The sequence below is a fragment of the Cucumis sativus genome, chromosome 6 (assembly GCF_000004075.3).
Source record: "Cucumis sativus cultivar 9930 chromosome 6, Cucumber_9930_V3, whole genome shotgun sequence".
Classification (NCBI taxonomy): domain Eukaryota; kingdom Viridiplantae; phylum Streptophyta; class Magnoliopsida; order Cucurbitales; family Cucurbitaceae; genus Cucumis; species Cucumis sativus.
Window position 1 is genome coordinate 20,519,139 of NC_026660.2, and position 128,394 is coordinate 20,647,532.

The 128,394-nt window shown below is 32.6% G+C and overlaps 7 protein-coding genes across 13 annotated transcripts; 4 read left to right on the plus strand and 3 right to left on the minus strand.

The window, feature by feature from the left end:
• Positions 1–7,383: 7,383 nt before the first annotated feature.
• LOC116404742 (protein WHAT'S THIS FACTOR 9, mitochondrial-like) lies at positions 7,384–10,504 on the minus strand. 2 transcript variants are annotated; one of them, XM_031888108.1, is made up of 3 exons: positions 10,084–10,504; positions 8,309–9,615; positions 7,384–7,880 (listed from the first exon to the last, which is right to left on the minus strand). In XM_031888108.1, exons 2-3 carry the CDS (start codon positions 8,724–8,726, stop codon positions 7,786–7,788), a joined length of 513 nt encoding a protein of 170 aa, XP_031743968.1. In that variant the 5' UTR covers positions 8,727–9,615; positions 10,084–10,504; the 3' UTR covers positions 7,384–7,785. The 2 variants fall into 2 exon arrangements, 1 of the variants encoding a protein (XP_031743968.1); XR_004217799.1 differs by lacking the exon at positions 8,309–9,615 and having other exon boundaries at positions 10,084–10,493.
• An 11,164-nt stretch (positions 10,505–21,668) lies between these two features.
• Positions 21,669–43,777, minus strand: LOC101211501. Of its 3 annotated transcripts, none has more exons than XM_011659209.2 (9): positions 43,646–43,777; positions 31,637–32,220; positions 30,423–30,572; positions 30,029–30,199; positions 24,536–24,622; positions 24,315–24,428; positions 23,873–24,172; positions 22,958–23,466; positions 21,669–22,549 (listed from the first exon to the last, which is right to left on the minus strand). In XM_011659209.2, exons 2-9 carry the CDS (start codon positions 32,187–32,189, stop codon positions 21,935–21,937), a joined length of 2,499 nt encoding a protein of 832 aa, XP_011657511.1. In that variant the 5' UTR covers positions 32,190–32,220; positions 43,646–43,777; the 3' UTR covers positions 21,669–21,934. The 3 variants fall into 3 exon arrangements, with proteins under 3 accessions (XP_011657511.1, XP_011657510.1, XP_031743975.1); XM_011659208.2 differs by having other exon boundaries at positions 22,958–23,469; XM_031888115.1 differs by lacking the exon at positions 30,423–30,572 and having other exon boundaries at positions 22,958–23,469.
• On the plus strand, positions 36,903–40,349 carry LOC105435864. 2 transcript variants are annotated; one of them, XR_004217809.1, is made up of 4 exons: positions 36,903–38,579; positions 38,673–39,460; positions 39,545–39,663; positions 39,748–40,349. XR_004217809.1 is itself a non-coding variant. In XM_031888116.1 (3 exons), exons 1-3 carry the CDS (start codon positions 39,235–39,237, stop codon positions 40,195–40,197), a joined length of 795 nt encoding a protein of 264 aa, XP_031743976.1. In that variant the 5' UTR covers positions 38,297–39,234; the 3' UTR covers positions 40,198–40,349. The 2 variants fall into 2 exon arrangements, 1 of the variants encoding a protein (XP_031743976.1); XM_031888116.1 differs by having other exon boundaries at positions 38,297–39,460.
• Positions 43,768–45,097, minus strand: LOC101219077 (histone H1). The gene is made up of 2 exons (XM_004140030.2): positions 44,720–45,097; positions 43,768–44,625 (listed from the first exon to the last, which is right to left on the minus strand). Exons 1-2 carry the CDS (start codon positions 44,900–44,902, stop codon positions 43,984–43,986), a joined length of 825 nt encoding a protein of 274 aa, XP_004140078.1. The 5' UTR covers positions 44,903–45,097; the 3' UTR covers positions 43,768–43,983.
• A 23,320-nt stretch (positions 45,098–68,417) lies between these two features.
• On the plus strand, positions 68,418–74,926 carry LOC101219317 (iron-sulfur protein NUBPL). 2 transcript variants are annotated; one of them, XM_004140031.3, is made up of 8 exons: positions 68,418–68,577; positions 68,703–68,820; positions 69,168–69,290; positions 70,136–70,233; positions 73,371–73,497; positions 73,701–73,786; positions 74,051–74,176; positions 74,527–74,926. In XM_004140031.3, exons 1-8 carry the CDS (start codon positions 68,542–68,544, stop codon positions 74,695–74,697), a joined length of 885 nt encoding a protein of 294 aa, XP_004140079.1. In that variant the 5' UTR covers positions 68,418–68,541; the 3' UTR covers positions 74,698–74,926. The 2 variants fall into 2 exon arrangements, with proteins under 2 accessions (XP_004140079.1, XP_031744071.1); XM_031888211.1 differs by lacking the exon at positions 73,701–73,786 and having other exon boundaries at positions 74,067–74,176.
• Positions 74,927–96,544: 21,618 nt separating this feature from the next.
• Positions 96,545–100,596, plus strand: LOC101219557 (chloroplast stem-loop binding protein of 41 kDa a, chloroplastic). Its single transcript, XM_004140032.3, has 6 exons — positions 96,545–97,019; positions 98,731–98,852; positions 99,455–99,557; positions 99,664–99,802; positions 99,894–100,171; positions 100,276–100,596. Exons 1-6 carry the CDS (start codon positions 96,615–96,617, stop codon positions 100,456–100,458), a joined length of 1,230 nt encoding a protein of 409 aa, XP_004140080.1. The 5' UTR covers positions 96,545–96,614; the 3' UTR covers positions 100,459–100,596.
• Positions 100,597–102,479: 1,883 nt separating this feature from the next.
• On the plus strand, positions 102,480–123,897 carry LOC101219800 (E3 ubiquitin protein ligase RIN2). 2 transcript variants are annotated; one of them, XM_004140033.3, is made up of 13 exons: positions 102,480–102,632; positions 103,187–103,611; positions 106,035–106,112; positions 106,917–107,003; positions 107,089–107,210; positions 109,511–109,607; positions 109,727–109,832; positions 114,712–114,869; positions 114,950–115,087; positions 115,168–115,235; positions 115,394–115,624; positions 116,098–116,476; positions 123,172–123,897. In XM_004140033.3, the coding sequence occupies exons 2-13, from the start codon at positions 103,372–103,374 to the stop codon at positions 123,226–123,228; spliced, it is 1,761 nt and encodes a 586-aa protein (XP_004140081.1). In that variant the 5' UTR covers positions 102,480–102,632; positions 103,187–103,371; the 3' UTR covers positions 123,229–123,897. The 2 variants fall into 2 exon arrangements, with proteins under 2 accessions (XP_004140081.1, XP_011657512.1); XM_011659210.2 differs by having other exon boundaries at positions 109,727–109,796.
• Positions 123,898–128,394: the final 4,497 nt, after the last annotated feature.

A 128,394-nucleotide genomic window follows, 5' to 3' on the forward strand; every position in this document is an offset into this window, starting at 1 on the left:
AGAATTAAGAAAGTGCAACTTCAATTTTGATGTCAGAAAATAGAGAAAATTTTGTTAGTTCCATCTCTCGAAATAGAAAGGGAGGACAAGTTGGGTCGGTTAGAACTACCCTCAATAAAAGAGAAGAACTCTTTCCTATGAAAATCAGTTCTCTCAAGTCCCCATCCGGAGGATTATCCATATTAACTTGTCTAGCCTTCACACCTGTCTTATGACACCTTAGCTCAATGTAATAGCTATGAGAGGCTCAAAGAATGATAGAAGAATATTGAAAAAGGACGGGTTGAGCATCGTGAGACCTGGTAGCTCCTAAGCCTACCCATATTAATTCTAGCTTGACTCAAGCGAAGAGAAAGATAACTCTAGTCAACTCGAAAGCTTTCGACCCCCATGCAACGAATTCTTAGGGGTTCCACTCCGATACTACTTGGAGTTATACTCGGTAAAGAGGCTTCTACCCTTCTCATACGAAGAGATACTGAGAGTTCTCATTATGATTCCTATTTTTGCTTTCATGAAAGAGAAAGAGAGAGATCAATGAAAAGTTCATATGACAATTGATTTACTAACTCGCAAGGGTTCATGCTGAATCTCAAAGATGGGGAAGGGGTGCTAGCTTAGTTCACCTATTTAAAGAAGACATCTGACAACCTATATTTCCCTATGAAATTGAAAGAAGGGAGGCAAAGACATATATTCCACCCTCTCGCAACTTCCTAATGGATAGTCTTTCAGACCAATCAATCAATCGTAGTGCTTTCTTTATTAGTCCTACAAAGAAAGAACTTTGAACAAGAATTAAGTAGGGTGTTGAAGTGCATGCATTATTTAAGAACGAATCCTCCAAAAACTAGATCGGGGAATGCAATTGAGATAGGTGTGTCGCTCTTCTCTCTCTGATCTCCTTGCATCCTCTTGGTGATCCTTCTTTTTGTTGATAAGACCCCCTCAGTTAGGAGTATTAAGACCAAAAGACTTATTTTTCTCCATAAGAAAAGCAATGGATAGTCCAAAGACAGATTAATTATGGATTTTCTCATTGCGCTCCTTAACAGTTGCTTCGCTTTGCGCCTCTGGACGACTGAAAGGAGAGGGTCAAAGAATATTGACTAGACTGGAAGGCGCAAAGAATATTGCGAGAAGTGCAAGTATGAGTCATTTTCGTCTCTTTCACCCTGTAGTTAGGATGGATGGAATATGGGAGGCTCTGGAGGAGTTAACGGCTCGATTGTAAGGCTAAATGTGGGGCACAGTTGAGGAGCAAAGATCATTGATAAGGAAAATGCGGTTAAAAAGGACCTCCAAAAACAAGGGTCTAGGTGACTGATAGAGTCAGTGAAAAGTGAAAAAAAGTTTTCTCAATATTCGAAAATCAATGCTCAAAGAATATTGAGCTTGCAAAAAGTAGGCGTAAAAATGAACCGGACATCTTCTATATATTTTTTGCACCTCAATCTTAGACTTTGATTAAATAACGATAAAAGATCTTTTTTTTACTGATTTTTCATGTCAACATATAAGGATCTTTGAGCCTATGTCAAAACCTTGCAAAATGACTATTGGATTTCTCTACAAAAAGAAAAGGAAATTCATAAGTCAATGAATAAGGTGCCATAAGACAGAGATATTGTGGAGGGGAGTAGGAACCTACTATTTGGAAGAAAACTGAAGAGAAGGACTGGGAATCAAAATTCAAACTCAATTCCGAAGAGGAAGTACCAGAAGGGGAATTGTTATCAACACTGAATTTGCTTGGTTCAAGTACCAAGGGCCTGAAAGCTATTGGGCTCAGGTCTAACTTCTTTCTTGTCTTTTAGGTTTAATAATAGAAAAAATACAAGAAAAAATCAGCTAGAAAGAGAAAGCCTACCAAAAAGTTAAAGTTGCAAAAGTTAGGAGCATTAAGGCCACTCCAAAGGAGTCTTACCAATAATATCCGTCCTGATCCTTTATAAAGAAATTTCAGACGTTAGGCACAAAGAATATTGTGAGACCGCTCCTCTTGAGTTTGATTCCAATAATATATGTCATGATCCTTTATAAAGCAGTTTCAAATTTTCGATGAATTTTACAATGAGCCTACCTTCCTCTTGTAGATCAATCTATGAGCCTTATGGTTGGGGCCTTTGTCCTTATGGCAAGAGTTTAGTTTGTCCCTGCTAGTTCATCCCTCTCCTTAATAAAGAAAGAAGAGGATATTCACAACAAATAAAGAAAAGAGAGCAGCTAATACGGCTAAGAAAGTGTCACGCCCCGCTCCGAGCACTTGCTTGCTCAACCCGAGATGTAGCGTGAAACCAACTGATGTCATTATTCTTCTGAACAACATTAATTGACCCTAACTATAACTTTTAACAACCTATATGAATTAAAACTTATGCAGCAGAAACTAGAGAAATAACTTGAACAACTTTTTAAACTTTAAACAGGTAGTCGAGGCTAAATGTCATTAATTACAAACTTTACTTACATACCAAATAAAAATTAAACAACTTAAACTTATGCAAACCATGTACATGATAAGATTAAAATTGACCCTTAAAAACTAACTATCAACAAGTTTCACACTGCAATCTGAAGACAACGGTCAGGTTCTCGGATCACGACCTCTACCTGGAAAGTGGAAAAACATTTTGAAAGGGTGAGCTAAAAAGCCCAGTGAGTGATAGTTTTATAAAACAAATATACTTTCAACATTTCAGAAATATAACATAAAGTCTTTAAGAAATCTCTTTTAACTAAACACTTTATAACATTCAAATACTTCTATCATAAACAAGATAGTAGAGTGAACACTTTATAACATTCAAATACTTCTATCATAAACAAGATAGCAGAGTGCCTTCTGTCATACTATCGCGTTAACCTCGATTAAATACTCGGTCAGGATAGCAGAGACCTGATCATATTATTCCTGCCTAAACTCGATCAAGATAGTAGAGTACTGATCATATTATTCTTGTCTGAACTCGGTGGTAGCGACTAAGTGGTCAACATAGCTTTATACCCCTACTGTGCACATTGACCATCGAGAACTCGATATATAGAGTACCATGATTTTCTCTTTAAAAAAACATTCTATTGAACTCATGCTTTTTATAAATCATTGCTTGTAAGTCTTATAAATACATGCTTGCTAAAAATGTTTCTAAACTCATGTTATAGAATACTTTTTTAAATAACATGCATTAATATTTTTCATAAACATATTGATAAATAGAAATAAGATTCACTTAAAAGCATACTTAAATAATAGCTCGAAAAACATATTAGAATCATTATCATTTTGCAAATTATAAGTTGAAATAATCGTAGTAAATTTATTTTTCACTCACTGATCGCAGATCAAACCCTTGGAAGATAAGCTTGTCTGATTTCCTCTTGTCCTGGAAAACAACTCCAATTAATTCCCTTTTATTCTAAAACATCAAATACATCGCCAAAACTCTTAGAAAAACCTTCCTCAAACCAAAATGCATGCCCTACATGCCATGCTAATTTCTTAAACTCGGTCGCTGCCCAAAACCTCATTCTCGGCCATAACTCAGCTTCTTCTTTAGAGCTTTAGAACTTAAATCCAAAACTCAAATAAAAAATATCCTTCTACAAAGTTGTTGCAAAACGTCTTGATATTCGTACCTAAAAATTCAACTTCAGATTCCAACGGATGAACTCAATAGCCCTATGGAAGTCCACGTTGTTCAGAACCACCTGTATTATGACCTTTCTTGCTTTCTACCGCCAAAACGCAACTCTCTGTTACTCAAATTAAATAAAAAACCTCAACATAGAAAATAGACTCAAAATGAAAACTTTTAAGACTAATTTCACTCAAAACACTCGAGTGGATTGTGAGAAACTTAATACTAAATTTGGCCTATTTATAGAGTTCATTGCATGAGTACAAGTTGACACCTCATCCTTGCTTAAATTCACCTTAAACCTTCTTAGGGAACCTCCTACTTACTTTACACCTTAAAATGCATGCTAACAAGGTTTTACACCTCACTAAAACCTTAAACCGCTTGCCCTTATCATGCCACATAGTTGTCCAAAACGCATAGCTAACTTCCAAGGTCATCTCACCTAGTTTCTCGCCCAAACTACATAACCCAACTTAGAAAAGTTACAACTTAAAATCCATAACTCTTTTGACAAAACTTTCTTCTACAAAGTTTCTCTAAAATGTGTTTTCTTCCCTAAAAATTTTTTCTTGAAATTTTGAGGCTAGAAAATGCCAAACGATGCGTTCTATAGCGTTCTAAGAGTGTAGCTTGCTCAGATTCACTCGCAAACTAACCTTCTCGCCTTCTTTTGTCCAAACATCAACTTTCTCATATCCAAAATGCCCAGCAACCTTCTTCAATAAACTAGACTCAAATTATGAATTTTCAAGACTAGATTGAGTGCAATTTTCCAAGTGAGTTGTGAGAAACTCCTTTATGAAGTTAGCTAAAACACTTAACATCTTTAATCCTTCTTTCTTGCCAACCTTAAACACTCAAAACCCTTTCTAACCTCTAAAACCATTTCGCCAAGTCAACCCAATACGCCTAAAAAGTACTATTCTTTGATATTGAACAAAAAACTTTCCTTCTTTCAAACCTCTTAAACTCTTTGAAAAAGACTACACTACCCAAAGTTTGGGTCTTACATAAAGAAAGAAGAAGATAGACTCAAGATATAAAAATAAGGAAGTTAATCATCTCGAAAGAAAAGATATAAGGAGAATTTCATTTTGATGCCTCTTGATCTTTAACTCATCTTCGCTATTCATTTCTACCTCTTTCCCCTTTATGTGGAAAGACCTGGTTGGATAGCCATCGGTCCAAGGTTTCTAGTCTTTTTACTAGTTTGAAAAAGCCTATTAATTCAGTTTAGTAGAGGCGTAAAACGAAGATTGCTTGAGTTCGGCGGATGAAAGAGAGCTCGTACACACAGCTTTTCCTTGATTCTGCACTCTTGTGGATAATAGGCTTTCCTTCCTTGTCGTAGGTTCCTTTTGTTGGGACTTTTTCCTTCCCTCTTTCTTACTTGTTCATCATACCATAGTAATAAGAATTTCTTAGAAATAAGCTACTTTCTCTCTAACTATTGATCAATTAGAACCCCGCGTCCGCACACACCTTGTTTTTAGGACTTTAGGAAATGGAAGAATGTCAAATCGAATAATTCGACTTTATGTACACTAAGACAAGTGAATGGGTGTCTATCTTTTAGCTTTCTTTCATATACATGAATATAGGACAACCATAGAGTAGATGAGATTAGGGGAAGATTCTTGAGACCTCAACCTTTGCTGCGACTGTCAATATTCTTTGAACCTCTTTTCCTTGCCTTTGTCTCGTTAGTATTTGGGAATCAGGAAGAAGCTAAGCAAGGCATGAAGAAATTATTAACCATTCTAGACGTCATTCAGGTTGGATGCCAAATACGAGAAAACCTTTCTGAAGAGTATGAATGTGAAATTCTCATAAGCAATGAGATAGCCACTAGCTTAACCACCATGAGCCACACCCCATGGGCCGATCGTACCCCTTCAGTTCTTTTTCAACCTCAAAAAATTGAGTGAAGCATCAAAATGAAATTCTTTCACTTCGTTTTCATCTATTTTCTAGAGAGCTTTACAAATAAGGTCTTCAACGCAGAACCTAATTACAAACTGGTACAATTGTCTTTCTGTAAGAAGGTATCATGTCCATTTATCACAAGAGATCGACTTAGAAGTTCAAATGCACTTAAATAATGAGAAGGATCATTATGAGCAGTGCCAAGAGGCGCAATTCAATATGCGTGAGAAGCGCATTTAAGAAAAAAGGTTTGAGGTAATCCTCCTCAAAGGAATGAGGGGGAGATCCAGATACTCGTTGGAGACTCCAACCAGCACGATTAGCTGTCTTCCTGCTCTCAAAAGTCTACCTGGAAATAAAAGGAAGTTTCAGAAACTTTAGGATGAAAGGCATAGGAAGACGTAGAAGGCGTAGGAGCGAGGGAGTCAAAACCTTGCATTTTCTGAATTTGAGCTAATACCTACGGTATTTCGACTATTATTTCTCCTTTTAAGCCACTTATCTAATAACCTCACGAATGAAAGAGTGATCCATCCTTAGCAAGAAGAGCTGAAACTGGGAATGAATAAAAGGAAATAAGAAGGAATGAGGCTTCCTGCTCCAAAAGAAGACGGTAAAGCTTTTGGTCTCGCCTTTTCTCCTCTGCCTTTCTTTTGCACTCCTTTCAAAGTCACTGATTATTATACATAATCAATTCTATTTCCCTTTCATGGGATAGATGATGGAATTTCCGCAAATTCGATTAGGATGAAGAAGCCCACGTAGCAGTTGTGAGTTTTTCACGGACTGACTCGTACATTATCGTTCTCAGCACCTCAATAGAGGGTTCCACTTCTCATGGAAAAAGTTCAAGACCTAGGCTTGATCTTTGTAAATGAGAATATATAGAAAGATAAAAAGCTAAGATAGAAGAGTTGGACACAAAAAATATATAGAAGATTTCTGCATGATTTTAGGCAATATCCCACAAATACTCTATCTTATGGAGCCTTTGTTTTTGTTCAATGGATAAACAAGTCTAAAGAATGAGTAGGAGGTACGAAGAATATTGCAAAGATTTTCGGTTCATTTTGCAAAGAAAGAATATTGACAAAGATCATTGATAAGAAACTTTCTAGAATTCTTTTCTCGTATGGACCCCGTCCGGAGGACTTGTTTATCCGTTAAAAGAGTCATGTTCCTTTAAAAAGCAGTTTTTGATGTAGGCTTTTTATTTGACGTTAGGAGTTATCCCAATAATATCCATCCAGATTCCGCTAAAGTTGCATATGTGAGGAGTATTAAAACTGGCTATCCATTAGGGAATTTGAGAGTTATTTCACTAAAGTCCCGATCCTTTATAAAACAATTTCAGACGACAAAAAAAAGTGAAAGATTAAAAAAAAATCAGAACTATGCTTTATTTACAAAATATACAAGTTATTTGGTTATACATTACAATTTCTTTAATTATTTTTCGATTCAATATTTTTGGAGTTGGATTCAATAAAAAGTTGGACAGTATAAAATTTCGTAAAAGAAACTTTTTTTATATTTATTATTATTAATAATAATATTTTAAAGAAACTAAATACACCGCAAGAAAGAATATTTATACAAACTCAGAACAACTTTTTTTATATTTATTATTATTAATAATAATATTTTAAAGAAACTAAATACACTGTAAGAAAGAATATTTATACAAACTCAGAATAACTTTTTTTTATATTTATTATTATTATTAATAATATTTTAAAGAAACTAAATACACTGTAAGAAAGAATATTTATACAAACTCAGAACCACATATATGCATAATGCATATTATAACTCAAGAGCAATTTTGTTAGTCATAAAAAAAAGAAGAAAAATGAAGGCACTCCTGCTGTATTATATAATACAATAATACTCATACTCAAAAGTCAAGACATTCATGTGCTTGACTTCACAATTGACAATTGCCTTCCTATTATTTTCCTACATGCCTTAAGGTCTTTCTCTAAAATTACATACTACTGACATATTACACCAGAACAACTTAAGCCAACAATGAAGGTTAGATTAATAGATATTGTAATGGAAGTCACTGAGTAGTAATAACATGTTACAACACAAAGGTGAAGCCAAAGATTAATGTTATTAGTGTTACAGGAAAATTCAGTTAGCTCAACCTCTATATGGAAAAGCTTAAGAAAGCTTAAACAGCTTAAAGGTCGAGCTATAGTCAGAGAACTCAGAAAGCTACAGAGGATAGCAGAAGAAGATGGACCACTGCACAACTAAAAAATTTGGGAAGAATTTTGTAACAGCCTGTATCTTTTAATATACCTATATAACAAAAACATGAAAAACTTAAGAAATATGAACTTTTACAACTTACACAATTCAACGGAAGCAATTTATTACAAACAATTGTTATGTCAAACTATTCACTACCCTTTATTGAACCTTCTACCTCAAAAGGGAGAATACAAGTCAATTAACGCTAACCGAAACACAATTTAACTAACAAAATTTCTCTGATGCTCTACCAAGATGTCACCAAGCTCTTAAGAAAAAACAGTTCAACTGCCAGAGTCATGTCTGATCATGAAGGCTTTAATACTGTTTTCATTCATGAAATGCACTGTTATGAGAGAGCATAGTATTCCTCAAGACCGATGAATGAAAAAGCACAACAAATTCTTTCAGTTAAACTTCTTTATTGGCAAATGTAATATTGCTACTTTTACCTCTGGAAGAAGCTAATATGATACCTGGTCTAGGTTTCCTTATAACTTTGTTCATAAGGTGAAGGTACTGATGCCTCATCCCCATCAAAGGGTGCTTCTCTACCAAAAAATCCTTCTTATAAGCCTCCCGAAGAACTACAGTTTGTGTTCTAATCTTGTTTGAGACATAAAATATACCTGGGTGATGAGCTATGGCTTTCTTAAACCTAGAACCAAACCCCAAATAGTCTCCCAAGCAGAAGATGTTCTCCTTTTCGGTTTTCTTTGAGATCGTAAGATAAAGCAACTCATGGAGAACAGCCACAGCCCATTTCTCAGCTTGGTCACTATTTGGTGCTAGATGGAATGCATTTTCATAGGGCGAAATGTAAGGCAGATCCTGCCACTCCTCCACCCAATTCATCACTTTCTTTTGCAAATCAAAACCCCTCGGGAAACTCATTGGAAATGGAATATGATTTCTTTTCCTTCTCCCAAAATTTCCTTCCAGAGATTCCCTTTTCTTCAATTCAGAGACTGCAAGGTCTTTCCTCCAAGAAAGTAGCTCTAATGCAAGAGTTTGTTCACCTGTTAAACAGTCTTTCACACTACAAACTTGAAAATATTCAGGATAATCAGCAAGAAGGGTTGGAATGAACCTATAGGGTAAACCCAAATCCCACTACAACCTCTCAATAACATATAGGGGAAATTTTCCAGCCCCTATGAGCATCAATAGTTTTGCTAACCTCTTCACAACATCATCTCTATGCAGTCGAGAGTTATGAATGGTTGATTCTTCCTTGTGGAGAAGTAAAGCTTGTGAGGTGATTTTGACATGAGGATGGAGACCAAGACTAGGCTGGAATTGGATGAAAACAGAAGGGTATAACTCAAAGAACTTGGAGATGGTGGTAGTGGGAACTTTGAGGTTCTGTTTAAGCAAAAAGAAAGAAGAAAGTGGAACAGATGTTAAAGGACTCGAAATTATCATATTCTTAAGGGAAATTACTTGTTTGAGGTTTTTCTCTCTTTGAACTGCAAAATCAAGGTATGGATCTCTAACCCATTTGACCTTTGCATCAATGAAAGCACGAATCTGGGTGAAACGATGAGGGATTCTAGTAATTTGTAGAATCATAAGTAAGAAAGGTTAAGAAAAAATTGTCTAGATTGGGAAATAGAAATGGCTGACAATGGGAATCGAGAAGGCTAAACTGACCAAATTAGACAAGAGTTTGTAAAGATCAAATAATCAAGGGGAACGAAAATTCTACTTAGACTCTGCTTGGTGGCTGCTTCGGAATCGAGTCACCCTAACTACCCTTTAAAACTATCACCTGATTTGCCATCTGAAAACATTTTAAAATCAAAGATGAGTACAAAAATACTCAATAAGCAATTCTCATATCAAGCTTTGAAATTCACAGAACTTTCTGTCAAAATTTTTCTAGAAAGATTGGTATTTCAAAATCAAAATATTGCAAGCAAATAAGCTTTAAAACCTAAATGCTTCAAGCTGAAACTCCTATAATGAATGGTATTTTCATACTTTTTATAACACTAATATTTCAATACTTTCAAATGAAAATTCTTCAATCGGTAAAAAGAACTTTCAATCAACAAATACATCCATACAAACAGAACTTTCAGTCATTCAGTTCAAATACAAAGTAGGATAAATGCATAGTTCATGTAGCCGAGCAGGTATGGCTACCCCTTGGTAAGACCAACAGTTAATTCAATCCGAGATGTCAATTAACAATCGACCACATAAGAATCTCCATTTAAAGCGTGCAAACAATTTCGAAACTAATTACCTCGATAGACAATCCTTGAAAATTCACTTCCTTGGACAAAGATTAACACCTATTGAACTTCCACGAGTGACACTTATCCCCAAGCCAAAAACGCTGCCGCAGCCTGAAACACACACCCAGTCGTTGAAAACGTGATCCAGAACTTGTTGTTCGTTCACGCTGGAGTCTCGAACGAAGAAGAAACAATGTTCCTGAAGCCGTTCGGAGTGAACGTAGACCGTCGTCGACTACAGAGCTGGGCGTTCGGTGGGTGTGGCCGCTGGAGTGTCGCCTGAGAAGAGGGTCGGCGGCTATTTGATAGAGAAAGGAAGACGGCCGATGAGGGTAGGCTTACTTCTTTTCATTTCTTTCTTTTTTCTTCTTCTTTCTTTTTCCCTTTCTAAATTTTATCATTAAACCAAACTCCTACTAACTCTAATTTATGTTTATCAACTTCTAATTTTGGAGTACAATATAAGTATAATTGTTTTTTTTTTTTTATATTATTACTATTAAAAATAGCCAAATCAATTAAAATATTTATAAGGTATTTTAAAATTTGATATTCCATGGATCCTCACTAAACATACGAGGGCTTATCTATCTATTGTTAATATAATCTAGTAAATATTTTGTCGAATTTATTATTTTTGACAAATTTTTTCTATTTTTTTACATATATTAAATATATAAAATATCGTTTTTTTGAAAATTTCATATAGGATTATTAACAAGTTTAACCAATAGATAAAATGATTTTCAACATTATTCTAATACTATGCTTTAAATTATGTAAGAGATAAATCTCTATAAATCATGGATGAATTATTTTAGATTGGAAAACAATACAAAGACGTGAGTGTTGAGCAAGAAATTTTGACCAATTAAATTGTGTGTTTTTTTTTCTGTTTATATGAACATCTGAAGAAGTATGATGTATGATTCACGGCCTATGCAACTCTACGAATATTGACATGTTTATATGCTAATATAATGTCGTGCACAAAAGCCTTGGAACACATATATCAAAGGTAATTCTCACCTTTCGAAGATGAAGATTATGGTTTGCATTTCTTTAAATGTGTCACTAGAATAAAAGTTATTTTTATTTAAGTTTCTAATTAGGGTGAAGGTTGGTCAATGATGTTGTTTGAATATTCCTAAAGAAAGAGAACACTAGAGAGGTTTACTCCCTTTTTTGTATTAGAAAACTATGCTTGAACTTAGAGCTTTTACATTTTTTGTTATGTGTTGTGAGGGCTAAATAAAAGTTGTAGTTCTAAGGACATTATTGATTTTGGTTTAGATTTTGTCAATAACATTGGGGGAATGGTTTAGGTTCTGTTTGTCTTTGTTTGAATTACTCTAGAAAATGGTTGTTTGGGTTTAATTCGGTAGGTTAGGTAGAACAAAAATTGAATACATCTCAGTAAGCTATCTCTATTGTTCAACCTATACAAGAAAAAAAAGATAATTGAAATAAAACAAGAGCTGAAAAATAAATTAAGGTTAGAGATGAAGATGATCTCATATAATTGAAATTGTTTTTTATGCATAAAAATGGTCTGGTTCTTCAGCTTGAATAGTGCCAAGAGAAATGACCAAACTGAGGTGCTACAAAAGGCATGAATTTACAGTTTTCTTTTTTCGAAAAGGCCTAAACATAACACTTTAATTAACAAAATGGGCTGTTCAATTGGGTTTAATTGTAGATTATGTAGAGCTAATTTTGGTGATGTTAGGCTTGATCTTTGCTGTCATATGGTGTAATATTTGATGTCAAACCATTTGCTGAGGTTGCTAGTGTTTGCATGATGAGGTATATGATTAGACTGTGATTTTGGGCTTGATTCTTTCCTTGTTTACACAAGCTAAGGATCCCTTTAACTTACTTTCAAAAACTTTGAGCCAGTATGTATTGGCTGGTGTTATTTACTGCAACAGTTCTTTTATTTCAGCATTGATGGCAAGCAACATGTGCAACCATTTTCTTTAGTTCAACGTTTAGTTTAAGATTTATCTTGTTCCTCCAGTTTTTGTAATTTTTCTGTGCACACGTTAGATTGTTAAACCTTTTGTTAGATTTTCTTTTGGCAAGAACAACTCAACTAAGAGCAGTTGGCACTATGTGTTTCTTTGTTTGGGGTTGAAAAAGATTACAATTTACTTTGTTAGGATAATCTTTATTGTGATATTTTGCCTGGAGAGTTTGTATACTTTGTTGAAGAACGATTTGATTGAGTTTTGTGTAATATTTTTCTTGAGGGGGAAGGGGTGAAAAATTGATTAATGGTGTGTTATTTTCCAAGCTTGTTTATATGTATTTATTTGCTTAATTGACTATAGTATTTCATAATCATATATTGATATATATTTTATACATTCATGCAGGTGTGGATGAAATGATATCTTACCAAAGCAAAATATAACCAACAATGACAACTCAACTACCCTAATAACATAACCTTGAATATTGGATGAATTGAGTGCATTTGGAGAGCTTGTGTACTTTATTGTAGCTTTTTTAGTTTGAATAACAACTTTATTCCAGGAAGATATTATTCAATACTTTATTTTGTAATGTTGATGAATTATCAACGAAAGTTATGGTGTTTGGTTTGTTATGAAGTATTTCGTGTGTTTGGTTTTCTATTAAAAATGAATACTTCAAGTAAAATTTATGAAAACCTATAAAGAAATTAGATATTTTATAACATCGAGCAAAAAGGTCCGTAAGATTTTGTATAGCAAAAAAGAAAATTAATTATATTATATTAAATAGTATTGTTATAACACATAATTATAGCTATAAATAATATATTATAACCCTGTCATTATATGTTAAAGATAACATCCTATTTTTACTATGTAAATATATTATAGCTTTACTAAAAAAACGCAATCAAACAAATCAACGCAATCAAACAAGCACAAGATGTAAAAGTGATCAAAACATAAAATAAAATAACTGTCGAAGGCTTATTTGAAGAGTTCAATTCATTTCTTTTAATATCTTCTTAAAACACTAAAAAACAACAATTTAACCACACTTAAAACAAATACGAATTTACATGCATTGATTTCCAATTTCCAAATAAGATACATTATCAATTAATTTGGTAACAGTCTCCAACTTCCAAATAAGATCTACAGAAGTAGAAAAAGCAAAAAGGAATGAATCTATATGTAATATAAAAGCCCGAAAGCTACAAGTTGCTATGATATAGTTTAAAGGCTAATTGTGCAAAATTTCCTAACTTTTAATCAATCGTTGGAGAAAATCCTTTCCCAACCATACTCTTATCATCACCCAAAGTATTAACATATTGCACAACAATAATTTTCTTCTTCTCATATATAGCTGTATTCTTTTTCTTCCATACATAGCAGAATTTAGATCTAACGAAATCTGTGTATGATACACGGGTTGATAAAGATTTATTAGCGATAGTTCTATCGATAAGAGATTTTACTATACTTTTAAAATTTTGAAAATGTTATTATACACCTTAATTTTCTTCTTCTCATATATAGCTGTATTCTTTTTCTTCCATACATAGCAGAATTTAGATCTAACGAAATCTGTCTATGATACACGGGTTGATAAAGATTTATTAGCGATAGTTCTATCGATAAGAGATTTTACTATACTTTTAAAATTTTAAAAATGTTATTATACACCTTAACTTAGTTACTTAGTCCTAAAAGTGCACATTTGGCAACTACAAAAAATTTGTACCTGTTTAACTGATTTATGAATTATAAATTTAGAATGAATCACATCAACCCAAATGTAGAATTAACATTTTAAAACTATTATTTCTTGTTTATCTCGATGAAATTGTTTCGAATATTAATAACAACAAAACTTGTATTCTAAGATTATATATTTAGTTTCATAAAAAGATTACTACTTACTCTCCAAAAATCTTTGAAATGTAACTTTCTCGAATATATTAACGTTAGGGTGCAAAACTTTATTCAATGCTTGAAAACAAATCTATAAATCAACAAGAAAATTGCGTGATAACATTTTACCTTTTATTGTAAAACAAAAAGAAATGATTAGATGACTATTTAACAAAGGTGATTTTTTGGGTTAAAAAAGAATTTACAACCCGAATAGTCGGGTTACCCGACCCATGGCCACCCTACTTCAAAGCTAAAATGTATGTTCTTTCCCGAGGATTATTTGACAACTCAGTTAGGTAGAAAGATAAAAAAAAAAGATGACGAAACTAAAAAGGGAAAAGGTAAGATCGAAAGCTATTTAGTTTTCATATGAAGTTTAAAATTAAAACTGTGTGGACATGAGATTTAAACATATCCGGAAAGATACGGAGATATCTACATACTTGGGACAACAAATGTTCACTAGGACGGACACTGCTCTATTGTTGCCCGAATCACATATCCACGACCAAGATTTGCGGATCAGATGATTTTTCATAGAGTGTGCCCCGAGTCCACCTCTTCAGCATCTCTAATGCAACTTTGGGCTGATCCATGGGGACCATGTGCCCCGCATCATGAACCTGTTGTGTTGAATAGCATAAGCTCAACTAAGGTCCTATACTCTCAATCAAAAGCTAATACGACAATTAATTTTTTTTCATAAGAATACCTTCTAAGTAGATTAAGATTTGAAATTTATTGAATTATAGAGGAAGAACTACAAATCAAACTAAGTATAAACCTCCCTCTTGAGTATGCTAACACTAGGCCCAATTGTCCACCTTCCTTCAATTCTCTCACAATCTCTATTTTTGACCAAATACGCTAACTAACTCCCTAACTAATTGCCTTTTAGCCCTAACAAATAGCCCCAACTAGAACATCAAGTACTTTTTTTTTTCTTTTGATATCCACTCGTGTTTGAGGTAGCTTATGTGCACCTTAACTAATCTCACGGGAACTCATCTGACCTTACAACATTTTGGTGTTAAGGAAACTCGTAGGGGTTAATTTCTAGGCAAGTGACCTAAGTACTTTTAAGTTTTGAATCTCAAAACCTCATGTTAACTAATTCCATGAAAACATACTAACATGTGCTCATGAAAATGTGTGTGAGAGAGAGAGAGAGGAATCTTGAGAAAACTGAGGGGGCCATGTCTTTTAAGCAAGCCTGCTTCTGAACCATCAACCAAGAAGGGGACCTTAGGAGAAGCCACGAACTCCTCCTTACCGGACCATTGCATTGCATGCACCCATCTTGAATTGCCTGTCCATATACAATCATACTCAAATGTTAGAAAAACATGCAAATGATGGGCATCAGAGATTAAACTATTTGTCCATGAATAAGATCTAATATCGTATTTGAAGAATACCTACCTAGCCAATTGCATATCAAATCATATTCGCCTGTGTATACAAGCATCTTGATCGAACAGGTATGCCCACTTCAGAATTCCTCATCTAGTCCACCAGCATAGCCTTATAGACAGTAGGACTGCATGAAACAAATTCTATGTCCCCAACGCCAAGGGCTTCCCTAACAGATTGTTGGTTCAACAATTTCTCCATATTTGAGAAGTCGTAGCAAAGGCTCCCTTCACATTTTTTCCTAATGTCATAATGCTGAAGAAGAGTAATGTTAATTGCTTCCCAACGTCAAAAATCTACAAAAACCTTTTGCATATGCACGATTCTCATTTCTCATCAAGGTTATTTAGACATTTTTTTGTCCTGAAATGGCATTTAGATTAGACTGATAGATATAGTGTGTTAATTGCTTCCACCTCGTATGTTATCTATAACAATTATTCCTCAGAGATCAAACAAACTAAGTCATCAGAAGTATAATTAATTTAAGACCTTAATGCTATTGATCAGAAAGAAAAGTAGCATCTTACATTCATATCACCAGCATGGAGCATGATGCTGGTAAAAATGGCATTGCAAACATAATAAGTTATGCAAGAAAGTGTGTCATCAGTACCTGGAAAAGGAAGACATATTAAACAAAAATATCAGCAGAAGCCATTACAAGCTAGAGGCAAGAGGGAGGAATATCACATGCCAAAATAAAAAAATATACGCACCACAAGCACCTATTGCCAGTTCACATGGTGGTACCAACAAATTAATACGATGATGTTGGGACTTTGTAAGATAGGTCTACAATACCTCCAATAACCCTTAATAGATGTATCAATAGCCATGAAGCAACAACTAAAATTTCCATTTTCATTTATTTCAAGTGCATGTTCCTACACAAAAATATATGAAAACAATTATATCATTGGTACTAACAAATTTATCATTTTTTGTCATTGGTAGATAGACATTAATAGATGTCTATCACTTTCTATCGGTGATAGATAGTGATAGATGGCTATCACTGATAGACAGTGATAGGTGGCTATGTGACAATAATAGAAAATTTATATAAAAACAATTCATTTATAGTAATACCTGAATTCCTTTCCTTGAATTTCTCTAAGAACTTTGGTATCAAACTATAAGACTCGGAAGCATCACCATATAATAATTTTAGTATGTGTTCTTTTGCTCTGATCTCGAAGCTTTTTGATGACTAATAACTTAGTACGAGCCTTGTGAATAATATCTCTAGGAAGAGAGTGATCAATAGACCTAAACCTAAACCTAAAATCATCTTTCAAAGCAATTCCCAATAATGAATGAAGAAGCTTGCCTATGAAAACTTTGCATTCAATTCATAAATCAACCATGGTTAGAAATATGCTTCCTAAGCATCCACAAATCACTCTTCTTATATCGAGGTGCATGAACATACTATCGACAACCATCTTGCAAACATTTCAACTCAATTGATCGTGTACTAGTCTTGAATTGAAATTTTTATTTTTGCTAATACCTAAAAACATTTTGAAAAAATTTCTTTACTTACAAATACATCCTATTCCACCATTTTTCTTCAAATTGCAATGAAAATAAGAATCTTGTATAATGTCATCTTTGAAGAAGAACTAGAAGAAGCTAAACATAGTCATTTATCATTAGCTTCACTACTGCCACTAATATCACTAAAAGATGCTTCTATACTAACATGAGCAACCAAAGAATGATCCCTAACATGAACAACCAAAAGATGCCTAGTACTTGAATCTTTAATCAAATACAGAAACCGAAGAATATCCTTACCTTGTTTTAAATAAAATACCATTTGAATATTGGTTTGACCAAAATCCAATAACATAGACAAATTAAATGAAGCATCCAATTGAATTTGATTTAAGATCAAACAACTAAACCACCAAAATCCATCATATCATCCAAAAATACTCAAAAAACACTATGATTCTCATAAGAATTGTGTTGTGTCCATTGTCCACCATAAAAACTACTATCAGAATATTAACTATGATATCAAATTACTTCAAAAAAAAAATATTAACTATGATATCAAATTACTTCAAAAAAAAATATTATATAAGAAGCTAATTGGAAAGATACGAATATAAATATATCAAATGATAAAGATCTATTATTTTAACTCGCTACACTTTTATATAATAAACAACTAATAGAAAGTGATAAAGTTCTATTGTAAACTAATTTTAAATGAGTGATAGTTCTATTGCAAACTACTTTTAACTCACTATATTATAACACAATACATAATTGATAGAAAGTGATAGAGTTCTATTGCAAACTAATTTTGATCATTAGATTTTTCACACAATATATAACGGAGAGATAGATTCTTAATGCCTACATCTTCACGTAAAAAATTCAAATTATATGTACATCAGTACACAAAGAAATTAAAACCAATGATAAACTAATTAATGCCAAGGACGAACTGATTATTTGTATGAATTCACGTAAAAAAAAATAAAAATGAACATCCTTAAAACTTAAGCAACTTACATAAAATTCAAATTAATTCACCAAAAACACCTTAATTTTAAGGCCTTTCACTTACAACTAAATTGAATGGTTGAATTTGATTAAAAAATAAAGAAAAAACATAACATCAATTAATTAAGATCTAAAACATAAAAAAAAAAAGTAGAAAAAAAAAGAAGAACGAGAAGAAAAAAAGAATACATGAAAAGAAAATTGTCACCGGTGATGGATGTTGAAACACCAGCTGTGAAAATATTTGTCTTTGCTGATAGATATGGAAATATGAACAAGAAAAACAAAGAAGAAAGAAAAGAAGAAAACGAAGGAAATGAAAAAAAATACATGGAAAGGAAATTGTCTCCGATGATGGATGTGGAAATATCGGTTATAAAAATATTTGCCGTTGGTGATGGATGTGGAAACATACGTGCATATATTCCCACTGTAACCAACATTTCAACATCACACGGATCAAGTTGCCAAAAAATGATTCATGAATACAGTGGCGGATCCAGAAAATTTATTGAGAGGAGGCTTCGAATTGTAACTTAGAGAAAAAATAAAAATGACAAACATAGTTACTACTAAACTGCCTACAAATATTAAGTATTAATTGGTTTTGTTTATACATATTATATAAAGATAATAAAGTTGAGGAGACTTGAGTCCTTCGACCTATACTAAATCCGTCAGTGCCTCAATATTTGAATCTATTCAGGGATATTTTTAGAATAGTATATGGAATAATATAGAAGTAATATATTCCCTTATGCAATCTTCATTTTCTTGGGATAGAATGTAAATATTTTTTTAATATTTTTTTATTTATGCAAATTCTCCCTTATAAAACTAATTTAAAAATAAAATAAATGAATAAAATTAAAAATTTCTTACATAGATTAAAAGTAATATAAATGTTGGTCAAATATGATATTATACTGGGGTTTGTTACTAAGCTCAACTTTGAAAACGTATGTTTGATTGACCATAGTCAGAAAAGTTTTACTATTTGAAAAAAAAATCTTAAGAGACAACCGCTCTTCTAATATTTTGTCAAAACTTAACAAATTTTACGTTGGCAAGATCTTTGAAGAATCCACAACTTTGCTATATTCACTGTCTTCTTCGATTATCATAACTTTGATCAACTTAGAAATTATAACTCACTTTACCATAAAGAGTAAACCAATTGGAATACCACCTTCCAAGATTTTTCCTTATTGTGAAGAAAGTCGCTCATGTCTGCACCAAAGTGAAGTTGGAAGCCCAAAAGTCGATTCAACCAAACAAACAAATTAAGGGTGTTGTCTTAGATGTTGCTCCTATTAGATTTATGTCCTAAAACTTGTGATTTGTGAATATGAGAGGGATTCAGTTTAGTGGTTAGATCATAAACCAATTTTTCATCCGAGGGTTAGTGAAACTTATGGAACATGATTTAATTTTAGAAGTAAAACAATATTTTGACCTAACCAAAATTACAAAAACAGTCAGTGAATGGTCGTCTTACTAATCATGATTATTAGAAAATGTTCTAGGTTTGTAGGTCAATTAGGTCCCTCCACTAGTCCGTGAAGGAATTAAACCTAAAGTAGTGTGATCAAGAAATTTGAATTGTTTTAGAGAAATATTATTAACGATTACAAATCAAGAGAGAAATAATATTTAAATGAAATTATAATATCGAACATTTGAATAGGGATTTGAGCTAGATCGTAAATTGAGTTGATCGAGAATAATAATAATTTTATTTTATTATAATTAGATTTTAAAAGTTAATTAGATTAAGTGCAAAATTGTTTAATTAAAGGAAATTGATTTTACAATTTTGAAAGTCAAAATTGTTAATCAATTTTAGTGGGATTTTCCAAGTTTTGGTTGAAGGGTGATTAAGCTTCTTACTTGTGAGTTGTTAATCATACAAGTCTTTAGAAATCCTACTTAGCTTTACAAGATGGAAATGCTAATGGTTTATGCAAATATATAGTTTTGCATGTATCAATTGGCCATATAAACATAAGTGTTAATTAGATTAACATTTTGATGAAAAAAGTGATTTTTGTTGAAACATTACCCTCGTCTATAACTCATTCCCAGCTCAAAATTCAAACAAAATTCATCACAAATTTGGATCAAATTCGAAGTCCTAAAAAGAGTGGAGAAAACCACCTAGAGTGATCAACATATGTTTAGTTATAGATTTCATGTTGTTAGCATCTCTACCTTGACAATAATCATAACCGACCACCTAAAGTTTGAAAAATGCATGAAGTGAATAAACATCAACTCTCTTACGACACTTATTATGACCATATGACTTATTACAAAACAAAAAGTTTTGAACTAAACAATTTAAATCTTAGTGGAAAAGAAAATAACCGATCATTGTAGAAATCATTACAACAAATCCATGAAATAAAGTTTTACAACTTAGGGGTTATAATAAAGTTTTCAAACCCTAGAATTTGACATAACCATACAAGTTCAACGCATAAGACAAACAAAAATAAGAAACTTAAACAATAACTTGGTAGGATTGGAGCAAGTAGGTCAAGTTTTAAGATCACGATTTCTATCTCAAAAATAAAAACATTTTAGAACATAATCAGAAAAGCTCAATAAGTGGTTGCCTTGATTAATACACACAAATCATCCTTTCAATGTAAACATAAACTAATAAATAGATTTATTTCCCACTTTTCACAAACCACTTTATATATTAAGCTTTCTAAAACTCATATGCAAACACTAGTAATAATAACATAGCAGTAAGAAGAGCAATAGAGCAGAAACAGCCACATCAACTACAAATTAATATACCAAAAGTAGAAAGATTCTATGAATTATTTGTGATTTTTAGACTTAGATTTTTAAAAGACTAAATATATGCATTTAACATCAAAATGCTTAAAATTGCTTAGGTGTAGAAGCTAAATAATTCGAGAAAGATTAGAATTATCATGGGAGGGAGCAACATTCTCTTATTGAATATGAAGTAATCTTTTGAATAGCATAATATAATGATACAAACTTTTCTTTCTTTTTTTCCTTATCAAATCTTGCCATCAATTTTGATAATTATTTGATTTTTAATGTTAACTTTATAAACTTTACGTCAATCATATGTTTTTCTTTATTTTTTTTTATCCGTTTACCAATAGTTCAAAAAACCAACCAAAATAAATAAATAGAGTCTTTGATAAGTATTTAGTTCTTTTTTTTAAATCAAAAACTATAAACACTACTTTTATCTATTACTTCTTTATTTTCTTATTTAATTTTAAGATTGTTTTAAAAATGTTACAACAAATTAGGATTTACATAACAGACAGTAGAAAGTTAAACGAAACGTAGAGAGGAGAGGGAGAATTTGTCATAAAATTGAAGTCAGATTTGTACGAATTTACTTGGAAAAAAAATGATGCTTTGATTAAGAATTTCTATTAATTAGTTTAAATAAAAAAATATCATGTTAAGATAGCACACTGAGTTCAATAGACTGAAGAAGTAAAATTTGTGAAACACATCTGTGTGAAGCTCAAATACTGAAGCAAAGTTCATTATCTTCTTAAACAAACTTCTATTATTATTACACAAACTTTGCTTAATGCATAATATACTAAAAAATTCGTAAGAAAATCAACACAATTTCCCAAAATCAAAGATGAAAACCAAATGAGTAATTATCAAAATATGCATGCTGTTTATATAATTTATAATTTAACTAAGAATTGAATCATTTCATTAGAGAAAAAATCATACACAAAATATCAATACACAAAATACCAACTTACTTCGTAGGAATTACAAAACATGTTTATATATATATATATATATATATAGGAGAAGTAGCACGTAAAGTTTGAGTGATATGATAAATCTTGCCACCCATCAGATAAACACAAAACTAAAGAATATATTTCAAAACAAAAAATAAGAAAAAATTTGTTAGTGAGTCTCTCAAAGATAAATACGATTCCCTAATGCACGCAAGTAGTTTTCTTTCCAAAATCCAACCCGACTAGTGGAAAGGGCCCTATATTGGTGAGATGGCTGAATAGCTTCTTGTTGGGACTTTCTTGATAGTAGCCCACACAAGATCCACATACAAAGGAAATTGTGCTATAGCAAACAATGTCACTGGCAAGCATGTCACAGCATACACAGGCAATGCAGCATAATGAAGCTTGTCACTAAGCACAAAGTAATGTCCAGCACAAAATGAAACCAACATTGCTGCAATTGACAGAAAAAGAGATGACAATCCCAGTAATAGCTTTGTGGGAAGATTGCCTCCAAAGTCCTTTGCTTGAAATCTTGAGGTCAATATTGAGAGGAACATTACTAAAGAAGTGACTGAACAACAGAGAGCAATGAGTGATGCTACGGCAAATACATTGAATGCTGGTCTCCCATGGAGTAATGGTGTGCCTTTGTTTTGATCGTTCCCGCCTGGGACGGTGGCAGAGGTGGCGAAGGCAACAGTTGCAATTAAGGCAGCTACTAAAGAACAGGATTCTGAGGTGTGTGTTAGCCATTCTTCTCCACTTCTTACTAGGTCACAATGTGTCTCACTAAACAGTACTTTTGAAGTCTTTCCTTCTTTGTTGTAGGTGGGGAAGAAGTTTGATGGCATGGATGCCTTCACAAACTGTCACAAATTGGTGTTATATACTTTGTTAATAATACAACGATATGATCAATAGCGATACCTGTCTGCCAGCTAGGCTGCGAAAATTGTTTGCATCTCGAGTAGGAATAAGCATTAAAAAGTTATCTGTGATTACTCTGATTAGATGCAAAAGAATGGATGTAACCCAACTAACAAATAACTTTTTTTCTTATGACTAAATGATGATTGACTTGTGGAAATGTTTTATCTATATGTTTCATTTTTTATTTAAAAAATCTAGATATAGTGAAGGCATTAGAATTTATACTATTTTGATCATATAATCTAAAAACTAAACCGATTTCAAATCGATATTTACAGTAATTTAAAAACATAAAACGGAATTGATAACAGTAGGAAAAACAGAGAAGAAGTAATTTTAACTACCTGATACCATTTAAGTTCCCATTGCATTTGCAAGGCAGCACCAGGGATAAGCCAAGGCTTATGATCACCAAGCTTTGCTGCAAGATGCAAAGCACTATTTCCTTGAGAATCCACCATTCTAAAAGCACTTTCTCTTATAATATTTCTACGAAGCAATAGTTCATAGATATGAGGATGCCTATTCTCCACAGCCAATAGAACAATGTTCTTTTGCTCTGAATTAGTATCATGAATTGCCACAGGAAATAAATGCAAGATCTTCTCCACCATTTCAACCACTCCATTCTTTGCTGCTATCAATACTGGTGTTTCTTGCCTTGAATATTGCTTATTTTTAAGATGATCCTCTGTATTTTTCCATGTATTTTTTGTTGTTGTTGCTTTGAGAATCAGTTTCTTGTTCTCTTTCTTGTCTCCAATGGTTATTGGAAAATATTTTAGGATTTTATCACCAATGCTGGACTTTGATTCTACAATGATTGTTGTTGTTGCTTCTTCTTTGTTTTCTGCTACTGTCATTGACATGAAATAAATCACATATACAATAGTTATTACTTACTTTGATTGACACCTTAAATATTATGAGAAAGACTTCTCATATCTTCGAATTTGCAACAAATTTAGTTATTTGGATTTCACTCCTATCGTGTTTTCAAATATTACGAATTGTAAATCAAAATCAATATATCATTGGTATGCATGAGTTCTATCACCGTATATAACAAATCATGTATGTTTATGGTATATGATTAACCACATTCATTTTCAAGGCATAAAAAGACAAACATTTAGATTACCAATAACGATATTTCATCTAAAGTTTGTAAATAACACACAATACAATTCAATAAAGAAAATTAAAGCTGACTAGAATAAAAGAGAGAAGAAAACCGAAAGTAATAGTGACATTCATACCGTAATCATGACCGTGATCATGGTCGATAATGTTAATGTTGTGAAGGTTGGAGATGTTTGGTGGTGGTTGATCCTGTGGAGGTTGTACTTCATGTTGGGCGATGTTCAACTCATCAAATGTGACATTGCCATCGGCAACGTAATAAGGTTGTGTTTCTTCCTCTATTGAAGTTTCCATTGGTCTACTTCCATTGTCCTCATATTCATATATTGAAGCACATTGTAGAAGTTTGTTCATAACTTGGAATGACCACATGTGTTTCTCCTTTTTCTCCTCAATCTTCTTTATTCCTCTAGATCCTTAATCAATTCATATTTACGTACATATATATTATATTGATAACAACTAGCTACATGAATATCAAGAAAAAATTGAAAGCATTCAAATTTCTTGTATTAACAAACAAGGGAATTTCTTCGAATCATAATGAATTATATATACCTAGTCCCATGAATATGAGCAGGGCCTTGGAGAACAATTTGAGAAAGTTGAAGCAAGTTGCATAATTTTCTGGGAAAATTGCAAGCTCATAATGTCTTACCGTTGAATCATCCTCTGTAATAATTTTAATTATATATACAAGTGAGTTGATATTATAAGATTAAATTTTCAAAATCACCACTCAACCTAAAGTTTCAAATTTGATGTTAGATTTCTCAAACCTTCTGGATGAGGATTCTCTGCATCATTTATACTCTTTTTAGCTTCATTCTTGTTTTGGTTTTTCTTTGTCTTTCCCACAGTACACACTGCATAAAAAAAATCCAAAATGATGTGTATATATATACACACATAATGAGATAACCACATAGCAATTTGGATGCAGATTCAAAAGCTGCTTATGGGTTCTGAAAAGAAAAGGAGTTCCAAACTTCATGTTTCAATTACACAAGAAAGCAAAATTATATACAGCTATATATATCTCACCGTTAAAAGAAAAGTTTATCACATGATAACTTGTAATTAAGCATCACAAGAAATGTCACAAAACGAGAAGCTTACTTGAAAAGAAAGAAACTTTTGTCAAGGACATTTACAAAGATCTCTCAAAACATTCATTTACTTATCAGTCAAAGTTTCTATCTTGACTCTTTTTTCCTTTCTTTCTTTCTCTCTTTACTTGATTTGCTTGCGTCGTTCACAAAGGAGGATCCCACCTTCTATTTATAGGCGTGAAATTCTTGAAGCTCAAGCAAAAAATTTATCTAGAATTCCAACTATTCTTGATAGTTATTATTTCATCCTTACATAAAAGAATTCTAATTCCTTAACCTAAAAAATTCCAAGGTATTTCTAGTTTTATTTTGAGATATTTATTTACATCCTTCAACATAAATTTAGAAAAATTCGATTCACACACTAATGACATTTTGTGGATACTTGAAGAAACTATTCCAGTTAGTGTTGGTATATATTTTAATACTCCCCCTCAACACTAACTATCCTGAGTCTTTCAATCATCCCGAGTTGCTGAAGAAACTTCTCATGCTTTGGTTGCTGGTAATCCTTTTGTAAATATATTTGCAATTTGATTTTCTGTCTTTATTGGCGTCATCTTAATTTCCTCTTGAAGTACCCTTCATTAATGAAGTGATAGTGTACCTCCACATGCTTAGTCCTTGCATGGAAGACTGGATTTTCAGCTAAGCAAATTGCAGATAGGTTGTCACAATATAAAGTTACTGCATGATTAATCTCTTGGTGCAAATCCTTCATTAGTTGCTTTATCCACATATTCTCTTGTGTTGTCATGACTGTTGCTCTATAGTCTGCTTTTGTGGTAGATAATGCAAATGTTGTTGTCTCTTGCTACACCAAGAAATTGTTGCACAGCCAAGTTGAAACAAGTAACCAGTAGTTGATCTTCGTGTATCATGATCCCCTACATAATCAGCATGCATTGCAAAAGCCTTCTAACTTGCAGTCCTCCCCTTTTTTATATAGAAGGGCATACCCATTGTTCGTCTTAGATAAATTAAAATTCTCCAAATTGCTTCGAGATGAGGCTTCTTCAGATTCGGCATGTAACGACTTACGACTCCAACAGAATATGAGATATCGGGTCTTGTTAAGGTAAGGTAGACCAAACAACCTAACAACTAACGGTACATTGTTGGGTTTACAAAGATCTTTACTTTCATGCATACAGAACTTTTTGTTAACCTCCATCAGTATGGATATTGGCTTGCAGTCACTCATTTCATACTTCTACAAAAGATCTTTTACATACTTATGTTGTTCAAGGAACAACCTTTTCTTTGAGCACTCTACCTCTAGTCCAAGGAAATGCTTTAGTTGTCCAGGCTCTTTCATTTCAAATCGAACTAGTAAATTTTGCTAATTTATTTGTCAAACTTCTTCCATTTGGTCTCCTGTTATGATTAGATCATTCATATAGACAAATATGATTGTGACCTTTGAATCTTGAGGTTTGACGCATAAGCTGGAATCTGCTAGAGCTACTGCATAGGCATTTTCAACAAGAAATTTTGCAATTTTTTCATACCAAGTCTTCGGTGTTTGCTTCAAGCCATATGAAGTCTTTCTTAGCTTGCAGACATAGTCATGATGAGCTTCATCCTCAAATCATTTTGGTTGCTCCATATATATTTCTCGATCTAACTCTTCATCTAAGAAAGCGCTCTTAACATCCATTTGCCATAACTTCCAGTACTTACTTGCAGCTAGTCCCAACTGGACTAAACGTCTCATTAGAGTCTAAGCCATATTGTTGAGAAAACCCTTGAGCCACCATTCAAGCTTTGTCTCTCTCAATCTTCCATCTGTTCAAGTTTTAACTTTGTAAACCCATTTACAATTAATGGGTTTAACATCTTTAGGCTTTGGTACCAAGTCCCACGTCTGATTCTTTCATAATGCGTCAACTTCTTCTTCCATGGCTTTTCTCCATTGGATATTTTGTGACGCTTTTTCGTATGTTGTTGGCACTTCAAATGTTGCTAACGTTGCAAATCTACATATCTATAATTTGGATTTCTTATTCTGGTCTATCTTTGTAATTGTGGTTCTTGTGTACTTCACTTTGCCAAGGATATTAATTTGTGTCCCAAATTGTTCTTCTTTGTCTGTCATTTTCTTCTTGACCTTCTGTTGGAGCCTATTGCACTTGCCTTATCTCTTCTTTTAATCCTTCTTTGAAAGACTTCTCGTCTTTGGTTGTCTTTTCTAATTCTGGTGTCCACCATGATGATGCTTAATCGAATGTAACAATCGTTGATGTATAGCATCATCCATTGGTGGAATCAATGCATCTCCACCCTTTTTCAGTTGTCATATCCAACAAAGAAGCATTGATTGCTTTCTTGTCAAACTTGCTTCATAGATGATTTGGTACGAATACATAACATACACAACCAAAGACTCGAAAGTGTCTAACTGTTGGCTTGATATTCAGCAACTTTCATAAGGTGACTTGAATCTCAAACCTTTGTTGGGGAGTCTTTTAACCACATGGGCGTTGTTCTCATGAACTCAACCCAAAAATTTTCTGGCATATTACTTGCATGTAACATGCTATGACATACTCTGGAAGATGTTTATTTTTCCTTTTTGCCACTCCATTTTTTTGTGGACTGTTTGGACACGTTAACTGATGACGTATCTTATACTTTTGCAAGTATTGAGAGAATTCATTTGACATACATTCTTCCCCATTATCTAAAATTCTCTTTCCTAATTCACCTTCAAATTATTCTTTGAATTCCTTAAATTTTATAACTGTTTCAGACTTCTCTTTCATAAAGAACACTCAAGCATATCTAAAGAAGTCATCAATAAAGGTCACCATGTAGCGAATTCTACTGAGTGAAGATTGCTTGACAGGACCAAATACGTCTGAATGCACCTTCTCCAATAGTTGTTTTTCTTTGAATTCGGACTCCTTTAACAGTAGTTGATGTGTCTTCCAATACTGGCAACCAGCACAGACCATGTCTTCAATTTGTTGTACCTAAGATGACTAAGTCTTGCATGCTAGAAATCTGTTGTTTCATTCTTCTGCGTCTTGTTCACGTAGGCAACCTCTACTAACATAGCATAAATGAAGTCCATCCTTTGTCCTTCCAACAACGATGTATCACTAACTTTAAGATTATGGTAGACCTTGACATCATCAGGTCTGAACACAGAAAAGTTGCCTATAGATGTCAATTGAGATACTGACACCAAATTCTTCTTCACTCTAGGCACATAGGATACGTTCTCCAGTTCCACGTGATTCGAATTGGGGTGAGGTGTGATCATAGTTTTGCTAATGTGGACTATTGACAACTTCGAGATGTTTGCAGTTACAATAACTTGGTTTTTTTTGTACTACGATGTATTTTGTAGCTTCTTTATATCTTCTATCCTAAGATTAGAGTAACCAAAATCAACGATCCAATCATTTTCATAATTTACCTCTTCTGCATGGATAACCAACATTTCCTTCTTCTCCCATTCTTCTTCACTAATGCTCTCAACATGGGAGGTGACAACTGTACTTTCTGTTGTCTTTTCTTTTTATGACATACTCTAGCATAGTGACCTATACATCCATAGTTGTAACATTCATTCTTTTTCTGTGGCCATGTTGTTGATCATTTTTACTAACTTTTCTTACTTAAGGACGTTTTGGAGTCTCTTCATCTTCTTTTTATTCTACTTTATTTTGATATTTTAAGACCTTTTCTTTGACCACTAAATAGTGCTTCTTTATTATTTTTTTATTGTGACCTTTGCCATTCTTGATTGCCAAGCATGTTTTCTAGGTCAACTAAAGATGGTTATACTTCCCAACCTTGAACAGGAGCAACAAAGTTTTTCTGTTTAGGTTTAAGACCATAGATAATAACTCTTCTTATTCTTGATTCTGAAATAACAGAAGTAGAATCTAATTCACAGATTTCATGATATAGAACTCTTACCTTGGTGAAATATTTATTGATAGTCATCTCCCTTTGATCAATTAATTGACAAGAGCTCATTCTCTAGAAGTTAAAATCTTGTATCATTTCTCTTTGAGAAAAGTAAGGTGCATGTATGCCATGCTTTCTTTGGCATCTCAACAATACTAATGTGTGCTCCAACATTTCTTCATCAACTGTAGTTTTGATTGCAAACATGACCTTACCTGCCTTGACATTCCAGTTCTTCAAAGCAACAATTTCCTTAAGTGGGTTAACTTTAGTATCTCCTACCACATCCCATAAGTCTTGGCCTTGGAGATACGAGTTCATGCATGTGAACTATGTTTTGTAATTATGAATGTTGAGCATCTTGATTCCTCCAATAACTTAAGACGATCTCCATGTAATGATGAATGCACTCAACAAGTAGCTTTGTCTCAAATAACAAGAGTTTCATAGTCTCAAACCGTAATCGATGTTCAAGAGCTCTAACACAACAAGTTAAGCTAGCTTGGCTTTAATACCACTTGTTTGAAGAAATTGGCACAAAAGGAAGAGACCCTCACTAGGAAGAAAGAAACTTTTCTCAAGAAAATTTACAAAGATGGGCACTTTTGGAGAGAGTTCTCTTTTACTCTCAACTCTCTTTTCATTCAAATTTCTTTCTAACTCTCTTTCTTTCTTTCCCTCTTTACTCGCTTGTTTGGTTCACAATTGAGGATCACACGTTCTATTTACAGGCATGGGAGTCCAAACAAAAGATTTCTCTAGAATTCTAAGTATTCTGGATAGTTATTATTTCATCCTTATATCAAAAGAAATTCTAGAATTTTTGACCTGAAAAAATCTAAGATATTTTTATATTTTTTATTTTAAGATATTTATTTACATCCTTCAACGTAACTCTAGAAAAGTCTATTTCACACACTAACGGCATATTGTGAATACTTCAAGAGACTATTCTAGACTAGTTAGCATTGGTATATATTTTGACACAGGGTGTACTACAGAAAAAATTTAGTTTAATCCAGCTATTGATCAATCACAGTTTGAATTTTTCTTATTTCTTTTAAATACATTTTCTCATTAGATCTTTATTGCTAATGGAGAATTGTACAAAAGGTAGGTGTGCAACTCTAAATGCACAAAAAAGAAAAGAAACAACAAGAAAAATCTCATGCAATACAAATTTCTCAACCAAGAGGATTCTTTTGTGGGGTTGAGAAAAGAGAGAAAGAAATTACTAACCCATTCGAATTCCTTTCCACAAAAAGTTGAACAAGTTGGCGCATGTAGTGTAGTTGGGTGGATACAATTTCTCATTATTTGGATTCGATCGTCGGTGTAGCGACAGCGGCTTTGTGGGCAAAGCACGAAGAAATGACTTTGGATCAATCTTCACTTCGTCCACAAATATACCTAATTCCATCATATCAATAAACCATATTAATAATATTATTTCCTATAATCTTCATCAAATATATTTCCATATCTCTTCCACATTTCAATTAACCTATGATATTTCTTCATACTGTAATAAAGTTATAGCAGAATAGTTAGTGTTTGTTTGTACATTAAGGTTAGATTATTGTTGGATATAGGCATAGAAGAAGGGTGTGATTAAATAGGAATATATACTTACAATGATAAACAATCATCTTCCATCTTCCCAAGTGTGTTCCACTTTTAAAAGCTGAAGGCTTGGTGGCTAAAAGATGGAGTGGTGTGTAACCTTGCTCATTCACAAAGTTCACCAACTCCTTGTATAGTTTTATGATATGAAGTGCTAGTTCTGTTTAATTACAAACTTGATCTTAATATATAATATAAGAATTGAACATTTGTGTATGTGTCTACATATATGTTTAACACACTAACATACAATTTAATAACAAAGCATCAACAAGGAAGGAGTCTTACTTATATATGTGTGTGTAAAAATTGATCTAGATCATGTATTAAATTTGCAAATAATAATAATAAATGGAAGAAAGAGTGTAATATGGGTAAAAAAAGGAAATTTTTTTAAATAGCAAAATAAATTAAAATATTTACTAAGATGTAGCAAAATTTTAGATTATATCAAGGATAAACACCGATAGACTTTTATTACTATTTATTAATACGACGGATAGAAACGTATCAGTATCTATCAATATCTATCATGGATAGAAAAAAAATCATTGCTCGAACGATATATCACTTCCAAACACTTCTTAAATCTATCACAAACAAAAGACCATTCATAGAGCCTCTAAAATTTATTAGATTTGCAATTCATTAAAAAGGTTGTTATACAATTAATTATAAACTTTTAAAACTGTTACACACTCCGATAATCGAGGTTTGCTTGATAAAAATAAAAATGAACGTGAAAATTTAAATGTTTTTTAAAAAATAGCAAAATAAATTTAAATATTTACAAGTTATAACAAATATTAAATTCTATCAATAATAAAATCGGATAGATTTGTCTATCGATGATATTGATAGAATCTAAAAATTTTGTTGTAAATTGTAAATATTTTTTCAAATTTGTTATTTTTTACGATTCTCTAAAAAAAATTCAAATAATTATTAAACGAAACGAATAAAAAAAACTATTATATAAATGACAAACGGTTAGAAATATTTACAAAATACAATAAAATTTTAGATTTTATCAATGATAAACATCAGTCAACTATTATCAGTATGCATCAATAAACACTGATCGATAAAAGTCTGTTCATAGTTATTAATGATTGAAATTTTGTTATATTTTATAAATATTTTGATTTATTTAGACGTAGTTAAAACAAAAAGATAAAAATAAAAAATAAAACAAAGGTAGATGATGAGAATAATATAACTAACCGAAAAAATCACCCATAATGGCACAATGAAGAATGGTTTGACCATCTATAGTTCTTCTACAATGAACCGTTGTTTGAGCACAGAATGAGTGAATGCAAAGAAAAGCATCTTTGTTACCATGCAAAGCGGCCAAGAACAGCGGCGTCTCCCCTTCATTGTTTCTAACCCCCACCAAAGAATGGTCCACACTGGCTATATCATAACACATTTTCACGTTCCCAAGCGTAGCCGCTAGGTGCAGCGCCGTCGCGCTTTTATTATTCGCAATTCTAACCACTCTCTTACTATTACTCTCGTCCCCTCCTTTCTTTTCCTCCCCTGATATAATTCTCATCAGCTCCTCCACTACCCCGACTTGCCCGTCGCTCACTGCCACGTGCAGCACCGTGTCGCCACGCTTTGTGATTTTCGCCTCCCGAGCTCGACTATCCGTTGCATATTTCTCCACCACTTCTTTCCATCTTCCTTTCATTGCCTTATTGAACAAGTATTTCTTCAGGTAATCCAACTCCTCCTTTTCTTTCCCATTCCTCTCTTTTCTTGAGGGCTCCATTATGTTCAGATCTTACCATTCTATTCGTCTCCTTTTTATATAAAAGAAAAACCCTTTGGTAAGCATTGCTTGAATTAAAACATATTTTATGTGGGGGAGGAAGTGTAAGTGTATGGATTCCATTTTTGTACTTGAATATCAAGTTATGAATCTACCTTCTTCGGTTTAAGGTAGAGTGAAGTGACAAATACTTTTTTTCAAGTGTTAGCTTCAAAACGAGGAAAAGCACATGCTTACATAATATATATACAATTTAACATAATAAACAGATCAGAATAAAGCAAAACAATAGTAGTGTGAGGGTTACGTTGGTTTGGCAAGTGGGGAGAATATATGGGGTTCCAAACATATAATCTACTTTTGAGATTATAAAAAATAATTTGAATTAAGGAATTAATGCTTATTATCCTATAAATATATTTTGAGGAGTGGTTCCATCAAATTAATTAGGTTGTTGTTGTGTTACAAGAGTTCGATAATCGATAATCTGATTGCATTTGAAAATTATATGAAACCCATTAACACTTGAGATACTTTTGAATGATTTTTTTTGCTGTCAGATATACTATATAATTACCTTTACAGTAAGAGATATGCATATATCATAGTTACTGTTAATGTTATAGATATCATTACCAATTGACTCTAGGTAACAGTAATGGGTGATAGACTCCAGGGTAATAGTAATTGGTGATATTTATGTTACTCATTCAATTACAAGTGCAAATTAAACAACTTCAATATTCATTAGATTACATCTACAAATCTAGAAGCTTAAGTAAACATAATCAAAAGCAATCCAATTACATACGATTGATCTATCAATAGAACTTTATTACCGTTAAATGTAATATGTAATTTTTAAATAGTCCTTCGAGTTCCTTCGATATGAATTTTCGATATAAAAAGATATTTTTTAGGTTTAATAAGCGTTTCTAGCATTATTTATTGATAACAATAAATAGAGGTGTCCTCTACCATTTGTAAGTAAGAAACTAAGAGCGCTCTCCAATTGAGCATAAGTGCCAAAGCACTCAAATACAAGAAGTTTATTCAAATAACTCTTTCCGTTCTAAACTTTATTCTAATTTTTCTTCATTGTCTCCAACATATTTTGTATCGGAGCAATCCTAAAATGAACATCAATTGTATTCCACACTTCTTGCTTTCAATCCAAACAAATTATCAAGTTTTTGTATGATTTTATGGCTGAAAACTCATGGTTTGTAAATTCTAAACTTATCCTATCCATGTATTATTCAATAAAGTTGTAGTTATCGATGGATTATTCAATAAATTGTTATTGAATTAATGATTTGCTCATCGTGATTAATAAAATAAGGTTCCTTTAATATTATATTGAATACTAAAACTTTATGTAGTGACATAAAAATGAATCAAGTTTGAGTTAACAGTTTAGATGGTCTATGATATAGAATAGGGTTGGACACCTTATTATGAGGACACTATAGATGCGACTCAATTTATATTTAGTATAAACAATGTGATTCTAAATTGGTTACTTTAAGACATGCAAGTGAAGGTGTCCTATGCAAATCGTTCATGTTAAAACATAGTTCGGTCTAAATCGTTCATGTTAAGACATATAAAATTGATTATCTCATAGTTCGGTCTTATGCAAACAAATGGAAGGAGTTACTTGTATGGGACGTGGAGGATTGTGTAATACTAATTCATGCCCATAGAACCAAGATTCTACTGCGTACCTCAAATACGATCCTTATTCCAACATTTATAATCATGGGTAGATAAAGTACCCTAACTTCAGTTGAGGAGGAAACCAACAGTAGAACAAACAAGACGACCAATATGGTGGACACCTATGACAACTGAGGTTTTACTGAGATCATCAAAACTCACATCGGCCAACTTTTCAACCACATGAATAATGTGTCTTCATCCAACTCTTCTTCTATGAAAAACCTTCTAAAGGAATATGTGTAGAAGAATGATGCTCTTCTACATAATCAAGTTGCCACAATTCTTAAGTTGAAAGTGCAAATGGGTAAAATAGTCAACGAGCTTGAAGGAAGGTTGCATAATGCAGGAGGATCCAAAAAGGAGCAATGTAAAGCTATTACATTACAGAGTGGGAGGGCTTTGATGACCAAAGAGTCAGATTAAGAATCCAAACGGACAAATCTTCACCAACCAACACTATAATTGATATACCAACAACACTTTTCATATTTCTTATACTTCTACATCTCAATTTAACGATAATCCATCTTTGAAGAATTAGAAAATCAAGAAAGCAGAGAATGAGAGGCAATATGCTAAAAGAAGATAGACATCTAAATAAACGACCACATCTAATTTTATGTCGCCTCCTCCTTTTCCAAATTGCCTAAAGAAGAAAAGTGACGAGAAGTAGTTTAAACAATTCCTTGATATGCTCAAGCAGTATTACATTAACATTTCGCTTGTCAAAGCTTTGGAGTATAGTATGTATGTTAAATTTCTAAAAAACATAGTGTCAAAGAAAAGAAGGTTAAATGAGTATGAAATTGTTGCTCTGACACAAGAAATAAGTGATATCTTTCAAAAACAGCTCTGATAGAAAGCAGAAGACATGCGCAACAAAATTAAGATATATAATTTACTTTAATTGCATCTAACATTTAGAATTAAACACGTATAACCTTATTCAATTGAAATTAGGGGTTTAGAAAGTCATACTTTCGTAGCTTCCAAATTGCTTGTAATCTCATCACAAACTTGATCTTGGGACCACCACTAGTGTTAACCCACTATTCTTCGAACTTAATTATAACTTAAATGTAGGATCCAATGAGTAAAGGATTTGTGCGAGAGGGATGAAATTTGGAGGGTTGGATTTAGGGTTCAGAGTAGGGAGAGAAATATAACTTGGTGAAAATTAATTTTTAAGGTAAAACGTTCAATTTCCAAAAAAAAAAAGGGTCATTTTCAGTTGAAAAGTGTCCTTTAAATAACCTAATTACATATAAACTACATGTAACTAGTTCACTAAATCTTAACACCTCACATTCCACTAACCGTTATTGAAATTTAGTGGACTAGTTGTTTACATTCTATGTAGCCACTTATCCCACTAAGAGTTAGTGAGATTATCCAACAAAATGTTAGATTTTTCTACTAACTTTAGTCAAAGGATAAAATAGTCATTTGACCATTCAAGAAAAAAATTAAACTGACTTGTCAAATGTCAACATTTTGACTTTTTACCATTCGATCTGTTTAGACAAATTTCGACCTTCTAAGCATGAATCTGCATTCATTTTTTTAAAATTCAAATCGCATTTGAATATATAACTAGTCAAAGTTTGACTTTTTAAAGTCAAAAGTCAACACTTTAACTTTTTACAACTTTGATCATTTTCATCAATTTGGAGCTTCCAAATATGAATTTGCATTCATACTTTTTGTATTTAAATAAAAAGCTCTATCTCTAAACTGATAATCGACAGTTATATCGTGTATACTTGTCGGTTTCTCTCTTCTTACCTAATTCAAAATATTCAAACTAATCTAACATACTGTTCTAAATTAATTCCATATGAGCTAGCAGGAGAATCTAATGGACGTATAGATCATGGCTTCAACTATCCGAGATTAGTTAGCTAAACTTTTTTAGACCAAATTAATCAATATTCATTAACTAACGGATCATTCCACTAAAGTCTTGTATTTGAACTCCCTTCATTATAGATATATTTGTGCCCATCAGATATAATTGTGATTAGTAACTTAATCCTTCACAGGTGGTTCATAATCTTGACTGAGTTAAAAATTACCGTTTTACTCTTAAGATTACATCTTGGTCCTTAAGTTCCCATTGATTCGCTATTGAACAATTGATTTATGGTCTAACTTATAAGTTGAATCCTTCTCGAGCCAATGAGAGGGCGAAGCCCCTTGTTCAAGTCTGGGTTCAGTCCTTAAGAAAACAACCCATCTACTAACCTTATAATGGACAAAAGTGAATTTCGTCTTGCACCTTATGTCCTCAATCTATCTGGTCTTACCCCTGAAATATGACCACAACTATGACAATTTAAGGATAATCTTGTGTGAACATGAGTTCATAGTTAACTTAGGATTAAGATTAAGTTACTTAAGTCATCAATAATCGTAATAATCAACTTTATACAATAAACGATGTTATAACATAAAAGTGATTATTTCACGGTTCAGTCTTATGTTAGGATGTCATCATTTTCATGTCTCTACATGAACGATGCAGGATCACATCGTTTGTACTAACTACAAAACAAGTTGCATGTATAGTGTTCTCAGAATAAAGCGTCCAACCCTATTCATATACTACAGACTGTTTAGGTCACATACTCGAACGTGATCCATGTTTATGTCTCTACATCAAGTTTAATTTTACTCAAGCTAGCCTCAATACCTTAATTTATTGGACTCAAGATTATAATATTCAATTGCATTAATAATTTCTCAATAACAACTTTATTGAATAGAATATAATTTGAAATTACAATCTACGAGTTTTATTGAGTAGAATATAATTTGAAATTACAATCTACGAGTTTTAGGTTATAAATTCTGACAGAAAGATCCCTAAAGCTTTACAATTTTATGCTTTATAGGCAAAATCAGTGTTTTAAAAAGCGCCCTAAGGCGCGCGCCTAGGCTCAAGGCGCCCACTTGGGGTTTATTTGTGAGGAGGCGCAGCGAATTATAAAAGGCCCATATTAGGCGCGCCTAGGTGCAAGTCGAATTAGGCGTGGGCTTTTTTTTATAAGTTATGGGATGGGCTTTAATTATAAAAAACTATTATTATCTAGGTTTTTTAAACCTATTACGTAAACGTGAAGAAAGAACCCTTCTCCTTTCGCGCGTGAAGTTTCTTCAACACGACTCTTCATCTACTTCTTCAGTTCTTCGTCTTCCGTTCTGCTTCTACTTCAAAAAAATTTTGCTTCCTTTTCCACCCTTCCGTTCCGGCCACCCTTCTTCTTCACACAAAACGAGTGCTGCGACTGCCATTACTCTGTTTTTTGGTGCAAAAACAGAGGAAAAGAGAAGACAATAATATTCTGTGCTACAGTGCTAGTGCTTCAGTTTTCGCCTCCTCCCTCTCAGCTTTATCACGAGTGAGTATCTCAATCGTTCAGTTAACATCTGCATTGCTTTCTCCTTCTTCTGTAACTCTTTGACAAGAACATCAAACTCCATTGTTTTCTGTTTTCATAGCATGGTATACCCATTGAGTTAGAAAAAACTCTCTAAAGTCTACATCTTCTTCTTCTTATACTTCTCGACTTCAACTTCCTTCGATAACCCATCAAACTCAACCTTCATCCCATCCATCTCACAACACACTCCCCTCCAATCCTCCATTTATAACAACTTCATCCCATCCATAGATAGCTTCTGTTTTTTTTTTAATAACAGCTGCTGTTTTAAATAGTTTCTGTTTTTTTTTTTTTATAACATAGATCATAGATGGCTGATGAAAGTTCGAGAAAAGATCCGGCATGGAAATATGGTCAATTGCAAAATGACCAAAATATAAATACGTTTGTCTGTGGATTTTGTTCGAAAGTAACAAAAGGAGGGGTATATAGAATGAAACAACACCTCGTTGGTGGTTATAGAAATGTCACCGCCTGTACAAAATGTCCGGATCACGTGAAGGAAGAAATTAAAGAGTACATGTCCAAGAAAAAAGATATTAAAGAACAAAGAAATCTGATTGTGGACATTGATGTAGAAGATTACGATATTGAGGATGAAGATGAAGGGAGTGTTAGTGTAAACAACAAAGCAACACCAAGGGGCCCGAGCTTGAAGAAGCCAAGGCAAAAGGGTCCAATGGATGCATTTTTTACTCCTAACCCAGAAACTGTGGTTCAAAATAGAAAGGACAAAGGAAAACAAACTTCATTGAATGCGACATACAAGAAGGAAATGAGAGAGCACACCATCCAAAGAATTGCTCGATGGTTTTATGATGCAGGAGTGCCTCTGAATGCTTGCACATATGAAAGTTTTGCCCCTATGATTGAGTCAATTGGGCAATTCGGTCCTGGATTGAAACCACCATCTTATCATGAGTTAATGAGTTGATGAAGGAATTAGAAGCAACAAATGAGTTGATGAGTAACCATAAGGTAGAGTGGGCCAAGGTTGGATGCACTGTTATGGCTGATGGATGGACCGATAGAAGAAATAGGACATTAATTAACTTTTTAGTTAATAGTCCTAAAGGCACCATGTTTATTGAGTCCATCGATGCTTCATTTTATGTGAAAGATGGAAAGAAGATGTTCGAGTTACTTGATAATTTTGTAGACCAAATTGGAGAAGCGAATGTTGTACAAGTAGTTACCGATAGTGCCTCAGCAAATGTGATGGCAGGTAAGAATGTAGACTACTTACAAGTTATAACTTTAATTTATTAGATTTAGTTGAGTTCTACTTTAAATGTGTACTTATTTTCTTTGTTAATAGGGAGATTGTTAGAAGCAAAACGACCACAGTTAATATGGTCTCCGTGTGCCGCTCATTGCTTAGATTTGATGTTGGAGGATATATACAAGATCTCGAATATTCGCAAAGCATTGAAAAGAGGCATAGAGATCAGCAATTTCATATACGTTCGTCCTGGATTGTTAAACATGATGCGACGTTTTACTAACCAAAAGGAGTTAGTTAGACCAGCTAAGACTCGTTTTGCTACTGCTTGCATTACATTATCGAGTATACATCGTCAAAAGAATAATCTGAGGAAGATGTTTACTTCAGATGAATGGAAGGACAACAAATGGAGTAAGGAGCAACAAGGGAAACGAGTAGTTCAGACTATTTTGTTGGCTAGTTTTTGGACTACAATTGTTTTCGCTCTTAAAGTATCTGGCCCACTAGTCCGAGTTCTTAGATTGGTTGATGGCGAGAAGAAGCCACCTATGGGATATATTTATGAGGCCATGGATAGAGCTAAGGAAGCTATTGCTAAATCCTTTAATAATAATGAAGAAAAATACAAGGACATTTTCACCATAATTGATAAAAGATGGGAGCTTCAGTTGCATCGTCCTCTGCATGCAGCGGGGTATTATTTAAACCCGTCATTCAGGAGGATGATGAAATAGTTAATGGACTCTACTCATGCATAACGAAAATGGTTGCTTCATTGGAAGTACAAGACAAAATACTTGCAGAACTAAGCAAGTATAAGAGGGTTGAAGCATTATTCGGACAACCTTTAGCAATCAGACAAAGGGACAAAATATCTCCAGGTAAATTTCAACTAAACGATTACTCAACGATACTAGCAACAAGCTCTTCTATTAATATATATATTTTTTTTTTTGTGCCTATAGTGGAATGGTGGGATAATTTTGGACAATCAACTCCAAACTTGCAAAAGTTTGCTGTGAGAATTTTAGGTCTTACTTGTAGTGCTTCTGGATGCGAGCGTAATTGGAGTGTGTTTGAACAGGTTACCTTTCCTCTCCTTAAGTACATTGAGAATGATAATCAAAATTTGTTGATTCACTGACAATGAAACTTTCTAATTTTTCAGCTTCATAGCAAGAAACGAAATAGGCTTGCTCAAAGTCGTTTGAATGATCTAGTGTTCATCAAATACAACAGAGCACTAAAACGTCGATACAACCTACGAGATATTGTCGACCCCATCTCCTTGAAAGATATTGATGATAGTAATGAATGGTTGATTGGAAGATTGGATGACGATTCTGAGGAGGATGATGAGTTGGTATTTAATGATGATTCTTTAACGTGGGGTGATGTTTCTAGAGCTGTCGGAGCAAAAGAACCATCATTCTATTCTAGAGCTAGTACCTCTAGACCAAAGACTATTGTTTCATGTTCATCCTCGTCTACCACGCAACGGAAACAAGTAAATTTAGATGACTTCGATTTGGAAGAAGAAGATACTGATGGCTATAAGTCTAACGAAGGATTGAATGAAGACGAGGATCAATTTAGTGATGATGAGTTTGATCTTTAGGGATGAACTTTTATTTTGATTATTGACTTGTTGAATACTGGGTAGTTTTTTGTTGGGTTTTGTTGTTTAGGCTACTTATATTGGGTACCTATATTTTATACATTGTTGCTCTGCTATATGTGTGTATATATATATTTTTTTCTCTTTTTATATATAGTGCGCCTTATGAAAAAACGCTCGCGCTTTTTTTTGCGCCTTGCGCCTAGGCTCCAGAGGACCAATGCGCCTTGAGCCTTTAAAAACACTGGGCAAAATAGATCTTGGACGTGCGCTATGTGACCTTAGAGCCAACATTAACTTGATATCGCTTTCTATCTTCAAGAAATTGGGGATTGGTGAGGCAAGACCTATAACAATATTGCTTCAGTTGACATGTAGATCTATTGCCCATTCCCAAAGCAAGATTGAAGATGTGTTAATATAAATGGACAAGTTCACCTTCCCTACCGACTTCATTATCCTAGATTATGAGGTTAACAAGGAAGTTCCTATAATTTTAGGGTGGTGGTTTTTATTTTCTAGGAACTCCCAACGCATTATTTAATGCATCGAGAGATAGAGGGAAACTATCGACACTTTAATAAAGTGTCGACAGTAGTTGGATAACTCCTGACGCAATTTTAAGTGGTGTCAGGAGTTACCCTTTAAAATCCCAAGATCGTCAATTCTCTCTCTATTCTTTCTTTTCCTCTTTTTTCCTCATTTTGACATCTCTCTCCCTTCGCTTTTCTTTTCTTCTCTTCTTCCTTCTCCTTCCCCTTTTAACACTTATTTTTCTTCTTTTGATCTGTCTTTCTTCACATACATGAGAAGTAGAACAGGACACTGTGTGCTACCGTTAGGGTTTATGGTTTGACATCAAGAATGATGGTACAACATAAAAAGAAAAAAAAAGATGATGTCGTAATGATCACCGATCGTGGCTCACCATATGCGATGGCTAACCAGGTGGGTAGATTTATTTGTTTGTTTATTTTCCATATAGGTCTGTTGACTTTGTTCTTTATTTTATGAATTTATGATGAATTTGCATTTTAGTTTCTGTTAGTCAGGATGTTAAAGGTTCATCTTTGATTTGTTTTGTTATGCTTCATCTTACAGGGTAAAAATGGTAAGACCTATACTTTGAGAAAATGTTTGTAAGAATGGAGTTCGGATTTTGCATTTTTTACTTTGATTTGAATTTGAAAGTAATACTAATTCGAAAATACTTTTTTTAAAGGCTCTTCATGGATACATAATATCTTCCATTATCCATTTAATAATGGAAGGTATTTAAAAATTTCCAATGCACAAGATTAAGCGTCGGAAGATCCTACACACATCTTCCGACGTTGTAGGATCTTCCGACGTTGTAATCTTATGCATCAAGAGATCCACTCCTGACTCATTTTGATCAACTTCGATTCCGACGCACGTTTATGCGTTGAGAGATCCTTTCCCAACGCTTTTTCGTTTATCTTCGAATGATTTTGTACATCGAAAGATACCCCTTTTCTTGTAGTGCTATACGACACATTTGCCTTTTGTCACATGCCATTTTGGTTATGCTACGCACTAGAGACTTTTCAGAGGTGCATGACCATGATATTTTTCAACTTCCTAGAAAGATCAGTTGAGATCTTTATTGATGATTTCTGAATCTTCAAAGACTCATTTGAAATATGTTGCCATTCAGAGACTCATTTGAAATATGGTTGAAAAATTAAGAAGTTATGGCAATATGTGAATAATAAACTAATTTGGTGTTGAACTAGAAAAAGTGTCACTTCATGATGATTGAGGGGATTGTGCTACTGGTAGGGAACAAGATATCCTGGAAGGGGATAGAAGTCGACCTTACTAAGATTGATGCCATGGGCAAGCTGCCACCGCTTTCTAATATCAAAATATTGCAAAGCTTTCTAGGCCACGCAAGCTTCTATTGATAAGCTTCTATCGAAGATTTATCAAGATTTTTTCCTAGGTTGCTAACCCATATAGTAATCTACTGATTTGAATCAACCCTACATTTTTCATCCAAACACTAAAAGATGTGTTGGCTTCTACCTCCATCCTTATTACTCCTAATTGATCGCAATTATATGAATTGATGTGCAACGTGAGTGGTATTGTGGTTGGAGAAATGCTGAGTCAAAAGAAGTACAAAATAACTCCGAACGAATCAAGCTAGATCTACACTATGATAGAGAAGGAATTGTTCACAATAATATCTAAGCTTCAGAAGTTATGTTGTTGACTCCAAAATCATGATACAAACTGATCATTCTACGATCGGATATCTCATGGCCAAGAAAAATGTCAAGTCAATGGTTAATCTGATGGATTTATTGCTCCAAGCATTTGATTTGGACATACCAGACTGCAAAAGTACCCAGAATCAGGTTGCAGATCATTTGTCGCATTTGGAAAACACCCCTCTTTATGGTTAGATTGAAATCGGGGACAAGTTTCTTGATAAGTAATTGATGAAAGTTGAAGAGAGGGAACCGTGGTACACAAAACATAGTCAATTATCGGGTATGCAAAACATGGCCACAGGACTTTAGCTATCAACAAAGAAAGAAGTTTCATGAATGTCACTTTTACAAATAGAATAATGCGACCTACCTTTACAAATTGGGGATTGATCACATTCTAAGGAGATGCATTCCTAAGTTCCAAATAAACACGATACTCACCAAGTGCCATGTTGCACCTTGTGGGTGCCAATTTGGGGTTAGAAAACAACGGTTAAAGTACCCGAGGATGAATTCAAGGAGTTATGTGGTCAATTAAGAACGGTGCCAGATAACAAAAAACACCATCATCACAATGAGGTTTTCCAATATCATTCTCTACCATCGCAATGCAAGAACTTGCAATATCATTGTGAAAATCGCTCTCTTTTTATCTCCAATCCCTTCCAACCCCTCCCCATCATATTGACTTCTTAGCCAAATGCCAACCCGTTCTTAAGCACCCAATCACCTTCGCAATCTTCCTAACCTTAATGTTTTCATAAGGGTAGCTTCTATTATCCTTCAAAAATTTGTGTAACAAACGTCTTCCTAATCCAGTAATTTGTATAAATCCATCCTTCTGGAATCAAAATCATCAGCAAATCTATCCAAAACCTAATAAAACGAACAAACTACAAGGAACAACACAATGCAAACATCTGTAGATAACACCATACATTGTGAGTGTTCCTATGCAAACAGCTGTAGATAACACTCCATACATACACTGCGAGAATGCTGCTACACTAAATCAAACAGCCAGCCCCAAGGAATTAATAGTTATGATCAAACCTTAACACCTAATCAAACCCCATCTAAGAAACCATCAAATATTAACAAGATAATTGACAGTATCTCTAAGAATTCATCTTCTAGACAGATAATAGGCAAAATATGAACCACACAAACAGATAATAAGGGCGAGAACTATAAGGTTTGAGATTTACCAGGCTTAACAACAAGGCTTCAAACTTCAGTTACTAAATCCAATCCATGTCCATTTCCAGCGTTGAGAGAAATGAACTGTTTCCTTGATAATTGGAGTCGAATTGCCCATAGAAAGCATAGGTTGATAACTGAAATCAACACTTCTAATTGATTACTGAATTTCCATTAACAACTAAGCTGAGTGATACATCAACTTGGGGAGAGATAAAAAAAGTTCTACAAATTAATAAATAAAAGAAGAAAAGTCGAAAAGTCTCAGGTAAACTCCTCTATAGCACGGCATGTAAGGGTCTATACACCCACAAGGATTACAGATTGACAGGACCGCCGCCAGAATCTACCTCCCTTTACTCCCTCTTTTAGCCGGAGACTTTTTCGCCAGCGATTTCACTTTTTTAGCTTTAACACTTTTCGATGGAGCCTTCTTGGCCGCCGGTGCCTTCTTCACTACCGGTTTTGGAGCTGGTGCCTTCCTTCCTGGTGAGGTTCTCGTCGAAGTTCTTGCAGCCTTCGCTGGCTTTTCCTTAGCTTTCGGCTTGGGAGCGGCTTTAGTCTTTGCCGCAGCTTTGGGCTTCGCCACAGCACTGCTCTTCGACTTGGCTGGAGCAGCTTTGGGTTTAGGAGCAGCTTTGGGCTTGGGAGTCGCCTTAGGCTTCGGCTTTGCAGCAGCCTTCGGCTTCGCAGGAGATTTTGCAACAGCTTTGGGCTTAGCTACGGGTTTAGACTTCGGCTTAGCAGCTACAGGCTTCTTCTTCGCAGGAGAAGCAGGTTTCACAACTGCCGACTTCGCCGGTTTAAGCTTGAACGAACTCTTAACCTTCACCAACTTCCCGGAAGTCACAAGTTTCTTCAAATGGAATAACAAAAGCTTCTTAAAGTTCGGTGGAAGTTGCTTTTGCTTCTCTTCAATAAACTTAGTGATCGCATACTGACTCGAACCAGTTCTTTCCTTCAACGTAACAATCGCATCCTTAATCATCTGAAATCAAAACATCAAACCAAATCAACAAAACAGATCCAATACACGAAACATTAAATTCAAAAGAAAATTCGAATTTGAATCAGCAACACACCTCTTCATATGGAGGATGAGTTGGAGGATTTCTTGGTTTTCTAGGAGCAGCAGGTTTCTTGTCTTTAGGTTCTTTCGACTTCTTAGACCTGCCAGACTTGTTCGCCGGATTTTCTTCCGCTTGTTCGGCGTTAGTCGGCTCTGCCGCAGACTCCACCGGCACCACCGGTTCCTCAGTAGCCATTGGAGTAGAAACAAGATCAAATCCAACAATAGGAAAGTAGAATTAGGGTTAAAAGAAGAGAAGAATTGAATCGGATTAGAGAAGAAGAAGATAATCGGAATAAAAATTTGGGATCTTAAGAAAAGAAAGATAAGCTATTTGATATGTTACTCGTAATTTCGTTGCGATGAAATAACTAAAATGTTTAAGCTTAAATAGTCGGCTTGTCATGTTCAATACACGGATACTCAAATCTCATTGGATAATACATCTATCACGCGGATCTCGGCCTTTTCCAAGTTTAAATTACGGTCGTTCGATCAAACGTCATCGATGGCTAATAGCGCTAGATTTGGGTGGCATTGATGAGAGAGTTTGGATGGAGAGGAATTTGAGAAGAATTGGGTGTGCTTTTAAGCTTGATTAATATGATTATAACTTACACTATACTTGATAGATTTAAGTGAGTTTTTTTTCATTTTGTAGCATATTATATTAGCTTTCTAATGAATATTTTTTCATATTATTTCGTTGAGAAGTTGAAAAGATATTTGGTTTCGAATGTAGAGTGGTCATGTTTAGGGTTTATCACGATGATATTGTGGTTTAGGACAATTTTAGGACAATGCTTTAAATAAAAGCTTGAAATTTTCATTTAAACTGATAATAGCTTAGTTAACGAGTTCAATAGAACAAGAATCGTAAAAAACCGATATCGTTTCGATATAAAATTGTTGCTCGAAACATCGATGAAGTTGAACATGTATTGTACATGTATAAAGCTTAAATCTGTTAACCGATTTATTTTCACGAGATAAATTATATTTTCATTTGTAATTGTAAATATAATAAATAAGTTAAAAATGACATAGACCACGATTTTGCTTTTCACAAAATTAGTACAAATGCAAAATTATGTTAGTCGTTTGCAAATCACACTAATATCTTTGAAATTTATGGCAACGGTTGAGTAGAAAATATGATGTAGCTTTTCTACAAACATTGAACTTGTATGAAGTTCAAATAACAAATACAAAATCTACGTGCAATTATGTGTCGGATATATAGGTTATCCAAAGAAAGACCCAACAAAATGAATACATCATTTGCACAACAATACATATATGTATATATATACTATGAATCTACCGAGTCCACTTCTTTAATATAAATCATCATTGTATACGATTGACAATATGTGATTTTCTTGTATTTCTTTTTAGTACCAGATTAAGTTCTAAAAAGATAATTCATGTATGATCTTTTAAACACGTTTTTGGTTGGATTAGAACCACATTCGTGTTAAGTTATGTTTATTTATTGAATCAAAATCTAACAAAATCAAACACCAAACACTCTCTAATATGTTTGGACATGTAGAGTTCCAATGGCATGCATTTCTAACAACAGCTTTAGTTGCCATTAAATTTAAACACTTATTTGTTGAAGATATTTGACTAGAAATTAAACAAAAATTGTTCTAAGTTTTTCAGAAATTAAACAAAAATTGTTCTAAGTTTTTCAAAAACTCTTTAGGAAGATTTTTCTTTATATAATTTGTTTGTTTCTACCAAGAATAAATTCTTCTTTTTTTTTTTTGCATACTATACTCTAAAAAACATCACCAAACATACTTTAAATGACTTTAAACAAAATATTGTATATGCATACAAATTGTCACATCCTTCTTAAATTAATAATAAAATTACAAATCATTGAATTGAAATTAATTACAATCCTAGTTAAAAAATAAAAACATTGAGAAAGTGATAATGATGATTGTTTGATCAAATAGACTAATTTTTGAATTGGATTATGATATTTGAAATAGCTGGATCGAGCACAAAAACAAACTAGTTTAAACTAATTAGGTCATGATCGATATTTTCATCGAATAATTTGGCTTCATTGGTTGGGGCCTAACAACCTAACATATATCCTGAAATTCGTAATGGAAATGAGAGACTCTATAAACCAAAAAGTTCGTCATTGTGGATTGTAGAACCCCAGCTCCTACCGCTCTTGAAAACTAAAAACTCTTTAGGTTCTTGAAATAAAACTTCTAAAAATATATTGAAGTCCTCTAAAAGACCAAAGTCACTTTCAAGATCATATGATTTCAAGAGATTTGAAGTCAAGAGGGTCAATCAACCGTAGAAGATGATCAACAAGTCAAGATCATCAATCTAAGGTAAAATTCTTTGCATAGTTTGCAAATAAAACTCTCTTTGGGACTTAATGCAATGGGTAGACAATATGATCTAACATTGAACTCATATATTGAGTCAAAATAAAAAATAAAAAATACCAAATTGCATGTGCAATTATGAATTTGGTCTATAAGCTGGCCAAAAAAAAAGTCTCAACTGATGGATACATAGTTGCACAACAATATATATTCTATGTATGCCTTTGAACCTATAAACATGGTATAAGGTTGAGTATGTGTGATTAATTTGCTTGCATTTGGTAACAATGCTATAATATCTTTGGACATGTATTGCTCTAACAACTTTAAAATCCATTTTAGATGCCATTAAATTTAAACCCTTTTTTTTTTGTTAAAGATACTCGACTAGAAATTTTGAAAAGAATTGTTCTCTAAATTTTTCAAAAAAACACTATGAAATTTTTTTCTTTGCATAGGTTGTGTTCTTCTATTAGAATGATAATAGTTTTGCACTTGAAATACTATTCTAGGAAACACCACTAGACATACTTTTAATAGCTTTGAACAAAAAGATTTGTGCATACAATTGAGCATGTGTGTCTTCGTTTTCTTTCTCTTACCATTTTTTGTTAGACCATTCTCAAATTAATAACAAATTAAAAAATTATTTGATTTGAGACTACACTACAAGATAAAGACTACTTTTATGATGCTGTATAAATAAGTGCTCTGATAACAACCCATCCAAAGAAAGTATTCCACTCGACAATATACAAATATCGTCAGCCAATGTGTACTAAGTGTCGATGTCGTATTTTTGGACATCGAGATGTTGGATATTATGTCATAAAACTTGTTGAGAGTAAATATAATTCACCAATCGTTATTAATAAAATGTTGTTATGGTGATATTCAATAAGTGTTATTGGTTATTTTATTATGTTGTCTTAATAATAAAAAATTCAATAAACTAACATCCTAAGTTGCCTTATGAATCTTAAACTGTATGTGAAAAAATATAGAGATCCATAGTCAATTTACAACTTAAAGAATATATTGTATTAGGATAAGGTTGGGTACCTTCCTTATCTTGATAACATTATGATTACGACCCACAATGTATTTGATACAGACACAATGAGCTCAACGTGTTTGTGTAGGTTGCATATGAGTGGAGATATTTTATGCAATGAGTTTGCATAAGACTGGACCATTAAATAGTAACCACTAGATGTAACTCCATTTACTAATTAGGTTTCTATTTCAGTAGGATGACCTAGGCAACTTATTCTTAATTTTGAGTGTATTATAAATTTTTGTTTGCAAAGAATTGTTCTTTGATTTGTACGAGTGAGAGTAGTCAGATTGTTGACTCAATAAGTCTACTATTTGGGAGATAAGACCGAGTGGAGAGCTGAAAACATAATCACACAAAATGTAATTTATTTTTTTTCGACTTCATGATAAGTAGATGAGTGCTCTCTTAAATTATGTCTCTGAGATTGAAACAAAAGATCCTACACTATTTATGGCACGAAAGGGGTATTTGTTTATTAGTTGCACCAAGAATAGATTATATTGTTCATTAGAGGAACACGAGCATTTAAGAACTAAGAAGGAACCAAAGAGTAAAACGGTAATTTAACCCAACTGGTTTTATACACAGTTGTGATGAAATAACTTGTTGTTATTGGTCTATATTTGTTCATACATAAATATATCTATAGAGAGAAGAATTTAACTATGAGTCTTTAGTGAAGTGTACACACAGTTAACGAATATTAATTGATGTGGTTGGTGAGTTTAGTCAATTAATATCGTATCGTTGTAGATACTAATTTGTAAGACCAGTAGGTCCTCTTCCTAGCTGACAAAGGGTAATAAAGTTATTATTTACATATATATATATATATATATATATATATATATGATGAAATTTGAATCCTTCAAAATTGACTTAGACGATAATTTAGGATGTTACAATATAATATAAATTCAATTTATACACATTAGTACAGTATGTTGTAAAAGAAATATTATTGAATATGGTTCAAATATAAGTTAAATTAAATATGTGGCAATTAATTAAATTAGAAAATTAATTGATTATTCAATTTCATTTCATTTAGTTAAATTATTGAATTAAAAATATTGATTAATTTAGAGATATTTATTTAAAGAAATGATTAATTTAATTATTTATTAACTAAATTAATTTTTATTTTATTTTATTTATTGAATTAAAAATCAATACTAACTCTCATGTTTAAGTGAAAAAGTTATTTGAGACATGCAATGAATCCCACATTTATTCTCTCTGTCATATGTAACCTTTAAAAAGAAATCAAAGAGTGGTACATAATCATTTGTGAATTCTCTTTGCATACTTTCTATGTCAATTCTCCTAAAACTAGTTCTCTATAAGATATCTCAAATTCAAGTTTTATTCCCACAAACAAAACCTCTCAATTTAGAGAATTGAGAGGTCTTCAATTGATGGTGTTTTAGTGACTCCAAAAAAGGTGTATGGTAGATTGAGAGAATTTCAACTTAGAGAATAGAGATACAACAAAGATCTCCCGACAATAATTTTTGGAAGTCATACCAGTGCATGACTCTTGATGCCCTTTCAAAGGTGTCGTAAGTGTAAGGCCATAGACCTAAGACTCATATCAAAATTCAAATTTTGGATCCAACATACCTAATGACGGCCTTGACATTCTTCTGCCACCGGACTACATCATTCTTGCTTGTTTCTAAGAATTGGAAGAGTGAAAGTTGTCTCCATAAACCAACACAAGTTCTTTCAGCATGTTTGTCCTCACTTAATTGCATACTACAAAAAATCTTAGAATGTCACCCAACATAAGATTGCTTCATGTTAAACTTGCTTAACTTTGATGTTCTTATAATTGAGTCATTGGAAAAAAAATGAGTTCTTTTTTCGTACAGGTAGTAACATTCAATTATTTTAAGCTTTTATTAAGCACACTTTTATATTCTTAGAGTTCCTCTCATTTAGATGTCATCTCGGTACATTCATGCCTCCTTCCTAAGCAAGTGATGTTATACGTCACAAGAAACCTCTCCAAAACTCTCAAATATGAGCACTCCCCTTTATCTATTTCTGATTTTGGTTGAGAAACCCTTTCTCTCTCCTTGCACACTGTCTCTCATCTCTTGAACCCAACCATTAGGTTCACCGTTGCTGCTTAGTCTACATATCATTACATCTTTGTTGTTTTGTTGTTTTCTCCCCTAATTTAACTTATGAGTTTTCTTCTTTTTCTCGCTTTGTTTCGTTAAATTCGACTGTATTTTATATTTGGATGATTTTTTTTTTTTTTTGCATAGATTTAGATTTTGAGTGGGGGTATTTTTGTTATCTCTTTAGTTTAGTTTTGATTAACTTTTCTTTGCATAAAAAAGGATAACTACGCTACAATAATTTTGGTCTCTGCCAACAGTGAGAAAGGTGGGCGGATCTTAAGGAAAACATGGGTAGAGCTTATGTGGATGTTATTTTTACATTGGCAAGCTTCATGGTCAAAACCCCGTTGTATTTCCATTTGTCCATGTTGTTTACTTTACGTCGGCAGAACTGTCCAGACCAATTAATTAACCTCGTGGGCAGAAAAGACAATTCCACCCATGAAAAGAACACCCGTAGAAAAATCTTCTATTCATGTTTGTTTCGTGAACAAAAATTGTTTCTACCAACGAAAATATTTTTGTCGGCAAACAGAAAACTTCTCCCTTTGCTAAATTCATCGGCAAAAATATATATATGTGTATTGTGTCAATTATTTTATTTTTTTTTATAGAAATTTGATTGTTTGTCACAAATGATGCTTCGTCACATAATATTTGTTTCTTTTTTGCCCAACCACAAACTTTCTAACTACCAACATATTTCTAGCAACACAAAAAACGTGCCAAAAATTTTTTTAGTTTTTTTTCACACTTATTGCATATTGTATGCTTCTAGATTAATTTTCAAATATAGAATGAATTTTCTGGCTATAACAAAAATTATCGAACATTGCAACAAAAAAATTAAAAATGAAAATATTTTCAACCATCACTAATTTGGTTAAAATATAACAAACCATAATTCTTTAGTGTGTCTAGTTACACGAGCTACATTAATTTTCATTTTGGCATACCAAAATGAACAAGAAAATATTAAATACACACACACAAAAAAAAAAGGGTTAGCTCAATTAGAAAGACTTCACAAAAATAGTCATTGCCCACTTATTCAAATTACACGAACCTATAAAAGTATATTAAAACGAATAAAACCATGTTAAATTTTAACTACTTATTTTAAATGAATCAAGTATCAAAATAAATAAAGTAAAATTGCATTTGTGCCCATGAAGTGTAGAAAAAAAAATACTCATATACTTTAAGACAAAAAAATCCTCTTATGTGTTCCAAACTATCCAAAAACTTTAAAAAAATATCCTAAAAAGTGTCAAAACCGGTCAACCTACAAAAAAAAAAAACTTATGTGACTAGTAAACTCAAAATCAACTACAAAATATATATATATATAGAAGAATTTTCAAGAATAGCAAATTTTACAAATTATTTATAACATATAGCAAATTCTATCACTCATAATCACTGATATGCTATGTGATAGAAGACTATCATTGATAGAATCTAAAATTTTGCTATAATTTGTAGATATTTTAATTTATTTTACTACTTTTAAAAATGTGCTATATATATAAGGCGTGTAAGTGATAGTTCAACAAAGTATCCAAAAAGCTAAAAAAATGTCATATGCTTTAAAGTACCATAATTTTTAATTTCCATATAATTTAAAGCATCCAAAGATCTAAAACTATCATAACTTTCAATCAAAACAACAAGCTTAAAATCCTAAAAGAAAGTGAAGGTTAAAAAACAAGATGCAAATGGTTTAAGTGTGACTTTCACAAATCCGAAACTAATCTAAAAAGTTCCAAAAAAAAAGTGGCTATGTGACACTTTAACTCTCAAAACAACACTTACATGTCCCAAGTGTGACTTTGAAACTAAAATCCAACTGAAAATGTCTAAAAGTGTCTTAACTCTCAAAACCGACCTACTAAACAAGTTTCAAATGCCTAAGTGTGATCACAAAACACAAAACCAACAACAATAAATCTAAAAAGTGATACTTCTACGAACCACCCAAAAGCTAAAAAAATTGCATATGCTTTAAAATGTTGTATGTTTCAAAGCATCTAAAGAATTAAAAATGTCATAGTCTTCGATCAAGACAGCAATCTTAAAGTTATAAAAAAAGTTAAGGTTTAAACAAGATGTAAATGACCTAAGTGTCTAAGTGTCTAAGTGATATTTCTACAAACCATCCAAAAACCTAATTATGAAATGTCACTATGTGCATGATTGACTACCGTAATTTTAGGATAGCCACAAGATATTTCAACTCAAGTATAAAATAAAAGTGAAATGTATGCATGATTGGCTACCATCCGTAACTATAAGATAGCCACACATAATATCGAAGCATGCTTTAACAACATAATTTTTTTAAATTTTAGTTTAGAAAAAAATTTAAGTGTTCGAGGGTGCATTCTCTTCCTCTCCTAGATCCAATTGTTTTTTTAATGTCAGGCCACCTTTGTTCCCATTTTACAAGTTCATTGGTTAACTTTTTATTTGCTTCTTTGAGGTATAATCCTCTCTTTCTCACGTGTAGATGATACATTACTACCTATGGTGCACCACTTTTTGGGTTGAAACTTTGCACTGAATGACACCCTAATAAAATTTCACATGCCTTTGCACTAGAGAGATCGTCTAAACACCATCTTCAGTTGATGCTGCAATGACTCGTTGCATTTTCAATTATATGAAAGATCTAGTTAGACTAAATGTATTGAATAACACATGATAATTTACTCAGTCATAATAAAACAAACTTATATATGCACCTTTTGCCTTACCGTTGATCCATCTTCTTTTTCACGAAATGTGTTTCATGGAATACCTCTACCTCATCAACATTGCAACATTTTTTGTTTTTCTATAAAAAGAATGCAATTGAGATTATTAAGAAAAAAGTGTCACACAATAGTACAAAAGATAATTACAATGCATCATATCAATTCATGTCAAACTTGGAGGAATGACTTCTCCCTTGTGACATGGTTGAACTTGACAGCAGAGCAACTTCTTCTACTTGCCTCTCATTTTTTCTAATTGAAGTAGTGATAAGAAAAAGTACAACATATTCATGTAAAATATTTTGTTACTAAGAAAAACATACCTTCCATGCATCTATTTCCCATCTATCACACATAATGTTGAATTCCTTATGCGTTATCCTGATTGGTGGATTGGCACGAGCTTTAATAGGATAATCAAATTCATAGTAATCTTTGTGCAAGTGTGCTTTTGAATTCTCTAAAGGTATTATGCATCTTTTCTTCCAAGTATTTTCTCACAACCATGTTATTGCAGTCATATTTAAAATGTGTCTGCATATTTAATAATATATGTATAAATCAGATCACTGTTACATTTAAAACAATATAAGCATGCATAAAAGAAAAACAAACCTCTCCAACTGAATGAGCACCCTTACGCCTACAGGTACCACCTTCCAGTTCTCATAACTCAATGAAATGGTGTTTCGAACTGCAGTACCAATGTCTAACGTCATTTTAGGAGCAAAAGAACATACAAGTTTTCTTTCATCTCTATTAATCTTAATCTTGATTTTTCCTTGGAGAATTTCTCAATTCATTTCCCGTAGCTCAGGCTGTTAACTCAATACGCTCCTTTCAACACATTGGCCAACTCTTCTTACTGTCATGTGGTCCTTTCACCTTATGGTTTCCTTGACACATTATGTGCACATAAAAGCTAGCTCACATACATACAATTCATACAATCATCATATAGAAACATCTTTTCAAATAATTAAACTTTAAGATATTTCAACAAGTACAAAGACAACATGAGCCTTAGATAGAACACTTTAGAAAGCTCTTTTCCTTCTTTTAATAAAATCACTAAAAAGAAAATACTTAGTTTCTTTCTTTTCGATCGCCTAAATACAAGTCTCCTCTTCTCACCTAATGACTTCTAACAACACAACTTTTAGGAAATTCAAAATAACATTCCTTTCTCTAGCCTTTCACTCATATTTATACTAATCCTAAGTCAGATTAGTCACACTTAAGCTTCTCGTAGCTTGCCAACTTCTACTTGACACTTTACACATGTTGGTTTAATATCCTCCCTAACCATGATTAGTTTTAACTCAACACGTCACCGTCTAATCAAGATTAGGAATTTCCTCTGATTTTCTTAACTCTCAACGCCTACTCTTCTTGTGTTATAACATTAAAACACATACTTTCTCTTAAATGCAACTTCGTTCATTTTTTCGCCTAGCATCAATGTGAACTATCCTTCAAAATCCTTATTACTACTCAAGGTGCCTCATCTTTTCTAAAGAAAAAACCTTATATTCCAGACTTGATCTCACAATATGCCATGATTCCACTATTTTGAGTAGTCTACCAATTGTCACTCTCCATTGAATGAAAATGTAATCCACTTACGAAGCAAACGTTGTAAGTGCGAACTTCATTAATAGGCATCGACGCTATGCAATAGAGATCATCAAATGCTTCACATCTACATAATGTTATGTAGGTTAGAATAACTATTAATAGCTCAATAGTAAAAAATATACTTCGAAGTTGAAAACAACAGTTACATACACTACAAGAAAATAAGTATTTTTCGACGCACAACATGAACGTCAGAATAAAAGACGTCATAAGAAAAAGCTTCTCCCGACGCGTAGAAGCTCCGTCGGGAAAGGTTGACAATTTTGATGTCATGCATAACATCTTCGGGAAACATTTAAAATTATAAACTTTTCCCGACGTTGTTATACATGGCGTCAGAAGAAGTTTATTTTTTTTTTTAAAAAAAAAGTAAACTTTTACCGACCCCACTATGCATGGCATTAGGAGAAGTTTAAAAATTAAAAAAAATTAAACTTTTCCAGATGCCGTTAGTGAAATGTCAAGGGATATCCTAACGCTATAACTCATGCATCGGGATATCCTCTCTCGATATTTTTTTTCGACTTCAATCTCGATGTGAACTTATGCGTTAGGAAAGAGTTGGATTCTTTCATGCACTTTGTGAGTCGGGAAATCTCCATTTTCTTGTAGTGATATGTGCTTTAAACCAATTAGGAAATTCTAATTGTTGCTTTCTAAATAAATCTAATACATCATCTCCTTTGGTATGTATCAAGCTCAAATATTCTCTTCTTAGTAATCATATCAAACATTAAAAAGAATTTTGACTTGGTCATACACAATATGAACATACAAGTAAATGAGTATATGAACTTATAATTATACAAAATGCACTTGCAATACGATTCTGTTTTAGAACAATTGTTCAGAACATACTAATGGCACATTTATTTCAAATCTTTAGATACTGTCCTCAAAATTGACCCCTTCATTAGTCGCACATTCTATCTAAATACATCAAAGTCCCCACGACCAAGTTGTTTGTTCATTGAGTCATTGTTTCATGGATTTCTATTGAATCTTGTTTCTATTCATGTTAGATACATCGAGCAGAAGGTAAAACATTCATTTATAATGAACTCTTCTCTAATGGAACCCTCAGGATGAGCTTTGTTCCATACATATTCTTTTAATGTTCACAAGCTTTTCTTTATGGAAAACATCCAACTATAGCTTACTGAACCAACAATTTTTGTCTCAAACAGTAAATGAACTGCAAGATGTCATTACATCAAAAAATGTAAGGGAAAAAATTCTTTCAAATTTGTAGAGCATGAGCACAGTATCGGCTTCCAGATGATGCAGGTCACTAATATGTATTGTCTTCGCGCACAAATCATGAAAGAAATTACATAACTCATCAATAGTTGTTCACACATTCTTATATAAGTACACTCGTACAACAATGAGAATAAGTCGTTGGAGTAAAATGTGAGTCATGAGTCTTCAGTCCCCATAATTTCCATCATTGACTATCCCCCATCATGCTATGTTTGAATCAAATCCATCAGAAAATTTAACCGATTTCAAGAACTTACAAAAATCTATTCTTTCGCAACCAGTGTATACGTAGCATGTGGTTTTGCCAACTTAGTTCCTTGCCTTTGCAAATGTAATTATTTTCGAATATTTAAGTTTTCTAGATTTAAATGGGCATTGATTGTGTCCTTTGTTTTACCATTACTATTTAGATAAGGTGTCAAACAAGTTGTCACAAATATTTTTTTCAACATGCATGACATTCAACTTATGCCTCAAAAGAAGATTAGACCAATATGAAAGTCCAAATATTATACTTTTCTTATTCCAATTAATAGTACGTTTTCTTTTTTTTATTCATCTTAGATGGATGCTTACTCAACACTAGAAAGTTGATGGAGTCTATTTGTTGTAAGATCTCCTCTCCACACATTACAATTGGTGGCGGTTTGAGTTTGGATTTTTTGTCATGTTGTCGACTTCGACGCCAACTATGATCAGAAGGAAGAAAATCTCGGTGTCTCATAATTTTTTTTTTATCTCAAATGACGACGTATCATCTTTACAATGGGGCATGCCTGATATCCTTTCATACTCCATCCCGACAAGTCATCATATGCAAGAAAATCATTGATGGTCCACAACAAACATACATTAATCAAAAGTACTCATCTGTATAGTCAAAAGTTCACAAATCAGTATTCCACAACTCTTTCAACTCATCAGTAAGAGCTGCAAATATACATTAATCTCTTTCCTAGAAGATATGGGTTTAGGTACAAGCAAAGTCATGCAACAGTTGGATTCTTTCATGCACTTCCAAGGGGGCAAATTTTATGGTACAAGCACCACTAGCCCCATGCTATATGCAGTATTCATATTCCCAAATAATGAATTAAAATCGTCTGAAGTTTAAGCCTAAATGAACATTTCTTAGCTCAGAAGAACATTGAGGAAATTCTATATTGAAGTGATTCGATCTTAAAGCATCGGTTGGATGTCGTAAAACATCCTCGGTGTCAACTCTCATTTATCCTTATGTCATCTCAACTCAAAAGCAATATGTTTAGGTAAAAACAATCATTTTAACCTTGAAATTAATGGAAAGTGATCCAGAACTTTATTCATAATATTTTTTCCTTTTCTACTATCTGTTTATATAAGGTTTCATCGCATATAGGACAACTTTGACAATTGGCAAGTTCTATTCGAACATACACAATCATATTTGCAAGCTGCGTGGATGGAATCATATCTTAACCATGAGTTACATAATTTTCTCTTAGCTTCGTAAAATGATCTAGCTATAAATGTACCAATTGGAATTGCATATCTTTCAACAATCATAGTTGAAGGATATTCACATGTAATATCAATGTCAACCTCAGAAGTTTCTTAAAAGTGTGAAAATATCAATATAACTCTAAAAACAAGTTAAAAAGTGTCTAGGTAACACTTGAAATCTCATTACAAGTCAAAACTCCCTAAATGTGACTTTCAAACTAAAAATCAACTAAATCACTTATAAATTGTCTTAACCCTTAAAACAATTTTCAAAATGGTTATGGGCGCCTTTTGAACTCAAAACTAAACCCAAAATCTCTAAACATTGTCTAAGTGACACCTAAACTCTTTAAACAAGTTTAAAAAGTGTCTTGGGTGTGGCTTTCAAACTAAAAACACACTAAAAATCACCTAAAAGGTGTGTTAGGCTCTCAAAACAACTTATGAATGACTAGCTGTAACTACCAAGCTCAAAACCAACTATGAAATCTCTTATAAGTGTCTAACTGACACTTAACTCAAAACAATTTAAAAATACTTATGTACGACTTCAAAACTCAGCCAACATAAAATTGTGAATCAAATTTTAAGATAACTTAAAGTGATACATTTACTCTCAAACCAACCTAAAAAGTATTCAAGAAGTGCCTAAATATGATCTCTTTTTTTTTTTTTTTTAGTTTCTTATTATTAATAGAAACTACTTTTAAGTACATGATATTTTTGAACTACATGTACTTTTAGTATATATGGATTTTTCAAAATGTACCATATTTTAGTTTTCACAGGTTCATTTGGTATACAATTCCAGTCATACATGTTTCTAAGAATATATTTAAATAATATCTCTAATTATCTAAAATAATTATCTCAACCATTTATTTTTTAACACTCAACCACATTAAATATTTTTTTTCACATTGAAAATGCAAATTTTCCAATATAAAACAAACATAATTTCCCCTACACCATTCAATGCAATTTAGATAAAATTAAGTATAATGTGAGATTAAGTAAAATTTTAAAATGGAAAAGAATAAAAAGGGACAATTGATGCATTTCAAAAAGTCAAACAAAGTAGTTGAAAGAATAATATGGCTAAAAGATAGAGATGAAGAATTTGAAAGAAACTAACATAAGTCGAAGCATAAATTTAAGTTTATAGGATAAATAAGTTTGAAATTGAGAGAAAGTTTATACTATTATCGAGTTCAAAATAAAAAGGAAAAAAAAAAAGATAACATTCACCTTTTGGTTGATTGTTCGTAAAAGGAAGAGGAAATTAAAAAAAAAAGTTCAAAATCACTCACTTACAACAACGAACCTAAATGACTTTCAAAGTGAGTGATTTTAATAATTTTAAAATATTGTGACCCTACCTCAAACATTATTTCTTGTGTATGTATGACTAAAGTAATAGATAATGGCCAACTACATTGTCACCATATTTTCAACCTCAAAAAACCCAATGTACTAAATTTTCATTTCCAATCGATGACGTTCTCCCTTTTGTTGAACAATGTAGTCGATGATGCTCTTCCTTTTGTTGTTTTGTATTTTAAGATCGATCATGCTTATAGTGCGCCTAGTACTGTAGAAGCTAGGGATGTAAACAAGTTGGGTTGGGGGAGATTCTCAACTCAACCCATATTTTTGAAATGGTTGGGTTGGCAACTTGAATAACCCAAATTATATTATTAACCCAACCCTTAAAATATAGGTTGGGTTAGGTTGGGTTGAGTTGTACTATTTTTTCTTAAACGATGACTTTCAAATTTAAACAATCATGTAGATCATGATACACAATCTCGGGTCTTAGTTACATTGAGATGCTCCAGGATGAAAGAATTATGTCTTTAGTTCATTCAATCTCGAATATACAATGTTCCAAGATGCTCTAGGATGAAATGGTTCTTTCTTTAATTATTAGATCTCGGGTCTTAGTGGCACCAAGATGGTCCAAGATGAAAGAATTTTGCCTTTATTTTATTTGATATTTGGCATACATTGCCCCGAGATGCCTCAGGATTAAAGATTTCTTCCTTTAGTTATTGGATCTTGGGCCCTAGTGTGATTGAGATGGTCCAGGATGAAAGAATTATGCATTTATTTTATTCGATATTGGATATACATTGTCCCGAGATGCTTCAAGATGAAAGACTTTTTCCTTTAGATATTAGATCTCGGGCCCTAGTGGCAATAAGGTGGTTCAGAATGACTTTTTCCTTTAGCTATTAGATCTCTATCTTTATTTTATTTGATATCGGGAATACATTGTCCCAAGATGTTTCGGGATGAAAGAATTCTTCCTTTAGTTATTGAATCTTAGGCCTTAGTGGCACTGAAATGGTCCGGGATGAAAAAAATTTGCTCTTATGTTATTCGATCTTAGGCATACATTGCCCCGAGATGATGTCCTATGTTGAAAGACTTTTTCGTTTAGTTATTGGATCTCAGGCCTTAGTAGCACTGAGATGATCCAAGATGAAAGAATTTTACTCTTATGTTATTCGATATCAATGATACATTATCATGAGACGATGTCCCATACTGAAAGACTTTTTCCTTTAGTTATTGTATCTCAAGCCTTAGTGGCACTAAGATGGTCCGTGATGAAAGAATTTTGCCCTTATGTTATTCGATATCAAGCATACATTACCCTGAGACGATGCCCTATGTTGAAAGACTTATTCTTTTAGTTATTGAATCTCAAACCCTAGTGGTACTGAGATGGTCCGAGATGAAAGAATTTTGCTCTTATGTTATTTGATCTCAGACATACATTACTCCAGAAGATGCCCCCAGATTGAAAGACTTCTTCTTTTAGTTCTTTTAGTTATTGGATCTTGAGCCTTAGTGGCACCGAGATGGTCCAAGATGAAAGAATTATGTCTTTATTTTATTCGATCTCAGACATACATTGTCCCAAGATGAAAGACTTATGTCTTTAGTTATATAATTTTGAACCTTAGTTGCACCAAAATGGCCTAGGATTTCAATTTCCCATATAAATTTCATATATAATATAAATATAAATATCCACAAACACACACACACACATATATATATTATCAATTAGGGTTGGATTGGGTTGAACCGAATTTTTCAACCATCAACCCAATTCAACCCGAAAAAAATCAAAATTTTGAATCCAACCCAACCTTATATAATAAAAGTTTGGTAGTTCAGATTATCGGGTTATTTGGAATATTCTTACACCCCTACTAGAAGCGATTCAGAAACTCTCTTTCTGAATTGCTTCTACAGCATCAGGCGCAGAGTAAGCATAATAGATCTTAAAATACAAAATAACAAAAAAGAGAGCGATCATCGAGTACATCAACTGATCGAGAGCTTTAACTCTTAATTGCAAAGATAGATTCACCAAATTGTTTGTTGTAGAGATGTTCACCCAAGGTATGGACTGATATAACTTCTCTATAATTTTGTACGAAATAAAGCCCCACACGTTTGAAAAATTAAAAACTTGTGCTCATGATATGGAGTTGAGCATTGCCAATCCAAACTAAGGATTTTCTGGTCCTTGAAGTAAAAAGAGCAAGAAGGAGATAAGGACATTTAGATAATTGTAAAAAATGCCACTAAGAAGTCAATGGTCATTAACATGACCTTACTAAAGTTCTCATCAAAGAGAAAAGAAGTAAAAATAGAAAGAAAAAGAAAAAGGAAGATAGAGGCGAGAAATGTCTTCTAACTTTGAAGGAGAGGCAAGAAAAAGTGTATTCATTTCCTGATTCAAACGTAATAGACATGCTAAAACAACTACTCTGAAGAAATAACTTATCTAATTGTTGGAATGTAAATGCCAAGAGCAAGTGAGAAAGGAAGATGATCCAATCTACTGCAAGTATCATCAGGTCATCAGCCACCTAGAAGAAAAATGTTTCGTTCTGTAAAAGTTAATTCCATAGTTGGCTCAAAAGAAAAAGATTGAGGGAGATTCGTATGAAGTAGCTTAAGCAAACAATGTCGTAGTGGCAGTGACATTAGATGTTTCTCTACCAACATCATCTTTTTAACAAAGAGAAAGCTTGGTTGAGTTTGGAACCTTCGAGTCTATAATTGTTCAGCAGTAGGAATTTGTGTTAGAAGATTCTCAAGAAAAAGAAAGAATGATTGAAGAGGCCAACAAATGCTGGATAATTGTGACCTACCAAAAGAAAAAATAGCCAATTCGGTTCTAAAAGAGCCCCGCTCTTACATGAATTATAGAAGAGGGAACAAGACCCAAAAGAATAAATGAAAGAAGAAAACTTGGAAGCCTAAGCTCATGTAGGAGGAAGACGAGGATTTTCATCGACTTTGGTGCCTAGTAACTTTGCAAACTTTCTTCCAACAAGATTTGGCTCGATCATTTAGATGAAGTTCTAGAAGTTATTGCATGTCACGATATCAAAACGAAGAAGGGTGAAAGCTATTGGGGTTGATGTCCTAATTCTTGTGGTCTTGTAGTTTGTAATTATATTGTACAAATGTTTTCTTTATCTAATAAAAAAAGTATATTATTTTATTTGACACTTAGTTGCATTAACCCACAACACCAACAAACTGATATCCAAGGTTATCTTATGTAACCTAAACATATATGTAGAGACATACAAATGGATCATGTTTAAGTGATAACCTAAACAATCTATAGTAGATGGATAATGTTGTTGGATACCTTATCCTAGTGTGACACAATATTCGACTCACTTTATAGTTGTTATAATTGTTCTAAAGTGCTACAAATGATATGATCTTGATAATTCATGTCAAAACCTTAGAGTGAGTGTATTCTATACAAAGAGTTTGTATAAGATCAAACCATAAAATGAATAGTCTCTCTTATTAATATCATTACTAGAAGAGACTACATTTCACTAGAATGACTAAGTGACTTGACCTGAATCCGAAGTGAGTTGTGAACTCTTACCTATAGAGGTGGTCCTTTGATCTACATGGGTGTGAGTGGTCTATGTCACCAACTCAATATGCCTACCATTTTGTGTTGGCTTTTTGGCCCTTAATCTCAAATTAATTTATTTTAATTATTCAATTAATTTATGTTTTGATGATAACAAATCTGACTTTTTTTATTGACAATTTTATTAATTTGAATAGACCATATCGTAGAGCTTGGAAAAATGATTCTAACGCCTCTTGAATCACCCAAATCGAAGTTCAAATGAAGAAAATATTGCTAAAAGAAGCTTAACGGAAAAATACCCGAGATGGTGACGTGGCGACCAAGCATTCAATTTGAACCAATTAGAGAAAGCCACTTGGAGCAATGAAGGAGTAACAAATGTGGCTTTTTGTTATGTTTTGTTGGCTTTTATAAAGAAAATGAATTTAAAAGGAAAATGATTTTAATATTATTATTTTTTCTTGTGTCTAACGGCTAGTTTTTTTAAAAGAGGGTGAAGTTGCTTTATTGATTTCTTTTTAAACAAAATATTTTGAAAAGACATATTATTATATTATTATTTGTATTGTGTCTAACGGCTAATTAAGTTTAAATCTCAACCATTCATTTTTCTTTTACTTATATCTAATGACCCAAATGATTTTGAATTTATCTTTCCTCTCTTTTTAAATACTTCACATTTACACAAGATCACAATATCTTTACAATCCTCAAGCAAAAAGCCAACATTGTTATTCTCTCTAAAGCTTCCAATTTTTATTCTTTTCATCTTATTCTTGAGAGCTTCTTATTGTATTGTGAGGATTAAATTTGTGAGCTTCAAATTGTATACTCACTCTTTTAGAGAGTTTTCTTTTGTGTGATTTAAAAATTTCATCATATTGTAACGGTTGGATCCTAACCCGTGGAAAGGATCGGGTTTGCTCTTGAACCCGAAAAAGGAGCAAGAATCGGTTCGGCTCAAATCCGTGGAAAGAGTCCAAAGAAGATTTTCAATCAAAATCCCAAGGGGTGCTTGGGAAAGTGGATGTAGGTTGAGTTTAACCGAACCACTATAAAATTACGGTGTCTTCTTCTCTAACTCTTTTCTAATTATTTTTTAATTTAATTTTAGTTACATATTCTTATTGGTTGAGTTTGATTGCATACTTCCATTCATATCTTTTTATCAATCTTGTTATTTAACAAAGTTTACAAAGTTCTTTATTTAAATTTTAGAAAATATCTAATTAGTTGATTTTACTTTTTATTTGTCAAAAAGTTTATTTAAACCCTATTCACCCCCCTCTAGGGTTGCCATACCGATCCAACATTTTGGAGATTCGTCTAATGTTGAGCTGGAAACACAACTACACAAGAAGGAACTCACTCGTATGAGTTTGATTCATATTAAAACTATAAGACATATGAGAGAATTAAACTATCAGTTATATTATGTACGATATAATATAAAGTTTATATTATATGAGATATAATATGGTTTAAATTTATATTAAGTTTAATTGAATTAATATAAATTGAATTAATAAAATAACTCCTCAAATAATTCCAAGGGGAGTTATTTCACATCAGCAGAGGGAGGATGCTCCATCTTTCATAAGGTGGTTAAGATATAGATAAAGATGGTGATTCTATATTTGTGATTTTTAATCACTCGACAAGATCTCTTTGAAAGTTCTCTCTAGAAAAAATAGAGAAAAATTTACTTCACCAAACAAAATCACAGAAGCTCACACATCTTTGAGATTCTTACTCTCTATGATTCTCACCTTAAGAATAACAAGGAAGACTCTAGTGGTAGTGTTCTTAGAATTGGGAATTTGCCTATTTGTGATGTGAATTAAATTTTTTTATCGTTATCCAAAGGAGAGGAATTTTGTGATGAAAGGAAACTCTACAAATGTTAGTTTTTCTTTTCTTCCTTCTTAGAAAAGCATGCTAATAGGTTTAAAATATAAACTTAATTTTTGTTCTTTGTATTTTGTGTTTTTTAAAAATTGAATTTCAATTGCATGATGTTCACAACTTCCACTATGAGAATTTCGTTCCTTTGAAAGTCTATTCAGGCTCATTAGAAGAGGAGGAAGTGTCAAAATACCTGCCAATGTTTAATGTAAACGATTTGTTATCACTTTCTCATGATACTAAGAGCATCCTTATTGATGCATTGTTAGATTAAGAAGCATCAAGTTCAAGTGCATGCTCTGACCTCTATGATGCGTGAGAGTACTTCTTGTTGTATGTCCATAGGCTTCTCAAATGTGGATCTGTTGTTGGGATCAAAACTTCATAATAAGCCCTTCTATGCTTTAGGATACGTTCGAGAACAAATGGTTTATCAAATTCTTATTGATAATGGATCAGTTATCGACATAATATTGAAGTCAACTACGAAGCAATTAGGCATCTTGATGGACAAACTCTCCAATAGAAAGTTGGTAATTCAAGTCTTCAACCAGGAAAGCCAAAGAGCGATAAACATGATATGCTTTGAACTCATCATTGGCGACCTAAAGGCCAACACATTGTTCATGTCATAGACTACAAGACTAATTATAAGTTGTTATTAGGTCATCTATGGATTCATGGGAAGTGGGGCGATAACTTTGACACTCCATCAATGCTTCAATGCAAGTTTTATAGAGATGACATAAAGAAGGTTGAAGTTGACTCTACCATATTCTCAAAAGCTGAGTCTCACATCACAGATGCAAAAATTTATTTGAAAAGTGATAATATCACAAAAGCTATGCATGTAGAAATCTCTCGTAGTCATGTGCTCGAGACTATGCAGAGTGTTCGACGCCCTAAAAAGGATACATTTTCAAAAAATAATCAAGTGAACTGCCACCAATCATTTTTATGGTATGATTGGACATCGAAATAAAAAATAAAATTGGTCTGCAAAAACTAGAGTTAGTTTGAGTGTCATTTGGGTACAAGGATGTGTTAACGCTCCACAACACCCGTTTAGAAAACAATGGTCAAATTTTCTATCTAGAATTGAATCATTATTTAAATAAAATTCATTTGAAAAAATAAATTGTTTAAAAGTATCTTATTTCATTACTTATCACTCTAATATTTGAAGCAATGATTTCAATAAAATAAGTGAAGAACATTCCATTAATTAGACCATGTCTTTGAATAAAGAATTTTTTTTAAAACATTGATTAGAATTTTTTTTCTTTCTTGAGATCAAATCTTAGACTCCCAAATATATCGATTTATCATCTCAGCCAATCTCCGACCACCACCTCCGGAGACTCCACCAGCGAATTGGCGACATCCAACTTCGACGACCATCGCCAACCAACATTTGGTCACTACTAATCAACCTTAATTTTTTTTAATAAAAACATTTTTAGTATATATAACAAACAAAAGAAACTTGTATATATAATTTTTTTTCAAAAAATAATAACAAGTTTGTGTTTTTATTATAAGAAGTTTTTTTTTTGTCAAAATGAGCTCAACTCAACTAATACCTATTTGTACTAGAGGATAAGAGGTTCGTGGTTCAATTCCTTTACCCCAAGTTGTATTACAATACCTTTGCAATAATTTTTTTTTTAATTTTTATCAAAAGTGTTTAAATAAAGATGAGTTTTTGAAAAACTTTTTTCATTCCAAATACACTTTTGGTTTAGTTATAATAATATTTTTTTAAAATATACTTTCTCATGCTTTTTTTTCCTTCTCGAGATTTTTTCTAAATTATTATTAGGTTATCTTTTTAAAATTTTTATTTTTTATTTTTTTAAATTAATGTTTTGTTTATTTTAGGGGATAGTGCTTAGGTTAACTTTCATAAATAGAATAAACAGAGAAATATTTACTTCTCGTGTCACAAATTGAAAAAGCCCATGGGATATTAGATTGTCAAACGTAAACGATCTTGTACAAAAATAACAAAATCTAAATGATCGTGTTTCAAATCTAAACGTTTGTGTACCAAACATAAACGATCGTGTATAAAAGAATTTTGAAAAAAATTGTTGAGATTTGGCTAGCGTAATTTAGACGATCAAATCTAAATGATCACATGTCAAATCTAAACGATCCTATACCAAAAAAATCTTTAGAAAATCATTTAGATTTGGCTACCCAAATCTAAATGATTGTATAGAAAATATAGTCAAATCTAAACGATTGTTTTCCAATATATTACATGCTGGATGCCAATAAATCACGAGACATTTTTGGTTTTTAGTATTTTCCATTGTATGTGTATGAACTTTTTTCGTTTTTAAAATTGTTCTATACCGTGTAAATATTTGGTTGCTTTGTTATATTTTTTTAAAAGACCCCTAATGCTTATATACACATATATATTAAATCAACAACATAATTAACAAGATTTATTAAAATCATATAACAATTTTTACGAGGGGCATTTTTTAAAATAGAAAAATAAATTAAAATATCTACAAGTTATAGCAAAATTTGAATTCTATTAATAATATTATTCTATCACTATAGCATATCAATGATTATCAGTGATAGAATTTGCTATAGATTATAGATATTTTGTAAAAATTTGTTATTTTTGAAAATTTTCCTTTTTATAAAAGAAGTTATATTATAAAATTTTATAACAAGTTAATCCCACTTACTAATAAACTAGTTTGTATGAATTGGGTGGAAGATATACTTTGAACTATGTTTTTTTAAAAATAGTATTTCATGTACCTAAATAAGTTGTTAAGAAATAATAGTATAAAAAAACATGATCTAAGATAACCAATGGATTAATTTTCATAAATGTAACAAAACACAAAAATATTTACAGCCCGTGTAATAAAAAGAAAAAGTCCATAAAGACAGTACAATATTTTCATATTTTTTCTTAATATTGCAGACAATTCGTCACTTTTTTTATTCTTTTTCTTTGTAATTTATTTATCTTCTCTTCCTAGATTTGTTCATCTTCTTTTTCCATATTTTTTTTCTTCTATTCTTAAACATTTATTCTTCTGTTCAAATCTCCTATTTCATCTTCACCATTTTCAACAATATTTTTTAAACTACTTCAATTTCCTTATATTTGAGAATATCAAGATCTTTTGAATATCATTTTGACATGATCTAAGCGATCGTTTATCATGGTCAACACAATCGTTTAGATTTGAAGCCATTTTTTCATCGTTTAAAAAGAACTACACGATCGTGCCAATATGTTTTAAACGATCACATACCATAGTCAACACGATCATTTTTCATGGCCAACACGATCGTTTACATTTGAAGCCATTTTCTCATAGTTTAAAATTGAGGAATTTTTCTCATTGTTAAAAAAAACTATGCGATCGTGTATCATGACCTAAATGATCGTAGATCATTCATTTAGATTGTAGTACATGATCGTTTAGAAGATGATTACTCACACGCACGTGTGTCGTGTGATTGTTAATCGCATGTTGATTGAGGTACTTTGAGTTTTTTCTGTTTTGAAATTGTTCTATATAGTGTAAATATTCTAATAGTTTGTTATATTTTCTAAACAACCCTTAACCAATATTTATTTAGTGCGATAATTTAAAATGACGCTTACAAAAATAACAAATAATAAAATTTATGTCACCACATTTTTTAAATTGCAAAAATAGCAAATAATAAAATCTATGTCACAACATTTTTTAAATTACAAAAATAGAAAATTTAAAAGCTTATAACCCTTTAGTCCTCCAATAATTCTCTGATAGCCATCCGCCAGATATCATTAATTACGTGACATATTTGTCTTGTTAATTACTTGAGTATAATTGTAACTGATGACCATTTTAACAATAATAATAGATGATATAACAACATTTAAAAAAAAATTGCAAATATAGCACAACTATCGCAGATAGACTTGTATTGCTGATATACTCATATGAGTCTATCAGTGATATATCAATATTTGCAACATGGTCTATCGGTGATAGACTTTTATCATTCATAGAATTTAAAATTTGTTGTTATATTTATAAAATTTTTAAAATATTAATGTATATATAATTATCTAATTGCTAAGTTTGGAACCGTCCGTAATTAGTTTGTCATTCCAACCTAATGACTCAAAGCTACTGGCCCGGGTGGGCTGAGGCAATAGAAGCCCAAAAGTTACGATTCCTCGTTGTGTTGTCGAACCTTTTCTGTTGCCGTTCGTATCTAACAACAATTCGAAGTGAAGAAATTCCAGTTCTCTGTCAAGAAATTCTTCTTCATGAAGCGACTGTCATGGTTCTTCTCCTGTGAACGTGTGAGTTTTATCTTTCATCTTTCCCGTATTTATTCTTTGCGATTTTCTTGACAATGTCCTACATTTATCTTCTTAATCAAAATGATAGCTGAATTCAGTGATCGTCTTTCTGTATGTTCATGTAGAGGCTTGGAAGTGTAAGAGGATATTCCGCCAGCACAAAGGAGCTACAAATTCATGGAATTAAGCATGCTATAGCCATTGCTTCTGGCAAAGGAGGTGTGGGCAAATCCACCACTGCAGGTACTTTCTTTTGCCTATGTTGCCTAATTCTTAATTTTTACATTTTTCGTTTAATTTTAGGTATGTTAACTCGAATCTTCACTTTTCGCAATTGTTGTCTACCTCTAACGTCCCTTTTGAGTTTAGTTGGTAAGAGTAATCCTGAATGATCATTTCAAAACTTTGATCACAAGTGGTTTTAGAAAAGGGATTTTGAATTGTTAGTTTGTTATTCTGACTTTTCTAATTGTCTGTCTTTATTGCTTGATGCTGATGTCTAGATTTCTAGTCTGTTATTGAGGCACTAATAAATCTTTTGTACTTATTACTATGTGGTGGTTGTTCTTATACAATTGGGTGGGTGGCAGTTAATTTGGCCGTTGCATTAGCAAACAAGTGTCAACTGAAGGTTGGATTACTTGATGCTGATGTCTATGGACCCAATGTTCCAATTATGATGAATATCCATCAAAAGCCAGATTTGACTGAAGGTACTTTATAACGTTTTGTACTTATATAAGTTGGTATAGCCAACAGTGGTATAGCTTAAGTGGCATAAAACATGTGCTCTCAACCAAGTGCTTAGGGATCAAATCCCTACATATCGTTGGACTAAAATGACGTATAAGTTCAGTTGTTACAGCACTCATTTGGTCCTGTTGCAAGGATTTGATCATGTTTTCTGTTTTCTGTTTTATGCCTGCCTGTTATCAAACTACCCTTAATTTAAGTGAATTAGCTTGTAACCTTCAATGGGGTTATGGATTTCTGAACTGGCCATTCTACTGTGGTCGACTTAATTTGGTTCAAGTTTGTTTCCATTTTAGATATTTGATGTCTGACGAAATTAAATGACCTTTATAGCACATAGGCACTAAACTTTGCATAAGGTTTTGATTGAAGTTTATTGTTATAGAATGGTAAACTTACTCCAAGTGAAATGTCAGGATAGCAATTCTTATCTCCCTATTGAACAAAGTTCTCCTATAGGTACCATTAGAGTCTCTTGTTAGAATTTGTATTTTCTCCATTTTATGTCGCATTTACGCTCTATTGCAATAATCCTACTGATCTCCAAGAAATTCTAGTTCCAATATTACATATGCCATCTCGTATGTCTTTTCTTGATTTCAAGAAAGTGTGCTTTCTTTAATTTCCCATGCCTGAAAATTCTGTTTACGTTAGAAAAATTATAGTCAGCCAGGCTAATCTCATTTTCCTTTTAGGCTTTGAATGTGATTCCTAGTGAACATCCCAATGTCCCTGTTTTAATTTTTTTGAAAGGATACAATACAATCATCCAATACTATATCTATTTATCGTTTGTCTTAAACAGATAGAAAAATGGTTCCTGTTGAGAACTATGGAGTTAAATGCATGTCAATGGGATTGCTTGTGGAAAACAATGCTGCTCTTGTGTGGAGGGGTCCTATGGTTTGTTTTCCCTGAACTTTCTGTTGAGTGTTCCTCCAGTATTTCAAGACAGTATGCTTTATTACTTCTTTTCTTTCTGATTGATAAGTTCTTCAATTTCTCGCCCCCCAAAGTGGCAATAGATATCCTATGACTGAAATTATAATTCATCCTTTCCATAAATATTCTAGTTAATCTCCCTGAGAGGAGGTTAAGTAAATGAATTATAAGGAAAGGGGATTACCTGCAGGACTGGCACATCATTATTTTGCCCACAGATCAAACTATGGCCGACACTGGAAGGAATGTGGTTCCTCTGGAAGAAGAAATGCTTTGGTAAACCCTTAAGAACTTGAAATATTTGGTGGTTAATCGCTAGCAAATTAAGTAGAGATAGGAGCGGATCTCTGGTTTGTCATGGCAAGTATTTGAAATTGCATTGTCGGCTTCCCCTCATTTCTGATTGTTCGCGCTCAAGGGTAACAACTTTATTTGGGGAGGTTGAGGATTAATGATTATTAAGTTTGTTGGGCTTTTCCCACTTGCTAATGCCCACATAATGAGTAGAGCCATTGCCTTTTACTGTAATCTTCAACTTTAAATTTTGGAAGTGTCTTAATGTTAGAGAATCACGGATTGCGCCATCCTCTCGACCATAAATTCAGAAGCATAATCGGTGTTCTTCCCAAAAATGAATACAAGCTTGATTACTCAAATTTTCAAGAATTTTATTGACGAAATCTCTTCCTTTCTAATTGTGCTTGTTAGTGATACATTATTAAATTTACCTTCACCCACTAGCCTAAGCTTTTGGATCAATTGGTGATTTAAAATAGTATAAGAGCAAGTTGCCCATGAAGGTCTTATGTTCATGCCCCTCCAATGTTATTTCCTCCCTAATTAGAATTGATTTTCACTTGTTGGGCCTTTCAAGTATTTCAAACCCACAGGTGAGGGGGAGTGTTAGTAATGTATCATTAAATTTACCTTCACCTGCTAGCTTAAGTTTTTGGGTCAATTGTTGATTTAAGAGTACTCTTCACTCAATCATTGCCATGTTAATTGGGAATCCAAATCCCTTTTTATATCCACGTATCTTTCTGTTGCTTTCCTTTTGGACGTTTCATACTATTGAGAAGATTGAAAGGTCATCCCAACATATCTCGTTGGAATATTCGTAATTTGTTTCTGTATACAAACTTCGGAGAATATTTATCATATTATTGTGCACTAAGAGTCAAGGAATCAATTGCATACCTCCTTCTCTTGTGCCTGCAGTAGTTGGTTCATTGTAGGCCACATAATCAGGTTGCCATTGGTGTGTCTTGCTGCTACTTCAAGGATTATATGGGTTCACCACCTGTATACTTGCACCTTTAGCCACCATAGTTTCACCTGGTTTTCTCCCGAGAATATTCATCCCACCAAGGTCATTTTTTTTAGGGAAATTGCACCAGATGGCAAACATTTAGAAAATAACAGCTCATGTCACCTCTTTTTTGTATATTGCGATTATGACAAATATGTCAAGTAATTAGTGATATCAGTCGACTATCAGAGGGTTATCGGCTTTTAAATTTGCAAGTGCCCTATTATCATGAGAAATTACTTTCATTCATGAATGAAAATACAGATGGGAGCAATAATGGCCAAAACCAAAGAAGTTGCATAATATTTCTCCAATTGGTTGTAAGAATTGAAAAAATAAGTATATTTGCACCATGTTGTGGCTAGGTAGATAGTTTGTTCCAAAAATGCTTCAAATGACTTCTTATCTTTGAAGATGCAGCTGTGTTGATTGTTTCCTTTTTTGTATTATTTTTTATTGTATTGGTTGTATTATATTTGTCAAATTTATTTTTTCCTTCTTTGAATGGGTTGTTCTTCTATTTAAGAAAACCCTTCTCTCTTTGTGAAATATACAACAAACTTACATTCTTTAGCAAGCTGTTTCTTTCTGTCCACATAGTCCATAAAAAAGCTAGAATTAGGTGAGACAACATAATCTTCTTGTGTCTATTAAAGGAGTGACCTGTGAGAACATATGGTGAAGAGGTTTTGGATGTCCTGTGGGAGGGGGATTGACCAGCCAAAGGTAGTGGTGATTTCCATCCAGAAGCGTTCAGCAAATTTACAATGAATGAAGAGATGGCTAGCAGTTTCGTTGTCCATGAAGCAGAGTTGACAGCATTGAGGGGATAATGCAATGTGTGGCGGTCGTCTCTGGATTTTATCATTAGTGCTGATGCTGTTGTGTCCAATTTCCATAAGAAGAATTTGACTTTTTTCGGATAGAAGTCAGTCCATATACCATTGACGAGGGAAGAATTGGTAGTTTCTCCATTGTTGTCAAGATCCATAGTAAGTGTCTTGGTGCAGAAAGTACTATTTTTGTCAAGATTCCAAATCCACCTGTCTCTAGAATGAGAAGGATTAACAGGCGCAAGGAGATTCATCAAAGCCAACGAATCTTCAAATTCTTCTTCTTTCAAGTTTCTCCTATAAGAGATATTCCATCTGTGTTGTTCTTCCCAGCAATTATTCACAGAAACAAGTTTGTTTATAGTTAGATTGTAAAGGTGAGGGAAGTTAGACGAGAGGGGGGCATTATTAATCCAACAATCATGCCAAAAGGATGTGTGGTTACCATTCCTCACCTGGATTGTAACTGTCCTTTATTAGGTCAAGCTGCTGAAGAATGGATCTCCATGGTCTTTTTATATTGTCGAGAAAGAAGAATCCAACCAATGGCATTTAAACCTTCTCTTAGAAAAATGGAACTTCAGGTCTCTTCCCTGTTACAATCTCCAGCAAGAGAACTTTAAAGCTATAAACGTTTAAACATTTGACTTCACTGGTGGAACTTTATGATTTTTGCCTTCTTGTTAATTGCTTGAAGAGCCTGAAATCGCTATGTAATTGTGTTCCACGCTGTTCTTTCTTTTGTGATCTTTGTAGTCTAGAGACATTTTTCGTATTTTTCTGAGAAGAATCCTAGATAATACGTTGTCAATCAGCCTTCGACAGTTTGACAAAACTTAAATGCTTGCTTCTCTTACTTGTACGCACAACCATGTACTTCAAGACTGATTAGAGAACAGTTTGTTTCCATCATTGAACTCTTTCCACATTTCTTTAAAACTTGACTAATTTCGCAGATTTCAAGTGCTCTAGACAAAATGACGAGGGGAGTTTCCTGGGGTGATCTTGATATTCTTGTCGTTGATATGCCTCCTGGTACGGGCGATGTTCAGATTACTATGTCACAGAGACTGTCGCTCTCTGGTAGGTAAAAATTTGTGGCTATACCCTTTTGCTCACTGGCAGGTTTCTCACTGACTTGTGTTTCTAATCCAAATCCTATCTGTATTAAGTTATCTCCACGTATGATGGTAAAAATATCACGGTTTCTCGTATATGATATACATTGTTATTTCACAAATTTATTTGTTTGTCACAACACTTAGAATTCATTTTCCTTGCTCTAGGTGCAGTGATTGTTTCAACGCCTCAGGATGTTGCATTAATGGATGCTCGTAGGGGAATTAAAATGTTCTCTAATGTCCATGTTCCGGTGTGAATTTCTCTTTGTTGTTATTTTGTTAGATTTCCAAACTATCCCGATTGTGAAGTCTTCTCCACTTTCAACATCCTATAAAGTAAAAAGTTTTTACATTCATGTGGTTAAGATGTTTATAGATAATCCATAGTGTTTACCATACTATTCTGTTCCCATGCATCCTCACAGTGATAAGAATTTGAGTATCAACTCTCTTCATTTTCACACACATTGCTAAGTTTTCTGAAAGAATCAGAATGTTATTGACTGCTGCTTTAGATTTTGGGAATTGTAGAGAACATGAGCTACTTTACATGTCCACATTGTGGCGAACACTCGTATATCTTTGGGAATGGAGGAAGTCGTAAGGCAGCTGATGAGATGTGTATCACATTTCTCGGTGAGGTAAGTGCTAATATAACCCATTTGAATTACTAATTCATGACCAATTATCTTGAGTTCCACATGATAATGTCATAAAGAATATACGAGTACTGGGGGTGGACACTAAAACCAACTGAACCAAACCAAAAAAATTGGTTTATACTGAATCATTGGTTTTATTCGATTTTGGCTAGAAAACTGAATCCACAGCTGAATTGAACATCTATGGCTCAATTCAGTTTGGCATATTATATTTTGAAAAAAATTCGTTCATTTCAATTCGATTGGGTCCCCAAATCGGATCGAACTGATCCATGAATGCCTCTAATGAGTACATGCATCATCAATGAAGAATTTCTACATGATTTCAGGTACCATTAGAAGAGAAGAATAGAAAATGTTGTGATGAAGGTATCCCTATTGTAATATCAGAGCCAAATTCCTTAGTTTCTATAGCATATGTGGAAATTGCCCAGAAGGTCATGACGCAAATTGAGGAAGTGGATAGACAAAAACTACTCCATCCAAAGGTTCAACTATAACCACACCATCCCCCCTTTGGGAGATTTGTTTTTCTTTTTGATAGAGGAATAGAACATAAAATATTCAAGTGAAGGAGTGTATGTGAATTGCCGCACTACTATGCTCATTTTCATTTCTTTTAAATAATTATATCAACATTCTTAATGAATGAGGTATGTATTTAGGTTTTTCTGCCCCCATTGATTGTTTGCTTGCTTGAACTACACTTGAAAGAGGTGATTTAAACTAGGTTAAAAGTGTTGATATAATTAGATTTATAGTTTTTTTTTTTTTTTTTGTCAACAAGTGATTTGAACATAATATTAGAGTAGAAAGTCATGTATTTAAAGCACATTTACTTCTCAATTAATATTGATTTTCACTTGTTGAATGTTCTTCAAATTTTTTGTATTAAAGTATTGATATAATTAAATTTACCATAATTCACCAACTTAAGCTTTTAGGTCAATCATAATTTAATAGATTAGAACTTAATTGCATGAGTGAAGGTTATTCTCGCATGAAAATCATTATGATGATCTTTAGACTTGAAATGTAATGGATTGAAAACTGGCAGGAAATAAATGGAGTCTAAAATGTTTACATGAGGGTCCATTGGAACAGGCTGCACGAATGTAACTGCTTCAAAGATCTCTTGTGCGATTAACTCTTTTTTCTCCCTATGCTTTAGCCTTTGCTCTTATCTCTCGGGGGAAAGGTCATATCTATCTTAGGGTTAAATTCAGAAAGGCAAGGCCTCCTTTGCATGCACCAACTGTCCCTCACAAAACAAAAAGCACAAAAAGAAGAAGAAATTAAATTATTTCTTGAGATAAAATTGACGTTGTTACATTAAGTAACAAAATAAAAAACAAAATAAACTTTTCTAGTCCTCTACAACGATGTCAAAACCTTGATCGACCCTATGTGCAAGTAAAAATATGAGTGAGCTAGAATTAAGTGCAAGCATACACTATCAATAAAGTAACAATCTCAAAGTATTTCGAGTAGCAAATCCATAGGACTAATAGTTGTTTAAACTGCTTATGGATATGACTTAATGAAACTGAAAGTAACAAAGTGAATAGACCATAATACAATTTAAAATAGGCTCTACAGCAAAAGTAATCTTGGCATAATATACCAAGACAATGAAGTATGCTGAGCATAAATTTTACACTTATTCAGTCTTCTTTTAGGTTCTTTAAGGAGTTGTAAGCAACTATTACTTAATGTTCGGACAACCAAATCCCTAGCTGTCTCTTATTCCTAAGCTGACATCACTAAAAAGTAGGGACAAACTAAATTATTCCTCGTAACCGTTCACAAATAATTGATAAAAACATGAGTTTTATCACATGAATTAGTTACCTAAGTCATTATATCGAAACAATCAGTCTTAATGGTAAACAATGTTATAAAGTAAAACTAACTATTTCGTGGTCTAGTCTTATATAAATTCATTGCATAGAACACTCTCACTCGTATGTCTCCACGTAAACAATTCATGATAATGTCGTTTGTATCAAATGCAAAGTAGGTCACATCCACAGTGTTCCCATAATAAAATACCAAACCTTATCCCTATACAATAGATCATTTAGACTATTTACTTGAACTTGATCCACTTTTATATCAACGTATAAGGTTCAAATATACATACTATATAGCAATAAAATCTTAGTTTATTGGATTAAATGTTATAACAAGCAAATCACTTATTCATTATTTTGAATAATACCTCAATAACAAATTTTTCCACCTGGGGGCTCAACATTCCATCAATGGAAATAAAGGAAGGTGCCTATCAAATTGAAATGACAATGCAATATACACTATCTAGTTATGCCAAATTGCCTAACTTAAAGAAAATTGTTTGAATTTTTCCCTCTAAAAACAAAACTTGAAAGAAGTTAGTAAAAAAAGGTGGCTATAGATTTGGACAAGGTTAATTCATTTGATTAATGACTAAACTTCAACTCTTATGCCTAAAATTCACAATTCAAAATCATTTTGATTAGATCAAATTGTAAATTTAGGCTCATTTGACATTACGTTTGCAAGCATTATTAAAAAAATAATGGGAAAATTTTTCTAGCTAAGGAAATAACTCTTTAATTTATGTTTACATTCAAAACTTTATATATTATAGGTATGATTAAATTTAGGTTTCTTACTCTAAAAAAAATTGCCCTTCTTACATACAAATCACATTCCCAAGGTTTTTATATATCAACATTTATCATTCCCCATAAATATTCTATTATTTGATCATGGAATTTTTATTATTGTGGTTTCTTTTATAACCATTAAACTTTTTATCAAACAATTTAATTTGAATTATACAAAAACTAGCTGCAAATCAATCCATATAAATTGTTAAATAATAAGTTAAAATTGAATACCAATAAGTCTATTCTCTAAACCACACAAGTTTAGTATTAATTGATCTGTATTTTGGTTAAACTTTTTAAGTATTTAATTTAAAAAAATAGTGATTTAGAAAAACTTTCAATTATTTGGTAACCACTCTTTTCAAACATTTTAAAGTTTATTTTAAGGTTATTTTTAATATAACAAATTTAAAACAATTTTAGAAAAGGAAAAAACAAACATGTTCATAATAAAAAATTATCCAAAATTCTCCAATCAACACGATTAATTGATCACTCTCGTGCATGTAATATATTTGATACATGATCTTGTACCAAGATCGTTTAATTTTGGGTACACGATTGTGTACCCAAATCTTAACGATCGTATACCAATATCCAATGATCTTTTTTCAAGATCGTGTATCAAAGATATATATTAACGATTTTTATTTCAAGATCGTGTACCAAATACTATTTTTGGTACAAGATTGTGTACTAAATTCTTTTAGATTTTTCTATATTTGGTACATGATTGTTTAGATTTGGCTATACGATCTTGTACACAAATTTAATGATCGTGTAGCCAAATCTAAACGTCGTGTACTAATATCCTAATGATTTTTTTTCAAGAACTTTTATATTTGATACACGATTTTGTACCAATATATTTTAAATTTGGCTACACGACCGTGTAGCCAAATCTAAATGATTATGTACCAATATTCCAACGGTTTTTGTTCAAGATCATGTACCAAAATCTTTTATATTTGGTATACGATTTTGAACCAAATAACGTTTTGAAAAAAAATACAAGATTTATGAATAAAAACAAAGATCATAATTCCAAAAAATATAAAAGAAAAAAAGGCTGTAGAAGAAGAAAAGAAACAATAGATGGAAAGAACAAAAATTGCATAAAAATAGAAGAAGGAAGATGAAAAGAAAGAATAAATCGGAAATATTTTTAAAAAATAACGAGTTTTATGAGTTTTTTTATTTTGTTAGGAAATAGTTTGGTGTTTTATTATATTTATGAAAATTAATTTTATTTTAAACGATTTTTATCAAACTAGTTTTTTCTAATTTAAAACTGAATTGATCAATAATTATTTTACTTTATTTCACAATTAATTATTTTGCTAGTACAACTACTAACAACTTCTATTCCAAAAGCTATAACAATCTCAAACTAAGTTAATTAACCTAATTAACTAAACTATGATTTTATCGTAAGATTTTGGATGTGTTTAATTTAATTTATTGTATGGATAAGTATTAGATTTTTTAAGACGTGTTTTCAAAATATCTAAATCCAGGCCGAAGTCTTGAAAATTGACATATTTTTTTTCTTCATATTTCAAGGATATTTCAATCCAAAAATAGTATTGTGACTCAACTTTATCCAAGTAACTAGTGTCTTCATTCGCTAAATTTTAAGTATTATAATTTTTTTTACTATACGTGGAGTGAGAGATCGAAAATGTCTAACCTCGAGATTATCATATATATTTAATGTCTTTTGATGTCTTGCTAATTGGCTAAATATATTTGTTTTAAGTTCCATACTTTGTAGTTTGAGTTGTTTTAAATATGTTTTAGGAATGATCTTCTCCTGAATGTTGTCACCAAAATTGTAAATTTTGCATAATATTTCCTTTCATATTTACAGAACAGATTTGATCCATTTTTTTCCCTTTCCAAAGCTTTGTGGATTTATTCTATGGATATTTTCCTAACTTCACTCTGCTATTTGAGTTGAAGAAGTTGTCATTACTAGGGTTGCTGCTGTACGTATTGCATTGCTTGTTTTTCATTGAAGTTTGTTAGAATATTAGCATTTGTATAGCAAATGACATAATTCTATGAGTGTTGCTGTTGAACTTGTGAGTAGTTTGTTGAAGATTATTGGGTTGATTTTGAATCATATTACACTGCTTCCCTAAAGACATGTTCATTGAGAAAGATTTATGATCCTTGGAGGAAGCCTAAGGTTTGTTCTTGAAATGAAGAGAGTTGTTCACAAAGAGAAGAAGAAAAGATGCAATCAAAATGAGACTCTCTCTCATGAGCTTAGGAGGAGCCTGAGCCTATAACCTGTAATAGTCACGTACTTGGCGAAACTTAAGTTATAATGAGAGGTAGGGGTAGCCTAGGTGTTCACTAAGTAACTATCTTTGGTTGTCGCTGTAATCTTGAGCGTGTACAAATAAGTACAATGTTGTTTCTCTTTCTGTTGATTTATTATTGTCAAATGTAGGTTATCGCTATAATCTTAAGTTATAATTCTTGCCAAATGTAGGTATTATTGTATCACTCAACTAGGTTACTAAGTTTTGTGTATGCCACTATGCTTTCTCTTTATGTTGATTTATTATTGTCCATGTATTTGCTAGGGTGTCTTGTGTGACATCTCTTACGAGTGTGAAAGAACTATTTTAAGTGGTAGCGGGTCACCTTTTTATCTCAAGCGCTTCAATCATGGAAAGTTTCAAAGATGGTCTTTCGTTCTACATGTTTCCTTTGCCCTTGATAGAACAAACTATACTTGCTCAAAGGCCAAGATGATGCTTTCTTTTACGTTTCTCAATAGCAAATCATGAGTCAATTGTCAAAAGATGGACTTATCCAACTGTCACAAGTGAGGATGATAGTCTTTCCTCAACTTGAGGTTAAAGTGGACTACTGCTAACAATAAAGCATATCTAAGAAATTCTAGGGTATTGAATGTTATTTTTAACAAAGTTGATCAAAACATATTCCACTTAATCAATACCTTATTTAGGCAAAAGAAGCTTGAGACAAACTGTTTGTGGCTCATGAAGGAACTCCTAACTTAAATATAAACTTGAGGATCTCAAAGTTCAAGATAATGAAACTATTGCAGAGTTTACTATGGCGTTACTAAACTTGATACATGAACCAATTTTTCTAGGAGAAAAGATGTCAGAAGAAAAACTTGTCACGAAACTATTATATTCTCAAGTGAACTTAAGGAAATGGGGTTGGCTTGGCCTTAACCATGCTCACAACTAGACTCACCTTTGCCAAATACCCAAGGAAACATGTTTTACCCATGAACCGACCCACAATTACACTTTAAGCCTAAGACATAACTTGAAGAAGATCGCACGACTCGAATTCATTGCTTCTAATTAATGTTTTTAAAAACTATCGTGCCATTTTTCTTTATTTTTATTTTTATATTTTAAAATGGGTAATCTTGAAAAGTTAAAAGCATTACTTGCTGATGAAGAATTATTTCATGTTTATTCACATAAAAGAGAATCCATTTAGGGTAATCTAAAATATTCTTTATACCAAAAGGTTATATTTACTTTTAACAAATCTACATCCACCCCACTCATGTGTATAAAAGTTAAAACCATTTTTTCCAATTTGTTTCTTTGGAAGTATTTCTTGATGTAACTTCTTTTTTTTTCGTTCACACTAAAAACAATTTTAAGAATAATAATTAAGTATATAGTAATATTTAAAAAAAATTATAAATAGAATTTTTTAAAAAAATAGTAAATTTTGCAAAATATTTACAACTTACAGCAAATTCTATCCATGATAATCATTGATATGCTACAGTGATAGAAGACTATAATTATAGAATTCAAAATTTTGCTATAGCTTGTAAATATTTTAATTTATTTTTTTATTTCAAAAAATATCCCTCATAAATATAGCAAAATCTATCAGCGTTATAAATCAATATTTACAATACGACTATCATTGATAGACTTTGACAGATTTTATTATATTTGTAAATTTAATTTAAATGTTGTAATATATATACTTAATTATTTTGAATCTAATTGTTATATATATATATATATTTAAAGTAAGTTGAAGAGTAAACAAGAAAAGATTTAATAATACTTTACATCATTTCAATATATATATATAGTATTTTACATGTGAATATGAGCTTTGGTTAGTTGGTTGATAATTGATGACCATTTTTTTTTTCTTTTAGGCTAAAGATTTGATGAAAATACACTATTTCACCTAATATTAATTTTTATAAGGAAAGGGAATAAATAGTAATATTCGTTATTTAAAGTTGGATTGAATGATATTCCCCCATATTTTAAAGAGGAATATGTGTGTACGTTCCTAATTTTGACTTTAGATAGGAATAAGAATGGAATAATTGGTTGCCTAATATACTTCTTCTTTCTTGTAGTAATTTATTATTTAATAACCCAATTTTCAAATAAAAATGGTATACTATCAAACCAACAGTATAAATAAATAATGGTGGCATTTTCATAAATAGTTAAATATTGAATTATCGAAGAAAAATTATCAAAATATTTACCCTTCATGAAAAGTTATTAGTAGTTTTATTCTATGAAGTATAAATAGTTTATCAAACATCAACAACATGAGCTTAACTCAATTGACACATGTATGTTCCTGTAGACAAGAGGTCTCGAATTATACCTTTGCAAAAAAAAAAAAAAAAGTTTATCAAACCCTGCGTCACTTTATTTTGTTTTGTTATATTTTATATAATAATTCAGCCTATTCGTTTTGGTTTAAAATTTTTGTTTCTCAAATTTTGGTTATTTTATTCCCAATCCTTCAATTATGATTTTAACCTCTCTTAAAGGAACATTGGAATTTTTTATGTGTTTTTGTAAATTAAAAAGAACTATTGATCAATTTTTAGCCAAACTTGAATAATAATTTTTTTTTTCTAATTTTCAAAACTTAACTTGTTTTTTTGTAAGTATTTATAGACAAAAAAATTTTGGAGTGTGGATAGAGTTTATATATAAGCATAGTTCCTTTTTTAAAGAAAAAACTAAGTTGTGAAGCAAAACTTAAATTAATACTTTTTTCTTTCGACTCGTGTAAATGTAAAATAAATAAATATTGGGACATTTTCAAATATAACGTAATGATTCTAGAATAAATTTTTTATATTTTATCGATAACCATTAATAGACTTTTATACGTATATAAAATTTTAAAATTTTACTATATTTTGTAAATATTTTTACTAATGTCAGGTTTACACCAACTTTTTCACAAATAATTAATATGATAAAAAATTTAAAAAGTTATAAAAGAAACCCTATAATTCTTTTCTTATTGACCTTATAAAAAGAAAATAATTAAGCATGCAAATCAATTAATTTCCGGTTATTTATCTCAAATGAGTTATAGTACTATTTTTTCTATATACAAATTTGTTATCAAAAGAATTAAAAAAGGTAATACGAAACTTTTCCAATGCACTGTGTTAACATTCAAGTGCAAGCTAAGTGATAATATGCTTAATGCTCATCTTTAATGAAAAGCTAAAGACAAGAGTGTCAAATTATATATAGCATTTGGAATATATCCTATTGTTTGTTACACTAATTAATATATCTATAAAGATAAAACACTAACTAATTTAGATCTCTATGTATGTGCTATTTTCATAGTTGACTTGATTAAATGGGTAATATATTATAATTATGAGAATCAAAACCCTTTAAAAAACCATTTACTTGGTCGAGTTTAGATAGAGCAAATGCAAATGCAAATGTATGAGTTATGAAAAGTTGAATTCATCTTCTTCCATCCTTAGTCTTTCAATCCACAAAACTCCTATTTAATAAGTTAAAATATAATTAATAATTTACTTGGTATATTGTGCTAGCCTCTAGTATTTTTATTTAATGATTAAGACTAAATTTAAAGATCTGTTGGAGAACTAAAAGTATAAGAATTGAAATTAAATTCAACAAAAACTATGAAATACAGAAAGTCCAAAACAATATTTTGACGTATTTAATAATGACAACTTCTAAACACTTTTGTCCAATTGTGTGAATTTACCTATATAGCGTCTAATAATGTGTAGACACTACCTGAGCTAGGCAACAAAATGATCTTTGCACAAAATGTTTCTTTTATAAAGGTAACTTTGGTAAAAAGTATATATCCATCCAACCTTATAGTAAAATAACATAAATTTACAAAATATAGGTTAGATTTAACTCAAAACTAATAAGCTATGGACGCGTTCTCTAATCATTACAAAAGAGTCTCATCTTCATATGATGACAATAGTAAATTTATTGGAGAAAAAACTAATTTGGTATTTACCACACTCAAACATTTATCCATGCAAAAACAAAAAGGATCTAAGTTATTATGAATCTAGAGAGTTTCATATTGTATGTTTTGTAGGACATTCTGCTTGATTCAAATTAACGTTGTTATTTTCTTGGACCTCGTCATTTTTAATGTTGATTATATGACCTTTTCTATCTAAAAACCACTTTTAGGAGTTCACCTTTGGTTTGGCTAAATACTTAGTATGACATATTCTTTCACAAAACAAGAATGAGAATTTGGTAGCACACAAGGAAGGGAAATTTGGTGTAAAATTAACTGAAATGAGCATAAAAAGATTAGATGAGTGTTGTAGAAAGTGGGAGTCCATGTCACAACATCCCAACAAAACGCTTTCATTGTTACATATAAAAGGACCCTATCAAAGTTATATATAATGCATGGCCAAATCAAATCTCAATCAAACCCTTTATTTCTTCCTTTCTTTCCTTTTATTCTTTTTCCTCCCTCCCCCTTCCTCCTCATGAATAGTTGAGGGGAATGTTGTCTGGTGCGAGATCTTTCATTTCTTTTGAATTTTTGAAACCCTTAATTCAAATTACAACTCTTTACTTTTGAATGATTTCGGACCAGGCTTCATTCCCCTCAACGCACACGCCCTATCGTATCCAACCTTTTTGTATCGATGTCAAATCTTTGCTTCTAAAACTCAGTTTGAGACGTTGGCGGATCATGATCTGATCATGGCAAGTTCTCTGGCATTGATCATATGATATTGCAGGTTTGTGTGAAAGGTTGTTGATGATCTGGTTAACAAACTTTTACCATATATATATTTTAGCAAATTATTCTTTTTCTATTTTGTTTTGGGAAATCAATTTCTGTTTCTTTTTGTTTTAAGTATATCCAAGACGTGTTGTTAATTTCTTCTTATTGAGAAACTAATTACTTTCTCCCTTGGAGTCAGGCTTCAACTTTTGCCAAAAAAAAATACACAATTTAATGGTAAGTTTTGAAGAAGATGCCTACCTATTACTATTATGCTTAAAAAAATATTCTTTGGGAGTTTTTTTGGAAAGTTTGGTTCATGTCTATCTCATGGTTCATTGCCCGAAATTAGATGCAAATTGAATTACTATTAGAGATAATGAGTTCTAAGCATGTATGTTATTAGGGATGTAAATGGGTTGATCGGTTGAGTTGGACATGAATTGTGTAGATTTTTTAGACCAATAGGAATTTTTGGGATAGTCAAATTCACATCCCAAATAATCTAAATTAGATCTTCGTTGGGTTGAGTTGGTTTGGGTTGTTGGGTTATTTATTTTTTTAATTATATTAGTCATTAACCTAAAATACTTAAATTCGTTTAATTAGAAAACATTATAATAACTAAAATTTCATAAAAGTTAAATGAAACTCAAATGTTAAATATCAAATTCGACCTATCTATTACAAACTTAAAAAAAGCTTCGTAAGAATAGGTATGAATTATAATATTTATAAGTTGTAATATATAATATTTAATAATATTAGAAATTTAGATTGGATTCGATCAGTTCAGATGGTTAAAAATATAACTTAAACCTAACCCAACTCTTACCATTTGGGTTGGATAGTTCGAATTGTTTAAGTTGTCGAGTTATTTGACCACTCCATAAGTTATCTTAAATTCATTTTTTTCGATACTCTCTCGTATGTATGAACTTTGATGAGCAAGAGTTTGCTTCCATCCCAGTCAAGTTTAGAACACACAAATGTATAACCTTAATTATGAGGATCACTTGCATAAATGAAATTTGAGTAAAAAATAATAATAAAATATATAGCACAAGATCAAAATAATTATTTTATATATGGCACAAAATTTAGTAAAAGACTAGAAAAACAACGTACAACGACGACCACCATTTTGGAAATTTCTTCCGGAAGTTCTCAAATTCAAAGATATCATTATAGCAACTATATCATTGATATCACATATAGTTACTATTAGTTATAGCTTTCAATTGAGAACGGATTGTTTCGCACACATTTTTCTCAAATTTTCCATGTTGAGAGCTACCACTAACAACATAGTTATCACTAATAGTTGCTAATCAACTGCTATAACATGTAACTGTTATATGTGTTAACTTTCGATTTGTCACCATTACGAGTGTTTCCTAATTTTCTCAAATTGAAAGTTTATTCAAACTAGCAACAATGGTAGTAGATAGCTGTTATAAGTTTCTATAAGTGCTTTTAATTTCAGAATGGTTGTATCATTTGCTTCTATATATTGACCATGACAACTATCACTTATAGGCTTCTATTATTGATAGCCAATAATAGCTCCCATCAATGTATATCATTAATAGTGCTATCAACGATATAACCACTGATTATTATAACCAAGTGCATGCAACTCCTTGTTTTTCTTAGTTCGAAGTCTTACTATCACAGATAATAGCTCTATCATTGACAATCGTTGATAACTTCTATTAAAGGCTATCATTGATAACTTTTATTGGGTAAATATCATTGATAACTTTTATCGATGATAACCATAACTTCTATTAATGACTATCACTAATAGCTAAATAATGTATATGTTCATTGGATACCAGTATCACTAATAACTTTCACTTTTAATTTTTATTATGGATCTATCTATAAAACTTATGTGATAACTTCTATCAATAAAGTGAGAGATTATAATACTAGAAGAAATTTATTCTTTAATGTCGGTTTAAAACCAACATTAACGACCTTTAGTGTCGGTTGATAATTTGAAGTATAGTTTATGACCTTCTATTAATGGCTACCATTAATAGCTTATGCTTCCCAATCTGAAGTATAGTTTATCTCAATTAATAGCTAATATCATTTTTAATGTTTCAGTGGTGTTCAAATTTTGTTTTATTTTTAAAAAAATATTTTAAATTTGATGGATAATATCCTGTAAAAAATTCTTTTTGACCTTTTAACTCAATCTTCGACCTCTGATTCAACAATGAATCGTTGATGGGGAAGTTGAATCAAGGAGTTTGAAGGAATTGAGTTTTATTGAAATTTTGAGAGAAGATGAAAATCCTTCAAGAAATAGCTTCAGACCTCTGAATTTGAACCCATTAAAGCTTATGATCTTCTCCACCGGAAGAGGATTAATTGCATCAAAACCCCTTGTACACACAAACATCACAATTTTCATTTTTAGTCGCTATATCATGAAGTACACCTTCTCCAACAATTTCTTTATTGAACTCCGGCACCGGCAACGAACATGGTAGCGGTGGCAGTGGTTTACACTATCAAGTTTTCGTAGGATATATATATATATATTGGTGTTGAAATTGTTTCCACTACGCCAATGGTTTATTGGCAGTGCCTCTCAAGAGTTGGGGTTGACCGTCCAACAACGAAAAGATGAGATTCCGTGGAGGAAAGCGAGAGATAGGAGGAGGTTTGAGAGAGTAGAGAAGAGAAAGAAAGACGTGGGTGTTATTGTGTATGGAAGAAGAAGACGATACGTAAGAGGGACAAATTTGGAAAAAGAAAACCGGTACTAAGTTGATTGTAAAATTGTGTCATATCTCCAATATTTTTATTTTTGGGTTATAAATGTTAATACTAACTATAGGAAATTGCTATCTATTATAATTTTTGCAATTATAATGATAAAGAAAGCATATTAAACTTAAACATAATTCAATAGTTACCATATTTATTCTTGTACAAAATATACATAGACATTTATATGCATATCGACCTACACATATTTGGCCTAGCGGATAAGGCACGCACGCATTAATAGAATTTTGGAAAAATGACCTTTTTAATCCTTAGATTTTCGTGAATATGTTTAGTCCCCAAGTTTTAGATATAGACATTTTTAGTCTTCATGTTTATCAGACGAGACTCATTTAGTCACTAAGTTTTCAAAATGTATTTTTTTAGCTTATGGATTTTTAAAAACAGGTTTAAAAGTCCCTTCAAATAACCGTATACTTTTATTTTAAAATAATTATATGATATTTTAAATTAGGCAGAGAATAGCTTCTAAAATTCATATCATCTCTAAAACTATTTTTTTAAAATTTTACATTTCATATCATTATTTTTAAAAACTCAAACATAAAATATTTTAGGACTTTATAAACCTATTTTTTAAAATTCAAAGATTAAAAAGGTACGGTATATTTTGAAAACTCGAAAATCAAATTGGTCTATTGTTATAAACTTGGAGATTAAGAAGATCCACTTTTAAAACAAATGAACCAAAAACACACACTCATACAAAAAAACATGGAAATTAAAACCATAGTTTTTTCTATAATTTTTTAGTACAATAAAAATGAAAGAATTAAGACAATATAGATATATCTCTTGATTGCCCATAAGCTGGTCTTGGCCGTTACTGATTCAAAATTTTGATTATAATAATTGTGGGGTAGTAGTGTATAGGCACAAACGGATTTAGTATAGGTCAAGTGGTTGAGCCCCTTAACTTTATCGTCTTTATATTATATGTAAAGAAAACTATTAAATATAATGTTTAATATTCGTAAGTAGCTTAGTGACAACCGTGCTTGTTAGCCTCTTTTCCAACTTGAGTTCAAATTTACCTATATAAATTTTTTGGATTCGTCACTGTGTATAGGGTATAGGGTATGGTTCAACATGACTATGGTGTGTGAATATTATTGGCCGTATATGATCTAAACTAGAATACAATTGAAGTTAACTGTAGTCTATACAAAAGGAAGAAGATGAATGTTAATTAAGTGATCCATTGAATAAACTATGAGGATAGTATAGTGTAATGTTGGGATGCTAAGAAGAAACAGTGACGCTTTCAACCAGCCAACAATATATATATAACACTCATGCATGACTCAATAGTGACCCTAAAAACAAACAGCTTCTATATACACATTATTATTGATTCATGGAGGGACAATAACAAAGAAAAAAATGGTGAACTAACAAATTTAGTGGTCTAAGTTTAATGTTTGTGTTAAATAAGTTAAGAAGCTTTAGAGAGTACCCTTAATAATATAGTTCCTATGCTTGGGAGTTTTTCTTTAATATAATGCTTTTGGAATAATTTCAATTTCCTTTTTAACTTTTTATTAATAAAACCATGGATTTGTTATATATAATATTAAACAATTACATGGTTTGATAACCCTTTTGATCTTTTAAAATCAAAACTTCTAAACGTTACTTTCACCTTATGACTAAGTTTCTTTACTTTGTACATTAATCTCATCTATATGACTAAGGTTCTTTTAGTTTGTAAATTAAACTACTTTTATCAATGTTTTAAAGAATAATAGACTTTGAAACTAAAATAAGTAATTTAAAAATCTTAACCACTTGATTTTGTTTTTTTTTTAAAAAAATTAACTAAGATTTCAAACGTTTCTAGGATAAAGATGGAAACACAATAGTAAAAGAATTACATAATTTTGTTATGGGTGAATTTTGGGCTAAAAAGTTGGATAAACGTTGGAAAAATATCACTCGAGGATAAATCTAGGTCTTTTCGAGAATAGAAAATATTGACAAACTATTTATACGTTCAATGACAAACCATTAAAAAGACAAAAAAAAATTAGTCAAATGTTCTATTTTTGACCATTTTTCTTATTTTTTATTAACTACATGAGAGGTATCTTAATTTAATCTTAAACTGGGACTCATATTTCATATTATTTTATCCTTAAAGTCATTTTTCTTTGTTTTTGGAGGTATTCTCTACTTCAAATTATAAACTCATAGTTATACGTAAAGGTCATATGTGTTTTCTTTCTTCTGAAATTTTACATCAACGAGTTTCATTCAAAGATGATTTGAAAGTTGTTTCTAGTCATTCAACACAATTTTAATTTTTTTAAAAATAAGCTTAAAAGTGTAAAATAATCTATTAGTTAGTTTCATTTTCGATGATTACATGATTTTTTTTAAAAAAAATAAACATGATAGAAAAAGGATTTCAACCATTTCAAAATCACTTTTAAACATCAACTTAAACTTCATCCAATGAACAAAATGGGAAGATTCAACCTTATTTTTCAACTTCTATCAACCATGTTACATGCATAGTAGAGGCTAAAGAGAAAACTAGGACAATAATATACTACAATATGGTCTATCGATTGATAAAACAAAAATATGAGTTACTTGTCAAATGTGAAGTAATTGAATTTGAGAAGTATTTATGGTTTTAAAACCAAGAACAGCTAGGAGATTTAAACATCAAAACTTGAAAAGAAACGAAATATCAGTGTTATATAATTTCAATATTTGAAAGTCTATATAGTGATTTTGAGGATGTCATCAGAAAAAAAACTTGTTTCAAATTCAAAAGAAAAAGGAAAATGAAGGATGTGATAATATTTATCCAAATATATTATTCTCAAACATCTTCATCTACAATAACTTAAAACTTAATCCAGATTTTTTTTTCTACATTTCTAAAATTGCATTGCATGCATTTAGTAAAGCAGAAATTTTCATCATTTGAAGTTGACATCTTCACATCTGAAGAAATTATTTCCTCTCCATTTTCCTACAAAAAAACAATACAAAGAACTTTGTAGTTTGCTGCTCTTAGCTGGTTATTATCATTTGTTTTCTTTACAAGGCAGAATACTTTTTTTTCTAGAAAGCAGATTCAAGCTCAATCATTGTGCTCAAAAGGATGAAAATCATAAAAACCTACCACAACCATGAAATTTCTTGTCATCTCCATATTCATCATTTCACTTTTTTTCTTTCTACTATATCCTAAAATATTAGTTAATGTAGAATTTAGCTGCTCTTTCAAAACTCGAGTTGAAAAAGATACCAGCATGAATAGAAGAATCATATATATGTTTGAATAATTATGAAATAGCACATATATGTCATTCTTGTTAGGAAAATGGAGATAAAACTCTCTGATCTCTTTCTGCTTAATATAATCCATAAGAAAAGTTATTATTGGTTAATTCTAAGGTGTACAGTAATTGAAGAAGGAAAAATTGGAGTGGTGAATCAACTAATAGAGACCAAAATTAAAAGGAAATAGTTTACCAATTTCTCTTCTAATTAACCTCACTAAGCATAAGTATTCTCATTGGCCATTTGAAGACATTTTACAGATCAAGACCGAGTGACTCTCGCCGCTAGATAAGAATAAAAATATGGAGAGCTACTTCGTTGTTTTTTGTCTTAGCATTTAGTATGGTAGTGAAGAATTGGTATAAGAGTTTTCCTTATTGTTTATTTGAAGTTATCTTGGTAATTGAATTCAGTTTGTTGGACTATGTGGAAGAGAGATTTGTAAGTGTGTTTGAGAGTATCTTTTCAATCTCTATCGTAATAGAACCTACAGTTGTATAAGACTCGATGAACAAATGAGACGAATCAGTATATTTTCAGTGTCGTTCTCCTTTTCTTCTATGTTTTAATATCATTTACAATTTTATGATTGATTGCTTATTTGACACTAATTTAAGAAATATAAGTGTTTGAGATATAATCTAGTTTATTTTACCTTTATTCATAAAGTAAATTTGTATACATATATGTGTCATTCTAAAACATGTATAATCCTTCCAAGTCAATTTTGATGGTTTGAAACCGTATTTAAAAATTCTAATCATCAAATCAAACGATTGCTAAATATAATTATGAATATTATTGAACTAATTAGGATTGCTCTAAACTGATAGGTCCTTCTATCCATTCCTTAAGCTATATATTTCTTTACATGGTTAAATATTGTTGATGAAAATCTTTGAATATGTGACTGTTACAAAATATTAATCCAAATAAGAACTTAGAGAGAAGAGAAGATAAGCAAATTAAGTTGTGTGATATCATGTTAGGCGAGATGGCTAGATAATTAGATCTACTAATCTCTACCCACAAATTAAACTGCCATTTATGGGAGATAGTTAAGAGTTTTGCTATAATCTTCATACACTTGCCCACATCTTAGATGAGATAGCTAGGCAAGATGAAATGTAATAATAACATTAAAATCTATTTCTTTAAATACAAAACTTTATGACCATTTCATGTCATAAAAAATTAAACGTTTTAATTTTGTTTCTTAATTTTTAACATTTTCAAAATTAAAATTTTCTATTTAATTACTAAACGTTTTGATTCTCATGCTCGAATGTTCTCATTCTCCTCCACTATATAAAGATCTTTCATTCTTCATCTTGTGGTATGAGAAAAACAAGAAAAGCCTTCTTTGAAACTTTCTTTGTGAGATTCCGAGCAAGCAATGTCTATTTTGAGTGTTGAGGTTTCAATGAATTTCCAGTGCAAAACTGATTAAAGAACGCTGTTGTTTTATCCTGAAGAAGACGAGACATTAGAAACTGTTTGCACAAAGAAGTAGAGTCGTGAAACGTCTTAAAGAAAATGAGATTCGTGTCTCAACCTTCTTTCTTAACTACTTTTCTATTTTGTAGTAGGCATATTGATAAGAGGCATTTAATAAGGTGAGTTAATCATTAGGCGAAATGATTATTACGTAACAAATTCCTGTGAGCTGATCTTTAAACTTTCTGATCACTACACAAGGTGTGACATCAAGTGTCAAGACAAGGTGAAATACAAATTTCACCGGGAGAACACAAAGCGGAAAAACTCCTAGGTGAAGTGCAAATCTAAGCATTGTTAAGGTCTGCATGACACTCTTGGGAGCACAATTTTGCCTTAGAGCGCAGCTGCACTATGCCCAATGGCAACTCGTGCATTTAAATTGTTGTGGTTCGATGAAGGTCAAAAGCTCGAAGAAAGTATAAATACTTCATCAACTTTATTGATGATTATTCTAAGTACAATTATCTTTGTCTAATGCACTACAAATATAAAACCCTTGAAAAGTTCAAGGAGTACAAGACTTAGGTTGAGAACATGTTAATCGGTAAAAAAAAATAAAAACACTTTGATAGGATTGAGGTGGAGAGTATACGAACTTGACTATCCTAAACTATTAATTTAACCTAGAATTATATCACAACTCTCAGCTCTTGATACACCTTAGCAAAATGGTGTAGCAGAAAAAGGAAAATAGAACCTTATTGGACATGTTGTTTGGCACTCAATGATGAATTATGCTCAATTGCCTAAATCATCTTGGGGTCGTGCGGTAGAGCCTGATTTGGTAAACTAACTATTTTATATATGAACTTAATTATCTTCTATCATGTTTCAATTACCATAGTTAAAATTATTTTGATATTTTAAAAATTTTATTATATAATGTAGTTTTAATAATTTTTAAACCATTTTTGATAATATCAAAATGGGATATTTTCAAATATGGATTGTGATAGATCAAGATAAATCACTATCTATATCTATTTGTATTATGATAAACATATGTAATAGTTATCGTGGTCTAGTACAAATAGATATATTATGATATTTTGTTGTTAAAATAATTTTTCAAAGAAAAATACATTTTAAAATATAAAATAAAACATTGAATCAATTTTGAATGATTAAAAACGTGTTTTTAAAGTGATTTTGAGTATGACAAGAGTGGACAATTCTAAAATTACTTCTAAACGTACATTTAATAGGATTGTGGTGGACTTGTGTCCTAATTATTTAACCATTTTTATTTGAATAGATTTGGACAATTTGAAATTAAGATGATTATCATGGTCTCTTAGATAGAATAATGAAGCCTTAACACGAGAAAAATGAAGAAAACACTTAATAAATTAAGAAGATAAAATAAGATGATTATACGTTACAAGTGTTAAAAGAGTAAAATGTTTGTTTTTTACTGTTTTCGTGTCTAAATGTAAAACTTTTAGGCAAAATAAATAAAAGTAGCTAAGTGGCAAACGCTAGGCGATGAGACATGCGACCAACCAAGCAATAAGCAAAATGATGCTAAGCAATTCACATCGCTAGAAGACAAGACTGGTTGACACGAATGTTAGAAAAGGACAAAAAGGACGTCTGCGGCGTCAGACAACTTGATCAGAGACTTAATGATGCCCAGACAATAATGTTAAAGTCCCAACAATCATCGCCTATAATTATAAGGTTATCTCCTCATAACAAAGTGTGTGAGAATCTGGAGAACAAGTTTAACTTCATCTCTTACCTCCCTTTTGTGTTTTAGGTGAGAGCTTAGAGCATAGTTGAGAGGAACCCATACCCTCATTCTCTGCCTTAATGTAATAAGCAAATAATTGAGCCAATAAGCATAAAAAATTATGCTAAGAGGCTCGAACGCTTTCTTTATGCTATTTTCTCTTTATTTTATATTTGTAATTTGAACCCATTGCTGAAAGACTCAAAGTTTTATTTATAAATACACAAGTTCCTACTACTTTCATTCTTCCAACCATTTCTTTATCTCTGTTATTTGTAGGTATGATATGATGTAAGGCATCATTAATACAGAGAATATAGATGTTTGTATTATTCATCTTATTCAGTTGTGCCACACCTCGCCCCATGTACGTCCTTACTTAGTATGCAAGACGTTTGTATGACTTTGGGTATCCTTAATGCGTTAACGCCAAAGACACTTAGTCTTGAGGTCCTTAAGTTTTGCTTAATCGCCTATTAAACTTTCCTTTATCTTAACTTATAATTTAGCAAATACTTTTAAGCGATAAAATATTTAACACATAGAAGTAAGCCAAACTAAAGCTTAATTAAACTTTGACTAAGTGTTTTACAATAATTGTACAACATTACATAAACACAACGATAATAACTTTAAGAAGTAAAACGCCTTGGGAGTCTTCCCGCCTAGCAAGTCCTTCACCTTTCCTTACTTGACCTTTAACGTCTGGTTCCTGAAAAGTAAACTTTAAAACGTAAGTCTAAAAGACTCAGTGAGATTTTATAAAATCATTTTCACAAAGCCTTTAATAATATCTTTTGTCATACACAAGACCGAAGTATACCAGTTCATCAAAACATATCATAATTTACATAAATGACACATCTCACATATACACACATTAGTTACTAAACATTCCTTTCACCAAGGATCTCGAATCATTCTCTATGCTAAGTCTCATTACTTTGCGTTTAGACTACTGTGATAACAGCATTCGAGAATATACAGATTCGTCCTTGTTACTCACTAAGACGTAATGCACATCTTTTACACATTGTCTCGCCTCGATTCACCATGTAGCCCCTTTCACCCCATAGTAGCCTTTGTTCTGTATGTGCACATAACAGTTAACTCGTTAAAGGACGTAACTAATAGTTTGAACACCATTCATAAACTTTTGAAATCTCAATTAACATACTTTGAGATATGCATAAACTTTTCATATAAACCCCTTTTATAAATCATTTGAATTGAAATCATTAATTCAAACATCACATATTTACCAAAGGAAAGCTTTTAATATAAACATTTTAAAATTTAAAGAAAACACTCACAGCACTTGAAAAAATAAACTCCAAATGCTCCTTTTCTTCCTCTTCTCGCAAGGCAAAAATAGACACTTTAGCTCTTAAGCTTCTCTCTTGAAATTTCTGAATGACAATCCTCAATTAACCTGTCCTTCTTCTCCTATTTATACTAGTCTTAAAAAACAGCTTAGTCATATCCTTAAGCTCTTGTCCGCTTGCCAGCTCTCATTTTTAGTTGTGCACATGTAAGCTTAAGATTTAATTCATTCATGCTTAACATAAACTCTAAACATGGTCCATTAACACACTTAAGTAATTTTTCCGAATTTTCCTTATTTATAGTCACCAATTCTTTCTTCTCGTGTTGTATCTTTATTCACAACATAATGTCGAGAAGTCCTTATCACGTAACCCTCCTTCATCACTTGGCTAAATTGCCAGCTTCTTAACATATAGACCACTCAAAAAGCCTTCTTTTCGTACTTACCCCAAATTTATTTCTTAGTTTTAAGTGCAGGTTTTACAAGTTGAGTGTTGCAATCAATACCTCATTCTGTTCAAGAGAAAAAAAAATAAAGTATTGAATGTTGTCATTTGAAAGAGTGATGACATGGACTTAACTAAATAGGCGGTGAAGAAAATGTAGCAATACAATCTTGTCACTGAATTCCTCCTTAACACATGTATATCAGAAATGCAAGTGTGGCAATAAAGCACCAAGAGGTTGCTTGCCTTAATATAGGATGAGTTGTAGATAATGCGATCAAGTAGATTATGTATAAATCATTTGGATAACTTTGAGTATTTGCATCCTGAAAACGTGCAAGTATGGCGATCACACCAAAAGGAGACTCGTTTTAAACTTGAAGTTAACAAACCATTTGTATCACCTCAATCAACTAATTAACATTGTATTTTGTTTGGTTACATAGACATTCCTTCATCTACCTTGCCTATACAAAGCTGGGATCGCATAACAAAGCTCTGAGCTTCTATTACTAATAATATAAATGATAGCAAACTTTATTTATCTTAATAATCAGATGTTATGTAATTTTTTTATTTTATGATTTCAGGTTATTGAGAAGATTCTTGGATGAGTTTGTTGTTGAGAAAAGATTAACAAAACTAACCAAAAATACTTTAGAGAATGCAAAAAAAAAGTCCAAACAAGACGAAAAAAAAAAAAAAAAAAAGTGTCTCCAAGCAAGGTTACAAGGCATTCTCGAAGGTGAATTGATGATGCTCCAAACTTCCATCTTAAAATATCACAAATAATATCACAAATGTAATAATTAGATGTCTGCTATTACATTTATGATAAATATTTGTTTGACACGATAGATTCTTCTATTGGTGCTTTTGTATGACATCCAATTGTAATGATCAAGCTTTTTTTGTAAATTACAATGTTAATAAGATATAGTTGATACAGTTTTGAAATGAAATTGGTATAGTTGCAATTTTGTCGAACTAAATCAACATTCATACATATCATCTAGAAATTCAAAGTTCAAGCTACGATAGATTCATGAACACTAAATTGACATATTGTCATGATGTTATTGATAGAATGTGTCACTATAGCATGAAATAAGTTATAGAAGTCATCCATGAAAGTAGGAGAGGAAGAAAAATTAAGAAGGAAACTAAAGGGCAAAATTGGAATTTAAAAACGTAATATATGACCGGTTAAAAGTTGCCTTTCTTTTCTTTTTTTTTTTTAATATTGTTTTCTTGTGGGGTAGATTTTACTTATTTTATAAATTGTGCTATTTGGTGCAATTTTTCATTTCAAAATTACCAACTCTAAGTATGTATGTATTGAAGGCCAGAAGGCTTATGGGTCAAATGTTCTAACCCTTGATTGTACCCAAAAAAAAAAAGTATTCTATCTAAATTTTAACAAGATGTAGTATGATAAAAAGATGAGTAAAATATAGAAGCTACATTTACACCTAGCAAAGTGGTATATTGGGCATTGCAAAAATGATTGGCCAATATCATATATGTCATCTATCTATTCAAACTAGAAGACCTGCTTTTTTTTTTCTCATCTCCCACAGATTTCCATCTAACAATTACTTGATTCCATGGCTGCTCTTCCTTTCTCATCTTCCCTTTTCTCTTCCAAGCCTTCCATCTATTTCCCATCTTCCATTTCTCCTTCTTTTCCTCATCCTTCACTTTCTCCAATCTCTAACTCTTCTCCTATTTCATCTTCTTTCTCCATTTCCCATTCTAATTTTCTCTCTAATTACTCTTCTTTTTCTTCTTCTTCTTCTTTTAGACCCTCCACTGTCTTTTCCTTTAGCGTTAGGGCTAGCTCTTCTCCCAAGAAGAAGGTGTTGATTGTCAACACAAACAGCGGTGGGCATGCTGTCATTGGCTTCTATTTTGCTAAACAGCTTCTGGGTTCTGGCCATGAAGTCACGATTCTCACTGTCGGTGAACAGAGTTCTGATAAGATGAACAAACCCCCTTTCAACAGATTCTCTGTTAGTAATTCTTTACCTTTTCTTTTACATGGGTTTTTGTTTCTATATTCTCTAACATTCATAGTAAATCAGTGGTTGTTAACTGTCCCTAATCTATCCATGTATGATTGACAATTCACATTCACATTCTCTTTTTTCCGTTTGAAGATTGTTTTGCAAATTCTTAAAGACACCATTTTTATGTTTTTATTGGATCATGATTTTTAACCGTAAATTTGAAGGAAGTTGCATATTGATGACTATTTTAGGAATAATAATCAAGGATATAGCAACATTTTAAAAAATTTGCAAATATAGCAAAACTATGAGTGATAGATTTGTATCGCTGATAGACTTCGTATGGTCTATCGGTGATAAATCAATATTTACAATATGTTCTATCAATGATAGACTTATATTATTGATAGAATTGGACAAATTTTGTCATATTTGCAAAATTTTTAAAATGTTGCTATATACCTAACTATTTTGAATTTAATTGTTAAATTTGCAACTATCACTCAATTTTGAAATGTAGTATTATATTAGAAAAATCATTGTAAATGATAAATGGTTGAAAATATTTACTATTGTAGCGAAGTTTGAGAATGACATGGGTTAGAGATGATATAAGTCTATTTATCATTGATAGAATCTTAAATTTTGCTATTGTTTAAAATATTATTTTAGTTCAGTTTTCTATATTTGAAAACAACTCTTATATTAAATAAAGATAAAAACATTTTTTAGATAAAAGACTATAGAAAATTTATTGAAATTAGCAAAATTGTTAAAAATAGGAAACAAAATATTTACAACATATAGCAAGATTTTCAGATCTCTTATTGATGTATTGATATTCTTCTATTAGTGGCATTGATAGACCGTGATAGAAGTCTATCAATTTCTATCATTTGTAGAATCCAAAATTTTGCTATAGCTCGTAAGTATTTCATTTTATTTTGTTATTTTTAAAAAAGAGAATTTTCAAAAATAGCAAATTTTACAAAATATTTACAATATATATCAAATTCTATCGCTCTTAGTAATTGATATGTTATAGTGATAGAAGACTATCACTGATAGAATCTAAAATTTTGCTATATCTTGTAAATATTTTAATCTATTTTGCTATTTTTAAAAATGCTCATTTTAAAAATGTACCTTAAAAATATTTATAACTATAACAAAATATCAAATTCTATCGACAATCAAAATTTATCAATGTCTATTATATGCACTAGTAAACATTTGTTATATTTGTAAATATTTTGATTTATTACATATATTTCAAAATGGTCCAAATATATATATATTATATTATAAACTATTTTAAAAATAATATAATGTATTGCACGATGTATTATAAATTATATAGTACAAAATAATTATTATACAAGTTTTTGAAACACAAATCATATTCCTATTAGTGATTGTTTAGTGTCTATTAAATATTAGTAATATATGATTTATAAATATATATATAAACAAATACATCTTAAATAATTGTTTATATTAGAATCTACTTTCTAAATTTATTATTCACACGTATATGAAAAAGATGAAATACAACTATGTCTTTTCAAATTCTCTATCAAACAATGAAAATATGTTTATTTGTATTTTATATATGTTTTGACTGAATCCATTATTTTCAAATTCTCTACTAAAAATAAAGGGATGGATAAAAGTAAATTTAGCATTAATGTAATGGGCGGGATGTTTGTGTTAGGAAATTGTGAGTGGTGGAGGCAAGACCGTATGGGGAGATCCAGCAGAAATTGGGAAGGTTGTGGAAGGAGCATCATTTGATGTGGTATTAGATAACAATGGCAAGGACATTGATACTGTGAGGTGTGTGAAATTCTACTTCTCTTTCTCGTGCTTTCTAGTAGATTATGTGATCTTTTCTACCGTTAAAGATAGAAAAAATACTTAGATGCATTCGACACATTGTCTATCTTTGTGCATTTCATCAAATTCTTCAATCATAATTTGTCATGTGATAGATTTTGTTTTTTAATTTTTTTCATGAAGGTACAAAATGATGATGTCTCGATCCATCTAAGTATAACCTTTAAGGATTTAATAGCTATCTAGACTAAAAAATAAAGTCAGATAAATGCAAAATTAGAACACTTAATAGAGATATTACTTTACCAAAATCAAACATAAGGCATGAAAGTCAAATTTATGAACGAAACATCATATGATTGGATGGGTCAATCTAACTCCATAAATTCAATCTACATATTAAATCCATGGAATTTTTCATCTCTTTCACAGCATTGTAAAAAACCATCATGAAATTCACATGGCAGACAAACCAAAACATGGAGGAGGCTCTTTGTTATAGAAATTTTTGCAAGACAAGGCGATTTAAACCTCAAATCAACTAGAACCATGCTATAATTCTATCTAATCTGCCTATTGGCCTATATATATATTTGACACAGGCCTGTTATTGATTGGGCAAAGAGCTCTGGTGTGAAGCAGTTTCTGTTTATCAGCAGTGCTGGAATTTATAAGACAACTGATGAGCCTCCCCATGTTGAAGGGGTAAACATTACAGTTTCAATATGATCCTATCAGCATATATAATACATTTTCTCAGCGAATAAGGTAAACACTTGCATAATGTTAATCTGCATCATTACTGTGACAGGATCCTGTTAAAGCTGACGCTGGTCATGTTGGTGTTGAGAAATATATTGCAGAGGTTTTCAGCAGCTGGGCTGTCTTCCGTCCACAGTACATGATTGGATCTGGCAACAACAAAGATTGTGAAGAGTGGTTCTTTGACAGTAAGAGCACACATCTTTATAAACCTGTAAAGTATTTAGACATATCTAACCTTGATTGATGAGGCATGGACTTGATAAATCCTCGATGTAGGAATTGTCCGGGACAGACCGATTCCAATACCAGGCTCTGGTATGCAGCTGACAAACATTGCACATGTCAGGGACTTGTCTTCCATGTTAACACTAGCTGTAGAGAAGCCGGATGAAGCACACTCTAACATATTCAACTGTGTAAGCGGTCGGGCTGTGACTCTTGATGGAATGGCCAAGCTGTGTGCTCAAGCAGCAGGTCGTCCTGTTAACATAGTGCATTATGATCCAAAAGCAGTTGGGGTTGATGCAAAGAAAGCTTTTCCTTTCAGGAATATGGTGAGTACATAAAACGAAATGGTTCCTTTGGTGCTTTGGGGGTAAACATAGAAGATTCAAAATTTTGATATCAAGACTAAGATATTTGTACCTGTTTTCTGTAGCATTTCTATGCAGAACCAAGAGCAGCCCAGGAGATTTTAGGGTGGGAAGGTACCACAAATCTTCCTGAAGATTTGAAGGAACGATTTGAAGAGTATGTGAAGATTGGTAGAGACAAGAAAGCTATTAAGTTTGAATTAGATGATAAGATACTTGAGTCCTTAAACGTTCCAGTAGCTGCTTAACCCTTCGGATAATTGTGCAAGACATTACACTCCAAATCTTACAGCACTTTTTGTATATGTATTCTCATTTATTGTACTTCTATCAACTTACCAAAATAAAATGATTTTGAGAGGAGAAGTTTGTTGCCTCATTGCTTATTTTTTGTGTTTATAGAAGAAACCAAAGAAAGTAGTATACCAGCTTGCATATTCCCAGGCTCTCTCGCACTCTACCAAACAAATGTGGATAATGTACCAGTTCTGATTCATTTCTGGTAACATATAGTTCGTACTTTTACGTCGTAACATTTAACTAAGAACTTTAAATTAATAGAGCATTTTGCTATTTAGAAAATGTAATGACATAGATCCTATTATCATAATTTTTTTTTGCTATTTTTGCAAGCACCCTATATTATTAGTGTATACATTTTGTACCGTAATATGTATCTATTTGAGGTGTAATCAGTTTGCTAGTATGTCATTTCACCTAATAGTCCATCTCCCATGAATGAAATTTTTATTTATTTTCGTCTTTCTTAATTTCAAATTCTCTAAGGCTAAATATCACAAAATCTACCAAGAAAGTATGAGAAAAAGTAGTAGAAATCCACAAACCTCACAGTATCAATGTTCTTGCCACTGTTATCAAATGATGCTCTTCAATTTCTGCTATAATACCACAAACCTTCCCCATTTCTGCTAGGCCCCCATCCTCTCCTTTTGCCTCCACCACTTACAAAATCATGTTTTGTGAAGAATTTGAAATCCAAACATCGTTGTGTTTCATATTTTCATATATATAATATGGTTTGAGGTAACATCATTAGAAATTGAATTCTAATAATGTAAACTACAATTGTTTAAAATATATTTGATACTATATATCTATGAATCATAAAACTGGTTGTCTCCACAACAAATTATTTTATTCACTACCAACACTCCCCCCTCAAACTCTAGTTTAATATCTTTCATTGCCAGCTTGGATATCATTCTATCGAACTGTGTACTTCTGGTAGCCCTTCGGTCAACTTCAGCAATTTTTTCAAACTAGGAAGATATGCAATACAAATTGCACCAGTTTCAAGTTTCTCTAATTTTATGAAGTGTTTGTTGATTTCAATATGTTTCTGTCTTTGAAGAAATTGAATTCACCTTTGAAGAATACCCCATGATTTAGAAACTAATTTACAGAACCTAAAAACGATTTATGAAAGGCTCTAAACAAGGCTCCAATGCTCAAAACTCACCTAAAATTCAATTCACATCATCCCATGCTTGTGCAGAGATTCAATTTTCTTTATATCGAGTCATTGCATAACTATTTTGTTTTTGGTTTTTGCATTTAAAAATTAATTAACATATCTTCTCTCGTTTTTCTTACCATGGGTTTGCATCTTTCAAATAGAAGAGTTGAATTCTTAGTCAAAATTCAAAAAGAAAACACAAATTTAAAGTTTATTTGAATTTTAAAGAGATTAGTGTAAAAGGTAACAAATGAGATATTTATGAGGGAAAGATGGTGTTTATAGACTTATACCATGTTTATTTCCCTAACAATGCAACAAATTAATGGAAATTTGAAAAGTGTATTTAATTACACGGTTGTTTACATGTATTTTATAATTGTAAGGAGATGCGAGACAATTAAATTCATAATCAAGAAACATAATCTAATCATGAAGCTAAACACGATCAATTTGATTACGTTTGAAAATTATCATTATTGTTACCAATAATCATTGCATGAATTATGAATTTGTCATAGCTAGTTGTTGTTATTACTAATTCAACCTAAACATAATGCTAAAAAGACAATCACACAAGTCAATGCAAAACTAACACCTTTTAATCACAATCAAACTAATCATAATTGATCGATCTATGGATGGAATTCTATTATAATTACGATAATTTAGTTAGGATCATGAAATGAAAATAAAATTTATGTTATTTTTTTTTTGGACTAAAAACGAATATTTTGTTGTAACAAAAAGAAATATTATTAAGAGTGGAAAGAAAAAGGGGAAATGCATCTCACGGACGTACACCCGCCAAAATAAATTAAGCATTTTTCTTATATAAAAGTATTAAAAGACAATGAAAACCGAAAATCTCTCTTTTGGCTGATGATTTACAATTTACGAGACTCGCACCGACGCGCTACGGAAGCTTCATCTTGATCGAATCAGGTCTCAGATTTCCCCTAACTCATCATTTGATCAATCCTTCCTTTTCATCTCTCAGTTTGATCAATTCCCAAAGCACTGTCTAATTCCTCGAAATTATTTGCTTAGATTTTCTGTGTTCTCCTCATTTTGCATGATTTCTGAGTTATTTAGCTACCGGGTTTTTGTGGGGTTTTCTTTTTCAATTTTCAAGTTTTATGATATGTAATCACGGATTGGATTGAATTTGTTGAATAGCGTTTTGATGTTCTGAGCGATATTGCTCCTCCGAGCTGGCCCTCCTCTTTTATTCTCTTTGCCGGTTGAATTTACAGTCTACTCTGTTTGATGAATTACTTTAATACTCACCTTCTTGAGATTTTATAATAATCATGGAATTGAGTGAGTTTTTGAATGCTTAAAGGTTATATTGAAGAAATGATACATATATCCAGTAACTTCAACTGTTGCTTTATTTAAATTTATCAAGAGGTTTCCTTACTTGAACCTGGGTTTTTGTTGATTTGAGAAATTCTGTTTCTAGATGTGCAATTTCAACTGATGCCATTTCCTGACAGGTACTAGTTTTTTTGGCTCGGGGGGTTGCAGCAAATAAATTGATTCAGAAGCTGAGTATAAAGCTAGGCTCCTTGTTCCATGCTCTGATGATGATGCTGAGTATTAGTATCAGAGAACAGTGCAGCTTCCATTGTTATGGTTTTACTGAATTTCGGTCATAGTGAAGTTACTAAAACTAACATCAATGGGTGTCAGCTATATAGCAATTTCTGCGGCATGTACAGCATTAAGTTTTATTGGTCTCCAGTTATGGACAGAATTATCAATAGATAACCTAAGGTCGGAAAAAATAATTGGCGAAAATCCCTTCAAGACAGAGAATGCTGCCCCCGTCATTGATTTGCTCTTAAGTTCCTATGTTACGGTTGGACTGCTGGCTAATTTTGCACTTAATGTGTTTGTTCTACTCATACTATTTCTAAAGGTAAGTTTGTTATTTATTTTGGGAACATTGTGTTTCTAAAGAAGCATGCAGCTACGAACTCTTAATTTTAAAGAAATACTACATAATGGCTATAGCCTGGTTTTGGAAGGTTCATCAAAATTGTTATTGTGTTAGTTTTTCCTGCGGCCAATCATTTTTTGTATATGAATGACATGGTTTAAGTATATGCAAGTTTGAATGAACTTGTAGATAAGATAAAGATGACACGGTTGTAAGAGCTGCTAAGTATAGCACACTGACAGTTTGCTAAAATTCTACCTATCAGCTTCCTCACTAACCAATGATCAAACAGGCTTTTTAACTACTAACTCAACTCAATTTTTTGATTATCCAACTACACTTGTATTATGCACACTAAGGAAAGGAACATAGATATATTTCATCAGGATAGTTTTGGGCTTGTGGTTGGCAGTGTGGTTCTATTGTCTTTGTGGTGTGGTGGGAGGCACACATATTTCAAATAGGCAAGGGTTGTATTGTACCAATAGCTTGGTTAGGCTTTGGTTTGCTCATCAATTTAAATACATTGAACATATTTGATATTCTTATTTCTTGGCTTTCGATCTAGGTATCTATGATAAATTTGACTCTTACTCAAAATTATCATATTTATTGTCTACTTTAGTGAGAGGAGAGTTCTTGTCCTTCTATTTAAAGTAGAATTAGTTCAATTTCGACGTTTGGGTTGGAATTAAATACAACATTTTTATCATATCAAATTATGTTGAGAATTAAATTCAACATCTAGTTGCTTTACACATCTATTGACCTATCCTTTCCGAGAAAGTGAATGTTTATTCTACACAAAAGTAGATGCAATTGAATGCACCAAAAATTTATGTAGCGTGTAAAGGGTGGCATATGGGTTGTAGGAATGGAGGTGGAAGTAGAAGTTGATCCTTTCTAAAGCCACAAGCTTTGTTTAGGAAGGAGGAAATGGTGAACTTTATGTTTAGGAAGATTACTACTAGATTTAACTTGAGGGAGGAGGAAATGGGGGAGTTTCGTTTTTTTTTTTCTTCTTTTGGTTAAAGAAACATTTCATTGATATATGAAATCGGGGGAGAACCCCAAACACCAAAAGGTGATTACATTGGAGAACATCAGTTACCGACTAAAAAGGATAAACTGTAATGAGTCAAAGCCATAAACAAAACTAATTCCATAAAACAATTAAAAGGGGAAAAAGAATCACTAAAGAGCAGTTTGTTCTGTTCACTTCATGAACTCCGAAAGAGCCGTCTGTTGGAGGATTATATGGTGCAGGCAAGAGAAGCCACCCGAATTTGGAGGATGGATTTTTCAGAGAACTTTACAGGAGTAGTCTCAATAATTCACCTAATATTTCCGAAGCTTTATTATAAAGCTTGCTGGAAGTCAAAATCTCTGAGTAAGGAAGATGTTCTCATATGGATTTTACAAAATGGAGGTGTAAATACCGTACAAAAGTTGCGAAGAAAATTGTCATCAATACCCTTGCATTCTTCAGTTTTTTGCTAGAAAAAGGATACTTTACCTTTTCATCAAGGAAATGAAAAAGAGACCAATGCTCCAAATTACAACTTGCAGCCCTCATTTTGTGTTTTGTGTATGAAAGCAAGTGAAAACCTAGATCAAGTCTTCACCTGTTGCTTGTATGTACAAAACATTGGATGAAATGTTTCAATACCCAATCTTGCAGGGATGACGAACAAGTCTACTAAGAATAAATTTAAATTACTCTTCTTCTTGGTATCGAGTGTAGAGGTAAAGAACGATATCACAAGATTCAAATGCCTCCCATCAGTGACAAGGTTTGTACCAACTTTGAGACAAAAATATAGACAAGGGTTCTGTTTTAGATGACTTCAAAAATCTTTTCCAGACACCCATCCAGTTTGTCTGCTCCACTTCTATGGTTTCAGATAGAATTAAATCAAGTAATCGATTTGATACTGGAAAAATTTCCTCTTTAATCAAGGCATGTGCTCTGTGATTTAAAGAGTTTCCTTCTTTTGTTCCTGGGGGGTAGGTTGAAAGCGTACGTATCTTGTTCATTCCAATGCATGCATGCAAAGGAGATTGGGATGATTTAAGATGTTCTCTCTTCGAGCCATTTGCTGAATTTTCTTTATTGAAGGCTTGGTTAAATTGTGATGGTTTTACTTTTTCTTTGTAATTGCTTATCTTGTTCACTCCTTCCCAGAGTTTTTATCTTTTGAGCACCTGTCTCTTTCTATTGTTTCAATGAAAATTTCTGTTTCTTATTAAAAAAGACAAATGAGTTTGATTTCATCAAAATTGACATGTATGATTCCCCTAAATCCAAATATATGATTTGATCAGTGGCATAGCTTTAATTATTGTTTGTATTTTCTCCCAAGATGTTTGTTTTAATGCTTGTAGATTTATTTTGTCAGCAGACCCTAATTTTTGTTGAGCTGTATTCATCTGAGAGTCGGAAAATGGTGGAGCGTCTTGTTAATTATGTCATTTACAAGGTTAGTATCTTCCAACTTGATCTCCATTAAATTTTTGTCTTTGTTATTTTGTACAACATTTCACGTCCTTCTGGTGGGAATACATTATTCTTGGTTTTTTATAATTTTATTACTTAAACTTTTAAGAGAAACAAATTTTGTTGATGAATGAAATTTTGGGCTCTAAACACAAATAGGCAAATTACATAAGAGATCTCCAATTAGAAATCAAAGAAGAAAGACTATAATTGTGAAAAGGATGTAAATGTTTCAAGTGAAGGATATGTTCACCAACACATAGCATGAAACAAAATCAAATCTAGAAGTGTTCAATGTTAGTTAGAGAAACCATCCTGGAAGATCCTGGCATTCCATTCTTTCCAAAGATACCAGAAACAAACTTTGTTTATGGCCAATTCTTCTTGTTGATGTTCGGCTCACTTTTCTAACTTCTGGGCTTTAGCCTATTGCTGCTTTGCACACTTACTATAGGCTTGCTTGTAGACAATGAGTTTTTGCATGTTAACCTATGGATTTTTTGTTTATAATCTCAAATCAAATGAGGGGATATTAAAAAATTATAAAAGCAAACTTAGCTTTTAGCAAATAGAGATTCTATTGGGATGGCCCATCTCCACTCAAGCACTGAATTAAATTACATGCCCGAAAGTCCCTGGGTCATACTACATGGATGCGGTTTCAAAACCTAAACCAGTTGACGATTTAACTTAAAATAATACTTTCCAAATAGAACTTTCCTAATATCAATTGTGAGATCTTGTTTATGATTTTGTAAATTTGTATTTGTTAATAAACATCGGACAGGGAACATTTCTGCCTCTGGTTGTTCCTCCAACAAAATATCATATTGCATTGTGGTCTATCTGGTTGGCTGTCTTATGTTCATTGAAGGTAACATACTGCAATTTTCAGCTGGATTTTGATTTGTTAGTTTTATGTAAATACCTGGCTTATTGCATCAAAACATATTGTACAGATGTTTCAAGCATTGGCTAGAGATCGTCTCGAACGTCTGAATGCATCGCCTTCTGCCACCTCATGGACATATTTCTGTGTATATTCTGTATTATTGCTGGTCCTCATTGTTGACCTTTCTGGGTAATGATTAATATTTTTTCTTAGCTTAAAGGTATTCAAAATTGCGGGGACATTGAATCTTTGGTTTATTAATATCTATTCATTATCTTAATGAAGAGGCTCATTTTCTTTATTTTAAAAAAAGGATGTTCATTTTTTTCTTTTTCATTTATTTGATTTTGGTTTTCTTTTTTGAAAAGAAAACGAGTCTCTTTATTCACATCGATATAAATTGAAAGAGATTAATGCTCTAAGTACATAAGGGTTATAAATAGAGCATAATGGGATCAGCAGGAGCAAGCGCACCCAGACATCTCAACTAGGTTGATACCCCATAGCGCCTTCATCATATCCTTCAAACAAATATAAAAAATCTTGACTGAGGCTTATATATTCAGTTAGTACAAAAGGAACAAAAAGACTATAAAACACTAGCCTTACAAAGGTTTCAACGTTGAAACACACAGAAGACCTTTATCGAAAAGCACAAAAAGAATTTAACTCAAAACAAGTAAATTAGGTAAAGAAAATAAAAACGCTCCAATTTGAGTAGATTTATTGAATGTCATAGCTCTCAAAAGGCTTGGAGAAGGAACACCAAGAGGAGCCATTCTTGCAGGCAACTTCAAAATGAGCCAACCAAGCAAAAGATTGTTCATGAAATACCCTTTGGTTCCTCTCAAACCATAATTCCCCCAAAAGCGACTTTACAGCATGTAACCAAAGTGATTGGGAGGTTTTTTTGAATTGCACCTCAACTAAAAGTTGCTGGTTATTTCCTCGAAAGTCAGCACCAAACACCCAACATATGTTAAAGAAAGAAGCAACTTCTCCCAACACTGAACTGCGTACAAACACAAGAAGAAGAGATGTAAAAGATCTTCTCCATGCCAATGACATAAAGGGCAAATGGAAGGAGAAGGACAACTTGTAGAAAGCTTATGCTGACAGAGGATACATTAAGATGACCATATATCATGATCCAAATAACAACTTGTCCATTGGGGAAGAAGGGGATAAGTGAGTTGTGAGGGACTTTACTGAGAAAACCCCATTTCCTATCAAAGACCATGTTCTTCTATCGAAGGCAACTGAAATTTCTCTTGCTGCAATTATACTGAGCAACTCATGGACCTCAAGTAGTCTTCCTTTTTTAACAAGTGCCGAAACGTAATGGACCAAGAGGCCAAGGAGCTGCCCCAATGGTTAGCCACTAACTCTTTTGGCAGTAGTGCCGCTCTGTAGAGTCTTGGGAACAAAATGTTGAAAGGAACATCACCCTCCCAGGTGTCATCTGACCGCCATTTTCCAACTTGTATTTAGCTAAAGCATCTACTTTCAGCCATGTTCTAGATATACTGACCCAAAGACTTCTCAAGTTCTTTCCGTCTTTTCCAGCTGTGTGTCAATTGAAGGAATCTTTTCTGTGTATACTTCTAACCACCTTACACCATAGTAAATCATCTTCCTCGATGTATCTCCAACCCTATTTGGCTAAAAGAGCCAAATTTTTGGATTATGCTCCTGAGGAAGACCTAAATAAGAAGAAAGAAAGACTAGCACCTCACACCCAATGAAAGCCGCCGCCCATGATCCACCTATCCAATTGTGAGGATCACAATTGAAACCTAAAATTTGAAATTACCTTTGTTAATTCTCAATCCTGAAATAGTATAAAAAAAAAAGGTTTGATTCAGCTTAAAAAAGGATTACATATAGAACAGTTTTCCTGGTGGAATTGCCTTTTCCTTTGGGCTAAAAAATGGATGGAACAAGGGGATGGTGACAGAATTTGAAGGGCTGCCATTTGTTTGACTGTGACTAGTTTGGCCCCCTAAGACTTCAATTTTGCCTACCTACTCCCTTTTAAACTGTGGGTTTAGGGTGGGGTTGTTGTTTTGCTCTCATTATTATGCATCAAGTTTCTTTTTCTATTCATAGATTTCCTCGTAATTAGGCCATAGCTTTCTGATCTATTATTAGATGCAGTGCAGCTCCCTTCTTGGCCTTTTTTTTTCTTTCAACTTTTGGAGGGGGGATAATGGTTTGTTCTTAATAATTTGTGTTAATTTAAGTTAATTGTCTGATTTGATCTGGTGGGAGGGAGATTATTGTATTGGACCTGCAGTCTATATGTCATTAGGAGGGAGGGATAGAGAGAGAGAGAGAGAGAGAGAGAGAAGGGAGAAGATTAGTTTTATCCAGTAACACAGATCATTTCTAGAAGTGAACAACAGTCTTTGATTAATTGTGCCATGCAGTTGAAACTTTTATAATTGAATTCCTGAGGATTTGGTCCTATTTTTTCCTTGTTTCTGCAGGATAAGATTTTGTCTGATGATATACCGAACACTGGGTTTATCTCTGTTTCTCTTGTTGTTCTTTGAGCCTTTAAGCATTGCTTTTGAGACATTACAGGTAAATTCCTTGGAATTTTTCAGGATGATGATTTCTGTTTGTGATCATATTGGCCTTTCAGTTAATCTGCTCCTAATTAATTTTACATTTCATCAATTTGTGTATGGAAACTTTTGCAGGCAATTTTGGTTCATGGCTTTCAGTTACTTGATATATGGCTTCATCATTCAGCTGGAAACAACACAAATTGTCAGTTCTCTAAGTTTTTTAATATGACAATACCTGGTATTATCTTTTTTAACACATTTTGTCCCATTTAATGTTCCATTTAGAGCCTTGAAAATAGTAAACTAAAATTCTAGAAGGGTTTAGAGATGTATCTATGATCTAAATAGACCATAGATGCATGTTAGGATTCCAAACCCAGAAAACACAAGTAACACAAAGATAGGATATATTACAATATCAAAAGAAATTACAATATAACCATAACTTTTCAAGAGGCTATCTGACTCCCACAAACTTTTCAGTTTCCGCAATGATGAATCCATAATATGACCTCCCCTCCAAAAACCCTTAATGCCTCTATCTATAAGTAAGTCACCTCTATCTAATTGACACTTGCACTTACTAATACTTTCTATACACCCTTATTTGTACTCTGACAATGCACTATCAATACATGAGGCTGTTTCCTTTTCGAAAAAAGACAATGCACTATCAAACTTTATTATATTTTTCTCCAAGTGCGCTTTTAAGATACTTTCTACTCGTTCTTACTGCTCTGGTGACATTCCATCTACCCGGAGTAAGTTTAAAGTTCTCTTTGTATTCTTATCCTTTTAAAGGTGCTGAGTACACATTTTCTTTAAATTCAATTGAATTGCCAATTTCACCTTTCATAGTATTTCAACGGGACCTCTGAAGACTTCCAAACAGAACCGTTCTTTTTTATTGTTCTTTTTCACCCCCTTGATAGTTCCCTCTGAATAATTTTATTCCTTTCCTTTGATTCAAACTTTGTATCATATGGAAAGAAAGAAAAAAAGTAATAACAAAAAGTGCAACTTGAATTGGCTGATTTTTCTTCTTGTACTCACAACTTTTAAACATTTATAAAATTCTCTCATTTGGTCTACATCACTTGTTCTATTTGGATTTTTGTTTCAAGCTAAGAGATTTCATCCTGTCAGATTTGTTTGTCAAGATCAGATATCATTTGGTTACCAGTTTTTTCTCTGTATGTAACCATTTATTTAAGAAGCTGCTCTATTGTGAACAAATATCTTTGCATTTAACTTCTGACTAATTTTTTAATATAAATGTTAGAATCCAAGTTGTTAAAAGTTGTAAAGTAAAGTAGACACCGAGTAACATGGAAACCCAAGTACCGGGAGAAAAACCATAATTGACTTTCTTATATATTTCTCATATTAACAAAAGAGACAAGAGAGAAAACAAATAGGTTACAGGTTATGAAAAAAGAAGGAAACGATATTAGGGTAAATCCTTCTTTGGGCCAAGCCCACTAATTCTAACATTCCCCCTCAAGTTGGGACTTAGATATCAATGAGACCCAACTTGCTAACACAAAAGTCAAAGTTTTATCTGAGAAGCCCCTTGGTGAGAACATTAGCAACCTTTTGGTTTGAGGGAATGTACGAAACGCATATGCTATCATTATCCCGTCTTTCTTTAATGAAGTGTCAATCAATCTCCACATGTTTAGTTCTATCATGTTGAACTAGATTGTTAGCGATGCTAATAGCTGCCTTGTTATCACATAATAATTTCATTAGCACCTCACAATTTTGATGAAGATTAGATAAAACTTTATGGAGCCAAATTTCTTCACATATTCCCAAACTCGTAGCCTTGTACTAAACCTCAACACTGCTTCTGGCCACAACCCCTTGCTTCTTACTCCTCCAAGTTACAAGATTGCCTCATACAGAGGTACAATAATCGGAGGTGGATTTCCTGTCAACAACAGACCCTGCCCAGTTTATTTCTTCTTTATTGCTCTCTTTGTATAATTCTCTTGTACTTAGATTTCTTATTAATAAAGAAGTTTTGTCTCTGCTTCAGAAAAAATAGACTCTACCCAGTCAGAGTCAGTATAGGCTTCAATAGCTTTCCTGTCTGTCTTTCTAAACATCAATTCTTTACCAGGAGTTGTTTTTAAGTACCTTAGGATTCTATTAACTGCCTCCATGTGTTCCTCATAGGGAGCCTGCATGAACCGGCTAATGGCACTCACAGCATAGGAAATATCTAGTCGAGTATGTGACAAGTAAATCAACTTACCCATAAGGTGCTTATATTGTTCTTTATCAACTGGAACTTTATCACCTAAATTTCCTAGTTTACAGTTGAATTCAATGTGAGTAGCAGTAGGACAACATGCCAACATACTTGTCTCGGTCAACAAATCAAGGGTATACTTCCTTTGAGATACAGAGATATCCTCTTTAGATCTAGTTACCTCTGTCTCAAGGAAATATTTCAGGTTTCTCAGGTTTTTGATTTCAAACACATCATCCATCCTTTTTTCAGTTGGATGATTTCAGCAGTGTCATCCCCAGATAAAATGATGTCATCAACATAAACAATCAATATTGCAATCTTCCCAACCTTGGAGACTTTCGTAAACCAAGTGTGGTCAGAAAGCCCCCGACTATACCCTTGGGACTTGACAAAGGTAGTAAACCTATCAAAACATGTTCTCAGTGATTGTTTCAACCCATATAAAGATTTCTGAAGTTTACAAACCCAATGACCAAATTGGGTTCAAACCTTAAGGGGGCTCATGTAAACTTCCTCTTTCAGGTCTCCATTCAAGAACGCTTTCTTAACATCTTGCTGATTTAGAGGTCAATCTTTGTTCACAGTAACAGATAACATGACTCTAACTTTATTTAGTTTAGCAACTGGGGAAAAAAGATTTCAAGTAATCAACACCATAGGTCTGAGTAAACCCTTTTGCAACTAATCTCACCTTGTGTCTATCAAGGGTTCCATCTGCCTTGTATTTGAGTGTGAACACCCATTTACATCCCACGGTTTTATGTCCCTTAGGGAGAGCACATATCTCCAAAGTCTTATTCTTTTCAAAGGCTTTCATCTCTCCCATAACAACAATTTTCCACTCAGGACACTCTAAAGCAATGTGAATATTTTTCGGTATCACGACAGAGTCAAGGCTAGCTATGAAGGCTCTGAATTGTAGAGATAGACTATCACAGGAAACATAGCTACACATACGGTGTTTCGTGCAAGATTTGGTACCTTTTCTCAACGCAATGGGAATGTCTAGAGAAGGTTCATACTCATAAAGATTTCCTGAACAACCTGTTCAACCTCATTCCCCCAGTTTTCGCTTTTACCTCAATCTCATCAATACTGTTCTTTTCTCTCATATCTTTAAGAACAAGAATATTAGACCTGTCATTCTCACTCATTTTACTATCAACACATGATTCAATAGGATTAATCATACCTTGATCTCGAGGAGGTTCATAGTCTTGGACTGGAGTTGGCTGGTCTGTAGAGGACTCAATTTCCTTTATGAGATTTCTTCTATAGTAAGTTTTCCAGAGAACTTAGTTTGTGGCTAGGACCATGGAATGAGGATCAGAGTCAGGTAAGGTAATAGGAGTAGGATTGGTAGACTCTAAGGTACAGTTAGACTTTTCACTCACACTCTCCCCTTAAAAATGGCTAACAAGAAAGAAGGATTGATCCTCATAAAAGGTGACATCCATAGTGACAAAGTATTTACGAGGAGGATGGAAACATTTATAGCCCCTTGGTGAAGAGGATACCTAACAAACGCACACGCCTAAGGCCGAGGTGTGAAATTTGGTCTAATTAGGACCAAAGCTATGGACATAGGTTGTACACCCAAACACACGAAGGGGAACTGAGTAGAGGGATACGACTCCTTGAGACAATCTAGGGGAGTTTGAAGGTGGATGAGAAGGCATCTTATTGGTGAGATAAGCTACACTAAGAACATCTCCCCGTAGATGTGAAGGAACGGAAGTAGACAACATAAGGGAACAAGCTACTTTCAAAAGGTGATGGTTTTTTCACTTGGCAACCCCGTTTTGTTGAGGGGTGTAAGCTCATGAACTCTGATGAACAATCCCCTTGGAGGCTAGGAACTCACTAAGGGTATGGTTTTAAAACTCCCAACCATTATCACTCTGAAGAATCGCAGTTTTTGCATTGAACTGTGTTTCAATTTTGTGCTAGAAGTTCAGGAAAACAGAGGAACCTCGGATTTATCAATGATAAGAAAGACCCAAGTAAGATGGATATGATAATCAATAAAAGTCACAAACCACCGTTTCCCAGAGGAGCTAGTGACCTTGGAAGGACCCAAACGTCACTATGGATAAGGGTGAACGGTTGGGTTGGGTTATATGGTTGTGAGGTGAAGGAGAAAGTATATCCAATACCAATACAATCTATGATCTAGCCCATACCTAAACCTATGGAAGAATTAAAAATCCAACCACAATTGGACTTTCATCACACTTTATATGAATATAAAGGAAATCTGCATATTGTTTGATAACATAGTTCTTTTTTACCATGTTAGTTCTAGGATTAGTTTGCTTTGAATAGAGTGTTTGTCTTCTTATATTCACAACTTTTTAAACATTAATAAAATTCTCTCATTTGGTTTACATCATCTTCTATAATTTCACAAATGAAATATCTTTTTTTTGAAAAGGAAATCAGCCTCTTTATTGATAATAATAATGCAGCTCAAAGTACACAAGGTTTATACAAAGAGTTTAAAAAAAAGAGATCATATAGGATCAGTAAGCACACCTAGACATCTCAACTAGTTTGAGACCCCTTGGCGCCTCATCACATCCATAAAAAATAGAGTCCACATCTACAAAATATAGTGTTTAAAGTACAACCAGCATGAGCTGTGGAGCCAAAATGGAATAAAAGTAAAAGATACAAAAACATCACGAAAAAACTGCAGCAGTACAAAAGGGAAAAACAGTGGATCTCTCCGCGATGCACAAATTGAATATCAATATTGATCAATATATCCTTTACCCTCCCAAATTTAAGAGTTATACTTCTTGATGCTTGATTGAATCTTAGGCTGTAAGTTTCTGAGCAATGGGTATAATGGCAGGTTTGTTGTGGGAGTTGAAAGGCACTCTTATCCGAAATCTGGGATTTTTCCTTGACATGGCAACACTACTGATGGCACTTGGTCATTACGTGTATATATGGCGACTTCATGGAATGACATTCAATCTTGTGGATGCAGTTCTCTTCTTGAACATTCGCGTAAATATTATATGACCATTTGTACGATAATGTATTAATTTTTGTTGCAAATTGTTTCATAACCTTTCTTACTGGAGCAGGCCTTATTAAGTGCAATTGTAAAGCGAATTAGAGGTTTCATGAAATTGAGGAAAGCGTTAGGTGCTTTAAATGCAGCTCTTCCTGATGCAACATCTGAAGAGCTTCAAGCATATGATGATGAATGTGCCATCTGCAGGGTATATGATGTTTTTTTAAACGCCTTTTGTCCCTCTCAGGTTTGAATTGATTTAAGTATGATAAAGTACGGTAATTGCAGGAACCCATGGCCAAGGCTAAGAAGTTAAACTGCAACCACCTTTTTCATCTTGCTTGCTTGAGATCTTGGTATGATATGTACTTTTCTTATGCAACTAGTTCATGTTTTTAAGTATGTGAGACAGTGGCGCTTAGAGACTGTCTTTTTGCATAATTTCAATAAAATGTGTGTTTCTTTTTTTTTAAAAAAAAAGCAGCACTTAATTACAGTTAAACTATCATTCCAGGTTGGATCAAGGTCTAAATGAGTATTATTCATGCCCTACTTGTCGAAAGCCACTTTTTGTAGGCAGACAAGAAAATGATGTAAATCCTCGTGCAGGAGAAACTTTTAGTGATGAGCAGCTTGCTCGTCAGATAAGTGCAGGTCTTAATCGACAAAATGCTACTATACCCACCCTCCCTGCTGGGATTTTCCCCAATCAGACACAGAATCCGGTTGAAGGCAGTCCTTGGAGGTCTGTCCTGAACCTACAAATTTTGTTTACCATTTCCAAGCATGAGTAATTGTGTTTCTTTGGAACACTTATTTTATTTTCATGAAAACTTTTTGAAACGTTAAAATTTCAGTTTAATTTCATGAGTAATAGTCGAGTTCTAAGCTATGGAATTTGAATGGTTATAGCCACTCAAAAAATTTGATGGATGTAGGGGTCAGAGAAGCTACCACGTTGGTTATGGTACTTCTCAATCCATCAATTTTTGTGGAGAAAGCTTCTTCAACAAGTTTTTCTTTTGAAAAATATGACGATGTAATTCAGGTTTCAAAAGAAGGAAATGGAATATGCTACTTTTTAATTTCTGGGGTCTAATTGATTGATTTTTCTATCAGTGCGCTTCTAATTTAATGGCCTAGGGCCTTAGTTGACTACCATTGCAATGAAAATCATTCTATTGGACTATTTACAGTCTTTTCTCCCTTTTTATATAGAAGCACAAGTCTTGATCCAAGTTGGTTGCATGACTGGGCCAGCCAGAGCATGGATGGAGCTGGTCCATCAAATGCTGCTAGATCTGTTGGATTAAGTAGAGTTCAGATGATGATGAGACATCTTGCATCTGTTGGTGAAACTTATGCCCAGACATCCATTGAAGATTCTGCTTGGAGCCTTTGGCCTCTTAATTCATCACAGGTTGTTGCTGGTGGTTCACAAGTTCCTCGAAATGTTGTTGGAAGACATCCTGGTAGTATGGGTGGTTTAAATATGAATGTATCTCGTGCTTCAAATGACAATCTAGCCAATATAATTGCCATGGCAGAGACAGTACGAGAAGTTCTGCCTCATGTCCCTGATGAGTTGATTTTCCAGGTAAAATTGAATTTACCTCTCCTGGTAATCTTCTGGTTTATGGTCGTAGATTTTTGCATTACCTAAAATTTATTGGTTTCCTTCATGTTTCCTCCCTTGACAAGGGACTTCAATTTGGAGAGCGTATCCAAGTATGGCAAATATGAACCAGTTAGATTTTTCAACCTTGCTGCATATATTGGTCACATTTTTCTTTTGAAACGGAAACGAGAACTTTTTTATTAATATGAACTCAAAGTACAAGAGATTTATACAAAGAGAGCCATAAACAAGTAGTAATCAAAGGAGTCCTAGAGGGATCTAGAGATGCACCCGAACTTGACACCCCTTTAGTGTCAAATATCATATCTTGGGCACAAGCAAACAAAACAACGGGGGGACAAACTAAAACAAGGGGCAATCCTTCAAGGCTTCAAAAGCAGTATAGGGCTTTGGTTTGTATAATCTGCAAACATTGAAACTGAGGCAGCATAGGATTAGGCAGGTTGAGAAATTAAAGCAGCCCAGTTTAACAAAATGCACATCAGACACTTACTAAACAAATTGGATACGTTTTATGATATTAGACTCTTGCTATTGCTATGAAGTTTCATTAAGAAATATGAAGATTTTGCCCGATGTTTTTTCAAAAATGCACAGCAGACACTTACTAAACAAATTGGATACGTTTTATGATATTAGACTCTTGCTATTGCTATGAAGTTTCATTAAGAAATATGAAGATTTTGCCCGATGTTTTTTCAAATGTGAACCATGTGGATTTTCCAAATATGACAAATGAAAGATCATATTTGGATATTGTTAAAAGTGGCTCATTGAGCATTAATCTCATTTATTATCATTAGTAAACAAGCTTGTTTTTGTTTTTTTTGTAATGATATTGTTAAAAGTGTTAAATGGTTGAAAAGAGAACACTAAGTGTACGTGGAAAACCCTAGAACAAGGGAAAAAACCATGATAGAGAGTCTTTTATTATCTTCACACACAACGAAAGTTACAAAAGAAGACAACTTTATAGGCTCTAGCAAGCCCTAATACAAAAAAAGAAATAAACTTAGAGTAAAGTAAAATACTAAAGTACCCTAGGGACTATAAATATCAACAAAGCCCTTTATTTCCAACCTTGGAAGCACGGACACCAACACATTATACGCAACATGACACAACATGACGATATGCCCAATTTCTAGAAAAGTAGGACACCACGTCAAAGACACGTATTTTTATATATATATAATATATTTGATAATACTTATAGATGAATTACTCATATATGTTAGAACATAAAAATACCTCTTTAAAACATAAATTACCAAAGTGATAAATTACCCAATTTCTTACATTGCCAAGAAATGTTTCCACCTCCCTCATTCAATCTTTGATTCTTGGTCACATATTGCCAAGGTGGTTTCGACCCATCTTCAACACTAGAGGATGTGAATGTACTCACTACTGAAAGAAACGTGTATGATTGACTATTGTTGGTAGATGTAGACAAGGAGGAAGATGCCATCTAGTATAAAAAATAGAATGGATTCATTAAAGAAATGTTCTCAAAACAAAAGCATTAAGATACACTCATACACCTTTCCAAAGAACAGAGACTATCTCTCAAATCTGATTAAACCATACCAAAAATTCAAGACAATATTCCAAAAACTCATAGCCTCACACCATATATGTACACATTCCACATTAAATAAATACAAAAGTTCATAATTTTCTTTTCAAAAAAATGCACCATGAAAGCCCAAGGCCTAAACCATGTTTCATATAAATTTCAACATCTCGGTTGGGACTACATATTAATATGAAATAATCAATAAAAAAGCATATACATAATAGAAGAGCATATACATATACCTATATATGTTCTGTCAAACCAGTTGAGATATTCCTCAAACAATGATACACAAGAAAGAAAGAAAAAAACAAGGGAAAAGACTTTAAACCGAGAACCAAAACAAAGGGCGAGTGCAGGTGGTGTGATTGGAGTTTAGTCATCGGTGTCGTTTGATCGGAGAGGGTGAGCGGCAGTTGCTGACGTTGTTTGAACGTTGAAGATTGGAGAGGACCAGTGGAGAATGAAGACGAGTGCTTAGGGTTTGTTTCTTATGAAAGGGGCTGAAGTTAAATAATAAAGGGGATGTGGTTTATTTTTTAAAAATATTTTTTAATGGTGTTTTGATGTTTTGGTGCTAAGGGGGTGTCAACCTAGTTGAGATGTTCGGGTGCACCTTCTGATCCCTATTATTCTTCTTCTTTCGCTTGTTTGGACTTCTTTATTTAGCTCATTGTGTATTTCTCTTGTACATTGAGTTCTTATTATTAATAAAGAAGTTTGTCTCCGTTTCAGAAAAAATGATATTAAAATGTTCCAGCATGCCCCTCCAGCGTGTCTTCCAGCATGTCATAGTGTCTCGGAATTAAAAAATGAATGACATGGAAAATTGTGCGTCTGACACATGTCAAGCACTTAAAAAGAGTGTCCATGCTTTCAAGTTTTCAAACACTCCCCATCAAGTTGGGGTGTAGATGTCAATCGCACCCAACTTGCTAACACATGAGCCAAAATTTGGCCGGAGTAAGTCGTTGATGAGAACATCAGCAACATGTTGACAAGATGGAGTCTACATAATATAGATAGTAATTGTCTTGTTTCTATTCTAAAGTGTCTATCAATCTCTACATATTTCATTCTATCATGTTGTATAAGATTATTGGCTATGCTTGTAGCTGCTTTATTAACACAATAGAGCTTTATAGGTAAAACATTGTCTTGGTGAAGATCAAACAAAACTTTCTTCAACCAAATTTCTTTATAGATTTCCTAACTCATAGCTCTGTATTAAGCTTCAGCACTGCTTTTAGCAACAACCCTTTCTTCTTACTTCTCCAAGTAACTAGGTTGCTCCACATAAAGGTACAATACGCAAAGGTGGATTTTTTGTCAATAATTGATCCTACCTAATCAAAGTCAATATAAGCCTTTATGTATTTCCTGTCAGTTTTCTTGAACATCAGACCTGTACGCAGAGAGCTTTTCAAATATCTCAGAATCACATATTCCCTATGTTCTTCGTAGGGAGCCTGCATAAAATGACTAACAACACTGACAACGTAGGAAATATTTGGTCCATTGTGAGATAAGTAAATTGGTTTTCCCACTAGACGCTGATACCTCTCGTTATCAACAGGAACTTTGTCAACAGAATCTTTTAGTTTCGCATTGAATTCAATTGGAGTGTCAGCAGGTTTACATCCAATCATATACCTGTTTCTTTTAACATGTCAAGGGTGTATTTCCGTTGTGAAACAGAGATCCCTTCCCTTGATCTTGCTGCCTCCCTTTCAAGGAAATATTTTAGATTTCCTAGATCTTTGATCTTAAACTCATTAGTCATGTTCTTTTTCATCCTAGTGATCTCGACTGTATCATCTCCTGGCAAGATAATTTCATCTACATACAATTAGATCAATATTCCTAGATGCTGACCTTTTTGTGAACAATGTGTGATTAGAGCGTCCCCAAAATGAAACCTTGGGACACAACAAATGTAGTAAACCTGTTGAACCATGCTCTTGGGGACTGTTTCAAACCATACAAAAACTTCCTAAGTTTACATACCGGATGGTCAAACTAAGCTTCAAAAAGTGTGGTCCCTTCTTCTAATTCACCATCCATAAATGTATTCTTCACATCATGCTGGTGGAGAGGTCAATCTTTATTGGCTACAACAGGAAGAAGAACCCGAACTGTATTTATCTTCTCTACAAGAGAGAAAGTCCCAAAACAATCTATCCCATAAGTTTAAGCAAACCTTTTCGCTACACATCTAACCTTGTACCTGTCTAGAGTTCCATCTGATTTATACTTCAAAGTGCAACACTGTTAAGACTCTTCCCTGCACTCAGAAAAACTCAACAACAATGCAGAAACAGAGACGGTACTTTGTAGATCTTTATATATAGATATATATCAGCAAGAACACGTTCACAACGATAGTTCAAACAGAAAATACAATAACAGTAATGCAGTAATATGAAAATAGTAGATTAGAACCCCCCAGCAATTCGAGAAGCTGGCTTTCTCCCTAAAAGCTCTCACGGCAGCTTTACACAAAATAAACCTACCTCACCAATCCTAACATTCCTTAAGTACCTCTACCCCCAGGTTGGACCTCCTCCAGAATATTCTTTTCATTTAGTTCTATTGGCTGAGCTGCCTTCTCGAACAATCTCCTTTTTACCACTTGCATCCAACTGTTTTATGCCCTTTTGGAAAAGTAGAAAAATCCCACACATCATTTTTTGCAAAAGCTCCCATTTCTTCCATGACGGTAGTCTTCCACTCAAGAATTTTCAAAGCTATATGTATGTTTTTCAGTATTGTTGTTGTATCAAGGTTTGTAGTGAACGGCCTGAACCCATAAGACAGATCACTGTTCTTTTTGGAGTATGTTATCTAAGGACTTGTTTAGTAGGTAGAACGGTGTCATGCACACTTGGGATGGGTTTAGGAAGGTTATAGTGGTGTCCTGCGAAATCAGGATGTTTTCAAGAAGGTCAGTAGGGACTGGAGGTGTGGACCAATTAGTCTCTTCACTTGTTACCCCCCGCCGCGAAGATGACGTAAGAAAGGTTCATCCTCAAGACATTTTACGTCCATGGAGATGAAGTATTTTCGGGAAAAAGGGTGGAAGCATTTATAACCTCACTAATGAAGGGGATACTCCACGAAGACACATCTCTGAGCATGAGGGGTAAACTTAGTTTGATTAGGGTCATGATTATGGACAAAGGTAGTGCACCCAAAAACTCGGAGAGGGACATTAGGAATAAGTTGCATGGTAGGGTTCGGAGTTGGAGGACATAGGAAGACATTCGATTAATAAGATGAGTTGCATTGAGGACTGCATCTCTCCTTTCTTCTCTTTATCTTTACTTCTCTTTCCCCTATGACTTTTCTTCATTGATCTCTTTCTTTCTCTTTCAGTCTTCTTTCTTTACCCTGTGACGTGGATGGATCCCTGGCGGATCTACCCGAGCGCTTTCTCTGAGATCCGATCTCAGAACGTCAGCCTCCCCCGTAAGTACAATGGAAGTAAAGTAGACAACATGAAAGACTGTGCAACCTCGAGTAGGTGACAGTTTTTTCTTTCAGCCACCCCTTTCTGTTGAGTGGTATAGACACACGAGATTTGGTGGACAATGCCTTTAGAAGACAAAGAGTCACGAAGGGTATTATTAAGGAACTCACAACTATTATCACTACAAAAAATAGCAATTATGGTGTTGAGTTGAGTCTCTATAGTAGTGTAAAATTGTTGAAATATCGATGAGATCTCAGATTTATTTGTGAGGAGAAAAACCCATGCGAGATGGTAGATTTTTACTTTCTAGGCCCTAGATTGATAGGTTTGGTTGCTCGAGGCAGATGAGAGGGCCAAGAGTTACTTCAAACCATTGGCCAATCCTTTTGTCGTTAGGTTTATTGAAGTGGAGTTGAGGCTGTTTCGCTTTGAAAACATGCGACTTGAGCACTCTTCCTTTAAGGCCAACTTTTCATCTTGGTGGAATATGTCGGTCCAAGGAAGGTGGAAGGGTTATCATTTTATGGAAAAATTGAGAGCGCTCAAGAGTAAGCTTAGAGTTTGGAACAAAGAAGTTTTTGGAGATATTCTTGTTAAGAAAGAGATTATTAAAAGAATTGAGAAAATTGATGCTTTTGAGTTAGACGTGCCTTTGGGTGGTTCTTTGAAAGGTGAGAGAGCAATCCACTGATTTTAGAAACATTGGCATGCCATTAGAAATGGCCATGAAGTTAATCAACGGCCTTCTTTGTGAGACTCCAACCATCACTCCAATGCTCACTTCCTTTTTTCACCATTCACCTTTAGTAGGTATCAATATTCTTTCAATGTTGGCCTATTCTCTTTGGAGTAGACTAGTTCTCAAACATATTATATTCCGGAGGCTTGTATGCCGACAACGGATTGCTTTCGCCATAAGTAAAGGCTTCGATAAAATGTGGGTTTCTCACTTAATGAAACGGCAAAACCGCCAAATAAAACATTCGAGCAAAAAGTGCATCCAATTGGTCTCGTGATGCCTTGGAATGATTTTTCAAGTGCACTTATATTACCCTTTCTTTTCTTGATCTCAAACTCAAAGCTACTTATTGGAGAATTGGTAACATCCACTCCCCAGTTGATATGAACGAAGCAGATCTCAAACTCAAAGCTACTTATTGGAAAATTGGTAACATCCACTCCTCCACTTGGTATGAATGAAGGTACTTTCGGTGACAAAGGAACACTTTTTGAAGCTCTACTTTCACCTACTATTTATAACCCAAAAGACCTTACAATAATGTCTAATTATTAGAATACTTCTTACTACTAATCATACTAATATTTCTACTATAACCATAACTAGGAGTTTTACCCATATCTATTGTAGTAATTGACAATTTGTTGTAATAGGTTGTTGCATTTACCAACCAACATTCTTATGAAGTTATGATGCAACATTAGCTGCTCTTCTGTATTTATTTACAATCACATATTGTCTATAAAACAGTATGTTGAATCTATATGTTAAGCTCAACGCTCATTTACATTCATTGTAAGACATTTTTTGCAATATGCTCCCATCTCTTTCTGTATGCTTTAGAATGATCCCCTATTTTGCAGGACTTGCAGCGTACAAATTCTGTCACAGTCACTGTGAATAATCTTCTTCAAATGTAACTGTCATGCCAGTGGCATCCTTGTTTGCTTGTGCTTCATAAGATGTCTTCAGATCCTACCCTCCCCACCTAGCTAAAGCTCAAGAGGATAGGTAAAGGTAATCACATTGGTTAAATTAAGACATACAATGTCTTCTCATCTTTCTTTATCTCTGCCTTCGATCATAAATTTTTTTCCTTTTAAATATTAAACATATATATGAGTTCAAGTAGCCAATTGTATCCAGCTCTGTTTCAAGAGAAGAAGATGTGAAAAACTCTCATTTTATTTCCTGAGATGCAGATTGCAGATTACTGCATTCCCGACCCTGAATTACTGTGTATTTCTCTACATTACTTTGCGAAAACCTCCATAATAAATGGAGTACTTGGCTATTGTACATATCGATGTATATATCGTTGTATTGTTTGTAACTGTAAGCCAGTAGTTTCTTCTGACATCTCTTTGCAGCCGAGAGTTATTGCCAGCTAAAGGGATAGGAGGATTCAGAATAAAATGGGCTGCACTTGCATTTCAAGTATCGTTAATTTGGATGAAGTTATGTAACATCGGGTTGATAAATCTTTAATGATATCTGTTTTGCAAGCATGATTCTGAGATGTTTGGTAAATCAAATTTGCTGATGACAGTGTGAAAGTCATTATTAACATTCTTTCTCATGTTGAGTTATAATTCAATGTAGGGGTGCATCGGTTTGGGGAAAACCCAAAATTTAAAGTTTTGCTCAAACCAACTGCACCCATCGTCTGTTCAGGTTGGTATCGATTTGGTTTCACCATTTGGATGTGTACATGCAGGAGGATTATAGTGAGCCGAATTTGGGTTTTAAAGAACCAAACCTGATATACCCAAGTTGATCGATTTATATTAAAATTTAGGTATTGTATCAAAAAAGCTTGAGATTTGAGATTCATCAAAGTTTGCCGCGTTTGATGTTTAAGATGGAAAGACATTTTCAAGCTAACCTTCGTTTGGTTTTAATTGGTTTGCACTCTCTCCCTTGAATTTGAAGTTTCCATTTCTCCTTCCTACCATTGTTGTATTTAAAGATAAGTTTTTTGCCTTTACGTGAAGGTAAATTTGGCTCTTTTGGAAGGGGAAAAGAAATACAATCTTATGTTGGTCCTACTTACCACCCAGTTTTAAATTTGTCATAAATTGGATAAAAGGTCCTTAGCTAACAAATCTATTAAATTTAGACAAAATACATGAAAAAATTGGTGAGAATATTTACCAACATAACATAATTTTAAAATCTTCATGATAGGCATTGATGGGTTTATATTTGTGTCTATAGACAAATTCTAAAAGAAATTGTATGTATTGCTATACTTGTATAAGAAAGATCATTTTAAAAAAAAAAAAAGAAAAACATTAAAGGATAAATATTTCAACATTTGCCTTCAAGTTCGTTTCAAGATGTCTTTCTTACCCACCTTGTTAATCAATATGTCCAATTGTTTCTTTGGAAGATAAAGATTATAAATTGTTCCTACTTCAATTTTCTCTTTAATAAAATGCTTGTCAACCTCGATATGTTTTGTTCTATGATGTAGAGTTGGATAATGTGTAATAGAAATTATGGCTTTATTTTTACATTAAATTTGTATTCCTTTGATCCATATGCCCTCACAAATTTCATGAACTAAGGTTTTGAACTCTGCTTTAGCACTATCTTTCGCCACCATATTCTATATTTTCTTTCTCAACAAAAGACTAACAGATAAAAGGTAGATTTTCTATCTATAGCACTTTCAACCCAATGTGCATCAGTGTAGACATCTATTTGGAAGCGATTATTCCTTTTGAATATAATACTTTTTTTAATTGACTCTTTCAATCGCCTCAAAATTACGTAAGCAACTTTAAATGAATCGGTCTAGAAGCCTGCATAAATTGTCTAACCATGTTTACAACATATGCAATATCGAAACGTGTAAAAAACAAATAAATCAATCTACTAACAAGTTTTTGATATTGTTACTTGTCCTTTATCTCTTCTACTTTTGCTACTTGTAGCTTTAGATTAGGTTAGGTTCAATAGGAGTTGTTGCAACCTTGAAGCTTGTTTCTTTACGTAAGTCAAGGCATCCTTTCTTTAGTTAACAAATCTTCTCAAGTTCTTAGTTTGAAACTCACATGTCAATTTTTTCTTGAGATCAACTAAACATGCTTCATCCTCACTTGCAAGAATGATATCATATACATAAACAATCAAATTTGAGGATTCATTATTCTCTAAAGTGTTTACAAAATAAAGTATGATTTACTTGATTTTGAAGAAATCTATAACCGGACACGACTGAGCTCTTGGGACTGCTTATGGCCATAAAAAGATTTATTTAATTTTTAGATTTTACTCCACCCAAGTCTCTTTTCAAAACCTAGTGTTAAGCTCATAAAAATCTCTTCCTCATAATCACCATTCAAAAAGGCATTTTTCATGTCATGTTGATAAAGCGGTCAATCTAAATTAAGTGCAAGAGACAAGAACTCTAATGGAATTAATTGTAGCAACATAAGTAAATGTTTTTCGATAGTCAATATCGTATCTTTGAAAGAATCCTTCAGCTAACTAGTTTGTTCTTGTATCTCTCAAACTACCATCAACATGACATTTTATAGTAAACGTTCATTTAACCCCATTAGTTTCTTATTTTTATGCAAATCTGCTATTTTTCCAATTTCTATTTTGTTTTAGAGCATTCATCTCCTCCATAAATGTTAATTTTTAATTTGGATAATCTAAAGCCTCATATTCTTTGGAACAAATAAGTTATCTATTCTGGATGTAAAAGCTCTATGCCTACTCGACAATTTTTTATATGACATAAAGTTTGCAATAGAATAGTTGGTAAAACTTCAAATACTTTTTTTATGGCCGATGGAAACATTAAGATCAACACAACTAGCAAAGTACTTTGAATAGTTGCAGTAGTAGAAATGGAAGGAGGGTTACTAGCTTCATTAATCGAACTCTCAAATTGGCTAAGTGATGGAACGACGATCTTATCTTGACTCCATTGATTGAATGTTCTTCGAGTATAAAACTTAACCTACGGCACTAGATCAATATAACCATTTTGTACTATTTCTCCCTCTAAATGAAAAGTTTCTATGATCATAGGACAATTAACATTTGAACTTGAAAGAGGAATACAAAGTATCCCAAAAAGTTTCTTATATATTTGTCTATCAAAACATTTATAACTTTTTTTACTTGAAGAGTAGCCCTCGATAATGCATATATTTAACACCCTTGATCAAGTTTGGACCAAAAATAACTTGGTTTATGAACATAAGTAGTACACCTGAAAACTTAGAGAGGTAACCGGATTATGTAGCTAGGATGCTAGAAATATAGTTTTTGAGACAGTTGATGAAACTTTTTAAATTCAAGATCTTACTGGGCTTTCTGTTTATTATATAGGTAGTTGTGACAATTGCTTCCATCACAAGTACTTTGGAGCATGCATGAAAAACATTATATCACCATGCCATTTAAGCAAATGCTTTTTTTTTCTTTTCTTTCACCAATTCTCATTTTACTAAGAAGTATCCCAACATGTAGTTTGATGAATAATTCATTTCTTTCAAAAAAAAATCACCAAAAAGTCATTGAAGTACTCAGTTCCATTATCATATATAAAATACAAAATTTGGTTTGAAATTGAGTTTTAATCATATTGTTAAAATGTTTAAAAATGTCTTTCACCTCAAATTTTGTTTGCATTAAATAAATCCAAGTTAAATGATAAATAAAGCCAAGATAAACGAGTATGATCATCAATAAAAGTAACGAACCATATATTTTTTTTTTCACTATGAGTAGTAATTTTATAAAGACCGCACACATCAAATCACTCTGAACTAAATTGCAAGAACACACATGACTATAATTTTTGCATTGTTGTTCAACCATTTATTAGTGGAGAAGGATAAGTTAATGATATGAAAATCCTAGGATTTGAAAATTGGAAAAACTTCTAATATCAAATTCTAAAACCATCGTCAAATTTACAACAATTCAAAGAGAAGAATTCATTGAACACTCCACAAGCAAGATGATCAAACTTACCTGAATGCTCAAACATGTCATTCTATAACAAAAATGGCAAAGATTGGTGATGAATCTCTATCATAAATTCGAAAGAAAATTACATTCCAAATTCAATATGGAGAGACTTGTTTGTACAACCTAATGTCTAGGCTTTATATAACCTCCCGATCAAAACCCTAATCCAATAAAATCAAAACAAAATACTGCCCCTACTTAAAACGTCACTATAAAACTGAAAAATACTAAAATTATATCATAATTATTAATAAAATATAATTAATAATTTGATGATTGGTCGATTCCTAGCGAATGGAGCAACACGTTGGTGTGTTAACAACGGCTAAAAACGACTAACAATGAGTGGGAGCGATTCAGTGAGATCTAAAGAGACAGTGACAACGACTAAAAAACTTCAACGAGAATTGAGAAATATGCCGATGGAAGGAATTGAAATGAAGTAAAACACTACATGGGCACACAAATCTAAGGAGAAACAAAAAAAAAATCAAAGAAGAAAAAACACACTGAAGCAAATGTGACACAAATACATAGACAAGAACTGTGAAGGTCGATTGAGAACAAATCTGAAGCAACACTATTCAATGGAGACGTGACAATAAACATATATTTTTGTTTTGACTAACATAAAAACGAAGCGAAAGTAACATATCTACACGAAGTCTACCTCCATCGATGGCGGATTGCCTCGACAGAATTAGAGGAAGTGCGATGACAATGAACAAGCCCTAGTAGATTTGCACTTATACCATATCAAGATCGAGACAAATGGAGATGTTGTATTCAATACTCTTATGAAATGTTACAAACGAGAGATTATAAATATAAAAATTAAATGAACTTACATTAAATAATCAATACATGGTTGACAATATATTTGACATACTACTCCATTAAATATTTTAATATTTATATCCGATTAAAAAATGAATGAAGCATACTCAATTTGTAGTGTTTCAAAACCAATATAAATGAATTTGTTCGAATCGGTCCAATTATTTATTCAAAGATTACAATTAATTAAAAGGAAATTATGGTGGTTAAAAAAAATTTAAACTATTTATAAAAGATAGGAAAATAATAATAAT

Coding starts and splice junctions, on each gene's coding strand:
- LOC101219077 (XM_004140030.2), bottom strand. CDS start 44,902: ATGGCTACTGAGGAACCGGTGGTGCCGGTGGAGTCTGCGGCAGAGCCG. Junction 44,626..44,719: donor CTCATCCTCCATATGAAGAG/GTGTGTTGCTGA, acceptor TTTTGATTTCAG/ATGATTAAGGATGCGATTGT.
- LOC101219800 (XM_004140033.3), top strand. CDS start 103,372: ATGGGTGTCAGCTATATAGCAATTTCTGCGGCATGTACAGCATTAAGT. Junction 106,113..106,916: donor TTAATTATGTCATTTACAAG/GTTAGTATCTTC, acceptor AACATCGGACAG/GGAACATTTCTGCCTCTGGT. Junction 114,870..114,949: donor TTCTCTTCTTGAACATTCGC/GTAAATATTATA, acceptor TTACTGGAGCAG/GCCTTATTAAGTGCAATTGT.
- LOC101219557 (XM_004140032.3), top strand. CDS start 96,615: ATGGCTGCTCTTCCTTTCTCATCTTCCCTTTTCTCTTCCAAGCCTTCC. Junction 99,803..99,893: donor TGAAGAGTGGTTCTTTGACA/GTAAGAGCACAC, acceptor TCCTCGATGTAG/GAATTGTCCGGGACAGACCG. Junction 100,172..100,275: donor CTTTTCCTTTCAGGAATATG/GTGAGTACATAA, acceptor TGTTTTCTGTAG/CATTTCTATGCAGAACCAAG.
- LOC105435864 (XM_031888116.1), top strand. CDS start 39,235: ATGGGAGCTTCAGTTGCATCGTCCTCTGCATGCAGCGGGGTATTATTT. Junction 39,461..39,544: donor AAGGGACAAAATATCTCCAG/GTAAATTTCAAC, acceptor TTGTGCCTATAG/TGGAATGGTGGGATAATTTT. Junction 39,664..39,747: donor ATTGGAGTGTGTTTGAACAG/GTTACCTTTCCT, acceptor CTAATTTTTCAG/CTTCATAGCAAGAAACGAAA.
- LOC101219317 (XM_004140031.3), top strand. CDS start 68,542: ATGAAGCGACTGTCATGGTTCTTCTCCTGTGAACGT. Junction 69,291..70,135: donor AAAGCCAGATTTGACTGAAG/GTACTTTATAAC, acceptor TGTCTTAAACAG/ATAGAAAAATGGTTCCTGTT. Junction 70,234..73,370: donor TTGTGTGGAGGGGTCCTATG/GTTTGTTTTCCC, acceptor CTAATTTCGCAG/ATTTCAAGTGCTCTAGACAA.
- LOC116404742 (XM_031888108.1), bottom strand. CDS start 8,726: ATGAGTTTCCCGAGGGGTTTTGATTTGCAAAAGAAAGTGATGAATTGG. Junction 7,881..8,308: donor TATAAGGAAACCTAGACCAG/GTATCATATTAG, acceptor TTTGTTATATAG/GTATATTAAAAGATACAGGC.
- LOC101211501 (XM_011659208.2), bottom strand. CDS start 32,189: ATGGAGCCCTCAAGAAAAGAGAGGAATGGGAAAGAAAAGGAGGAGTTG. Junction 24,429..24,535: donor AGAGAATCCTCATCCAGAAG/GTTTGAGAAATC, acceptor AAATTATTACAG/AGGATGATTCAACGGTAAGA. Junction 22,550..22,957: donor GGGAACTTAAATGGTATCAG/GTAGTTAAAATT, acceptor AATTTGTGACAG/TTTGTGAAGGCATCCATGCC.